The 144,179-nt window shown below is 43.7% G+C and overlaps 2 protein-coding genes across 8 annotated transcripts; one reads left to right on the top strand and one right to left on the bottom strand.

The window, feature by feature from the left end:
* The first annotated feature begins 32,570 nt into the window (after positions 1-32,570).
* Positions 32,571-84,199, top strand: atp6v0a1 (ATPase, H+ transporting, lysosomal V0 subunit a1). 7 transcript variants are annotated; one of them, XM_012971484.3, is made up of 22 exons: positions 32,571-32,677; positions 46,554-46,699; positions 48,154-48,232; positions 49,143-49,240; positions 51,807-51,935; positions 58,903-59,009; positions 59,632-59,758; positions 63,458-63,540; positions 64,277-64,370; positions 64,917-65,129; positions 65,269-65,419; positions 66,773-66,912; positions 67,612-67,766; positions 68,785-68,875; positions 69,891-70,009; positions 70,499-70,715; positions 71,280-71,387; positions 74,044-74,151; positions 76,311-76,328; positions 80,720-80,837; positions 81,902-82,073; positions 82,765-84,199. In XM_012971484.3, exons 2-22 carry the CDS (start codon positions 46,583-46,585, stop codon positions 82,856-82,858), a joined length of 2,538 nt encoding a protein of 845 aa, XP_012826938.1. In that variant the 5' UTR covers positions 32,571-32,677; positions 46,554-46,582; the 3' UTR covers positions 82,859-84,199.
* Positions 84,200-88,350: 4,151 nt separating this feature from the next.
* LOC101732252 (serine/threonine-protein kinase 17A) lies at positions 88,351-119,679 on the bottom strand. The gene is made up of 7 exons (XM_004918717.4): positions 118,824-119,679; positions 97,761-97,973; positions 92,170-92,314; positions 91,565-91,691; positions 91,216-91,264; positions 89,800-89,979; positions 88,351-88,874 (listed from the first exon to the last, which is right to left on the bottom strand). The coding sequence occupies exons 1-7, from the start codon at positions 118,910-118,912 to the stop codon at positions 88,616-88,618; spliced, it is 1,062 nt and encodes a 353-aa protein (XP_004918774.1). The 5' UTR covers positions 118,913-119,679; the 3' UTR covers positions 88,351-88,615.
* Between the last annotated feature and the right edge of the window lie 24,500 nt (positions 119,680-144,179).

The following is a 144,179-nucleotide window of genomic DNA, read 5'->3' as shown; positions in this document are numbered from 1 at the left end:
GAACCCACTATGTGGCAGGGGGTGGGCTTGGGGGGAAGATATCTGGAAACTGTGCCTCAGCAAGTGGAAAAGTGCTTGGAAGCATAGGCAGTCAGATGTTTCCCCTGTAGGAACACTCCCTGGGTTTGTCAGGGAATTCCATGCCGTTGGGGTTAGTCAGAGCTCTCTCCCCCCGTGTAAAGCAGTACAGGAACGTTAGGTTTCAGTGAGGGCCCGAGGATTCACTGGCGGCTGGAAAAAGGGCTGGGGAAAGTATGTGATGGTGATGAATTTTCTGTTGTTATTGGACGGGTGCCTCTTAGGGTCATGCAGACAAATAAGCTTTTGGATATCAGTTGGGGCTTCACAATGGGGCACCGTGAGTTAACGACTGTATATGGCCCATAACAATGGGGTACATGGGGTGTTTGCCACCCATGTTAAAAAAGAAGAAAAGGGTAAGTCACAGGGGGGTGCCATATATTAGGCCCAGTGAAGTGGATTTGGGTGCAAAACTGTTTGAGTATGCAATTCCGCAGCAAAATCTGCTCCGTGTGCCTACACCCGGGCCGACGCAATGGGCGGATTCTTGGCTTTCAGTTATCCACTGCCCGAGAATTAAGTCAGGACATCCCACGATAGGGACATTCCCTGCTGGAAGTATATTTTGGACACAATATGGGGGGGCCACTGGCACTGCAGAAAGACTGGGGCTTATTAGAGTTCAGCAACAGCAGGAAGGACACAGACTGGACTTTCCTGATAGCAAAAATGAATTATTATGGTCACAAATATAATAAGCCCTTTTTCCTTTCTTAATATTTTTTCCTCAAAAGAGCCCCCATGGGTGGCAGGGTGGCCCTGTACCCCCCAATCTGACCCTGGGGTTGTTATCACCCTGTTATCACCCTTATGACCAAGTACTGGACTGGAAGGGAGAGGGAGAATGTCAGACTTCCCCAGGTCGTATCCTTGGAAGCTTACATTTTGGAAACAAAAATCTGTGGGTTCTGGCCTTTGCCAGAGGTTGCCAGTGCGGGCCGCGGTAGCACCATGATAAACAATCCTCATAGTTGCCCAAACCTCTGTTCCCCTCTGGTTCTCTATTCCTTCTCTTCACAACTCGGTCTCAGTTATTCCCACTGTTCATTCTAACGTAGGTGCCACATTCCTACAGAGTGGAACCAAACAGATCCCCTGCTAGTGCGGCACAAACACTCACACAGCCGTGCCAAATACCCACACATACAGTGCCCCACGGAACTGACAACTGGCCACTCTCAATTCATTTCCTGGGCTGAGATTTGTTTTGAAAGGTGAATTGTAGGTTCTGTTGGATAATAGGTCAATATGGAGACTTTTATGAACAACCTTCCCCATAGGACTGGTTATTGGGCCCTAAAGTAACATCATTGGGCCCCTACGTTCACCCAATTTACGCAATTTATGCAAAAACAAAAAACTCCACTGACCCCCAATTAAAATCGCTAGCAAAGTTGCTAGAATTGCCGTTATAGAATTGGTGCGGAGAAACAGAGGCTTAAAAAAATAAGACAAGAATCGATAAACTCGAAAAATTCCAGTTTTTTGAGCCATAACTCAAATTTGATTTATTTTTAGGGCAAATAAAAATCAAACTGGAACGTTGCTAAATCTGCCCCTTACGTCAGCAGGGCTACGTACATATATGTGCCTAATCTACACGCCTGCCTACTTATCTCCGTTTGTTTGCCATGACCATTTCTCAAGTGGAAGAACTATACCTCTAGGAAATTCTTCCTTTAGTCTCAAAATTCCTTTGGGTGGAGGGGAATCTCCTCATTCCGCTGAGTCGGGTGAAGTCTTTCGGGTTATTAAAAGAACATATAGAACATAAAACTTTAATATTTACTTACATTAAACTCTCCCACATTTGGGCAGTCATTTCCGCCATGATTATTATTTTTTTTTTTACTTTTATCTAAACTTTCATCATTCTTGATGAGTTTCTTTCCATCTACATTGACTGTGGGCTCCATAACTGCTGAAAGATAATCCATAATTATTATTATTATTTATTTATAAAGTGCCAACATATCCCGCAGCGCTGTACAATAAGTGGGTTACATACATTGGACATACAGAGTAACATATAAAGCAATCAATAACCGATACAAGGGGTGAAGAGAGCCCTGCCCAAAAGAACTTACAATCTTCAATAATGGGAAAACTATGCCCTTAAGGACACAACTACTGTGGACCCCACTGCTACATTGACCTTTACTCAGAATCAAACCCATGTTATGAGTCTACAGATGGATGTTCAGGACCTACTGTATGGAATTCTAGGTTTAGATTGCCTTAGCTCACTTCTCTTACCTACCTTATCTGCTACCAGAATGGTTACGATGGAAAACCATCAAAAATTGGAGGGGTTTCTGAATCCATGTAGCAATGAGCAAATGTTGGATTATTTCCCTGTTGGGATAAGAAGACAGTGCCTTGGGTCTCTCCCTACTTGGTGCAAATGATCCAAATGTGTGAGTAATGATACCCCACAGCAAGTGGCCCTTCTTCCACTCCAACTCCATCCAATCCGGCACCCAGTGGTAGAATATGGGATTCAGGCAGCTCTAAAGTTTGTGGGTGATCTTGGTAACCCACAAATTGGTTTGGGATCATTTATTAATAGTAGAGATGTACCAAATCCAGGATTCAGTTCTGTATTTTTTCGGTATTTTTTGCCAGGGTTTGGATTCGGCAGAACCGAATTCATAAACGCGCACAGCGAAATTTAACCCTTCCATATCCTAGTTAGCATATGTAAGCTCTATGGGGCAGAGACCTCCATCCTCTTGTGTCTTTGACTCTTAACTTACTGCACTGTACAGCGCTGGGTACATAAGTAGCACTTTATAAATAAAGATATACATACATACATACATACACACATAGGATTCAGATTCGGTTTGGTATTCGGCCAAATCTCTTACCATGGATTTGGGGGTTCGGCCAAACCCAAAAAGCTTGGGGGTTCAGTGCATCCCTAATTAATAGTAACAAACTATAGTGTTAATAGCACTTTTGTTTTATTAGAGTGTATAATGGAGAGCTACCCACATTGACATTTGTGGGCCCCAATCTATAGGTAAAGCAATCCACAAAAAGTACACTGTAGGCCCATGCGTTACTTCCAACGCATTACTCCCAACGCATTACTCCCCATGTGTTACTGCCCATGCATTACTCCCAACGCATTACTCCCCATGTGTTACTGCCCATGCATTACTCCCAACGCATTACTCCCCATGTGTTACTGCCCATGCATTACTCCCAACGCATTACTCCCCATGTGTTACTGCCCATGCATTACTCCCAACGCATTACTCCCCATGTGTTACTGCCCATGCATTACTCCCTACACGTTACTCCCCATGCATTACTGCCCAATGGTGCAAATCTCCCCAGTGTTCAGTGCAGTGCCAATGCAGTTATTTCTATCTGGCAGTTAGCCCTCACACATGCCCTGTTTGCCAGTAACTGGGGGCCATTTCCACTCCAAGCTCCCCTCCTCCCAGGCTGGCAGTAAGAGCAGAATGAGGTGCCCCTAGGGTTCTGGCGCAGGTCACATTAGGTATCCCCTCCCCAGGCAGTATGAGAGATTTCCATTATGCCTGGAATGCTGGGAGGGAAAGAAATTCCTGACACCCCCCCCCCCCTCTGCCCAACACTCTGCAGGTACATTATTGTGAAGGTGCCAGTTATGTGAGTGGCATTGAGGGTGAAGCTGAGCCATCGGGCACATTCCGGGAATAGCTCTGCCTTGCACTCCTACATAGCGCTGCTAAAGTTCAGCACAGAGAACTTAGGGGGGGGGGGGTGTAGCAATTTGGGATATTATAAGGAGCAGTCGGAGATAGGAAAAGCATCTAGGGCTATTGGGGAGGGACAATTATACTGAGCGATATGAAATGTTAATGCTGCCAGAAGCTTTGCTATTTATTAGCCTGAACCTTAAGAGACTGGAATCTCTGATATCTTGTCTGCCCCCCCCCCCCTATTACGCACACAGGCCAACCATATTGAGGTTGTGAGGTGAGGTGTTAGTACTAAAGCCAAGGCTGGGGTGTACAGCCTGTTCAACTCTACTGGGCTAGCCTATTACTTTACCTTTACATAAACACTTGAGATACAAAGTATTCTTTCTAACCTTTACACAATTGTTTTCTATAATAATTATAATGTGTAAACATTGTACCATGGGGTGAGGGATATCTTTCTGTAGGTTTGTATGTTGTCCAATGTTGGCCACACACGGAAAGATCTGCTCATTTGTTCTACACCCAATATGGCTAAATAGTGGCAAACTTCATTGAATGATTGAATCTCCTGGGGCACTGGTCAGTTAGTTCAGCCAAATGCTGCATTTATATATGTGGCAACTGGTTATTACAATTCTATAGCCTGTCCCAACAATAACCGTTCAAATTAAAGAAGATATGGACTGGGCCATAGTTTTGGCCCCATATATAGTTACATGGTTAAGAGATCAGTGTAGCTTTGGATGTTATACTTGTCCAAGAAGCCTGCTGATTTGGGTCCTTCAGACCGATTCAGCAGCTTATCTGCCTGTTTAGGGACACACTCGACAGGCCAACCCAACCGATATCTGGTCGAAAATGGGCTAGATCTTGATTGGGCAGGTTTGATTTTCCCGTCTGATCAGGGGCCGAATGGGCTCATTGATGCAGTCCTTGGTCCAACGGGCCATATACCAGGCTCGGACTGGGCTGCTGGGCCCCCCGGGAAAAAACCCGGAGAGCCTCAACCTACCAGACCGGATCCCTGTCGCCGCTCTTCTGGCCGCCACTATCCCTCCCCTGATGCTTTGAAAGTAAGTTTCACTTATGCGTGCTATGGGGTGGACGTTGGGCGGGTGGTGGGGGCCCCTGCGGGCATTAGGGGGTGCAGCAGGGGCTCCTGTGGAGGGTTAGGAGGTGCAGAGGGGGCCCCTGTTGGGAGGTGTGGGACACGGCAGGGGCACTTTGGGGTGTGGTGGGCCCTGCACACCCCAGTCCAACCCTGCATATACCCGCCATTTATTTGATCATTTGGCCCTACAGCTAAATGATTGAATCAACCTGATATCACACACCTTAGGTGGGCATGTCGGCTCCTTTGCCAACCTCGTAATCTGTATGGCCACCTTAAGTCATTGATAGAATTGGCTATCACAGCATCACCCAACAGGGCATTCCCCAACCCCACTGCCCTCACCATGAAGAACCATTGTCACTGCTTCAAGTAAAAGTTCAGTTTCTCAAGTATAAAGGATGGCCTTTTGTTCTTTAATATTTTTTATGTGAAAAAAGATCCCCCAAAAAGAGGGTTTTAATCCCTCGAGTTAATGCCCTTTTTAGCAAGACTTTCTTTAGTTGCCACTGAGTGATGGCGCCTAGAGTTTCACTGCTTGTTGTCCACAAAAATACCCAAATCCTCTCAATTGAGGAGAACCCCTAGCACATTGTCATTTAGTGTGAAACTAGCATTATGTTATTTCTACCCAAATGCAGAAACTGCTGCCAGGATCTCCAATGTAGTCAAATCTCTTTGCAAAGTGGCGACATTGTACTTTCATTGCCCATCTCAGGGTCATTAATAAACAAAGTAATTAATAGAGGGATCTTGTGCCAAATGCATGTTTATACATTCAGTTATAGTAAATGCACATAACAGAGTGTTTTTAATTCATTGTTCTCTATTTTACCCCGCTGTGTAGAGTAGATAGCTCAGCCCAAACCCAATAGGAATTCTGCTTCCAGCATTATATCATTCATCTAACACAGGGCAAATCCCTGTGCAGTTTTGGCATGGTGATTATTATTATTATTATTACAGTGTAAGCCAGTGCTCCTAACGAGCAAGAAGATTAACTTCTGGGGTTAATGTCAATATGACCCTACATTTTTCTGAATCCCCAACTTGGACAACAATCAGAGGGCAGATTTATGAAATCACAGTTGGTTATTTTATATCTACATTTGAATTGAATTCAGGCCTGATGTTTGTACATCAGTGTTTTAGTCCCTCCTCCCCTGACAGGATTTCAAATGATGCAGAAAGAGAAGAAGGGTATGCTGTAATTGCAGGCAGCTGCAAAACAGTTCTTCTCTTTCTGCATCGCTTGAAATCCTGGCAGGGGAGGAGGGACTAAAACACTGAAGTTACACATTGTAACAACTTCTCCACAGCTTACAGGCAGCATGCTGGAACTACATAACCCACAATGCATTGCACTGGGATGTTCCTTTCCTTATTGACATCACGTGTGCAGCAGGGAATTGTGGGATTGGGAGGAGGCAGGCTGGGGGACAGGCGCTACTGTTACAGTTTATTTGAGTCACAAAGTAGTCAGCCAGATCAGCAGGGGAACAGGGGGCGGGGCTTAGGGAACAGGGGGCGGGGCTTAGGGAACTGTTCCAAACCAGATTATTACATTAAACATCATGCATATTTTTTAAATTGATGTATATTGCAAAGTTGTGTTTGGGTGTAGTTCCCCTTTAACAATGAATGCTGGAATAACTAGGGCAGGCTTTAGTTCCTGTTATTTTCTAGCTGCACTTTTGGCTCACCCATAATGAACAGAATAATGTTCTTCATTGTTTTTTTTATTCCCAATTTCCTTTACAGTAATGTAGTAACTGTTCTTTTGACGCTGGAAGAGGGGAGTGAGCTGCGCAGCTGTAGCAAATAAACCCCTGGTACATATTTAGGCAGGGGAATGGGAAACGGCACAGGGCGGGGAGCCTCATAAGCTGGACGCACTTCATACGATTCATTCAATTGCTGAACAAGTTCTGCGGTTGTTGTTGCTGTGTGTGTGTGAGTGAGGGACTCCCCTACAGCTTATTGGTTACATTGAAAACTGCCTACTGGCCTGACCTAAGATGGCCTCATTCGAACATACAGCTTTTCTAAATAATTCTGGTGGATGAAGGAATTTCGGTCACGTCTGCCCGGAAGGGTATGAAACGCGTAAGGCGGAACATGATGCTTTTTTTGAGTTTGGGATACTTGAGATACTACTATGGTGTGTAGCGATGGGCGAAATGTTTTGCCAGGCGTGGATCGCGGATGAAAAATTTGCCACGGAAAAATTCGCCGCACGACAAAAGAATAGTCACAGGCAACAAAAGAATAGTCACAGGCAACAAAAGAATAGCCGCAGGCGACAAAAGAATAGTCACAGGCAACAAAAGAATAGCCGCGGGCAACAAAACAATAGCCACGGGCGACAAAAGAATAACCACGGGCGACAAAAGAATAACCACGGGCGACAAAAGAATAGTCACAGGCAACAAAAGAATAGCCGCGGGCGACAAAAGAATAGTCACAGGCAACAAAAGAATAGCCGCGGGCGACAAAACAATAGCCGCGGGCGACAAAAGAATAACCACAGGTGACAAAAGAATAGTCACAGGCAACAAAAGAATAGTCACAGGCAACAAAAGAATAGTCACAGGCAACAAAAGAATAGCCGCAGGCGACAAAAGAATAGTCACAGGCAACAAAAGAATAGCCGCGGGCGACAAAACAATAGCCGCGGGCGACAAAAGAATAACCACAGGTGACAAAAGAATAGTCACGGGCGACAAAAGAATAGCCGGGGGCGACAATTTTTTTTGACGCGCATCATTTTCGCCGTTTCATGAATTTTTCGCCGTTTCACGAATCTTTTCATCCACTTCTGAAGGTGGCCACCTACGGGTGGGCGATATCGGGAGAATCCAGGGTAATTCGAATTATAGGGTGCATAGAGGCCATTAATAGCCAATCACAGCCCTTATTTGGCTCCTCCATGAACTTTTATGCTGCTTGTGTTGCTCCCCAAGTCTTTTTACATTTGACTGACGAGTAAGAAAGGTTGGGGGCCCTAGGCTTAGAGCAACAGGACCATCTCGGAGGGGAAGCCGTCCTACACGGGGTTAAATGGCTGGGAGCACATTCCCTGTTGGCTCCTAGCACAGGAACACCGGGTTTCCAATAACAACATAAGGAAAATGGAAAGGATGAAGTAATACGTGTTTACTCCTAGATTCCACCTTGTGAAGTGGAATCTCGGGGCTGACTTATGTTTGCAGTGCGGGGAGATAAGGGTGAGTTATGGGTTGGTAAGGAGATTCTTACTAATGATCCCCCTCATCCAAGTGCCAAAAAGAACTGCCTGTTGGAATGTGACTGCGAGAAGCATTTGGGCTTTACAAGAGCGGCAGTTGCTGAAGCTACAAAGAATAGACTTTAGGAAACACTCCAATAGCAAAACGCTCTGATTTTTTTTCTCCGGCTTTGGATTTTTTAGCACTAAAAAAAGAGACTTTTTTTAAAGGTTTAGGGGCAGAGTTATCATAATGTGAGCTTAGAACTTAATACAGGTATCGGACCCCTTATCCGGAAACCTGCTATCCAGAAAGCTGTCTCCCATAGACTCCATTTTAATCAAAGAATTCAGAATTTTAAAACTGATTTCCTTTTTCTATGTAGAAATAAAACAGTACCTGTACTTGATCCCAACTAAGATATAATTACCCCTTATTGGGGCAGAACAGCCCTATTGGGTTTATTTAATGGTTAAATGATTCCCTTTTCTCTGTAATAATAAAACAGTACCTGTACTTGATCCCAACTAAGATATAATTACCCCTTATTGGGGGCAGAACAGCCCTATTGGGTTTATTTAATGGTTAAATGATTCCCTTTTCTCTGTAATAATAAAACAGTACCTGTACTTGATCCCAACTAAGATATAATTACCCCTTATTGGGGGCAGAACAGCCCTATTGGGTTTATTTAATGGTTAAATGATTCCCTTTTCTCTGTAATAATAAAACAGTACCTGTACTTGATCCCAACTAAGATATAATTACCCCTTATTGGGGCAGAACAGCCCTATTGGGTTTATTTCATGGTTAAATGATTCCCTTTTCTCTGTAATAATAAAACAGTACCTGTACTTGATCCCAACTAAGATATAATTACCCCTTATTGGGGCAGAACAGCCCTATTGGGTTTATTTCATGGTTAAATGATTCCCTTTTCTCTGTAATAATAAAACAGTACCTGTACTTGATCCCAACTAAGATATAATTACCCCTTATTGGGGCAGAACAGCCCTATTGGGTTTATTTAATGGTTAAATGATTCCCTTTTCTCAGTAATAATAAAACAGTACCTGTACTTGATCCCAACTAAGATATAATTACCCCTTATTGGGGGCAGAACAGCCCTATTGGGTTTATTTAATGGTTAAATGATTCCCTTTTCTCTGTAATAATAAAACAGTACCTGTACTTGATCCCAACTAAGATATAATTACCCCTTATTGGGGCAGAACAGCCCTATTGGGTTTATTTAATGGTTAAATGATTCCCTTTTCTCAGTAATAATAAAACAGTACCTGTACTTGATCCCAACTAAGATATAATTACCCCTTATTGGGGCAGAACAGCCCTATTGGGTTTATTTAATGGTTAAATGATTCCCTTTTCTCTGTAATAATAAAACAGTACCTTGTAATTGATCCCAACTAAGATAGAAATAATCCTTAGTGGATGCAAAACAATCTTATTGGGTTTAATTAATGTTTTATTGATTATTTAGTAGACTTAAGGTGTGAAGATCCAAATTACGGAAAGACCCCTTATCCGGAATACCCTTGGTCCCGAGCATTCTGGATAATGGGTCCTATACCTGTACATTAAAATTCCACGTGTTCTATTGATTTCCATGGTATTTTTAAAAGCATGTTTATCAACGGGTGAATCTTAGAACTCCCTGGGGGTCATTTATCAACACTGGGCAAATTTGCCCTTGGGCAGTAACCAATGGCAACCAATGAACTTGTTGCATTCATTGATCTATATGCAGCTGGCTGAAAAAAGCCAACCACTGATTGGTTGCTATGGGTTGCTGCCCATGGGCAAATTTGCCCAGTGTTGATAAATGAGCCCCACTGTGTGATAAATGCGCTAATAAAAATCCCAGCTAAAAATATGAAATTGGCAATTCGCCAAGCCAATAGCAGATGTCCCTTCCCTGGAGGATCCTTCTTTTGCTTCGAAACTTTAGCGGTTTCATATTTTCCATGCTGGTTTTTTTGTGCAACAATTCAAAAAAGTAGAGGTTACGGCGCAAGAATTTGAAAAAGTCACAGTTTCGCGACTTTTTCCCGCACAGGCTTTTTCAGTTCAGACTTAAGTACATGTCAGACATTCGTGGGAAAGGAGTTTATGCCAATTTTTTAAAAGAAAAAAATGAGTTTTAGTAAAGGTGCCCCCCAAGTTTGAAACTTTACAAGGGTAGTGGGGGGGACAAGGTACGCAGGGGCGGCTCACATTCAGTGGGAAAACCCCATATAGAAAAATGAATTTATTGCCACAAAGTGGACCTGAATGCTCCCAGGTAAACACATTGGGCACAAAAGGCGTAAGGCTATTACTTATGAATATACATCAGTGATTGGGCAGGCCCAGTATGTGCCAAACGCTAAAAAGAACACACACACACACACAGGCCATTTAACCCCTTCTCTGCCAGCAGCTGTGGCTAAGACATGGAAATTCCATTCATAAAGGTACCAGGGGCAGCTCTTTGCCCCCCTTGGTAAATTGCCACCCGAGGGAAGCTCTTCACCATGTCTAGTGATGCATGGGTTGGCAAAAAGTCATTCCGCACCGAAACCCTAACGTGCCAACTCCCAACCCAACCCGGGAATCCCCTGTTGGACCTATAGGGCACCAGTGGGAATAAGCAAAGTGTTCTGGGACATTAAACATTAGGTGGGCCCTGCATTCCTACTACTACCCCCGGGTACCCACTGTCTGTCCCTGTGTATAGTGTGCATGGGGGGCCAATAATCTCACACTGTGACCCCTTGTGTAGGGGGCCCAGCCAAAATGGTCCCAATTGGGCCCCGCAGTTTATAGGACCGCCCCTGCCACAGGCTTCAGCTCTGAATGAAACAGTAAGTCTGTTGTTCTTGTCACAACCCTGATTCATATACATTTGTCATTTCTGCATCTTAGTAACCATGAAAGAAATAGCTTGGCATCAGCTGAGCTTCATGATTCACCATTTCCATTTCCCGTACATTGTTTCCTTAAGGCTCGGCCGTTCCTCTGATGGACGTGATTCCCCGCCGAGCTTAGAATAATACCCCTAACGCGTTTGCCTGCTGCCTTTCATCTCACAGCTCTGTAAATATCTGTAACTGTTTCATGCCCACACAGGGACTGCAGTCAGTGGCATAACTTGGTTGTGCTGGGCCCCCCTGCAAATAAATCATTTGAGGTAGCCCAGCACAAACAGTCCCTCCTCCCCCTTCAGGGCCCGCACTGCGCCAAACCTCCCAGCCCATGCCGTAGGGGCCAGGGATAGGGTTGGCACCTCTGCCGGCTTTCATATCCAGGCAGGGGGCGGGGGAGACGACACGGGGGGTGGGAAAGAGGCGGGCCGTGATGTTGCCGAGTGGGGAGAAAGCGGACTGTGATGTCATGGGGGTAGGGCTATGATGCGGTGATTGACGATTGTCCGATGCTTGCATCAATGTTACTGAGTCCTGGCAGGACTCAGTAACATTGGCGCAACCATTGGCCAATCGTTGACCGCATTCCGAAAACCGAGGTATCCGGGTCAAAACCGGACAGGTGGCAACCCTAGCCAGGGAGGCGGGACTACAATACAGCAGACCCTGCGGTCCAGACACCCCTGTCAAGGGGTCTGCTGTATAGGTATTTATGCCACTGCCCAGCCCCCCCCCCAGGGACGGGGGCGCACACACAGGGGGATGGCGAGGAACCTGGCAGCACTAAAGACAGGGGAGGGAGGTACATAGCTGTCAGCCCCCCTATTACTTCAGGAGTTACCCAATTTTTAAGGCTCTCCCCCGTTCTCCTGGCCCCCCAGCATAATTCTTCCAATTTTATCAAAGTCTCACAAATTTCACACACATGGGTAGAATTTTTTCGGCTTCAGTGGCGACTTTGCTCATGTGTGTGACATCACTTCCTGAAGCATCACTGACTTCACTTCCATGTATCGGGGGGATACTGTGGCGGTGCGCAGACACCGCTGTATTCCCAGCAGGGTGGCAGCTCTGGAGGTAGCCCACGGTGGGGGGGAAAAGGGCCCGGAACTAGGGGTGGGCAAAAGAAGAGGTATGTGCCTACGGGGAGGGGGCAATAGGCAAAATTTACTGGCAGGGCTGGAACCAGGAGTAGGAAGGAGAGGCCCTGCCAGTAGATTTTGCTGGGTTACAGCTGAGAATCCATTCCTGGTGATGCCGGGCCACAGCTTCCAGAATACTTTACAGCTTAAGGTCGGTGGAACATGGGGCGTACTGGGGCTGGCAGGGAAGCGCCCAATCTCATTTAGTTTAATGGAATCCTCCCGTCACTGGATTTTTGTCCAGAAAACAAAACACACATTGCAATTAAACTATGTGCGAGGCAGAACTGGCACAACCAGGCGCTCCTCCAGCCCGAAAATGCCATGGAGAACATACTGTGGGCCTCGTGTTGGACTGCGCTGGGTATTTGGGTGGAGAAACACAGTTGGGAAAGGTTTAATGGCTAATTCTAAGAAACTTTTCAATTGGTCTTCGTTTTTTCTTTTTTTTTTTTTATACTTTTCTAATTATTTGCCTTCTTCTTCTGCTCCTTTCCAACTTTCCACCCACTGATAAATACGTTTCTAAAAATCCAATAGGAATGAAGAGAAAGTGGGTGAATTTCTCTTTGGTCAAAACTCACATTTGGATAAATCTGCCCCTTGTAGGACCCTGAGCGTTTCATGGAGATACCAGAGGTGGTGGTAGCTCCAGGGTTACCCTGTAGGCAACAAAGCTCCTGAAATTACTTTTCCTTCCTCATCCATTAGAATTATTGCTTAAAGTTTGGGATTTAAGCAGCTGTTTGGTTTACCCTAGCAACCAGGCAGTGGTTAGAATGACCGACTGGATGATGAATAGGAAATGGTCTGAACAGAAGATAAGAAGAAGAATACAGAATGACAGTAGGATATCTAGGGTTGCCACTTGCCCAGTTTAGACCTGAACAGCCTGTTTTTTGGGAGGGCTGTTCGGGTCAAAACTCCCTACCCAATCGGCCAATCACAAGGTCATAACCCCACCCCTGACATATTTGATCACGCCCCTGATGTCATCCGTCCTGCTCCCAGAACGTCACTTCCCCGCCTTTGGCCGATCACCACGTCATCGACCATGCCCCAGACATCACCCACCCCGCTCCCATGATGGCATTGCCCGCCTTCCATCTGGGTTTTTTACACTCCAAAGGTGGCTACACCTCCAGGCGTATCTATAGAGGATCCAGACCCGGTCACCTATGATTTATGACTTAGATCCAAGAGGGGAAGGCATTCAGATGCGTTCAGTTAAGGCAGTGATCCCCAACCAGTGGCTCGGGGGCAACATGTTGCTCACCAACCCCTTGGATGTTGCTCCCAGGGGCCTCCAAGTAGGTGCCATTTTTTAATTTCTTGGTTGGGGGGCAAGTTTTGGCTGCATAAAACCCAGTGTAATTGCCAAACAGAACCTTCTGTAGGCTGCAAGTCCCCATATGGGCTACCAAATAGCCAATTATAGCTCTTATTTGCACCCCATGCTTGTGTTGCTCCCCAACACTGTTTCCATTTGAATGTGGCTCACAGGTATAAAAGTTTGGGGATCCCTGAGTTAAGGAACATCAGGAGGCGCAGATCTCATTGGAGCCCTGTCCTACTGCCGGCCCTCGGGTGCAAGTTCTAGGTTAGTGAGTAGTGATGAGCGAATCTGTTCTGTTTCGCTGAAAAATTCGCAAATCTTTCAAAAGATCCGTGAAACAGCAAAAAATTTATGAAATGGCGAAAAAATGTTGTGCGCCAAAAAAAATTGTCACCCGTGGCTATTATTTTGTCGCACGGCTATTGTTTCGTCGCCCGCGGCTATTATTTTGTTGCACGTCTATTGTTTCGTCGCCCGCGGCTATTATTTTGTTGCACGGCTATTGTTTCGTCGCCCACAGCTATTATTTTGTCGCACGGCTATTCTTTTGTCGCCCGCGGCTATTCATTTGTCGCCCGCGGCTATTGTTTCTTCACCCGCGGCTATTATTTTGTCGCGCGACTATTATTTTGTCGTACGGCTATTCTTTTGTCGTCCGTGGCTATTATTTTGTCGCACGGCTATTCTTTTGTCGTCCGCGGCTATTATTTCGTTGCGCGGCTATTCTTTTGATGCCCGCGACTATTCTTTTTTGACACCGGCGACAATTTTTTGACGTGCAGCAAATTTTTCCACTGTGAATTTTTTCATCCGTTTCGCAAAACAATCCGCCAATGGCGAAACGCGGAAATCCATGCCGCGAATCCATGCCTGCCGAAACATTTCGCCCATCACTATTAGTGAGCACTAAAAAGCACGTTCTTGCGTCTCTTAACCCTCCCCACTTAGTACTTGCACCCCTGGAAATAATTAATTACCCTTATAGAATAATCAGTATATCTTCTGCATTTGGTTTTTTGTTTCCTTAATAGGAATCGAAAATTGTCGCTGCAATAATTAGAAAGACTCATGATTTTCTCCCAAAACCCAGTGAAAACGTTTTGAGACAATAGAAAGACGTTCAAGGAAAGGGAAGGGACCTTTGCCATTGACTTCTGCATGAACTCGGCAAGTTTAATCGGGCAAATTGGCGAATTCGGATTTGTAGCTGTTTAAACACATAGGGGCACATTTACTTATCTACGAACGCTCCGAGCGTTTGTTCGGTCCAATCGTATGTTCCGTGACTTTTTCGTCGCTTGCGCAACTTTTTCGTATTTTTAGCGCGAAAAAATCTGATCGGTTTTGATAAATCTGCCCCATAGTAAAATTTCTCTGCGACTTTTTCTAAAAAAATGTCAAAATAAAAATCGACGGCTAGTAAATGAGCCCCATAGTGTATAAATGATATAAAAAAGATAGGAGTTTGTTAATTGTTGTACTTTATAGGTTTATGGGAAGTCTCTGGGGTTCACTTACTAACAATGAGCAAGCCTGCACCCATGCAGTTGACCAATGCTATTTGCTGATTGGTTGCTAGGTTACTGGAGCAAACTTGCCCGCTGATAGTAAATAAACCCAAGTGAGAAGCTCTGTGACCATATAAAGGAATAAAACCAGAGCCTAAATGCCTTTACACAACCCACGGAATCCATTGATTCTTTCTAATCATTGGCACAAAAGGGACTCATTCACAAGCAGGAAAAGTTTGTTACGGAAAAACCTTTTGTGTTTCATGTCTCTGCAACTGGTCATCATTTTTTTATTATTTATAGTTTTTATAGTATATATAGTTATAGTTATTTTACTTTTTGTTCTGCAACTCTGCAGTTTGGAGTTTTAGCAGGTATCGGGTTGCTGGGGTCCAAATTACCTTAGCAACCAGGGAGTAGTTTTAATGAGAGACTAAAATATAAATAGGATAGGGGCCTGAATAGAAAGATAAGTTATAAAAAGTAACAATAACAACAGAACTGGAGCCTCACAGAACAATAGTTTTTGGGTGCCGGGGTCAGTGACCCCCCATTTGAAAGCTGGAAAGAGTCAGAAGAGGAAGGCAAATAATTCAAAAACAATGAAACATAAATAAAGAAGACCAATTGCAAAATTGCTTGGAATTGCCCATTCTATAACATAATAAGAGTTAACTTAAAGGTGAACCTCCCCTTTTAAATACATGTGGAGTGAAATTAGCAATTGCCCAGAAGCAGCCCTGACTACTATGATTTAAAAATGTATATTATTAATAGTGATAATAATAATCAGCCAACAGGAGAGACACTACCAATTATATCTTAGTTGGGATCAAGTACAATACTGTTTTATTATTACAGAGAAAAGGGAATCATTTAACCATGAAATAAACCCAATAGGGCTGTTCTGCCCCAATAAGGGGTAATTATATCTTAGTTGGGATCAAGTACAGGTACTGTTTTATTATTACAGAGAAAAGGGAATCATTTAACCATGAAATAAACCCAATAGGGCTGTTCTGCCCCAATAAGGGGTAATTATATCTTAGTTGGGATCAAGTACAGGTACTGTTTTATTATTACAGAGAAAAGGGAATCATTTAACCATGAAATAAACCCAATAGGGCTGTTCTGCCCCCAATAAGGGGTAATTATATCTTAGTTGGGATCAAGTACAGGTACTGTTTTATTATTACAGAGAAAAGGGAATCATTTAACCATGAAATAAACCCAATAGGGCTGTTTTGCCCCCAATAAGGGGTAATTATATCTTAGTTGGGATCAAGTACAGGTACTGTTTTATTATTACAGAGAAAAGGGAATCATTTAACCATGAAATAAACCCAATAGGGCTGTTCTGCCCCAATAAGGGGTAATTATATCTTAGTTGGGATCAAGTACAGGTACTGTTTTATTATTACAGAGAAAAGGGAATCATTTAACCATTAATTAAACCCAACAGGATTGTTCTGCCCCCAATAAGGGGTAATTATATCTTAATTGGGATCAAGTACAGGTACTGTTTTATTATTACAGAGAAAAGGGAATCATTTAACCATGAAATAAACCCAATAGGGCTGTTCTGCCCCCAATAAGGGGTAATTATATCTTAGTTGGGATCAAGTACAGGTACTGTTTTATTATTACAGAGAAAAGGGAATCATTTAACCATGAAATAAACCCAATAGGGCTGTTCTGCCCCCAATAAGGGGTAATTATATCTTAGTTGGGATCAAGTACAGGTACTGTTTTATTATTACAGAGAAAAGGGAATCATTTAACCATGAAATAAACCCAATAGGGCTGTTCTGCCCCCAATAAGGGGTAATTATATCTTAGTTGGGATCAAGTACAGGTACTGTTTTATTATTACAGAGAAAAGGGAATCATTTAACCATGAAATAAACCCAATAGGGCTGTTCTGCCCCCAATAAGGGGTAATTATATCTTAGTTGGATATAATTATTGCGTACTTGTAATAATTAACAAACATATATGTTGCCATGCACAGTATGGGGTGTATGGGATTTAATGTGAATGTGGTGCATGACTATAAGTAGGGCGCACCATTAGGCAGCTAAGGGACCTTTTTGGGGAATAATAAAGAAAAAGAGAGAGCTCTGTATAAACACTCTGACAGTGTACATGGTAGAAAGGAAATGATCTTTCCAATGTTTAGAACAGACAAAATAGATGAGAAACGTGGAGGGAATTTAATATATAAACTGTTAAGGTTAGAGTCCGAATGGATATTTTCACTTCAGTTGTACCAAATGAGTGACTATAAATTTGAAAAAGTAATTTCTTACATTAGTTTGGAACTTAATATTCAGTATTGGAGAAGTATGAGAGGGAGTCTTTGAGGTATTTATGGGTAAATATGGAGAAACATGGCTATTTGTATTAATTTATCAGAATAGAAGCCTGTGTGCGCCCTGATCAGAGTTTTATTCCTTATATGTTTTATTGTCAGAGTGATATTCTGAGACAATTTGCAATTGGCCTTCATTTTCTATTTGTAGTGTTTTAGTTAATTCATTTGCAGTTCAGGAGCTCTTCAGTTTGGAGTTTCCGCAGCTATTTTGTTGCTAGGGTCCAAGCTACCTGGGCAACCAGGGAGTGGTTTGGATGAGAGACTGGTATATGAATAGGAGAGGGACTGAAAAGAAAAGAAAGTTACAAAAAGTAACAATAACAATAAAACTGTCATAGTAATAGCAATAGCTTTCTGGCTGCCAGGGTCAGTGACCCCCATTTGACATTTCCTTTCACTGTGAAAAATCAGTTTTTGGGTGGAGTTCCCCTTTAATTGCTCAGCCATTCCACTGTGGGAATACACCGCATTAGTCCTGTTGCCAAAATCCATAACAAGTTGGTAAAATGACCCTCAGTGAGTTGCAGAGGTTTCCTTAGCGGCTTGGGGGCCTATAGCCATTCCTTCATAGAGCTGCAGCACTTGGGGACATTATACAGGTATGGGATCCCTTATCCAGAACCCCATTAAGCAGAAAGCTTCGAATTATGGAAAGCCCGCCTCCCATAGACTCCATTTTAATCAAATAATTCAGAATTCTAAAACTGATTTCCTTTTCTCTGTAATAATAAAACAGTACCTGTACTTGATCCCAACTAAGATATAATTACCCCTTATTGGGGCAGAACAGCCCTATTGGGTTTATTTAATGGTTAAATGATTCCCTTTTCTCTGTAATAATAAAACAGTACCTGTACTTGATCCCAACTAAGATATAATTACCCCTTATTGGGGCAGAACAGCCCTATTGGGTTTATTTCATGGTTAAATGATTCCCTTTTCTCTGTAATAATAAAACAGTACCTGTACTTGATCCCAACTAAGATATAATTACCCCTTATTGGGGCAGAACAGCCCTATTGGGTTTATTTACTGGTTAAATGATTCCCTTTTCTCTGTAATAATAAAACAGTACCTGTACTTGATCCCAACTAAGATATAATTACCCCTTATTGGGGCAGAACAGCTCTATTGGGTTTATTTAATGGTTAAATGATTCCCTTTTCTCTGTAATAATAAAACAGTACCTGTACTTGATCCCAACTAAGATATAATTACCCCTTATTGGGGCAGAACAGCCCTATTGGGTTTATTTCATGGTTAAATGATTCCCTTTTCTCTGTAATAATAAAACAGTACCTGTACTTGATCCCAACTAAGATATAATTACCCCTTATTGGGGGCAGAACAGCCCTATTGGGTTTATTTCATGGTTAAATGATTCCCTTTTCTCTGTAATAATAAAACAGTACCTGTACTTGATCCCAACTAAGATATAATTACCCCTTATTGGGGGCAGAACAGCCCTATTGGGTTTATTTAATGGTTAAATGATTCCCTTTTCTCTGTAATAATAAAACAGTACCTGTACTTGATCCCAACTAAGATATAATTACCCCTTATTGGGGCAGAACAGCCCTATTGGGTTTATTTCATGGTTAAATGATTCCCTTTTCTCTGTAATAATAAAACAGTACCTGTACTTGATCCCAACTAAGATATAATTACCCCTTATTGGGGCAGAACAGCCCTATTGGGTTTATTTCATGGTTAAATGATTCCCTTTTCTCTGTAATAATAAAACAGTACCTGTACTTGATCCCAACTAAGATATAATTACCCCTTATTGGGGGCAGAACAGCCCTATTGGGTTTATTTCATGGTTAAATGATTCCCTTTTCTCTGTAATAATAAAACAGTACCTGTACTTGATCCAAACTAAGATATAATTACCCCTTATTGAATGCAAAACAATCCTATTGGGTTTAATTAATATTTTATTGATTTTTTAGCAGACTTAAGGCATGGAGATCCAAATTACAGAAAGACCCTTTATCCGGAATACCCTTGGTCCCGAGCATTCTGGATAACGGGTCCCATACCTGTACAGGGGGCAAGTATTCCCAAGCCTTTATCTGACCCCTGAACGTAGAACCCATAATCACTGTGTTATTTTTGCCAACCCTGTTTCCATTGTTTCCACCACCCTGTATAATGTATCATTTGCGCCTCCCTAGGGTAGCAAATAGTTAATACCGATCACGCAAATAATGCTTGTTTTTCTCTTTATAAACAATTAGCCCGCGTCCTTTGGGGCTGATTTACACCAATTATCCCATTGTGTTCATGTGAGAGGAACTGGAACCTGCAGAAAACAATGGCGCGAGCACAAGCTGTGACCTCGATCCCGATCCCAATCCTTCCATCCTGCAGAAACATTAATGACTTCCCCAACAGGCCCATTTCTTCTCTGTGTTTGTTATACAAACCCCCTGCCCACTAATAACATTCTGGTTATATTTAGTATTTGTATTATATTTTATTTTTCCAGTGATTTTGTTCAAACTCCAGTAGGGAAAGCGCCCTCTGTATATAATCTACATACTCCGACCCTCTATAAACTTTGCCCTGTAACTATATTTAGGGTAACCCTTACACCATTCCAGCGTGTTTTAATTCCCTTCTGGGCAAACACAGGACAGGGTGGATAAATTAAGCAATTTTGCAGCCGCCCCATGCTTTGGCTTCAAAGTCATAAAAGTTTCATCACTAACTACATCTGTACAGTGTTTGGGGAGGAATAGGAAGAGGCAAAACAGGCAGAGCAAAAGGGACATTCAGGAAAATGATGGCATTACAGAAAAAAAGAGAAACAAATATATATATATATATGGTGTCCCCTATTGTAAAATATAGGCAGGGTCGGACTGGGCCGCCAGGGACACCAGGAAAATACCCGGTGGGCCCCAGCGGCCCAGACCCGACCCTATTGCTGCTTCCTCTGGTCTCCGATGTCCTCCCCTGATGCATTTCACATACGCGTTCAGCGGAGGACGTCAGACAGGGGCTTCTGCAGGGGGGGTTTAGGGGTGTGTGTCGGGGGCTCCTGCGGGGGATGCGTCCGGAGGAGGCACCTTGGGGGGTGCGGGTGGCAGAGTCACCCTGAATATAGAGTCACCGAGGAGTTCCATGAACATATAAAAGCACAAACTCCGAGTTGACTTCTAATATCCTCGTAAGTTACAACAGGGGGTACTTTATTTATTATAATATACAAGTTTCAGTGAGTCATGTGACAGAAATGACATCACTAAGCTCCGATTATAACTGATGACATCACTAGGCACCGTTTATAAGGATATAATTTACAGTTTGGTACCATAGGGAAATGAGCAAACTGTATATGTGCAGAAGTCCCATATCTACCCACAGATTTTCAGAGGTGAAGGATCAAAGGGCAGAATACATGTAGTTAAAGATGGATCAGTACTCTCTATCGTGAAAAACGTGTGATTTATTCCTACTGTTTGAATGAACAGATTACAGGGATATTAGGGGTTTCTGGACTGTGTGGGGCTCTTCAACAAATGTTGGTTTGGATACCGGAGTTCCCCTTTAAGCTATGGTATGACAGCTGTGGTGAGGCTTGTTAAGTTGTTCCAATAATAAATTATCTCATGTGGATATTAAATGTAAATGTCCTCTCCAGGCTTTATTGAACATTATGGTGTATTTCCGGCCCTGGCTTTTATGGGCATATATAGATACCTGACTGAGACTGATAAGTAACATTCAATGCTTTTCTCATTGACATTACATGGTCCTTACTATTTTCATGATATCTGTATGATATAATGTTTAGTACACTACATGGACTTTGGACTAAATATAAAAAATCTTGCTAGTAAAAACCTAAAATCAGCAGAAACCTGGAGCAATGAACAATCTGAGCTACTAAACACTCAGGCAGAGGCAGTCAAATGGGTTCATCTCGGCAGACACTTACCTGGGAATGTCATACAGCCACCCTGGTGACTTTCAGAGCAGAATATCCATTTTTTTAACTGGAAATTCAGCTCTTTTGGGGTAGGAAAGTGGGGGGGACAAAGAGCACATTGGTGCATTGAAGTAATCCAATCCAATGTGATCTAATCATTGGGCCCTAGGGCAGAACAATCGTATAAATCCGATATTTCCCACCTCAATTATGGGATCTTTCAGTGTGTGGTCACCTTAACTGACCCTTCAATAGATTCCTGTGTGGAACCAATTTTTGAAACCCAAACCCAATCCAGAGCTGCGGCATGTAAACCCATGAACCGGACCCGCATCTCTATCAGCTTGGACCCACAAGCGACCTGACTCGACCTGCAACTGCCTTTTCCATAATCTGATCCGTGATCACCATTAAAAAGGAAGTGCTGTTGTTGCAGACCGGAAGTGACATCATGAGAAGTGGGTGGGGTTAAAAAAAAAGATTTTAAAAATGTTTAATGGAGTAAAATAGAGATAATATAATATAAAATAAGAATTATAGATATGTCCCGCAACCTTCAACCCGTAGACCTGCATCTATATCCCAACAACCTCTATCCCACCAATGTGATCTGATCATTGGGCCCTAGGGCAGAACAATCGGATAAATCCGATATCGCCCACCTTAAGATGGGAAAGATCCAACTATTTGGCGACCTCAGTAAATGATGGGATGTTTCAGTGTATGGCCACCTTAACTGACTCTTCCTTCAATAGATTCCTGCGTGGAACCAATTTTTGGAACCCGAACCCAATCCAGACCTGCGGCACGTAAACCCATGACCCGGACTCGCATTTTTACCAGCTTAGACCCACTAGCCGACCTGACTCGACCTGCAACTGCCTTTTCCATAAACTGATCCATGACCACCATTAAACAGGAAGTGCTGTTGTTGCGAACCGGAAGTGACATCATCATGAGAAGTGGACGGGGACTGGCCCATCAGGATACCAGGAAAACTCCAGGTGGGCCCAGGTGTCAGTGGGCCCTCCTGCTTCCAACTATTTGGCCAATTGCAGGATCATTCCCTATTTCTGTATGGGAAAAAGAGATGGAAGGAAGAAAAAGAGACTTGGATAATAAAGAGGTTGAGTGAGAAGAGGAGGATTAATAGTTTAGAAAGTGGGCCTATAGTCCAAGGTTTCCTGGTGGGCCCCTGGCATCTTCAGTCCGACACTGGGCGGGGTTAAAAAAAAAAGATTTTAAAAAATGTTTAATGGAATAAAATATAGATAATATAATATAAAATAAGAAATATAGATACCCGTAGACCCGCATCTATACCGCATTCAGAAATCCTACCCACAACTTGCGGGGTTCCTGCTTTTTTTGTGGGTAACTCTACCCTCTACCCTTTGAATGCTGATTGGGCCTGGGCTCTGTCACATGGGTAGAACTGTTAATAAAAAACTGACCTGGCATTAGAACATTGGGGGCAGCCGGTGGGTCTGTTTTTCAATACCGCTATCTGGCTGCATTAGAACAGCTCATTTGTATTTAATCACTGATACAGCGAGTCCGGAGAGACAATTAGCAGGTCAGACTGTGTACTGTGTAGAACATTCTTTTATAGAGATACGTGTGAACTATTAACATGAAATGTGACTAATGCAGTATGTAGAGAACCGCTGCCAAATGTTACACCACCTCTTGAAGGCTGAAGCCAATACGCTAAGATTGCTTTGCACAACACACATATTTATTTACAGTTACCTTTAACAAGATTTATATGACTATATTTGTCCTGTACGAGGCAGTATGTTATAAATATGTGCAATACTAAGGTTTTGAAATGGCAGGTAAGTGGCAAAACGTAATATATATGAGAAGTAGTATGTTTGTTACATTGAAGGGTAATGGTGGAAAAGTGTAATATAAGGGAAACAACACAAATGGTAAGAGAAGGGTTAATAATGGAATATAAAGGGAGGCACTGACCTCCCTGTCTAGTCACTGAGGGGTTCTGTGAACATATAAAGGCACAACGGGTGGGCGATATCGGGAGAATCCAGGCTCTGGGGCCAAACGATCGAATTATAACGACAGGTATAGGAAAAGTCGGTCCAGGGGTCGCATTAACAAACTGATGCGGTCCCCAATCCGGCTATATTTTGTAACCTGCCCTATCGAGATCTAGCCGATTTCAGGCCAGATATCGGTCGGGCAGGCCCGTCGGTAGTGCCCATACACGGGCCGATTAGCTGCCGAATCAGTCTAAGGGACCGATATCAGCAGCTACTATCGGCCCTTGTATGGGGGGCTTTACTATGCATCCAAACGGCTAAAAATCGAATCCGACAATTCGCCAGCTAAATTTGCCGAGATCATGTAGAAGTCAGTGGTAGATGTCCCTTCCCTTGAGGATTTTTCTTTTGCTTTGAAACTTTAGAGGTTTTGGATTTTTGACGCTGGATTTTTTGTGCGACAAATCAAAAAAGTTGCAGTTTTCATGCCACAAGTCGAAAAGTTCTGAATATTTGCGACTTTTCTGCAACTTTTCCCACGCTGACTTTTTCAGTTCAGACTTTTTAATATATGTAAGACATTCCTGGAAACGAGTTTATTCAAATTTTAAAATAAGAACAAATGAGAAATGTTAGAGTTTTAGTATCTCTTCCCCTATGTGTTTGTTAACAGGCTGATCACACATAGGAGGTGTAAGGAGTCAGCACATCCGATTATATATATATATATCATATATACAAGCGAGTGGAGAAAATGACCTGTCTGACCAGGGCCGGAACTAGGGGTAGGCAGAAGAGGCAGCTGCCTAGGGCGCAACGATTGGGGGGCGCCAGGAGCCTCTCCTGCCTACCCCTAGTGCTAATTTGTCATTGCCTCCGCCACTTTTCATTAGCGGCGGAGGCAATGACCGACTAACCGCCCCGCCCCCCTGCACCTCCTCCTGTGCATTGGCGCGCATGCGCCGTTCGGGGGGGGGGGGAGGTGGGTGGAGTTGGCCGACCGGGTTGCCTAGGGCGCCCGGTCGGCTTGGCCCGCCCCTGTGTCTGACATTGGCCTAAAGGTCCCCATACACGGGCCGATTGTAGCTGCCGATATCGGTCCCTTAGACAGATTCGGCAGCTTATCAGCCCGTGTAGGGGCAGAAACGAGGGCCAAACGATCGAATTAGCCTACACGCTCCCCGATATCGCCCACCCGTAGGTGGGGATATCGGGTGAAGATCCGCTCGCTTGGTGATCTCGCCAAGCGAGCGAATCTTAACGTGTATGGGCACCTTAAGTCTTACATTGATAGAAGGAATAATAAGAAAGGACAAATACGAGGCTCATTTTAAAGACATTATTGACAAACTGAACACAGACAGCCAACATAGCTCTCACAAAGGATCGCCTGTGCAAGATTACCTTCTAAGAAGATTTAAATAGCAAGCTGGCTGGGGTCAAGGCAGGAGATGCAATATGGTTAGATTTTGCTTTGGCTGTTGGTTTAAATAATAAATCATGTTTAATTTTATTATCCTTATTTAGGTAAAAATGTATCTAAAATTATGGTTGACACCAGATAAAACACACACATGTACACCTGTAATATGGGTCTAAAATCATATTTCTTGGTTTTTACACAGTCTTATAAAACTCTGAGCTATGCTGAGCCTTAATTACTTTATTCTTTGTACCGGGACCCCCTCAGATTGGTGACCGACCTGCAACCAAGTTCTGTTTACTTTCTATTGGATCAACTTTCTGGAGATGTAATACAGTACAGGTACTGTTTTATTATTACAGAGAAAAGGGAATCATTTAACCATTAAATAAACCCAATAGGGCTGTTCTGCCCCAATAAGGGGTAATTATATCTTAGTTGGGATCAAGTACAGGTACTGTTTTATTATTACAGAGAAAAGGGAATCATTTAACCATTAAATAAACCCAATAGGGCTGTTCTGCCCCAATAAGGGGTAATTATATCTTAGTTGGGATCAAGTACAGGTACTGTTTTATTATTACAGAGAAAAGGGAATCATTTAACCATTAAATAAACCCAATAGGGCTGTTCTGCCCCAATAAGGGGTAATTATATCTTAGTTGGGACCAAGTACAGGTACTGTTTTATTATTACAGAGAAAAGGGAATCATTTAACCATGAAATAAACCCAATAGGGCTGTTCTGCCCCAATAAGGGGTAATTATATCTTAGTTGGGATCAAGTACAGGTACTGTTTTATTATTACAGAGAAAAGGGAATCATTTAACCATTAAATAAACCCAATAGGGCTGTTCTGCCCCCAATAAGGGGTAATTATATCTTAGTTGGGATCAAGTACAGGTACTGTTTTATTATTACAGAGAAAAGGGAATCATTTAACCATGAAATAAACCCAATAGGGCTGTTCTGCCCCCAATAAGGGGTAATTATATCTTACTTGGGATCAAGTACAAGTACTTTTTAATAATCACAGCTAATAAATCTCCCCATGGGACATTAGCCTAACTACACACAGTAAAATAAGGGATAATTACATGGCTATTTGTTGATATAGTTTTTGTTACCACATGTTGTGCAATGGCATAGGAAACAATACAAAAATTTGTATTGATATTCTCTCTTTTTATTTATTATCAAATAAAATGTAAACACTAAGTGGGGGGCATTTACTAATGGTCAGTAGCTCGGGGGGAAGACACACTGAGCTACTAGTAGCAGCTACTTGTCACGGCTACTAAACCCCAGAAAATCCCCTGCCGTAGACAATACTGAGAATTACCTCTGCTAAACACACGTAGAGACAATTATCAGTAAATGATCAGCATTGTCTATTTCTGTAGCTGTGACAAGTTGCTGCTACTAGTAGCTCTGTATATCTTCACCCTAAAAAAAAAGGAGCAACTTTTCTGAGATTTATTATTTGACAAAACTGCCACAATTCTGAATCCAAAAATACCCCATGCACCTTGTCAAAATACATCTGGCCTCTAAGCAATAGTTGCTGATGAACAGCTCAGTTCAATATAAGGCTTAGAAATTCATTATGGTTGTTGCTCCTAATTAAGCAAGGTCCAGCTGAAATTCAAGTTCATGAGGAATGTTCTATGCCCGCTTTGGGAATAGCCTGGGGGGATGTTTATGTCAGTTGGAACTGAAATGCTGACAAAGACCTGGGAGAGCCAAGAACCTGCTACATAGACAATGATGTTCCAAGGGACACTCATGGTTCATTACAACAATATTACGTATGGGGAATGAACCTGACTCTAAATCTAGTGAACATTAAAGGTCCTTACAAATGTACAGGTTGTATTATTTCCTTTCAAGGTCAATATTAGATTTATAAGAGTATAACTGAGACACTTTCAATCGACAGAGACTTTTCGGGGCTGGTGCTAGAGCATGAAGCATTCTAGTACTGCTGCCGGTAAACCTGTTTGCTCATTCGGCCACTAAAACTCAAGTAGCTGGGATTTAGGTTTTGGATAATACCTCAGAACAGGCTTTTGGGAGCTAGCTCAAATGTTACTTGTATATGGCGACAGTCAGAAATATGAGAACATCTCAACTGAGACAGTATTTGCTGCCTATTGCAAGGTATGTTCCTCACCATGTTTAGAACCAGAACAAAGAGGTAGTGAGAGACATAAATCTTGACATGCAAGTTCTGTGGTTATTCTCCATGGAATCATTGGGAGATGAGCAAGATAAGGAGGGCATTGGGGGACAAGAGAGGTATTAGCAAGGATTTGCACAAAAAAAGGTTCTAAAGGATACAATGGGATTGGTAATATTTTTACTTGGATCAGTCTTACTTTTTCAGGGGGCCATATTCATTTAAAGAAACAACTGGGCAACCCAAAACTTGATTTAAAACCTGTTGGAGACCCATGGTTAAGAATAAGACTTAGTATGATTAATATGGACAGACAGTTGTTTAGCCATTTGGATAACGAACAAGATCATGTCACATAGGTGTATAGCACTATTTATAATATAATTAACTTAGTATAACTGGTATATAATGTGCCGCATATGGTTTATTTCCCAAAGGTTATCCTGCTTTTTCAGGTTTGATATGGACAATGGTCAATGAAAATTTTGGCAGAGCTTTAGGGGCTAAAGTCAAGTGTGGGAAGTCAGAGACCCTGCTCCTTGGAGAATGGAACCTAACACCATCCCCTTTTCCATTTAGTCTGGCATTATCAAAATCCACGGATGATAGGATGTCTTAAGTTCAATAAAAGGAGCCTCAGAGATCTAACCGTTGAAGGGAAAACACTGGTGCTATGAAATGAGATTATTCCTGTCCTGCAGTTTTGGCCCAGGCATGGCCACCTCTGGCTACAGTATGCCGAGCCATCACTAGATGGAGTCAAGCAGTCAGGTATGTACAAGGAGCCCCGCAAAGGTAGTAAATGTGAACCAGACATTGCCAGTCTGCCGAGGCGTTTCTTTGTTTGCAACTGCATTATCCCAACAATGACTCTGTTTGCAGATCCATGTCCAACTTCTTTCTTCTCCCACTTTGGCACACACTGGGGTGAGACAGCTCATACCTTTAGAACTGAAAGACCCCTTGGTTTAACCAGGATGTTACAAAGTTTGTGAGTGAACATCAACCAGAGGGAGTCAAGCCTGACTTATGAAAACCAAAGACAATCCACAAGTTGATCAGAGCCAAGGATTTGTTAGACTGTTTTCCAGACAGGCCCAGACTGGCAATCAGTGGATTCAGGCAAATGCCAGAGGGGCTGCTGTAAGGTGCCATAGGCAGTCACTAATTATTAGGCTGGTGGGGGGCTGTTTGGGCCTCTGGGTACTGGGAATGCCAGGGGGGCTGTAAGACGCCATAGACAGTCACTATTTATTGGGCTGGGGGGTTGTTTGGGCCTCTGTGTACTTGGAATGCCAGGGCCTATTTTGGATCCCATTCCAGACCTGATTCCAAGGCTCCTATCTGTCTTTGCAAACTCATTTTGGGAAAATATTTCTTCAAATAGACTGACAAACAAGCACAAGGACATATATGATACATATGGATGGCTATCCAAAATGGACGTCCCCTTAGATTAGAACCTTCATGCATGTCTATAACCTGTGCAGGTACCGAAACAGCTTTGAAGACTTTTTGGCATTGCCTACTACAACATTTGAGACAGCCTTGAGGAAGAAGAGGATTGAAACGCCCCCTCTTCCCACATCCTTCCCCCATCATGTGTTTGTTATAATATAAAGCTTGGGGCCAGAGAACTCCACTACCCTTACCCCACTCTCCATTCCCACATCCACTCCCCCTTCCCTCCATAGCATTATCATGTCTAGCAATGTATTTTGAAAAAGACTGCAGATTATTGTATTGTCTTGTGTTTAAATATTTTTCTTTCTCTGTTCTTCATTTGACTTACGACTTATTGGGGAGCCCTTTGTTGCAAAATTTACAAGGAGACAAGGAAGTGTTGGCACAAAGTTGAGTTATGTTAAGCTGTTTTATTTTGAGCACTAGACTTTCCTTGCATTAAACACCAATTACCTGCGTTTATATTAGTGATTATTTTGTACGTGGTGTAGTTTACACGGCAGACTTACATCCCATCTCAATGCAGTTGGTGTGAAAAGTGTCACTGCTCTGCAAATGAACTGGTCCTTGAATGCAGCTTAACTGGTCAGTTGAGGGTCAAGGAATAACCAGACTTTCATGCTGGATCCCCAGCCCCCTCCTCACCTCTGACTCCAATCTCCTAACAATCTGGTCAGATCACTCCAGATGTGGGTGTGTGTATGTGTGTATGTATGTATGTGTGTATGTATGTGTGTATGTATGTATGTATATATGACTGTGTCAGAGATAGTGTGTGTGTATAAACCTATAACCTGCTATAGGACACTAAAACTGACCATTGTTTTGCACCGCTGTATATTCAAAATAAAATGGCTATTGGAGGTTGTATGATTTCATTCAGGGCACTGATTTCCAGGTGGGTTTGTGCTATGCATAAGTACTAGGGGTGCAACAGCATTCTCCAGATGGGCACATTGGGGGGACCGCTGTGGTGGGGAGCTTGAGCCCCACCTGTCCTACAGTGTGTTTCCAAGTTTCTGGGAAAAAAAGAGGACCTGGAGCAAACGTGGGGCTCCAGTGCAAATTTAGCACGAGGACTGCTAAACCCTTTAGTTACCCCACAAGCAAGTTGAGCCTTTGTTGGGCCTGTGGTGCAGGTTTTGGGCTACTATATAGTTGCATCAGATTTTTTTAGGGGGTGGTTTACCTTTAGGTTAACTTTTAGTATGTTACATGCTAAGGCAAATTATAAGCAACTTTTTATTTGGCTTTCATTATAGTTTTTTTTATTGTTTGTAGCTTTCAAGTGTGGGTCACTGACCCCAACAGCCAGAAAACTATTGCTCGTTTTTATAACTTATTTTTCTATTCAGCCCCTCTCCTATTCATATCCCTGTCCCTCATTTAAACCACTCCCTGGTTGTTAAGGTAATTTGGACCCTAGCAACCAGATAGCTGATGAAACTCCAAACTGGAGAACAAAAACTGAATTAAAAAAAAAACTACAATAAAAAATGAATTGATTGAATTGCAAACTGTGTCAGAATATTACTCTCTACATCCTACTAAACATTGACTCAAAGGTAAACAACCCCCATAGCTTGCACTTGAGTTGGGTTCAATGTGAAGTCCCTGATTTGGGCCCAGCTCTGGAATTTAATGCAGATACTAGCCATTCTGACACCATTCTGAGCCCCCTTCCATACTAGCCATTCTGACACCATTCTGAGCCCCCTTCCATACTAGCCATTCTGACACCATTCTGAGCCCCCTTCCATACTAGCCATTCTGACACCATTCTGAGCCCCCTTCCATACTAGCCATTCTGACACCATTCTGAGCCCCCTTCCATACTAGCCATTCTGACACCATTCTGAGCCCCCTTCCATACTAGCCATTCTGACACCATTCTGAGCCCCCTTCCATACTAGCCATTCTGACACCATTCTGAGCCCCCTTCCATACTAGCCATTCTGACACCATTCTGAGCCCCCTTCCATACTAGCCATTCAGACACCATTCTGAGCCCCCTTCCATACTAGCCATTCTGACACCATTCTGAGCCCCCTTCCATACTAGCCATTCTGAGCCCCCCTTCCATACTAGCCATTCTGACACCATTCTGAGCCCCCTTCCATACTAGCCATTCTGACACCATTCTGAGCCCCCTTCCATACTAGCCATTCTGACACCATTCTGAGCCCCCTTCCATACTAGCCATCTCTGACACCATTCTGAGCCCCCTTCCATACTAGCCATTCAGACACCATTCTGAGCCCCCTTCCATACTAGCCATTCTGACACCATTCTGAGCCCCCTTCCATACTAGCCATTCTGCCTTCCATACTAGCCATTCTGACACCATTCTGAGCCCCCTTCCATACTAGCCATTCTGACACCATTCTGAGCCCCCTTCCATACTAGCCATTCTGACACCATTCTGAGCCCCCTTCCATACTAGCCATTCTGACACCATTCTGAGCCCCTTCCATACTAGCCATTCTGACACCATTCTGAGCCCCCTTCCATACTAGCCATTCTGACACCATTCTGAGCCCCCTTCCATACTAGCCATTCTGACACCATTCTGAGCCCCCTTCCATACTAGCCATTCTGACACCATTCTGAGCCCCCTTCCATACTAGCCATTCTGGACACCATTCTGAGCCCCCTTCCATACTAGCCATTCTGAGCCCCCCTTCCATACTAGCCATTCTGACACCATTCTGAGCCCCCTTCCATACTAGCCATTCTGACCCCGCCCTTTCCATACTAGCCATTCTGACACCCATTCTGAGCCCCCTTCCATACTAGCCATTCTGACACCATTCTGAGCCCCCTTCCATACTAGCCATTCTGACACCATTCTGAGCCCCCTTCCATACTAGCCATTCTGAACCATTCTGAGCCCCTTCTACTTGCCATTGAGCCCCTCCATAGCCATTCAGACACCATTCTGAGCCCCCTTCCATACTAGCCATTCTGACACCATTCTGAGCCCCCTTCCATACTAGCCATTCTGAGCCCCCTTCCATACTAGCCATTCTGACACCATTCTGAGCCCCTTCCATACTAGCCATTCTGACACCATTCTGAGCCCCCTTCCATACTAGCCATTCTGACCCCCCTTCCATACTAGCCATTCTGACACCATTCTGAGCCCCTTCCATACTAGCCATTCTGACACCATTCTGAGCCCCCTTCCATACTAGCCATTCTGACCCCCCTTCCATACTAGCCATTCTGACACCATTCTGAGCCCCCTTCCATACTAGCCATTCTGACACCATTCTGAGCCCCCTTCCATACTAGCCATTCTGACACCATTCTGAGCCCCCTTCCATACTAGCCATTCTGACACCATTCTGAGCCCCCTTCCATACTAGCCATTCTGACACCATTCTGAGCCCCTTCCATACTAGCCATTCTGACCCCCCTTCCATACTAGCCATTCTGACACCATTCTGAGCCCCCTTCCATACTAGCCATTCTGAGCCCCCTTCCATACTAGCCATTCTGACACCATTCTGAGCCCCCTTCCATACTAGCCATTCTGACCCCCCTTCCATACTAGCCATTCTGACACCATTCTGAGCCCCCTTCCATACTAGCCATTCTGACCCCCTTCCATACTAGCCATTCTGACACCATTCTGAGCCCCCTTCCATACTAGCCATTCTGAGCCCCCTTCCATACTAGCCATTCAGACACCATTCTGAGCCCCCTTCCATACTAGCCATTCAGACACCATTCTGAGCCCCCTTCCATACTAGCCATTCTGACACCATTCTGAGCCTCCCTCCTCCTCATCACCTTTCTGATGGCTAAAATCATGACTAAACATAATAATAATCGTCCACACGACTTAAATATGTTTATTTCTTATCCATGATTTCTTCATTAAAAAGCTGCTACTCGTTTATGTGGTAAAAACAACCAGACATCCTATTTAAACCCTACGCCCTGCGCATTTACACCATGAATCAAAGCAAGAAAATCCATCACGGGAATACACACTGTACAACGTGACCCTACACCCCCCCTCCCACCAGCTTAATGCGGCATTCCAAGCCCTACCCTCAGGGATAAACCTATCATGTGATTTGGGCGCCATTTTTAATGTGGGCACAGCGTAGAGAAAGGGCTAATCTGCGGTACAATGATTACGCCATGAACAAAGATGGCGGCGAGGCGGCAGCTGGGAATATGTCAGTGACGTCAGGGGGCGGCGTTCCAGGCTGAGGAGGTGGAAGGAGGCAGCTGATACTGTGAGAGGAGCGTCAAGGTAAGGCTTTGAATTATTGCCTACGAATTGATGATAATGTCTTATTTACGTTTAATATTGTATATTGAATATATACAATATTATATCTAGTCGACAAATGTCACATATTGTATGTTTAGTGGCATGTGGCTGCGGCAGTGTGTATACATTGTTCTGCCTGGGAGTCATCTGTCACTTTATATAATATGGCCGCTTTCATTGGTCTGAAATTACTGCTTTATATATGGCATAAATATAATTAGGATTATTACTGTAGGTGCTTTGTGATAGTAGAAACACCAGCCTATACTTATTATAGAGCCTTAATGTGGGATAGGCAGCATTTGTCATTTACTGTGTGAGGCAAATTATCAGCAGTCAGAGCCCTATATAGGGGCAGTAAAACAGGAGCATCATGGGATAGAGAGTCCCCCGGGCTACATGCAATTCCCATCGATTTCCCGGCACAGATTATCTTCCCTGGAAGAAATTCCATTAACCTCAAGCTATGCCGCTGCTTCTAGTACAGGTATAGGATCCGTTACCCAGAATGCTCGGGACCAAGGGTATTCCGGATAAGGGGTCTTTCCGTAATTTGGATCTCCATACCTTAAGTCTACTAAAAAAATCAATAAAACATTCATTAAACCCAATAGGATTGTTCTGCCCCCAGTAAGGGTTATTTATATCTTAGTTGGGATCAAGTACAGGTACTGTTTTATTATTACAGAGAAAAGGGAATCATTTAACCATTAAATAAACCCAATAGGGCTGTTCTGCCCCAATAAGGGGTAATTATATCTTAGTTGGGATCAAGTACAGGTACTGTTTTATTATTACAGAGAAAAGGGAATCATTTAACCATGAAATAACCCCAATAGGGCTGTTCTGCCCCCAATAAGGGGTAATTATATCTTAGTTGGGATCAAGTACAGGTACTGTTTTATTATTACAGAGAAAAGGGAATCATTTAACCATGAAATAAACCCAATAGGGTTGTTCTGCCCCAATAAGGGGTAATTATATCTTAGTTGGGATCAAGTACAGGTACTGTTTTATTATTACAGAGAAAAGGGAATAATTTAACCATGAAATAAACCCAATAGGGCTGTTCTGCCCCCAATAAGGGGTAATTATATCTTAGTTGGGATCAAGTACAGGTACTGTTTTATTATTACAGAGAAAAGGGAATCATTTAACCATGAAATAAACCCAATAGGGCGGTTCTGCCCCCAATAAGGGGTAATTATATCTTAGTTAGGATCAAGTACAGGTACTGTTTTATTATTACAGAGAAAAGGGAATCATTTAACCATGAAATAAACCCAATAGGGCTGTTCTGCCCCCAATAAGGGGTAATTATATCTTAGTTGGGATCAAGTACAGGTACTGTTTTATTATTACAGAGAAAAGGGAATCATTTAACCATGAAATAAACCCAATAGGGTTGTTCTGCCCCAATAAGGGGTAATTATATCTTAGTTGGGATCAAGTACAGGTACTGTTTTATTATTACAGAGAAAAGGGAATCATTTAACCATGAAATAAACCCAATAGGGCTGTTCTGCCCCCAATAAGGGGTAATTATATCTTAGTTGGGATCAAGTACAGGTACTGTTTTATTATTACAGAGAAAAGGGAATCATTTAACCATGAAATAAACCCAATAGGGCTGTTCTGCCCCCAATAAGGGGTAATTATATCTTAGTTGGGATCAAGTACAGGTACTGTTTTATTATTACAGAGAAAAGGGAATCATTTAACCATGAAATAAACCCAATAGGGTTGTTCTGCCCCCAATAAGGGGTAATTATATCTTAGTTGGGATCAAGTACAGGTACTGTTAATAAAACAGTACTTGGATAAATTATCCAAAGAAGGAAACTGTAGAAAATAAAAGTTGAATTTGGAGAGATTGTAAGAGTAAGAGTCATGGCCTTTCAGGGATTGGAGAGGTTTCCAAAGACTTCATGGTAGACGGTTGCTAGTTATGCAATAACACGATTTCCCTTTAGTGACGGGGAGTATAGAAATGTAACCTTTATTTCCCAATGTTGTAGCCTTGTTAGTTTTCTTGCAATATTTTCCCAATTTCCAGAATATAACATTTTGCTTTTGGTGAAATAAGGTCAAGATGAAAACGATCCGACACACCAGCTGATACAGTAGGCAGGGGCTTATGGCTCGCCATTTATAATTTATAGAGTTAATACAATAGCACAGTGTCTGGGTCACCGTAGCCCTTCAAATTAAGAAGCTGTGTGAGAAACATGGTTCAGACCTGGCAGAAAACCACAGAGTTTTTGCCACATAGAATCTCAGTAGATACTGGGATCTTGGTCAGGCTAATTTTTAGGTTATTTTCAGAGAGTGAGAGAAATTTTGCTGAGTAGTTATTACAGAATAAAAGGTTTATCATTACTTCCTTTTCATTCATTTCCTATGATTATTCAGTAAAATATATCAACATTTTTTAATATGTGCTTATCCTCCATAAACCTCTCCAGTAATAAAATGAAATAACGTCTATACATGCCAGATTTTTGCCCCTGGTGCTTCATTTTTCATTGCTGAATGCTTGATTATGTGGATATATATAAACATGGGGGCCCATTCATTAAACCACGATTTTTGGGAGTAACATCAGTAATTTGAAATGTTCGAAAATTCTTTTTTTGGTCATACGAAAAACAATTTTTTTGTGGTTAAAATCGCGATAGCAAAACATTCGGAGTATGTTCGAAAATGTCACGAAAATTCTTTTCTTGGTCGTATGAAAATATTGTGGTTGCGATCCGAAAGTCACAAAATGTTTGGATCCGAACTACCGTAAACGGTGCGAAAACATTTGTGGCTTTGAAACCTTCAGTGCATGATTTTAGAAGCCTCCCATAGGACTCAGTGGCACTCTGAGGATAGTCACGATACCAAAGCTTGAATGAATTCCGAGATGTTCATATTTGTTGTGAAAAATATGACTTTTTGGTGGAATTTTAATGAAAATATCGTGGACATAACGAAAAGTTCTATAAATTTGAAAAAATACGATTTTTTTTCTCAAAAAAAAAAAAAAAAAAATTATGGTTTCGAGAATGCACCCCATAGTCAATATGAAGTCCATATTCAGACCAATCTGTAATATTCGGTTGCTCAGTCAAGGAAACCTTTAACCTTGATAAATGTTTCTAAGTTGGACCAATATGGTTGATCTTTGAAATTTGATCATCAGAGGGTCGGTCCCCTATTTTGAGATTTTCAGCGCATATCAGGATACAAGTCAGGAGTCATGCCCATTTCCTAGCACTGGAGCACTGAAGCCCTAAAGGACTAATTACAACAAAAATTTTAATTTGAAATTTGACTTACCATTTATCCTTTTCACTTTAAGGTGCTGGCACGCAGGGTTTTTTCTTGGCCAGTGAATAAGTGCAAGCCAATGAACAGCCCCTATGCTCTGTGCTCCTCTGTGTCTGCACCCAGAGGCACGTCAGCCTGGGTGCAGACACACGGAGCGGAATTTGTAGTCGAAACACGTGAATATACATTTTCATGCTAAATTCCGCTCCACATTACTGCACCCCGGCTAACTCAGTGCCTCTGGGTTCAGACACAAAAGATCGTAGATGTGAATGAAGGGGCTGTTTCTTGGTCTGCACTTACATGCAGGCAAAGAAACAGCCCAGTGTGGTATTAGTCTAAAGCAGTGCTTTCCAACAAAAAGGATTTTTATGGCCCCGGTCTTCATAAAGGAGACCTGTCACCCAGACATAAAAAGCTGTATAATAAACGTTCTTTGCAAATTACACATGAGCCCAAACCTGTTATAGATGTATATAAAATCTGAGCTGTCAGTTATATTGCCTGCCCCACTTCTATGCCTCAGGCATAGAGGCAGGGCAGTCAGTTAATTTCACTTTCCAGGCTGCACTTCCTAGATGTCACTACACTCCGTACAGTCCTCCTCCCTGTCTATAATAGTGTAGCGTTTGGATGGCATTAGGTTCCCCAGTTTGGCACCAGTGCCCACAAAATGGCACCTGTCTACCTGTTCTGAAGGTAAATACCAAGACTGGAGAAAATGAGATATAAATATAAATATTTTATATAGTGTAAGTAAAGTTAATTTTGCTTTACCGACATGATAGGAAAGGATTTGGAATTATTTCTTAAGGTGACAGGACCCCTTTATAGCCTCCATAGACTTCATTGTACGACATAATCCTTTAGATTTAATTCGGCCCTCGAACATGCAGTATGATAAATAATCAGCCCTATTCATGTAATAAATTGTACAGCACTGGCCCAAAGGATACGTAATCCCTCTTAAGTTAATGGAACCACATGTGCTAGCATAGATCTTTATTTACTTATGACCAGGGGACCAGGAAATGTGCATTGATCAATCCCCCTCTCTGTTTTTGTAGCTAATTTGGCCAGATCAGTCGCACTTCCATTGTATTTATATATTCTATTTAGCCCCTCTTGTGTATTTCTGATAAATATGCCCCTTTGTGATTGGCCTAAGACCTAAAACCATTGTATTCTATAGAGCTTATCGCTTATGTGATGTGTGCTGTCCATTTCATCTTGAATTGCTTCACAGCAGTTATTTATATAACTTCTAAAGTAAACAATCAGGGTAACAGCACATTATATTTAAATGGATACAAAATGGATACCCTTTATTTTTTTATTTATTTTTTGTGTTTAGTTCTTTAAAATGTTTTATTTGAAGGCAGATCGAAGCCCTGGTTATCTTGCTTTGTTTGCTCTTCTTAGTTTAGCCATCTTTTATCTGGATATAAGCCGTCTGTTGTCTAAAGAAAGCTCTGCCCTTCCTGTTGTGTTCAGTGGCCTAACAACACTACAAGTTTTCTAATATCTGCTGTTGTGAAATTGTTATTTTGCCAACCAATATGTTGTTTAAATACATGTTTATTTCCTGGGTTATTTGCTAAATATAATGGATTCATGGAGCCCTGGAATGTATACTGTATAGCTGAAATGTACCGTTTATTGTCCATGGTCCATGTTAAAACATTATTGCAAAAAAGTAATGTGGACCTAACGCGTTTCGGAGCTTGTTGCCACTTCCTCAGAAGAGATCAAAACGAAATGATGGCAAGTCGATTGCGGGAAATGTAAAATAGGTACAATAGGCAACATTGTTGGGTCGTTTTTTTAGGCCATTTGGCTGATTTACTACCAGATATCGGTCAGACAGGCTCGTTGGTAGGCCACTTTTATTACACACATTTCTAATGGCATGGAATGAGGTAGGACTTGCTTGGAGCAGCTGTCGCTGAAACAATAATCCACACCCAGATAAGAGAATTGCATAATTGCATTGCGTTGCCTTGTCTTTGTCAAACATCACATCACATAGGAAAAATACTGACTTTCCTGTATTCATCTTTCTGATTTTGCTGGTAAAATACCAGCCAGGAGGCACCTTGTCCACTTTATTCCACCACGTAGTCCTCTTTTCAAAAAGAGAAAGTAGAACAGGATTTTCTGGTGCACCCTGTTGACTAAGCAAAAATCTCGAACTCTGTAGGAGAATTTAGAACTGCAATTGCCACGTTTTTCACACCATCTTGCTATTGATCAACTCCCATTGGCAGTGCCCTTACTGCCCCTTTAGGTTATTTTTTTTATTGGGAAAAAAGAATTTGTCTTGTTCCGTTGAGTCCTGTGTAAGGCTTCAAATTAGGGATGCACCGAAACCAGGATTCGGTTCAGGATTCTGCCATTTTTGGCTGGATTCGGATTTCGCAGAATCCATGCCTCTGACTAAACCAAAGTTGAAAATTTTCCCCAGATTTAACCCTTCCAAAACCTAATTAGGATTCGGTTCGGTATTCGGCCAAATCCTTTATGAAGGGTTCGGCCATATCCAAAAATGCGCATCCCTACTTCAAATACTAGAGATGTTCAAGTGTAACTCAAAAATGGTTAAAAATGTGAATATTCATTGGCAGCCTGTCCTTTTGCTACACACTATCAAGGGGAAGTTAATCCCATCGTTGTTTTTTATTTCACTAATTTTCAAGTGAAACTTAAACACATTATTGTTTTCCAAGAATGAGCGCCAGTGCTCCTAAAATGGCTGCTGGGGCGATTCCTGTTTGGGGAAAAATAAAGAAGGTTCGTGGAAACGAACATTCATTAAATGAGTTTTGGCTTCGAAAAATTCCTGAATTTCGAAACGTCAACTCAAAATTTTCATACAGATGATTAAAGCTTTATCGTGGCATTTAATAAACAAAGCAATGATTGAGTTTAATTCCAATTTATACCATATTGAGTTTATACAACTTTCAAGGCCAGAAAGAAACAAATTTTAGTAGATCAGCCCCGTAGTGTTGCTGGCATTGTGCCTTGTTGTGCAGCACCTAATATCCTAAATTTACTATAAAAATATTAAAATGAAAGCAAGAATTTCACATGGCATGTAACAGATCACTATTTAGTGTGGTGATCCCCAACCAGTAGCGAATCACAACCCTTATTTGGCCCTAAGTAGAAAAAAAAAATGTTGGGGATCCCTGTTTCCCATAAACAAAGTACATTATGTTTTTTTCACTTTGGGTACATTTTCAGCTGAACTAGAAGCTGACAGACCAGCCCCCTTAATTTCTAGCAGTTCTACTCATAGGCCAGCCATAGATTGAAGGCTTGTGGCTCACCACAGCAGCTATTTGCAAGAGGTGATAAAGCTAAAAGCTACACAACACAAAATAAAGAAGCTCTAATTCTAACCCCCATAAAACTGCAACCAAGATGCACAGCCGAGGGCCAGGGAGACCGATAGGCAGACTTTCTCGGTCATTTACTAGGGCTAGATGTTGGCAGCCATTAGTATGGGCAGCTGCATCATGATTTTTCCATGTATGTGTTTGTCTGCCATCAAATTGAAAGTCTATGGTAGATCTCCTATTTGTTTAGCCGGCTGCACTGGGCTTTTCCATTCATGTGTTTATCCCTGTCATCAACGTTTAGCATTCATCATATTCTCCAGGTCTGAATGCTGGAAGTACACAAATACAGTTACAGGTAAAATAAGCCACAATTACATTTCCGAGACTAAGGGGCCCATTCATGAAACCACGATTTTTATGTGGTTAAAATGACGATAGCAAAACATTCGGAGTATGTTTGAAAATGTAATGAAAATTATTTTTTTGGTCATACGAAAATATCGTGGTTGCATTCCGAAAGTCACTAAATTTTCGGATTCGAACGTACGTAAACGGCGCGAAAACCTTTCTGGCTTTGAAACCTTCAATGTGTGATATTGGAACCCTCCCATTGACTTGGTGGTACGCTACAGATCCAACCTGGCCAAAAGATAGCCACGATACCAAAGCTTGAATGAATTCCGAAATGGTCGTAGTCTTGGTGAAAAATACGGGTTTTTCGTGGAAGTTAACGAAAACCATGGAAAAGTCATGGAATTTTTATGAACTTATCATGGACATTACGAAAAGTTCTAGAAGTCAGAAAAAATACAAAATTTTCTAAAAAAAAATTGTGGTTTAATGAATGGGCCCCTAAGTCAGTGGCCCCTGTCGCTGAATTGCAGTAATAATCAGCAATATAATATTGTCCACTCTGACCTGTTCCAAAATGGTATCCTATTTTTTCATTCTGATTAAAGCGATCCATCGACGACCCGTCAGAAAAATCTCACGTTTGATACTAACTGGATTGCTAGTTTAGCGTTCCTTTAAAGGGAAAATAGATTCTCCTTTTTGATATGGGCTCGTTCAGTTGGGTTAATGTAGAAAATGTGCATAAACAGAATCTAATGTTTCAAAAATACATAAAACACTCCACAAACTAAAAGGAAACCATGTTATTCCAGTAAGTTATTTCCCAAGATCCCTTATGCTGACAATGTAATTCAACCCCTCCCTCCATTGTTTAGTGATGAATTCTGGGACTTGAAGTCCTTCTGCTTTGGTACACAGATTCTCTGGAGAGCAGAGGGACTCCAAGTCCCAGAATCCACAGCTTCACAGTGGAACAAGGTGAGAGAGGGAACTGTCAAGCACACAGGAAGACTAAAAGAGCTCATGTCAAAACAGGGGGTATATTTTCCCTTTAAATCTACAAGACAAGGGATTTTCTTTAAAATGACAACCTGGTTAAAGTTTGTTAATTGAGTCGTTGACTTAATGGAATTCAGTTTTGGTTGCACAGACCCAGCAATGTTCTGTTCTGTTAATATGAAATCCATGTGGAATTCTTGCTCTGCAGTCTGTTACCCACATTAGCTTACATTACCTGTACATAAATGCTAGCAGGCCATTCTGTTTAGTGCTGCTCGCTGTTTGCTCGGCTGGGAAACCTGCGCATATGGCTGACATTGGCGTTGATATGCAGGGGGCTCTTGGAATGCACAGAGGTGAGTGTTCATGTCCCATTCGGATGAATGACATGTCCCAAACAAGCACATCTTTATTGGAACAACCCACGATAGTTTCTGATGTGCGAAAATGTCACGAAAATTATTTTCTCGGTGGTACGAAAATATTGTGGCTGCGATCCGAAAGTCACAAAATTTTCGGATCCAAACGATTGTAAACAGCGCAAAACCTTTCTGGCTTTGAAACTTCAATGTATGATTTTGAAAGCCTTCCATAAGACTCAATGGCACTCTGCAGCTCCAACCTGGCCAAAAGATAGTCACGATACCGAAGCTTGAATGAATTCCGAAATGGTCGTAGTCATTGCGAAAAATAAAAAATTTTCGTGGAAGTTAACGAAAACCACGAAAAAGTCATGTAATTTTAACTATATTATCGTGGTCATTACGAAAAGTTCAATAAATTAGAAAAAATATTTGTGCTTTCATGAATGAGCTGCTTAACAAAAGTGCTGTGGGCAGAGGACCCTGATATTGCCCTAGGATACAGCTGGGCTCCAGTGGTTCTGTTATTGGGATGATTATTGATTTCTTTTCAAACGTATTGTCTTTCTAAGGAACTTTATGTAGCCTACAAATATACTGTCCTGTTTACTGGGTCTTTCCTGTCTGACGTCTCCATGTACTGATTGCAATACATTTAAAGCTCGCCCCTGGAGCTAAGCAGTCAGGACTCCCCCCAACCTTTTTTACCTGTGAGCTACACTCCAATGTAAAAAGAGTTGGAGAGCAACAAAACAAAAAAAAAAAGTTCCTAGGGTGCCAAATAAGGGCCATTATTGGTTATTTGGTAGTTCCTGTATGGACTGACAGCCTACATGGGGCTCTGTTTGGCAGTTCATCTGGTTTTTATGCAGCCAACCTTGCCCCCAAGTCAGGAATTGCAAAATAACTCCCTGGTTTGGGGGCACTGAGAGCAACATCCAAGGGGTTGGTGGGTAATATGTTGCCCCTGGGCCACTGGTTGGGGATCACTGATCTATAGCATGATGGCAATCAGCATCCACATACAAAACTTATCATATATTTCTTGTGGAGTCAACATAATAGTTTCACATGGCATGTAACAGATCATTATTTAGTGCGGTGATCCCCAACCAGTAGCCAATCACAACCCTTATTTGGCCCCCGAGTAGAAAAAAAAAATGTTGGGGATCCCTGGTTCCCATAAACAAAGTACATTATGTTCTTTTCACTTTGGGTACATTTTCAGCTGAACTAGAAGCTGACAGACCAGCCCCCTCCGTTAATAGCTGTTCTAGCTATAGGCCAGCCATAGATTGAAGGCTTGTGGCTCACCACAGCAGCTATTTGCAAGAGGTGATAAAGTTAAAAGCTACACAACACAAAATAAAGAAGCTCTAATTCTAATCCCCATAAAACTGCAACCAAGATGCACAGCCGAGGGCCAGGGAGAGCGATAGGTAGAATTTCTAGGTCATTTACAAGGGCTAGATGTTGGCGGCCATTAGTATGGGCAGCTGCATCTTGATTTTTCCATGTATGTGTTTGTCTGCCATCAAAATTAACGTCTATGTGCTTTCATAGGAGGGTAAAGGGCTAATTATGGAAAATCCCTGCTGTAGAAATTTGCTTGTGAAACTCTAGATTGGCACAAAATTTCAAACAAACATCCAGCAACACATGCTAGCCCACAGAATCTGTCAACTATATGAGGCCAGGAGGGAGTAAAGGTGGCCGTAATTGGGCCGATAAAAGCTGTTGGCGGCCTGAGTCAGTAGCTTATTGGGCGGTCAGATGGGCCTGTCCGACCGATATCTGGCCGAAAACCATCCAGATGTTGATCAGTCAGGTTTAAAATCCTGTTGGAGCACTTGGATGCATTGATGTGATCCTCATCCCATGGCCTTTATCCCAGCAATGCGATCCGATCATTCGACCCTAGGGCCGAATTGTTTCGTCACCTGTGATGGATCTCTGCTATAGTGGGCAACTAACCAAAATGCCTTTCCACCGGCAACAGTTGGAGCCTTCGGTGGAAAGGCCATCACTTCCGTATTCCGAAGTCACACAGTTTCCTCCTTTCGGAAAACCAAAGCAATACGAAGGGCATTCCACTGGCGACTCCTATTGTTGCTGGTGGAAAGGCATTTCGAATCGGTTAGTTGCCCGCAATAGCATAGATCTATAGCGGACAACTGAACCGCTCTGTGGGGCATCAGCCTTAGGGCAGAACGCATTTTACATACAACCCTGTTCTTGCTTTATAACCCCCTTACCCAGCCCCAGGTCTGACACTCGAGATGCTGTCTAAAGGTCCCCATACACGTTAAGATTCACTTGCTTGGCGAGATCCCCAAGCGAGCAGATCTTGACCGGATATCCCCACCTACGGGTGGACAATATCGGGGAGCATGTAGGCAAATTCGATCGATTGGCCCCAGGGCATTATGTTGGCGGCAATGGGACAGTCTGTTCGGGGACCGCATCAACAAGCCGATGCGGTCCCCGATCCCACTGAATTTTCTAACCTGGTCGATCGATATCTGGGCAATTTCAGGCCAGATATCGGTCAGGCAGGCCCCTCGTTTCTGCCCCTACACGGGCCGATAAGCTGCCGAATCTGTCCAAGGGACCCATATCGGCAGCTACAATCAGCCCATGTATGGGGACCTTAAGTCCATCCAGAAAGTGCTATTCGCAGATTACACTTTAAACTCCGTTGCTGAAATGTTCACCTACTAATTAGTAATTCTTTGTTCAATATGCCTGTGTAATAATTAGGCTGGAAATAAGCTCATTCCAAAGCTCTTCTGCTTCAGTAACAAAGACGACTCTATTTTTGGGTTTGTCAGCTGCTGATCATGGGACTTTCAGGGGGATCTAAAGGAGAAGTTTGGTTCTGTTAACTGACTTCTTTTGTGCCCGATTAATGCTTGCATTCTTTTAAATATGGGATTAACAGCAGCAAATGGGTACGGCTACAGCAATCACTCAATATGTACACTGCAGTTGCAGTTTTAGTCCTGTTTTATCCTAGGTACACAACGTGCAAAATTCAGCCGTAAAGCGCCTTGATGTTTACCCATGCAATGTTTTCTCCTGAATTCCAGATTAATCACAGGCACCAATATGAATACAAATTAGCCTCTCTATTGTTAAATTGCACACAATTGTTTGTTTGCCAGTTAAAATCTCAGAGCACTTTTTATTTAGTTCTCGTAAATTAAACATAATATAAATCGATGAACAAACATTCGCCACCATCTCACTGTGTCTTGTATATAACGAGGTCCTGGCTCATTTTCATAATCTATATTTATAGTATATAATGTTATATTTATAGTGTGTTACAAATGAGAGAGAAATAATATCTAAACCCGCTGTAATCATTGCACAGTTCAGAGTTAATATCCTAAAAAAGCCCACAGACTACTGCAGATGATTAACGTTGGAGTAGAAGGATAATCGTGGCAACTGGGAGCAGCCTCCCATTCATTCTGTGTGGCATTAGCCTTACGGCAAAATAGTGTCATGCTACGGAAATCCTTCTACCAAACCTGGGGCTCTACAGATAAACAGCCTCTGCCAACATCCTTCACAATCTAGCCAGGAGCAAGATATTTGCATTACAGGTATGGGATCCGTTATCCGGAAACCCGTTATCCAAAAAGTTCCGAATTACGTAAAGACCATCTCCCATAGACTCCATTATAAGCAAATAATTCTAATTTTTAAAAATGATTTCCTTTTTCTCTGTAATAATAAGATATAATTACCCCTTATTGGGGGCAGAACAGCCCTATTGGGTTTATTTCATGGTTAAATGATTCCCTTTTCTCAGTAATAATAAAACAGTACCTGTACTTGATCCCAACTAAGATATAATTACCCCTTATTGGGGCAGAACAGCCCTATTGGGTTTATTTCATGGTTAAATGATTCCCTTTTCTCTGTAATAATAAAACAGTACCTGTACTTGATCCCAACTAAGATATAATTACCCCTTATTGGGGCAGAACAGCCCTATTGGGTTAATTTAATGGTTAAATGATTCCCTTTTCTCTGTAATAATAAAACAGTACCTGTACTTGATCCCAACTAAGATATAATTACCCCTTATTGGGGGCAGAACAGTCCTATTGGGTTTATTTAATGGTTAAATGATTCCCTTTTCTCTGTAATAATAAAACAGTACCTGTACTTGATCCCAACTAAGATATAATTACCCCTTATTGGAGCAGAACAGTCCTATTGGGTTAATTTAATGGTTAAATGATTCCCTTTTCTCTGTAATAATAAAACAGTACCTGTACTTGATCCCAACTAAGATATAATTACCCCTTATTGGAGCAGAACAGCCCTATTGGGTTTATTTCATGGTTAAATGATTCCCTTTTCTCTGTAATAATAAAACAGTACCTGTACTTGATCCCAACTAAGATATAATTACCCCTTATTGGAGCAGAACAGTCCTATTGGGTTAATTTCATGGTTAAATGATTCCCTTTTCTCTGTAATAATAAAACAGTACCTGTACTTGATCCCAACTAAGATATAATTACCCCTTATTGGAGCAGAACAGTCCTATTGGGTTAATTTAATGGTTAAATGATTCCCTTTTCTCTGTAATAATAAAACAGTACCTGTACTTGATCCCAACTAAGATATAATTACCCCTTATTGGGGGCAGAACAGCCCTATTGGGTTTATTTAATGGTTAAATGATTCCCTTTTCTCTGTAATAATAAAACAGTACCTGTACTTGATCCCAACTAAGATATAATTACCCCTTATTGGGGCAGAACAGCCCTATTGGGTTTATTTAATGGTTAAATGATTCCCTTTTCTCTGTAATAATAAAACAGTACCTGTACTTGATCCCAACTAAGATATAATTACCCCTTATTGGGGGCAGAACAGCCCTATTGGGTTTATTCAATATTTAAATGATTTTTAGCAGACTTAAGTTATGGAGATCCAAATTACGGAAAGACCCCTTATCTGGAAAACCCCAGGTCCTGAGCATTCTGGATAACAGGTCCCATACCTGTACAGTGTTTGAATGGTACAAATAGTCAGGGAAGTCAGAGAAGGGAATAGGATGAGACAGGCACAAACTGCTTTCAGTTGTAATTACGTTTATTGGAAAGTTAGTTATTATCTCTCGTTATGTATAAACAGAATTGTATATTTTCAGAATGTGTAAATAGCTTTGTATTTCAGACCTGCAGGAATAACAGGTTTTCAGATGACCAATCCCACGCCTGTGCACGGTTGCTTATTCACAATATAACGTAGGAGATTCCAAGCCATTGTGTTAACTCTCCGCGCTGATGCATTTTCACATTGATATTATGTCTTTCACTGTTTTATTTTGTTTTGTTTGCGCCTACAGCTGGATATCCGATGTGGCTCCAACGTGTACAATATATTTAAACAAATACAAGTTCAGGACACCTACATTTTTCTCTAATTTTCTCTTTTCTATGTAACCCTTTATAGGTTCAAAAGTAGGAAGATATCCCGAAATCATGGGGGAACTTTTCAGAAGTGAGGAGATGACCTTGGCCCAGCTTTTCCTTCAGTCTGAGGCTGCATATTGCTGTGTTAGTGAACTGGGAGAGCTGGGAAAAGTCCAGTTTCGAGATGTAAGTTGACCAGAACAGATCTGCCTGTGTGTTAACCTCACTAATACTAATAATCTTTTTGCACACTAGGGATGCACCGAATCCCGGATTTGGGCCGAATCCAGACTTTTTTTGAAGGATTCGTATTCTGCCAAATCCACGATCGGGGTTCAGCAGAATCTGTCAGGGTGGATTCGGGGGTTCGGCCAAACCCAAAAAAGTGGGTTTGGTGCATCCCTAAAAAACACACTCGTAAGAATTCAGATATGACATCTTATATTACTTAGCTGCATAGTAGTTAAAGGGGAACTCCGGCTTCTGAACCAAAATCCGTTAAAGAGCCCCACACAGCACAAAAACCCCCTAATATCACTGTAATCTGTTCCTTCAAAAAATATGAATAAATACCATTTTTATATGCTGAAATCCAGCTGCAAAACTGTTCTTCTCTTTCTGCATCATTTGTAATCCTGGCAGGGGAGGAGGGACTAAAACACTGATGTTACACATTGTAACAACTTCCCCACAGCTTACAGACAGCATGCAGGAACTACATAACCCACAATGCATTGCACTGGGATGTTCCTTATTGCTATTATTTATCATGTGTGCAGCAGGGAATTGTGGGATTGGGAGGAGGCAGGCTGAGGGACAGGCGCTACTGTTACAGTTTATTTGAGTCTCAAAGTAGTCAGCCAGATCAGCAGGGGAACAGGGGGTGGGGCTTGGGGAACAGGGGGTGGGGCTTGGGGAACAGGGGGTGGGCTTAGGGAACAGGGGGCGGGGCTTAGGGAACTGTTCCAAACCAGATTATTACATTAAACATCATGAAAAGGCTGCATATTTTTGTATATTGCAAATTTGCTTGAAATGTTGTTTTGTTGAAGTTCCCCTTTAAGATTGAATAAGGCCATGTACAAGTCTTTTGCCCCTAACTTATTGCTGATTAAGAGTAACAGTATTAAAATGATCTTACTAAATTGTCTACAATTTGTTCAAGAAGGATAGAATTTTTTTTTGCTGGTTAATATTCCACTTCTGTAGTGTAAGAAATCCCATCTTAGTCAGCATATTTTACTGTATACTTTTATTAACTTGTTCACTCTCGCTGGTTTAGTAATATCCTTTATCTATTCAAATGTCAAGCCTACAGGTCAACCGTTGCCATGTTGACAATGTATTCTTCTCTCCTGATACTTTAATTAGAGCAATTATCACACCAGCAATACCTAAATACCCCTAAATCATACTTGATATGTCTCAAAACATAGAGGTGAATAGTTATAGTGACTCTGTTCTTCTAAGCAAATATTCTTAGGAACAGTATTGTAGTTTCTAAAATATCGGTACCGTTGCTTGTATTAATTGTGACTGCAGAAGTTTAATGTGGGCACAAAACTACTTCTCTATGATTGCATACTTGTTTCATGAGAAGCCTTAACGCATATTTGCTTATTTGTTTTCCCCATCTCCAGTTAAATCCAGATGTCAATGTGTTCCAGAGGAAATTTGTCAATGAAGTCCGAAGATGTGAAGAAATGGACCGTAAACTGCGTGTGTATTTCAGTTTTTACATGTTTTGTTCACAAGTTTATAAGCAAATTCATAAAGAGTCTTTTTATAACAGAGCAACTTCCCACCCATAATAAACTTCAGTTCCTTTTTACTGCTTGCACAGCAAGTTGAAGTTATATCACGTCCCCTCCCATTCACTACCAGCAGACAATCATCAGAACAATGGGAAGGTAGTAAAATAAAAGCTCCCATGCCCCACCTAGGGGTAGATATAGGAATAACACTCAGTAGTAAAAAACCAAGTCCAGCTCGGCCAAGTTGTGACTCCTCCATTTATATTGAGTGGGAGAAACAATAGCTTATCTGAAAGCAGTTCTAATGTGTAGCGCTGGCTCCTTCTGAAAGCTCAGACTCAGGCACACTTTACTGCTGCGCTGCAAGTTGGAGTGATATCCCCCCCCCTCACCCCCAGCAGCCGATCAGCAGAACAATGGGAAGGGAGCAAGATGGCAGCTCCCAGTAGGTATCAGAATAGCACTCAATAGTAAGAAATCCAAGTCCGGCTTGGGACTCCTCCAGTTACATGGGAGTAGGAGAAACAATAGGTTAGCTGAAAGCAGTTCTAATGTGTAGCGCTGGCTGAAAGCTCAGACTCAGGCACAAGGCACTGAGATGGCACCTACACACCAATATTACAGCTACAAATACTTTTGTTGGTTTAAGAATAAAATATTAAATGATAGAGGGAATTATTTGCAATGCACACAGTGTAATGTAGTAATAAAAATCACAACAAAACCCCTTTAGGGAGAACAAAGTGCCTTGGATCATTTCAAGAAATAGCTGAATTGTTGGTGCCTGATCAGCATATGCTGACTTTAAATGTAAATATTTCATGTTTTGACCTTAATGTCGTGAGCAAAAAAAACTAATGAATGAATCCTTACAGGGTTTGTGGAGAAGGAGGTCAAAAAAGCAAATATCTCAATCCTTGACACTGGGGAGAACCCAGAAGTCCCCTTCCCTAGGGACATGATTGACCTTGAGGTAAGTCTTGAAAGCTCTCGTCATCTCTGTCCCTTGTAAGGACTGCAGCTTCACGTTTAGCTAAGCTATTCTAGGAACAAAGTGAAAGATGTATAACTTTCCCAGAGGTGCGGAAAGAGGGATTACTAACCTTTTCTGCACCTTAAAGTGTGACATATTTACACTTTGCCAACACACAGCCTCAGGCTGCACTGCAACCCATTTGAAAAGCCTTTAACCTACAGTATAAATAAGGAAGGTTTTTGATTTAACTCGGCTTATCTACCTGAGCAACTAATAAGTAATGATATTACTTATTTGTACGTGTATGGGATCAGTTATCCGGAAACCTGTTATCCAGAAAGTTCAGAATTGCGTAAAGGCCATCTCCCATAGACTCCATTTTAAACAAATAATTCTGATTTTTAGAAATTATTTCCTTTTTCTCTGTAATAATAAAACAGTACCTGTACTTGATCCCAACTAAGATATAATTACCCCTTATTGGGGCAGAACAGCCCTATTGGGTTTATTTAATGGTTAAATGATTCCCTTTTCTCTGTAATAATAAAACAGTACCTGTACTTGATCCCAACTAAGATATAATTACCCCTTATTGGGGGCAGAACAGCCCTATTGGGTTTATTTCATGGTTAAATGATTCCCTTTTCTCTGTAATAATAAAACAGTACCTTTACTTGATCCCAACTAAGATATAATTACCCCTTATTGGGGCAGAACAGCCCTATTGGGTTTATTTCATGGTTAAATGATTCCCTTTTCTCTGTAATAATAAAACGGTACCTGTACTTGATCCCAACTAAGATATAATTACCCCTTATTGGGGCAGAACAGCCCTATTGGGTTTATTTAATGGTTAAATGATTCCCTTTTCTCTGTAATAATAAAACAGAACCTGTACTTGATCCCAACTAAGATATAATTACCCCTTATTGGGGGCAGAACAGCCCTATTGGGTTTATTTCATGGTTAAATGATTCCCTTTTCTCTGTAATAATAAAACAGAACCTGTACTTGATCCCAACTAAGATATAATTACCCCTTATTGGGGGCAGAACAGCCCTATTGGGTTTATTTAATGGTTAAATGATTCCCTTTTCTCTGTAATAATAAAACAGTACCTGTACTCGATCCCAACTAAGATATAATTAATCCTTATTGGGGGCAAAACAATCCTATTGGGTTTATTCAATATTTAAATGATTTTTAGCAGACATAAGTTATGGAAATCCAAATTACAGAAAGATCCCTTATCTGGAAAACCCCAGGTCCCAAACATTCTGGATAACAGATCCTATACCTGTACTATGAAGTGTATGAATTATAGGCAGCCCCACATAAGGCATGTTTTTTAAGTCTCTCTACTTTATTGAGGTTGAAAAACCTTACTTATATAAACAGTATGCTTTATCATTTGGTAGGTTTCGGGTAAAATAAGAGCAATTTCTTTTACCAGTGTTATTGATTTTACAGCCCACATCCTCTCTTGTACTTGACCCAAAAATTCAAAGGAGCAAAAAATGCAACATATTTACAGGTGTCTCTGTAAATTAGCTGCCTAATCTCAAAAGATCTTTGGGATACTAATGTCTTCCATACACCGAATACTTAGGGGCACATTTACTTACCCACGAACGGGTCGAAATGAGTCCGATTGCGTTTTTTTCGTAATGATCGGTATTTTGCGATTTTTTCGTATTTTTTGCGATTTTTTCGGCTTCTTTACGAATTTTTCGTTACCAATACGATTTTTGCGTAAAAACGCAAGTTTTTCGTAGCCATTACGAAAGTTGCGTAAAATCTGGTGATTTTTCGTAGCGTTAAAACTTGCGCAAAAAGTTGCGCTTTTTTCGTAGCGTTAAAACTTACGCGAAACTTTGCACCTTTTAAGTTTTAACGCTACGAAAAAGGTGCAACTTTTCGCATAAGTTTTAACGCTACGAAAAAAGCGCAACTTTTTACGCAACTTTCGTAATGGCTACGAAAAACACGCGTTTTTACGCAAAAATCGTATTGGTAACGAAAAATTCGTAAAGAAGCCGAAAAAATCGCAAAAAATAGCGTTGGTAGCCTAGGGAAACAATTGCCCACCTTTTTATCCTTGTCTTCTCTGCACTTCACAGAATTTCCCAGCAGAAGAGGGCTAGGACATAATTCAATATTATTCTATATTGGCTCTATGGTCCATCCTGCATTAGTTGAGCAGGCAGTTTTTTGTAGTCAACGGGGCCTTAAAAGCAAAGATAGAGAAAAAGTAGCTTCCATAGCACACTCTAAAATTGGCAGCATGTGTATATAGCACAAAGCATTGGGAGTATATGCTGTAATATATCTTTATTAGCAAATCAGCTTCCCAGTTGAACAAAATACTAATAAAGTCTAGCCCCGGATACTAAATGTGTTGTTAAGTGATACACAGGCAGATTTAATCTTCCAATTTGACTGCGTCAGCAGCTTATCTGCCTGTGTATCTGCCCACCAACAGTCCTGCCCATCTGATATCACACCAGAATGATTTCTGACTTCCTTCACAATGATTTTCATTTTCTTCATTTGTTCCAAACAGGCAAATTTTGAAAAGATTGAGATTGAACTGAAAGAAATAAACACAAACCAGGAGGCCTTGAAGAGGAACTTCCTCGAACTGACGGAGTTAAAATTCATTCTGCGCAAAACCCAGCAGTTTTTTGATGAGGTCAGCGTTTCCACACCTCCCAGTTAACCCCTGGCCTGGCGGGCTAACAGAATATAGGCCTGCCAGTGTCCCAAATGTCATTAAGTAAATGCCACATTTGTTGAAATAATCTGTATTGATGCTTCCCTAGTAAGTAACACAGGTCTGTATTTATATAGTCAACAATGTTAAGGCTATACCTTCTGATTGCATAAAAAGTATGCATTTGTCACTCAATTGCATTTTCTGCAGTTGATTGCTTTGGCTTGTTGCTGAATGTTGCCAAGTAAAGGCAATCAATTGCAGAATACAAAAGTGAGTATTCTTTCGCAGTTTCTTCCGGACAGTGATGATTCCTAAATCTGCCCCTTAGTGTCGTTCTTCGTTAGCTTTGTTCCCGTTTACAGTTTCCTTACTTTTTCTGCCTCTAGATTTAGGGATATTGACAACTACCTTTTATAAGGGACACAAAAAATGTGTGTACCTGCTCTGAAAGTCTATGAAACTTATATATTTCATATATTCCCTATATTAAAGGGGCAGTTCACCTTCATGTTAACTTTTATTATGTTATAGAATTCCAGTTTAAAGTTTTCAATTGGTCTTCATTTTTTCATAGTTCTTGAATTATTTGCCTTCCTCTTTGACTGCTGCTGTTTTATTGTCATTATTTCTTTTTAATACCTTTCTTTCTGATTAGACCCTCTTCTATTTATATTCCAGTCTCTCTTTAAAACCACTGCCTGGTTGCTAGGTTAAACTGGACCCAAACAACCAGGTAGCTGCTGAACAAAATACTAAATAATTCAACAACGGCAAATAATAAAATATGAAGACCAATTGCAAACAGTCTTAGAATAGCACTCTCTGCATCATGCTGAAAATTAATTTGAAGGTGAACAATCCCGTTAAAGGTGGTTGTTGGAATCCCAGTTTCCCATTTTATGTTTTCCCATATTTCATTGCTACCCTCTATGTTTACCAATGGTCTTGTCTGTTTTTATTTTATGTTCTTGGTCTGTTTTTTTCTCCCTGTTCTTTCATTAACATGTTTTTCTGTGCCAGTTTTTATCTCTTAGCTATTTACTCTTTCTCCCATAACCAAATCATTTCTCTGGAGGCAACCATTTTAAAGGGCCAGTAATAGCAGCTGATCTGTTATGTGTGTCAGTGTATAATAATAGCAGCTATACACTGAAGTTCTTCCTGCCATGTTTGGCCTGTAGCGTCTGTGCTTTGGCCTGCCAGGGCCCAACCAATGAGCATAGATGTGGTATAGGTACGTTTAAGCATTATTAGGTGCAGCACTCCGTAAGTGGTAAGGTAAGTGAAGAATGAACACATCTGTTCTCACTTTCCTCTCTGCTCTAAATGCAGACTATTTAGGTCAGTACATCTTTAGTGGTAAATGTATATGGTTTTGTGAAAAAAATAAAAATGCTGTGTATTTATTGCAGCAAGCAGGTCTCTTTCTGAATGGCGAGCGTACTAGTATTAAAGGGGCCAATCAGAAAAAGTTTCCTTGCTTGCAAAAAAAAAAGGGTTAATGGCATGCAGGTGGTGTTGGCTTCTCCCTTCAAAAGCCCTTCTCTCGCCCTCCCCTTCTATCCCACATTTGGTTTTTCAATGTTTTCACTTTTTCCTTTTGAAGGCTTGCTGAGCATTCCTGTTTGCTGTGCCAGGGGGCATCAACCATCTATTGCTAGAAATCATAAGATTCTGTCTAAATGGGTCAAATGATATGACATGTATAGGTTCTATTATTCATATTCCCCACTTACTCGCCATCAGAAAATGTCAAGTCAGATTTAATTTATTATTATTACTCATCTTCATATAAACATACACAGCAAGACCAAATTGCAGAATAGGATAGATAGATAGACAGGACAGTGTAGGGAAATGATATTTGGTGTATTTTGGACCCTTATGGATAATAGATCCCATATCTATGCCAAAAACCCATATATATATATATATATATATATATATATAATATATATATATATATATATATATAATATATATATATATATATATATATATATATGTGTGTGTAATAAACATTTAAAGAAGGCATATAGTGTAAATTAACCCCCCCCCCCCATATTGTAGGCAATCACGAATGATATATGGTGGCGGTTTCGCTCTGGGCTAAAATTATCATTATCTTTAAAAATGGCCCCTTGGAGCTCCCTATAGATCCTCTCAGGTCCCTGTCTGTGTTTTAAACGAGGGGTTGACGTGTCCCTGCCAGAAGCACAGTAGGAGGGGAGCAGCCAATCACAGTGCAATCACACAAGCTAGGACAGGATTCAGTTCCCTCTCAGGTCAGCCTAGCTGCTGATTGGTTCCTATCCAACAGTGCAGTGCGCTGAGTGCCACAGCCCCCCTGCACAGCCTGGGAAAGGAGGAAGCAGGAAGTGGAACAGATGGGCGGGGCTAGTCGGGTATTGGGTGTATTTCTCAATAAACTGAAATACTTGTTTTTAAAGCACAATCCTTCTATATGTAGAGGAGTATAATGCACTGCTACATTCTTGTTTTTTTGCACACTATGTCTCCTTTAAATGTTTTCTACTCAATACACTGCTTTATCTTTAAAATGAGGCAAAAAGGAAGGCTTTCTTACAAAAACAAGCTGATGTTTTTATTGTATTGTGTTTGTGAGGGTGCAGCCTCCTTTATTATGTACACCTTTATATAGCATCCCTAAACGATTGGCCTTTATAAAAAGAAGCCACTCTTTATAAGGGTAGTAGTATGCACCTATATACACCTCTGCTTTTTTCTTTTCATTCATAAAATACCTAGAACCCGATTGGATTATTTGACCTCTTTGCTCTACAATTCTGTTTTTTTATTATCAATTAAACACATACACGTTTTAGAAAGCTGAACCGCCCCCGTTTATCCTCCCACTCAAATCTCTCTTATTAATTATGGTTTTTTGTGACACCTTCTCTGCAATTAAGATCAGAACCTAGAATGAACCCGAATGATTAAACTATAACAGTCATTTGTCCCAACTTGATAAACAGAATTATCATCAATTTAGTGTGAAAAAACGACTCCACCTCTTCCTATCTAAGAGAATGTGTCGTAGGTCTCTGCCATGTTTCCTTTTATCCCCAATACACTCATCATGCCAATGAAAACAACTGCTTTGCTTTGTTTCCTTAGATGCCCTTTGCTTTGTTTCTTGCTGAGCTGAGCCCTTTGTCACTGTGTTGTCAGATATTTAATATTAAGGTTTCCAGAACACCCTACTGCCGTTGGCTTTATTTAGCGATCTAGCTCATACAGACCTGTTGCAGCCCTCCAGTTTGGAATTTTAGCAGCTTTATGGTTGCTAGGGTCCAGATGACCCTAGCAACCAGGCTGTGGTTTGATCGAGAAACTGAAAGATGAATAGGAGGAAGCCTGAACAGAAAGTTAAGTAATACAAAGTAACAATAACATTGAAATTGTAGCCTCACAGAGCAATAGATTTTGGCTGCCGCGGTCAGTTGACCCCCATTTGAAAGCTATAGTCAGAAAAGGAAAGCAAATAATTCAAAAAAGTAATAAAATGAAGACCAATTGAAAAGTTGCTAAGAACGGGCCATTCTGTAACATTCTAAAAGTTAACTTGATGAGATGAGCCACCCCTTTATGGAATGGCACCACTTGATAGTCAATTTCTTTACCACCGGCAACTTGGCATCAAGGATAATTGTGACTTATTTGCTGAGTCTAATGCAGTAATCAGCAGTAGCGCGGGGGGCTTGCTTTTATTCTTATGGGAAACCCTATGCCACATTCTTTCGTCCTTCAACAAAGTCATTTCATTTAAATAATGTCATGCCCGTGCTTAATGCTGCAAAAACTGACTACTGAGCCTTACACGGGTCATGTGACAGCTCCCACCTTAAAGGAACAGTTCATTAAAAAAGATACTGGATAAAATTGATAGACTGCACAAAATAGAAAAATGTTTCCAATATAGTGAGGCAAAAATGTCATCTATAAAGGCTGGAGTGGGCAGATGTCTAACATAATAGCCAGAACACTGCTTCCTCCTTTATAGGTCCCTAAGCTGTTAGCAGTCAGTAGCCAATCAGAGACTTGAGGGGGGTATAGGGGATATAACTGTCAGTTAGTTTGCTTTTGAATCTGACCTGCGTGCTCAGAAACTAACTGACAGTTATGTCCCATATGCCCCCCCCCCCTCAAGTCACTGATTGGCTACTGACTGCTAACAACTTAGGGAGCTCTAAAGCAGGAAGTAGTGTTCTGACTATTATGTTAGACATCTGCCCACTCCAGCCTTTATAGATTACATTTTTGCCCAACTATATTGAACATTTTGTATTTTGCACAGTCTATTTTACCCAGTTTCATTTTTACCTTGAACTGTTCAGGTACTCCAGTAACCACTGCCATCTCATTATCGTTAATACCTTTTTCAAAACATTCTGGATTCCTTAATTTTAATCCCAGTCTGCTTGTTTTTTTCTTTTTTCCAATCATGTTTCTGTCTCCTGTGAGGTTCCTCTCTTGACCTGTCTCTTCTCATCCTATTCCCTTGCTCATGGAAATCTCTTTTTTCAGCAGCTCTGATGTATAATGAGATTTGACTCTCGTGTATGTGTGTGTATATATATATATATATATATATATATATAATATATATATATATATATATATATATATATAGACCTGCGTCCAAGTCATTTTCATGGCGTTGTGTGTTTAAGCATCCATTTGGTGCAACTTTTCTTAAAAATGGATGTTTGCTTGGTCAAAGCAACTTTACTGTCAAATGGATCTGAGAGGTTGCAGCCTTGGAAGGTGCAGTCAGAATCCTTTGCTGTCTTGTCCTGTGCCCTTCTTCAGCCCAGCAGCTTGGTGTATAGAAAGTGCTTTCCCTGTGTATTGATGCAAGTGAATTAATTGAATGTTAATGAAATCCTGACACACAAGCTCATTTACCAACACTGGGCAAATTGGCACCTCGACTGTAACACATCGCAACCAATCAGCAATCAGCTTTGTTCAGCCAGCTGCTGGTAGCACAATGAAAGCTGGGATTTAATTTGTTGCCATGAATTACTGCCCAGGTTCAGATTTATCTAGAATTGGTAGGTGAGTCCAATGTTTTAGGAACTACAGGTATGGGACATGTTATCCAGAATGCTCAGGGCCTGGGGGTTTCCAGATAAAGGTTCTTTCTGTAATTTAGATCTCTATATCTTAAGTCTACTGAAATCATTTAAACAGTAAATAAACCCAATAGGATTGTCCTGCCCCCAATAAGGGGTAATTATATCTTAGTTGGGATCAAGTACAGGTACTGTTTTATTATTACAGAGAAAAGGGAATCATTTAACCATGAAATAAACCCAATAGGGCTGTTCTGCCCCCAATAAGGGGTAATTATATCTTAGTTGGGATCAAGTACAGGTACTGTTTTATTATTACAGAGAAAAGGGAATCATTTAACCATGAAATAAACCCAATAGGGCTGTTCTGCCCCCAATAAGGGGTAATTATATCTTAGTTGGGATCAAGTACAGGTACTGTTTTATTATTACAGAGAAAAGGGAATCATTTAACCATGAAATAAACCCAATAGGGCTGTTCTGCCCCAATAAGGGGTAATTATATCTTAGTTGGGATCAAGTACAGGTACTGTTTTATTATTACAGAGAAAAGGGAATCATTTAACCATGAAATAAACCCAATAGGGCTGTTCTGCCCCCAATAAGGAGTAATTATATCTTAGTTGGGATCAAGTACAGGTACTGTTTTATTATTACAGAGAAAAGGGAATTATTTAACCATTAAATAAACCCAATAGGGCTGTTCTGCCCCCAATAAGGGGTAATTATATCTTAGTTGGGATCAAGTACAGGTACTGTTTTATTATTACAGAGAAAAGGGAATCATTTAACCATGAAATAAACCCAATAGGACTGTTCTGCCCCCAATAAGGAGTAATTATATCTTAGTTGGGATCAAGTACAGGTACTGTTTTATTATTACAGAGAAAAGGGAATCATTTAAACATGAAATAAACCCAAAAGAGGGGTCAGTGGGAGATGCCCTTCCCGTAATTTGGAGCATTCAGGATAACGGATGCTATACCTGTACCAGCAATAATGGGAAAAATGTTCAGCATGCTATACATTGTCCTTCAATAATGGAAATGTACTAACTGGTCTACTTGTAAGTTATTTGTTTGGATTGCTAATTGAATCTTTGCAGCACACCGTACTCTCCCTGTACTTGCACTGTTTCACACGAACAAGTAAAATAAAAGGGGTTGGCCACTTTTGAGTTTTTAGTATGATGTAGAGAGTGATATTCTGACATAATTTGCAGTTGGTCTTCATTTTGTATTATTTTTAGTTTTTTTAATTATTTCACTTTTTGTTCAGCAGCTCCCCAGTTTCAGAATTTCAGCAGCTGTCTGGTTTCTAGGGTCCAAATTATCTTAGTAACCAGAGAGAGGTTTAAATGAGAGGCTGGTATATGAGTAGGAGAGGACCTGAATAGAAAGATAAGTAACAATAACAATAATATTGTAGCATCACAGAGCAATACCTGGTGGGGTCAGTGACCCCCATTTGAAAGCTGTAATGAGTAGGAAGAAGAAGGCAAGTAATTTAAAAAAAAAGACCAATTGAAAAGTTGCTTAGAATTGGCCATTGTATAACACACTAAAACTTTAAGGTGAACCTCCCCTTTAATAACCAGTGCAGTGGAACAGGCAAAGGCAGATTTATATAACAATACAAATGGATATGTAGGCTGCCGGCGTACCTCTTATGTACATTTTCACTATTCCCCCCCCCCCCCCGTGGCTGCTAGACTGTGGGCCCAATGTATAGACGGCTTGCTTTAATACACACACACTTATACCTGCTGATCCCTCGCCTGCCCCACGTGGCCCCTGCATGCCACAAACTGCCTTGATTAGTTATTAATTGGTTTGTGAATTCAGGCTCAATTGCATCATCATCAGCAGATGGCGGATCCGGATCTATTGGAAGAATCTTCTTCACTGCTGGAGCCAAGCGAGATGGGAAGAGGAGCGCCGTTACGACTTGGGTACGTCGAGCCAATTAACTATTAGAACTATCTCCTTATACAAAGCTGTTGGGCATTTCATTTATTTGTGTTGTAGTACAGGTATGGCACCCTTTATCCAGAATGCTCGGGGCCTGGGGTTTTTCCATAATTCGGATCTCCACACCTTAAGTCTACTGAAAAATCATTTAAACACTAATTAAACCCAATAGGATTGTTCTGCCCCCAATAAGGGGTAATTATATCTTAGTTGGGATCAAGTACAGGTACTGTTTTATTATTACAGAGAAAAGGGAATCATTTAACCATGAAATAAACCCAATAGGGCTGTTCTGCCCCCAATAAGGGGTAATTATATCTTAGTTGGGATCAAGTACAGGTACTGTTTTATTATTACAGAGAAAAGGGAATCATTTAACCATGAAATAAACCCAATAGGGCTGTTCTGCCCCAATAAGGGGTAATTATATCTTAGTTGGGATCAAGTACAGGTACTGTTTTATTATCGGAGGGAGGTTGCCTTCCTATAATTTGGAACTTTCATGATAAAGGGTTTTTTCCGGAATCACTTTTATGTAGCACACAGATTATCTAATATCCCACAAGGTTGGATTTTAATTGTTTTCAATTTTTTTTAACTTAGCTTTGTGGCTGGGGTGATTAATCGTGAGAGGATTCCAACCTTCGAGAGGATGCTGTGGCGTGTATGTCGTGGAAATGTCTTCTTGCGGCAGGCAGAGATTGAAAACCCATTAGAGGATCCGGTTACGGTAAAGTCCATTTTTTTTTTGTCTCCAGAATATCACCTAAATTGTAAACTAAAGGCTATTGGAATTATGTAATAAAAGGCTTTAAGTTTGCCCAGGAGCAGTAACACAGTAAGGTTATCCCTAGATATCAGATATTAATTCAATCATTTTATGCTTCTCCCAACAAACATTCGGATATCGGTTTTACGTTTAAACGCAACGCATCTAAAACCATACACGCTCTCCAATCTAAAACCATACACGCTCTCCAATCTAAAACCATACACGCTCTCCAATCTAAAACCATACACGCTCTCCAATCTAAAACCATACACGCTCTCCAATCTAAAACCATACACGCTCTCCAATCTAAAACCATACACGCTCTCCAATCTAAAACCATACACGCTCTCCAATCTAAAACCATACACGCTCTCCAATCTAAAACCATACACGCTCTCCAATCTAAAACCATACACGCTCTCCAATCTAAAACCATACACGCTCTCCAATCGAGCGGATCTTCTCCTGATATCCCCACCTATGGGTGGGCGATATTGGGCTAATTCAGTCGTTTGTCCCCAGGGCCAAACAATTGAATTAGAGCGATGTGTATACGCGTCCTCGGTTCGAGGACCGCATTGGCTCGTTGATGCAGTCCCCGAACCGAGGACGCCTATACCTGATCCGACTACATTTTTAAACCTGCCCGATCGAGATCTTTGTGATTTCAGGCCAGATGTTGGTCGGGCAGGCCTGTCGTTAGTGCCCATACACGGGCCGATTAGCTGCCGAATCAGTCTAAGGGACCCATATCAACAGCTAGAATCGGCCCATGTATGGCCACCTTAACATTCAGCCTTAAATTGTAGTATAAAGCCCTAAGAATAACCAATGGGAGGATGTTCTGAACATGAAATAGTTACAGGCACCAATCGTACGAAAGTGACTCCCAATTTAGGGCCCCCAAGGGTATCGATAGATACACAGATACATGCGCAGATTTTATCCTTATCTGATTGAAATTTTCGTGGCGATCATTTGAGGCAGGAAGTGGGTCTCAGTGTAATAAGAGACACACACATTAATATTAGTCTCTTTTAAAGGTGAGCTAAACCCAAAAAGAATGTTTTGAAAGAATTCTCTGTGTACTTATTCGAATGTACATATGCAAGATGGTGGATTTTACAGAACATTTCTTTCAGATATAAGACACTGGTATGTCTTTGGAAAGAGGTAAGGAAGGTATTGTCTTCAATTAAGGAAGAATGTACTGTGTATAGATACCCTTCTCCTTTGCCGTTCCCCATTGTGCAGCCACGGAAGTGCCTGTACAGAGAGATTAGTCCCCATTGATTACCAGACTGGCTTCCTTACACACATCACAATATCCATCTAACAAACACAGGAAATCTCCCTGCTATCTGTGCGTAGTTAGCCATTACAGAGGCCCCGTTCTTTCCTTTTCGTGTCCTACCCTGATCTCTCTTGCCCCAGTCTCACTGATATTTGCTTATACACCTCTGCCCCCTTTAGGGCTCTGGTACACGGGGAGATTAGTCGCCCGCGGCAAAACTCCCTGCTCGCGGGCGACTAATCTCCCCGAGTTGCCTTCCCCCTGCCATCCCACCGGCGAACATGTAAGTCGCCGGCGGGATGGCAGACGCGGTGGCGCGATTTCGCGCAAATCGCAGAAAAAGACTCGCGAGGCTTTTTTGGCGATTTCCCGAAATCGCCCCGCCGCGTCTGCCATCCCGCCGGCGACTTACATGTTCGCCGGTGGGATGGCAGGGGGAAGGCAACTCGGGGAGATTAGTCGCCCACGAGCAGGGAGTTTTGCCGCGGGCGACTAATCTCCCCGTGTACCAGAGCCCTTAGCTTTTATTTCTTACAGCTTTAAAGGGGAAATACACCTTTGCATAACTTATGTAACAAATAATTCTTTTGGTAGTTGCCTTACCATTCTTCTTAAATTTAAGTTCTAAAAACAAATGTTTCGTAAAATTGGGCAGGTGTCAATCAGGCAGGTTTGAGTTTTCCCATCGGATCGGGGACCTCCATACAGCCTTGTGTGCTATTACCCGTGCACTGTGGCCCCAGGAGCAGGGATATTAATACTCTCCCCCACTATGCAAGTTGCTCTTTTTAGGTAATTATTACCTGAAATGTGCCCTGGTTCACTTTCAGCCCCACACAACACAGAAACCCCTAATATCCCTATCCCTGTAATCTGTTCCTTCAAACAGTAGGAATAAATACCATTTTTATATGCTGAAATCCAGCTGCAAAACTGTTCTTCTCTTTCTGCATTTGAAATCCTGGCAGGGGAGGAGGGACTGAAACACTGATGTTACACATTGTAATAATAAGTTGGCCACTGCAGGATTTATCCATCCGTGTCATACGGGACCCATTTTAGCTAGAAAATAATGCAGATTTGTGTGCCCTTTCTGCTGTGTGATTCCCCCCCCCCCCCCCCAACAGTGCGTATAAAGAAATTTGCCTGAATAGGTCCAAACGTGGCAGAGAAAAACAAATACTCTGTGCATGAATCATTGTTATGAGGCTGCTTATCTACAGAGAACATTTTGCGGGCAGTGCCCCTGGCCAGTGTTTGATCAAAGCTATGCTGTAACTCAACCAAACAGCCTGTGCCGGAAGATAAGCATTTATTATGGCAGTCTCCCAAGGAACATTGCCTGACCTATGTATTAACCCCCCCATATTCACAGATTTGCAGCCTCTGCTGAGAACTTGCTGTAAGTCTAATCCACTGCTTCATATGGGGGGGTCATAGCTCTCAGGAGCTGCCCTGTAGGGGCACATTCTCGGATAATGCCCGGAGCATTTCGTTAAAACGAAGGGGCTTATTTATCAGTTTTTGCGTTTGTGATTCTCAATTGATTAAACTCACATATCGAATGCTCACTTATTTATCATATGGATGCACCAAATCCACTATTTTTGGATTCGGCCGAACCACGAATCCTTTGTAAGCGGTAAACCAAAACCGAATCGGAAGGAAGGGTTAAAAAGCACTGTGAAAAATTTTCAACTTTTGTGTTTATGTGACAAAAAGTCACATGATTTTACGGAGTCGGTTCGGCAAGGAGCGTGGATTCAGCTGAATTCGAATCCCGCTGAAAAAGGCAGAATCCTGGATTGGTGCATCCATAATTCTTTAATGTGGTAAAAAACAATTTCAATATTCAAATAAAACTCCAAATTGAAAATATGGCTTGGCTTTGCCTAGGACAACTCCAGGGTCGGACTGGGCCGCCGGGACACCGAGAAAATACCCCCAGTGGCCCAGACCTGATCCCAATTCCTGGAAGGAGGAGGCACCTTGGGGGGTGCGGGGCCCCTGGAGCAGCCCCGGTGGGCCCTGCACCCCCAATTCCGACCCTGGACAACTCCTATTGACTTTTATAGAAACTCGAAACTATTAACCTATAGAAGTTTCACATTCAATTTTTCTGTTTTTTTGCACTCGAACGGAGAAAACAAATCAGACTCAATATGACGGCAGTTGGACCAGTGTCTGGATCAGCTTCTACTAAGTTCATTGTCTTGATAAAAGCCACCCAGCCCTTTCTTGAAGGTGTCTAATGTATTTGCCAGTACAACCCTGTCTGGCAGAGAATTCCACTAATTAACAGTGTATTTGTCCTGTCATTACTTTACTCAATCCATTCACTCAAATATACTTGTGTCTTGCAGGGTGACAGTGTTCACAAGTCCGTTTTCATTATATTCTTCCAAGGAGACCAGCTCAAGAACAGGGTAAAGAAGATCTGCGAGGGGTAAGAAATGTTTTATTACAGCCCCATTTAGTACATACCTTTTCCTAACCCCTTTTCCCCTTTAGGCTGGCAAATATGTTTAACCCCCTCCCCTCATCATGTTCCAGTGTGAAGAGATGAATTCTGGGAAGGGGAAGTTCCCCTGTTTTTCCAAAGAGTCTGTGCACCACCCACTTAGGATTAGAATTTCCACTTTTTTTTAATTATTAATACCAGCCTTTAGGGTGGGGGGGAGCAGTGACATCACTTGTGGGTGGGGAAATGGGCAGTGGGGGATAATGGATGGAAGGGGCCTTCTAAATAAAAAGGGGCTGATCGGCCGCAGAAAGAGTCAGGGAAGGGAGGCATTATAGGTAGGGTTGCCACCCTTACAAATTTACCTATTTCCATTAAGTTTGTAATACCAGCACCAGAGCCCCATCCCAAGCTGGCGATTTGCCGGCCGGTTAAATGCCAGCGGGGGGCAACTCTACACCCACTATGCAGAGGGACTTCTAGTCCCAGAATCCATCACTTCTTACGTGGAACAAGATGATGGAGGTGTTGAAAGACTGCCAGCCTAAGGAGGATGGAAATAATCCCTGGTCTAATAACTTATTTTTTATATTAAACGGATAAGCCTAATGGCAAGTCTACAAATGCTCTTAGTTGCAGTGTTAGCACCTGTGGATTCACAGTTTAGTTCCTTTCATATACTTTCTCATTTGCTTGACTGTTGTTTAAATGAATGCAACAGGTTCCGTGCATCACTGTATCCCTGCCCAGAGACACCACAGGAGCGTAAGGAAATGGCAACTGGAGTTAACACAAGGATTGAGGATTTACAGATGGTAAGCCTTCCTTCTGAACTTCACCAGTTGGCTGCTATTAAAGGAGAACTAAAGCTTAACTAAGGAAATAGGCTGGAAATGTTGTTCATTATGTTTTGGGCTTCTGTACCGGCCCAAGCAAGGCAACCACGTCCCTTTAGTAATGAAAATCTATGCCTCCATAGGTGCCCCAGTAGCCCCCTTCTTTTTTTCTGCTGATTCCCAGCACATGCTCTGTGCTGCTTAGGGACTGACTCACAGCATACTGTATATAGAATATAAATCTAACCATATAAGGCTGATAAATAATTAATCCAGGTTCACATTATATAGCTGCTCTGAAACCAGTTCAATATGCATCAGAATGCAATAATCAGCCCTATAGCATCTGTTTATATGACAACTGTAAAGACCATAATCATTACTTCTATAAAGATACTAAAACATCAAGCTAGTGCAGTCAGTTTAGTATATAAAATGGCATTTCTAGCTATATTTATGGCTCATTTAACCTCAGCTGGGTAGCTGCAGAATTTTGTATATTCTTCTTCATGCTTTTCCCCATAGGTTCTCAATCAAACAGAAGATCATCGACAACGTGTCCTGCAGGCTGCTGCCAAGTCGCTGCGTGTGTGGTTTATTAAAGTGAGGAAGATGAAGGCAATCTACCATACCCTTAACCTCTGCAACATTGATGTGACCCAGAAGTGTCTTATTGCTGAAGTCTGGTGTCCTGTGGCAGATCTTGATTCCATTCAGTTTGCCCTTAGAAGGGGAACGGTGAGTAATGCATGTATAGTGCTAAACATTTCCTACTTTATTTCCTATCCTATTGTGTTAACCTTGCTTCCCATACACATGAATTTGTTCCACTGTTTGTATAGATTTGATCACTGATGTCGATTGATATCCCTTTCAGGAACATAGTGGCTCCACTGTCCCCTCCATCTTAAACAGGATGCAGACCAATCAGACCCCCCCAACGTACAATAAGACCAACAAATTCACATACGGCTTTCAGAACCTGGTTGACGCCTACGGCATTGGCAGCTATCGTGAAATAAACCCAGGTACATAACTGCCCCTTGGCATTTTAACTGGAAATATAGTATACCCAGAATTGTTTATGATCGAGGCCCTTGGTTGTAATTAGAAAATTTAAAGGGGCGGTTCACCTTGCCTACGTTAGCTTTTAGTGTGTTATAGAATGCCATATTCCTACAACTTTGGGTTTTCATTATGTGGGGGTGCATAGTGGCTCATTGGTAGCACTTGCTGCCTTGCAGCAACGAAAGTTTGATTCCATTCAGGCCACTATCTGCAAATATGATCTGCCTGTGCTTGCATGAGTTACCTCCAGGTACACTGGTTTTCTTTCCGCACTACAGAAAACATTCAGGGAGGTTAACTGACTCCTGATAAAATTGGCCCTAGTGTGTGTGAATGTGATAGAAACCTTAGATTGTAAGCTCCACTGGGGCAGGGACTGATGGGAATGTGATAGAAACCTTAGATTGTAAGCTCCACTGGGGCAGGGACTGATGGGAATGGGATAGAAACCTTAGATTGTAAGCTCCACTGGGGCAGGGACTGATGGGAATGGGATAGAAACCTTAGATTGTAAGCTCACTGGGGCAGGAACTGATGGGAATGTGATAGAAACCTTAGATTGTAAGCTCCACTGGGGCAGGGACTGATGGGAATGGGATAGGGACCTTAGATTGTAAGCTCCACTGGGGCAGGGACTGATGGGAATGGGATAGGGACCTTAGATTGTAAGCTCCACTGGGGCAGGGACTGATGGGAATGGGATAGGGACCTTAGATCGTAAGCTCCACTGGGGCAGGGACTGATGGGAATGGGATAGGGACCTTAGATTGTAAGCTCAACTGGGGCAGGGACTGATGGGAATGTGATAGGGGCCTTAGATTGTAAGCTCACTGGGGCAGGGACTGATGGGAATGTGATAGGGGCCTTAGATTGTAAGCTCACTGGGGCAGGGACTGATGGGAATGGGATAGGGACCTTAGATTGTAAGCTCACTGGGGCAGGGACTGATGGGAATGGGATAGGGACCTTAGATTGTAAGCTCAACTGGGGCAGGGACTGATGGGAATGTGATAGGGACCTTAGATTGTAAGCTCACTGGGGCAGGGACTGATGGGAATGTGATAGGGACCTTAGATTGTAAGCTCACTGGGGCAGGGACTGATGGGAATGGGATAGGGACCTTAGATTGTAAGCTCACTGGGGCAGGGGCTGATGGGAATGGGATAGGGACCTTAGATTGTAAGCTCCACTGGGGCAGGGACTGATGTGATTGAATTAGAATCTCTGTAAAGCTCTGAGGAAATGTCTGCTCTATATAAACACCAGGAAATAAATACATAAATGTGTAATGCTTTATCTTTCTGCCTTTGCAGCTCCATATACCATCATCACTTTCCCCTTTCTCTTCGCTGTGATGTTTGGTGACTTTGGACATGGAATTCTAATGACTCTATTTGCCGTTTGGATGGTTGTAAGAGAGAGCCGAATTCTATCCCAAAAGATCGACAACGAGGTATGCAGCTTTGTACATTATAAGGACACTAGCTTGTGTATTCTATTTCTTTTGCTAACAGAGAGATTAAAAATTCTATATGTTGAGCCTAATATGTCTATGTTATAATACTCCTAGGAGGTCATGTATTTACCATGTGTTTTAAAGGATAAGTAAACCTTTAAAACAAGTTGATGTAAAATTTGAGTGTGCTATTCTAAGCACTCTTGCAATTTGCATTCATTATTATTTTTTTTAATTCCAAGACAGTCCAACAGCGCCACCAGCTGGTCACTTTCTGAATATGAGGTTGAGGACGTTGTTGAGGTGGTTGTCGGGTGAAAGAGAGGGATTTACTGATGTTCTTCTGGTTGGGAAAGGCGTAAGAAAGGTTATCTGAGGTTTCTAATGTTTTTTTCTAACCAGTTGAACATCAGATCAGCCCTCTTTCTCCCTTAACAACGTCCTCGAATACGTCATGTTTGGAAAGTGACCAGCAGGTGGGGCTGTTGTAACAGTACTTTAACCCATAATAGCTTGGAATTAAAAAATTAAAAAAAAAAAAACAAAATCATGAATGTAAATTCCATAAGTATTAGAATAGCACTCTCATCAATTTTACATCAACTTATATTAATGGTTTACTTACTAAAGGCTTCTGGGAGGATTTGTTTCCAAGGCTATATGAATGTTTATCATTTCCACTCTTCCCATTCCCAGCTCTTCACCATGATGTTCAGTGGCCGATACATAATTCTTCTCATGGGCCTCTTTTCAATATACACCGGCCTCATCTACAATGACTGCTTCTCCAAAGCTCTCAATCTTTTCGGCTCATCGTGGAGCGTAAGGCCGATGTTCACAGACACTTGGTCGTGAGTATTGATCCATCTCTCTTATAGTTAAACGGCGAATCTCTCCTGTTTTTTCTAAAGGAGCAAACCTGGAATTTTGCCTTGGCTTTCTGTTCCAAGGCAAGCTTCTTGTTTATGCATATATTTTGGTGTCCTGCACCTTTAAGCATTGAAATGATTTGTTCACCTTTAAAATAACTTTTAGTATGATGTAGAGAGTGCTGGAGCAATTTGCAATTGGTCTTCATTTTTTTTAATTTTGCGGTTTTTGAATTCAGCAGCTCTCTGGTTGCTAGGGTCCTATTTAACCTAACAACCAGACAGTGGTTTGAAAGAGACACGGGAATATGAATAGAAGAGGGCATAAATAGTAAATTAGTAATATTACTATTAGTGATCTCTATTACTATTAGTCATTACTAGTAAATTAGTAATTACTATTAGTGATAGTAAATTAGTGAATAGTAAAATAGTAATTAAATAAGTAATAAAAAGTAACAATAAGATCGTAGCAGAGCAACAGTTTTTTGGCTGCCGGGGTCAGTGACCCCCATTTGAAAGCTGGAAAGATGAAGGCAAATAATTCCAAAACTATAAAAAACGTAGACCAATTGTGATCTTGTAATGACTGTAAATAAATATGCAATATCTAAAACCCCCTCAGTCTGGTTATGCTCTTGGAGGACTAGTGCTTATATGTTACTACTGGTTATAATGGCATATAGTAAAATGCACTTTTATACAGGATCACGGTTGGCACCTGTCCTCTTTTTCTGTTACTGAAACAACAGAATTGGAGACCTTTTGCTGTTTTTCTCATGCAACATAGATGCACCAAAGTAGTTTGATTTCTGACCTTGGTAGCAGCTGTTATTGGGCCATTAATTCAAACAACAATTCAGTTTACAGCGCCTTCCTTTACTACACCAGTGCTGTAGGTGGAATAGGGGGATGGGACAGGTACACCTATTGTTACCTATTGAGTTTTGAATATTTGTGCTTTTATGACTCACCTGATGTTATTGTTGTCCCTCTGCAGAGAAGATCTTCTTAAGCATACCTCTGTTCTGCAACTGAATCCAAATGTCACCGGAGTGTTCAATGGACCTTACCCCTTTGGTATCGATCCGGTAAGTGTAAATGGAGTTTAGAAATCCAGTTTGGCTGTGCTTGCATTTTATAAACTGTACATATGTGAATAGGGGATACTGGTAGTTTGCCAAAATAAAAACATCAAATCAAACTTCTATGTGTTAGAGTAAAATGTAAGGTTCCGTATGAGAAACACAAGAAACATAACCCACACACTCCAACCACTTGAACATATTGAAACTCATCTAAACAGTATTTTAATTTCAGAGACAAAGGGGTGGTTCACTCTAACCTTTAATATGTTATAGAATGTCCTATTTGTAGCGACTTTGCAATTGGTCTTCATCATTTATTTTTATATCATTTTCAACCTATTTGCTTCTACATCCTTCTGGCTTTCAAGAAACGATTGCTCTGTGAGGTTACTATTTTATTACAGTTACTTTGCATTACTTATCTTTCCTGGTTGCTAAGGTAAACAAGACCCCAGCAACCAAAAAGCTGCTGAAATTCCAAACTGGAGAGCTGCTGAATGTGAACATAAAACAAAATAACTAAAAAACCACAAATGATAGAATGAAACACCAGTTGGAAATGTCTACACCAAAAATCCCCAACCTGTTGTTACACGTGAGCCACAGGCAAATGTAAAAAGACTTGGGGAGCAACACAAGCACCATAAAAGTTCATGGGGGTGCCAAATAAGGGCTGTGATTGGCTATTAGGGGCCTCTATGCACCCTATCAGCTTACAGGGGCTTTATTTGGTAGGAAATCTTGTTTTTATTCAACCAAAACTTGCCCCCAAGTCAGGAATTCAAAAATAACTGCCGTGAGAGCAACATCCAAGGGGTTGGGGAGCAACATGTTGCCCCGGAGCCAATGGTGGGGGATCCCTGCTCCACACCATACTAAAAGTTAATTTATAGATAAACTACCCCTTGTTATGGGTGCGGGTGCTTTACGCAACTTGCAATCTAAATGGGAAAGGTAGAGAGACATGTGGTGAGGGTGTCCTGTGACTTCAGTTTTCCCCTCTGTTTCTGCATTACAGATTTGGAGCTTAGCAACCAACAAGCTAACGTTCTTGAATTCCTTTAAAATGAAAATGTCCGTGGTCCTTGGAATCATACATATGACTTTTGGAGTAGCTCTCAGCCTCCTCAATCACATGTAAGTATTAAAAGTCAATATGCAACACAGTGTTATACTAATTGAAAGAAACCGGGATCATAATGCATCACTGACCAGGTAAATTAATATTAGTAATGTGTGGCACTAACCATACTGAGCAAGGATACAACAATTACCCGACAAGGGTAATGAGGGATAATAATGTTACTAAGCATAATAATGATACAAGCACAGTTAGTAACGCTGAGCAATTCTGCCCCAGTGCTGTAACTGATAGCTATCAGGATTTCTGCTGCCCAATTTTTTGACTGATTTCTCTGATTTCTGCACTGGGGCACAATTGCTTAGTGTTAGCAAATTAGTCCCAATGGGAAGAGCAGGGGTAGTAAAGATATTGGAATGGGAGTCTAATTGAATAAAGCAGCGAGTAACATGCAAACATAAATGTAATTACACTGATAAACATACCATTCCGTATATGAGAGTACTGATTTTTGCTGAAATCATGTCTATGTTTTCCCATTACAGCTACTTCAAGAAGCCTCTGAACATCTACCTGGGTTTTATACCTGAGATGATATTTATGACCACTCTGTTTGGCTATCTGGTCATACTTATAATCTACAAGTGGTGTGCGTATGATGCTTCAACCTCCATGGTTGCTCCGAGTCTCCTTATTCACTTCATCAACATGTTCCTCTTCAGCTACCAAGACACTAGCCTCCCCATGCTCTACAAGGGCCAGGTAGGGGCAGCATCCACTGAAGCCTTGCTTGTCCTTTATATTTGGTTCTGTACCATTCATAGGTAGAGAATAATGAAGGTTTATGTTAGTTTAGCCTCCCTAAAACTTACCTGGCACATATAAGTATACTGTTCTAGGTTCTACCATGGAAAGGCATATTAGTGCCTGCCAAAATAGAACGGTCTCCCTCCTCCCTTGTTTACTTCTCAGGCTTTAATTTAAATTTGGCATTTTTAGATGGGTCATGTTTTATGAGACCATGAAATTCTGTAGGTATTTCTCAGAGTTCTTGGGAGATTACAGAGCACCTAGGCACTGTAGTTGGGGAAAATAAGGGAGGGTACATGGACTTTAAGCAGGAATTAGATGAATGTAAGTTTATATTGGGCTCTAGGGTCGAAAGACTGAGATGCTATTTTATTTAGGTCTTTGGGTTGCATTATGGTAAAGGAGGTTTATGTGGGGTTGTTGGATGTTTTTATAATAATTACCAAACAAGTGGTTTGAACTCCCCAAGTTCTAGTGCCAATTTGCCTAACATGTTATGTTTTATTTGCCCTACAGATGGGGTTGCAGTGCTTCCTGGTTGTATGTGCAATTATTTGTGTACCTTGGATGCTTGTGGTCAAACCCCTTATTTTACGCCGCCAATACCTGAGGAGAAAACATTTGGTGAGTAGCTGCACGGTTCTATCCCATGTGACGTATAAACACGAGCACAAATATGCAGCCCTATATTAAGAATTTCATTTATTCACAAATGCAAACCTGTTCTGCTTAGCAATAGTTACAGATTTTATTCCATAGTCTATTCTAGCCCCCAACTGTTGGCTGCATCAGTTATTTGCAGTTTAGACATACCTTCTTTCCTGCGCAAGCACCTATGGTGGCCCAGCCATACCAGAACATTAAGACTATAATCATTCTTGGCTGCTCTTGTGATTCACCTACTCTTGTCCCCTTCTTAAAGGTAGGATGGCCCATAGTTGCTATGTAAGGATCAGGGCAACAAATTATTAAATAAATGGCACAATATCTGACATTCTAGTGCACTTCCATGTTTCGCCTTCGTCAAATTGTCAGACTTGGACTTGGACTGCTATTGGACCACAGAATAGCGTGAGTTTGCACAAACTACCAGTGCCCTTATCATATTTTCTTTCCAAAAGTCCATTCTTGATTGCCCTGCTAATGTAGAGAACGGAAAAGGCACCATTTGTGAATGAATGAATTGTGCTGCTCTGCCCATTGATGGCAGCTTTATAGCTGAGGGGCTGCATTTGTGCAAGTATATATATATTATATGCATCATGTAACTCTCATTCATGTTTTGAATAAGGGTTAAAACAGCTTTAGTAGAAGAGAAGGTAGTATCTCTTTTATTGCTTTCCCTATAGAGACAAATGGGGTTATGTAATAAAAGGTGCAATGTTCACTAGAGATCTGATCACCTATAGAAACTGTTCAGCATTTGCTGGTCACCTGTTTACATCCAAATTCACTGGAAGCTTTTAAGCAACTTCCAGTCCCACACTGAATTGTCAGAATCCAAAAAAAAATAAAATGACATCTGCAACAAAAGGAGAGTCCGCGTCGTAGATTCTGCAGTTGTGGCAGCTGGGGGGTAAAGGAAGCAAATACAATTTAGAAGAAAGTTTTTTTAATTGTGTATAACCCGTTAACTAGACTGTTAGGCTGGTAGCCCATGGGGTGATTAGTCCTCCGCTGCTAAATCTCTGCTACCACGGGCGACAAATGAGGTAGCTGAGATTAATCATGGGCGACTAATCTCCCTTTGGGCTATTAGCCTAAAGGTGGCCATACACGTGGCGATCTAACGATGTTTCGTACGACCATCGGTCGAACGAAACATCGTAAGATCCGCCACACACCATTCAGGGCTGAATCGGCAGGTAAGGAGGTAGAAACAATAGGATTTCTACCTCCTTCTGCCGATTCAGATCTGAAGGGAGAATTTTGGTCAGGCGCCTTCTATGGCGCCCGATCAAAATTTTCCAACTGGTCCGATCGGTGAGTCGTCCGATATCAGCAGGTTCCTGCGATATCGGTCGACTCGCCGACATACCATACACGCACCGATTATCGCACGAAACGAGGTTTCGTACGATAATATCGGTGCGTGTATGGAAGGCTACAGCCACAGGGGGCTTATTCTCAGCCCACGGATAAACGCAGGCCGAGCAGTACAAGCAGCCATTGTCTGGGCCTGGGTGCTGGCACACTGAGCTGTTATTAGCTGTTAATTGAATACTCATGCATTTTGGCTGAAATCCGCTCCGTGTGCCTGACCCTAGGCTAAGGCATTGGCTTTGGGTGCAGTCACAGGAGAAGAATGAGCCCTGTGTGGTTGTAGCCTAATGCTTGAAGAAATTACTTATACTTGCATACAGTATATATATTTGTGGAAACTGCCATATTGCTTCCCTTGACTTGGTCATTCTCCATAGAGAAATATAGCAACATTATTGGTCATGGCTTAGGTTTTAGCTTGTGACAGAGCACTAAGCTCCCATCTATATTTGGTATTTAAAAAATAAATGTTTACCAGACAGAATAAGCAATAGAAATAGTATGAAGTGATTCAGTGTTATTTAGCCCTGTCTGCCAGTGTCCTGCATGGCATTGTGCCCATCCTGACAGCGGAGACTCAATAGTGTAGCAGTGCGGATCTGGGGAATCACTGCTGGCACATTAACCGGACATGCAGCTTTGGCCTGATATAAATATACAGGCTGCTTATAGGCAGAGAAATAACCTACAACCAGGAACTCATACAATGTAAGCTGTTTTAATCTCTTCAGGTTCCATGTAAATCAAATATATGTATTAATCATTGTCACTCCACATTCCAGCATGTTCTCCCCAATAGGGCGGGTGGGGGGTTGCCTCCTGCTTGCATTTTATAAGTTAATAAGGTTAACACCGCCATCTTCTTATGGGATAAGAGTATACAGCACCGACCTGTGTGACGTACGGGCAGCCACAGATTCTCTTATCGCTCAGGGGTAGGCGGTGTTAATGCTATTAAATTATAAATCAGGGTACCGCATAAAAATTGTGACTCTATATAAATATATATGGTTAAGGGAATGTGAAATGAATTTCCCATTGTGTCTTGATGGGATTTTTCATGGGCAGTGATGGGAGTTTTCAGTTGTAAACAGCTTGAGCCAATCACATTGTGCCTTATATCAGTAAGATCGATGGATAGTATTGCAGTTGTGTGATTAAGCATAGGTTGATTCTGATTGGCTGAGGGACCTAACCCTGATTTATAAACCCCCCTCCCCCCCACCCACTTACCCAGGGTACGCATAACTTCGGAGGCATTCGCGTCGGTAATGGACCCACCGAGGAAGATGCCGAAATCATTCAGCATGACCAGCTTTCCATGCACTCGGAAGAAGGAGAAGAGGTAATAATCATAATATATGTTATCCTGTGGCCCTTTACTGGCGGAGGTGCCTACATTCGATTGCTCTGCAAATCTGTAGGCCCCTCAGGCAGTTATAGGGTTAAATATGTTTTTTTAATCCCCTGGGATCCCAAAATTGCATCATGGCAACATTGCTTTAAAATGTCAGTCCCTTATAATATGCAGTTTGCTCCTCTGAGTTGTTACCTATGAGCAAAATCTCATCAACATTTTGGCAATGAAACATATATATATATATATATAGCGTAAAGGGGTGGTTCACCTTTAAATTAGCCTTTTTGATCCTGAGATCACTTGCAATTGGTCTTCCATTATTTAGCTTTTTTATTCTGGTTGCTAGGGTCAAGCTTACCCTAGCAACTAGGCAGCTCTTTGAATGAGAGAGTACAAGATGCATAGGAGAGGGCCTAACCTGAAAAACAATTATTGAAAAATAACAAGAGTAAAATGGTAGCTGCACAAAGCAATAGGGTTGTTTGGCTACTGGGGTCACCGACCCCCATTTTAAAGCTGGAGAAGAATAATTTAAAAATTCAACAACAGTTAACTTAAAGGTAAACTACCACTTTAATAAGAGAAGGTGTAAGCTTAAACTGGGACTAAATACTCTCTCCAACGTTCTGAATGTATTGATCTCTCCATTGAGCTGTTCTTATACAATATATTCCCCACAACTTCCCATCAACCCTCTGGCTTTGGCTGAACTACAACTCACATTGTGGCCGAGGCTCCAGGGTCCTGGTAGTTTAATAGCAGCACAAAGAGCTTTAGAAATTAATGAAATCCAATGATCACTCAACTCAAGGGCAATTTCTTTCAATATTATGATTCTTTCATTACTGTTATTCCAAGCGGGGGTATATATTATTAAAAACAAACTACAGGTATGGGACCCGATATCTGGAAACTTGTTATCCAGAAAGTTCTGAATTACAGAAGATTGTCTTCCATAGACTCCATTATAAGCAAATAATTCTAATTTTTAAAAAATGATTTCCTTTTTCTCTGTAATAATAAAACAGTACCTGTACTTGATCCCAACTAAGATATAATTACCCCTTATTGGGGGCAGAACAGCCCTATTGGGTTTATTTCATGGTTAAATGATTCCCTTTTCTCTGTAATAATAAAACAGTACCTGTACTTGATCCCAACTAAGATATAATTACCCCTTATTGGGGCAGAACAGCCCTATTGGGTTTATTTCATGGTTAAATGATTCCTTTTTCTCTGTAATAATAAAACAGTACCTGTACTTGATCCCAACTAAGATATAATTACCCCTTATTGGGGGCAGAACAGCCCTATTGGGTTTATTTAATGGTTAAATGATTCCCTTTTCTCTGTAATAATAAAACAGTACCTGTACTTGATCCCAACTAAGATATAATTACCCCTTATTGGGGCAGAACAGCCCTATTGGGTTTATTTCATGGTTAAATGATTCCTTTTTCTCTGTAATAATAAAACAGTACCTGTACTTGATCCCAACTAAGATATAATTACCCCTTATTGGGGGCAGAACAGCCCTATTGGGTTTATTTAATGGTTAAATGATTCCCTTTTCTCTGTAATAATAAAACAGTACCTGTACTTGATCCCAACTAAGATATAATTACCCCTTATTGGGGCAGAACAGCCCTATTGGGTTTATTTCATGGTTAAATGTTTCCCTTTTCTCTGTAATAATAAAACAGTACCTGTACTTGATCCCAACTAAGATATAATTACCCCTTATTGGGGCAGAACAGCCCTATTGGGTTTATTTAATGGTTAAATGATTCCCTTTTCTCTGTAATAATAAAACAGTACCTGTACCTGATCCCAACTAAGATATAATTACCCCTTATTGGGGCAGAACAGTCCTATTGGGTTTGTATAATGTTTGAATGATGTTTTTATGGAGATCCAAATTAAAGAAAGATCCCTTATCCAGAAAACCCCAAGTCCCGAGCATTCTGGATAACAGGTCCCATACCTGTATTAATTGTATGTTGGATTGTGGAATAGTTGCTGTAATGCCTTTTTAGGTGCTGGAGGAGGGACTGAACCTTTAAAGTGGATGTAAATATTGAATCATAGAATTGTTTTTGTGTGTTGCTAACTTTGCCTTTAACACAAATTTATGTTATTGCAAGCCTGCCATGGAAGAAGTGGTAAGACCCCCTAGTCATAGTGCATGCCAGCCATCATCAGTATACTGCCAGCCGTGGCTTAGCGCTCATATAATCACTTTATTTTGCCCATCACAGGCTGCCGCTTACTGTATTATTGTGCCGTTTGCTGGGAGACGGGCTACAGACGGGCACTCGAACACTTTTCTACGCTGCTCATAATTTGCTTTATTTGCAGGGACTCATTTAAAGGTGCAGTTTGTCCCCCACCCACATTACACTGTAAATGTCCCACCGATTCAGCCCCCTTGTATATATAATGGGGCTATGTCTAAGCACATAAAAAAAATAAATTCATGGGCAGATATGGGTCATTGTCACATTCTAATATCTTTCATTTTATGATATAAATACATAAATTAATTTATAAACATATATTATTATTATTAACATTTATGTATAAAGCGCCAACATACCCCGCAGCGCTGTACAATAAGTGGGTTCCATACATTGGACATACAGAGTAACATATAAAGCAATCAGTAACCAATACAAGAGGTGAAGAAGCTCTGCCCAAAAGAGCTTACAATCTACACACATATATTATATATATGTCTGTGTGTGTGTGTGTAGAACTGCACCTTTAAAGCAACAATGTTGTGCTATATAAATATACTTGTATACCTGGGTATACACATCTTGATGTGGTTATATTTACTGTGCTGTGTGTATGTAAGTATATGTTGTGTTTGTGTATTTTGGTGTGTTTGTGTATGTGTGTCTATTCTATATCCGGATAATGGCCGTTCCAGTGTAATTGTATCCTCCAGATGATGGAACATTGATATGGAAAGTGTCCAACGTGAATGACATGATCTGTTAGGGGTTGGGCCTACTCCCAAACTGATGCTGGACCACTAAACTACATAGGGAATAATGTACCCCCTGTTGTAAAATATAAGGATACTGCAAGTCATCAAGGAATTCTGTGACAGGCGATGTCCTGATATTTTACAATAGGGGTGCATTATTAATTATAATACACAAGTTTCAGTGAGTCATGTGACACAAATGGCATCACTAAGCACCGATTAGAACTGATGACATCACTAAGCACTTTTTATAAGGATGTAATTTACAGGGAATTCATGGCTCTTGTGTATTATAAGGCTGTACTGGGCAGGTAAAGAGCGAGTGAGGTTGGGCTGGGAGGGGGAAAGAGACTGCAGTGAGGTACGGAGGTATTAGAATCACAGGAGCTTGAAAGAACTAACCCTTTAGGTGTGGGGTAAAAAATGTGAGGCCTTTGGGTGCCGGGCAGATAGTATGTGGTTTCTATGGAAGTTATAAATAAAGTTATACATACATACATACATACATACATACATACATACATACAAACAAGGGCAAAAGTAGAGTGTATAGCCACCATCGGATTGGGGATATCATAGGCTTGTTGATGCAGTCCCTGAACTGACGGGGACTATAGCTGCCATTATTAAAAAGTCAAACCTGCCCGATCGAGATGTGGCCAATTACAGGCCTCGGTTGGTAGGGCAGATAAGCTGTTCATTTGATCCAAAGGATCAATATTGGCAGCTAGAATTGGCCCGTGTATGGGCACCTTTAGGCCTCCTGGTAAGGGACAGAAACTGAGACCTCTCGGCAAAGGGAAAAGAGAGACAGAGGGGAACTGGCAAATCCCTTAGAGTTCTGGGGCAGATGTATAAAAGCTCGGGCTGTTCTGGGCAGATGGAGAGGGCATTTACCTGCTGAGGCTTTCAGGGTAATTACGATGCACAGAACATCTGTAACTTTGTCCGTCCTGTTGGGTGGAGACCGGCGTTAGACAGACATAACCCTCCCTGTATTGTATAGTCAGCAACAGGACATCAGCCATAAAATAAAGCTGGTTTTATATCCCCTTTAAACGGCAAATAGAATAAATATGAATAACTGTATAACTGAGTGCTCTTCTGAGAACTTTTGCAGTTTACATACATTATTTTTAGGGGATTTTCCAATATTCTTTGTTTTAGACTCCTGCTAGTGTCCTTATATTTTCTACTCAGTCCCTTCACTATATGGGTGTGTGCCGGGAATGAATGCTGCTCTTTACTGTTATACAACTGTGAGACAAGCACCCCTGTTACTTACGCTTATTGGGTTCAGTGTTATTTTAATAAGCTCAAGATTTCGCTTTCTTTTTATGGATGAGCGCAATGATTAGGGATACACGGAGTCCAGGATTCGCCAAAGATTCAGCCTTTTTCAGCAGGATTCAGCCACATTTTCTGGAGTAATAGCTTGGCTGTAGCCACTGCAAAAGTATATAGGGGCATGGGGTATAGGGGATATAGGGTACTGGAACAGAGGGTATATTGGGTAAAAGTATATAGGGGCATGGGATATAGGGTAATGGAATAGAGGGTATATTGGGTAAAAGTATATAGGGGCATGGGATATAGGGTAATGGAATAGAGGGTATATTGGGTAAAAGTATATAGGGGCATGGGATATAGGGTAATGGAATAGAGGGTATATTGGGTAAAAGTATATAGGGGCATGGGATATAGGGTAATGGAATAGAGGGTATATTGGGTAAAAGTATATAGGGTAATGGAATAGAGGGTATATTGGGTAAAAGTATATAGGGGCATGGGATATAGGGGATATAGAGTAATGGAATAGAGGGTATATTGGGTAAAAGTATATAGGGGCATGGGATATAGGGTAATGGAATAGAGGGTATATTGGGTAAAAGTATATAGGGGCATGGGATATAGGGGATATAGAGTAATGGAATAGAGGGTATATTGGGTAAAAGTATATAGGGGCATGGGATATAGGGTAATGGAATAGAAGGGTATATAGGGGCATGGGATATAGGGTAATGGAATAGAGGGTATATTGGGTAAAAGTATATAGGGGCATGGGATATAGGGTAATGGAATAGAAGGGTATATAGGGGCATGGGATATAGGGTAATGGAATAGAAGGGTATATAGGGGCATGGGATATAGGGTAATGGAATAGAGGGTATATTGGGTAAAAGTATATAGGGGCATGGGATATAGGGTAATGGAATAGAAGGGTATATAGGGGCATGGGATATAGGGTAATGGAATAGAGGGTATATTGGGTAAAAGTATATAGGGACATGAGATATAGGGGATATAGGGTAATGGAATAGAAGGGTATATAAGGCCTTGGGATATAGGGTAATGGAATAGAGGGTATATTGGGTAAAAGTATATAGGGGCATGGGATATAGGGTAATGGAATAGAGGGTATATTGGGTAAAAGTATATAGGGGCATGAGATATAGGGGATATAGGGTAATGGAATAGAAGGGTATATAAGGCCTTGGGATATAGGGTAATGGAATAGAGGGTATATTGGGTAAAAGTATATAGGGGCATGGGATATAGGGTAATGGAATAGAAGGGTATATAGGGGCATGGGATATAGGGTAATGGAATAGAGGGTATATTGGGTAAAAGTATATAGGGGCATGGGATATAGGGTAATGGTATAGAGGGTATATTGGGTAAAAGTATATAGGGGCATGGGATATAAGGTAATGGAATAGAGGGTATATTGGGTAAAAGTATATAGGGGCATGGGATATAGGGTAATGGAATAGAGGGTATATTGGGTAAAAGTATATAGGGGCATGGGGTATAGGGTATATAGAGTAATGGAATAGAGGGTATATAGGGGCATGGGATATAGGGTAATGGAATAGAGGGTATATTGGGTAAAAGTATATAGGGGCATGGGATATAGGGTAATGGAATAGAGGGTATATTGGGTAAAAGTATATAGGGGCATGGGATATAGGGTATATAGAGTAATGGAATAGAGGGTATATAGGGGCATGGGATCTAGGGTAATGGAATAGAGGGTATATTGGGTAAAAGTATATAGGGGCATGGGATCTAGGGTATATAGGGTGGGCATGCAGCAGAGTATTCTGTGTTGCCCCCACCCTCCCCACCTTACTTTCTCCTTCAGTTGCCCTGTGGGTGCCAGGTTCCTACCCCTCCCAGCAGTGCGCCATGGGGTTCAAGCATTTGCTGCAGAAATGAATTATGGGATGGGAAGCTTTGCTGGCTCCCGGTCCCGGAGACAATCATTCAGTCAGCTGCTAACGTAATAACATAAGGGCCAGAATCCCCCCCCCCAATCTGCCTTTAGTGTTTAATGTCGCTGAGCAGAGAGCAATGCCCCCATGGTGCCCCCACACCTACCCCCAGGGCTGCCTCTGGTTCAGTCAGTAGGTTCCTGAGAACATCAAGGATTGGGAAGAACCTGCACTTCCCAAGTACCGACCTCCTCATCCCAGCTTATAGCCAAACGCTCATGGCCACTCCCATTGCGCCCACTCATACTCCCCCATAACCTTCTCATTCCTTCTGCTTCTCCTACAGTTTGACTTCGGCGACACGGTGGTCCATCAGGCCATTCACACCATCGAGTACTGCCTGGGCTGTATATCCAACACTGCGTCTTACCTCCGGCTCTGGGCCCTGAGTTTGGCGCATGCGCGTGAGTAAAACCGTCACTATTGTTTGTCTGCATAGCAACCACTGCTGGGAGCACAATAAGCACCAACATGCCTTTTATTTTTGTTGGAGACCCAAAAACTTGCCATGCAACTGCCAGGCAGGGCCCCCTCTCCGTGCACTGAAGGGGGGGCCCCCTCTCCGTGCACTGAAGGCGGGGCCCCCTCTCCGTGCACTGAAGGCGGGGCCCTCTCTCCGTGCACTAAAGGCGGGGCCCTCTCTCCGTGCACTAAAGGCGGGGCCCTCTCTCCGTGCACTAAAGGCGGGGCCCTCTCTCCGTGCACTAAAGGCGGGGCCCTCTCTCCGTGCACTAAAGGCGGGGCCCTCTCTCCGTGCACTAAAGGCGGGGCCCTCTCTCCGTGCGCTAAAGGCGCGGAACGGGGGGAACATTAACTTACAGTGTTTGGTTTTACTGTTCCTTTAAAAGGGTTGATCAGCTTTGAGTTATTCTGAGACAGTTTGCAAGTGGTCTTCATTTTTTATTTGCAGTTTTTTTTTAGTTATTTCACTTTCAGGAGCTTTCCAGTTTGGACTTTCAGCAGCTATTTGGTTGCTAGGATCCAAATGACCTTAGCAACCAGGGAGTAATTTGAATGAAGACTGATATATGAGTTGGAGAGGGGCTGAATAGAAAAAGAAGTCATCTAAAGTAACAATTAGGGGGCATTTACTAACCCACAAGTTATTTATTATGTGTTGTTTTCCTGTCGAGGTGATGTAACAAGTCTTTATTTATTTAGAGTTTATTTGTGGGTTAAAAAAACAATAAAATAAAACTGAAACTGTAGCGTCACAGAGCAATAGTTTTTGGCTGCAAAGAGTCAAGAAGAAGGCAAATAATTCAAAACCTATAGACAATAAATAATGAAGACCAATTGAAAAGTTGCTTAGAATTGGCCCTTCCTATAAACAGAGGGTGTGCGTACTGTTAAATAAAAAAAAAACCCCGTATGGGGTGTGACCCCCTATTATGAAATAGTCGGACTCCATACAGGAGATACGTATATATATATAGAGATGAGTAACGAGGCCTCTCTTGGTTTGTAGAACTGTCGGAGGTGCTATGGACCATGGTCATGCACGTGGGCCTCAGTATCCGCAGCCTGGGTGGGGGCATCGCCCTGGTCTTCGTGTTTTCTGCGTTTGCCACGCTGACCATCGCCATTCTACTGATCATGGAGGGGCTGTCGGCGTTTCTCCACGCACTCCGGTTGCACTGGTAAGCCCCGCCCTCTTTCCCTGGCCCCAGGGCCAAGCGTCTGTATTAGCCCCATATCCACCCACCTTAGGCGGCCATATTGGGAGAAGATCATTTTTGGCAGATCAGGTCAACATATCTCCTAATGGTTGGGAAAGACCAGCCAATAGGACTGTTCTGCCCCAATAAGGGGTAATTATATCTTAGTTGGGATCAAGTACAGGTACTGTTTTATTATTACAGAGAAAAGGGAATCATTTAACCATGAAATAAACCCAATAGGGCTGTTCTGCCCCCAATAAGGGGTAATTATATCTTAGTTGGGATCAAGTACAGGTACTGTTTTATTATTACAGAGAAAAGGGAATCATTTAACCATGAAATAAACCCAATAGGGCTGTTCTGCCCCAATAAGGGGTAATTATATCTTAGTTGGGATCAAGTACAGGTACTGTTTTATTATTACAGAGAAAAGGGAATCATTTAACCATTAAATAAACCCAATAGGGCTGTTCTGCCCCAATAAGGGGTAATTATATCTTAGTTGGGATCAAGTACAGGTACTGTTTTATTATTACAGAGAAAAGGGAATCATTTAACCATTAAATAAACCCAATAGGGCTGTTCTGCCCCAATAAGGGGTAATTATATCTTAGTTGGGATCAATATATATATAATTGATTGATATATACTGATAAACTCTCTTTTACAGGGTTGAATTTCAGAACAAGTTTTACATGGGGACGGGATTCAAATTCCTGCCGTTTTCATTTGAGAACATCCGGGAAGGGAAATTCGACGAGTGAAGATCCCCTTGTTGCCCCGGTGGATCCCCCGTGTGATCATGTTCTGCTGTGAAGTTCTTGTGGTCAGTGAAACCTCCCGGTGCGCCGCCCGTGCCCACATATTGCCCCCTCCTCTCGAGCCTCCCTTTGCCCCACTGCTACAATAGGAACATTGGGCCGGCAGCTTTCGGCCTTGTCCCAACTCCATCTGGGGTCTCGCCGGCGCCGCCACTTGGGCACCCGAGGGTCCCCACTCACTTGCCTTTACTTCCTGTTCTGTGCCCCCCCCCAGATTATTAAATGCAGTAGTGTGATGCCTTTTACCCATCCCTATGGGGGCAGGAAGGCGCCCATCTTGTCTATGTGTCTCCCCTAAATCCTTAGGGCAACTTATTGATATTTTATTTATAGCCCCCCCACCCATAAAGGAAATGATATGCTGTTATTAGGGGACTATTAGCCAAGTGAAGGTCCTTCCACCTAAAATTGTCCGCGCCGCTATGGCGTCTGTCCCTCAATGATGACATCAGCAGTTGGCACCCAGTAACCAGCTGCCGGGGCCCCAGAGTATCCTGGTCGTGCCCACAATCCAACATCAGAATGGACTGTACGGGGCAGTATTATTGTCCTAGGGCCGCACTGTGCTCTCATAAATGCTGTGTATGTGATACAGAAATTATAGCCTGACGCTTTTTCCAGCTTTAGTTGCCCTTTAAAGTACAGTATTGTTGGAACTAGTGGGGCCTTGTTGTGTAAGGGAATCCATTGTAGGGTTTTACCACAGCCAATCACTGTTTGCCATTGGCATTATGCTTCCCATAGGCCCAGCCCCTGACTACATAACATTATGTGGCTATAACTGTTACAGGCAGGTGTAATGAGGCATTTAGTTGTTGCTAAGGGTGTAACCTATGGCAACGGCTGCAGGAGTTTGGCCAATAGATGTGCAGTCTGTCGTATTACCCTCCATCCCAGCCGGGGCGAAACTACAGCTTTTAACCTCCCCCTCTCAGCTAAAGTGACAGGAGGATGCTGGGAATTGTAGTTTTATTGTAACATTAGTAAATAGGCTCCGCCTCTAGCGATTGGCTCGCTCCTGTCCGTATATAAACTGTAAATATATTTAATATAAAGGTCTGTTTTAAAGATTTCTGAGAACTGCTATAGTGGGGGGGGGGGGTATAGATTTTATGAGGCGCAGGGCGAGACCCCCAGGGCAAACGATGAAGGAAGGGCGGCGCCACTGGAACTGGGTCCCACCGTAGCGTTTGCGCCCGTCATGGCGTCCGTAACGTCGCATTCCTGTGATTCTGTGACATTTTCATTGTGCGAATAAACTGTGTAATTTATGACTCCCGGAAACGTGCGTTTTATTCCATAGGGATCCGGGGATTCACGCGGGAAACCAGTCGGAATCGCTTGCCAGGGAGGCACTCACTCTTCACTCAGGTTGCCCAGGAACAGAACCCATAGCAACCAATCAGCAGGTAGCATTTACCCACCTGTATTAAAGCAAACATCTTATTGGTTGCTATGGGGGTTAGAGTTTTGTTGACATCCTTAATTGTTTGACAGGAAAACATGGTTTTAGCTTTATATAGTGAATAAAGTGCCCCCTGTTGTAAAATATAAGGATATTATGTCACTTGGGAATCCTGTGACCACCTAAAGGAATGAAGCCAAAGGCCAAGTGCTGTTACAGGTCGTGGAACTCCAAGGGGACTTATAATATCCAGGGGGGACAGGGCTACCAGGAGAAAACACAGCGGGCCCCGCAGCCCAAGTACATGGGCAGGATGAGGGGTGAAGGAGTGGAACGGTGGGGGTTGGGATGCTCGGGGTGATAATCCGTGGTAAGTATATGCACTGGCGCTAGTAACCATGGGGAGCATTGCGGCGTGCTGGCGCTTAGATATATATATATATATATATATGGCAAACGTGAGTCCTCCCCGCCCTATTGGCCAACGGGCCGAGCAGATGGAGAACGTACATAGGAACACCGTTCTTATCCCCAACCTCTTACATATGAATGGGGGCAAATTATTGATGCCTCTCTCTGCCCGATAGCCACACGGCTCCACTTAGGGCTGGGTCAGGCCTGGTTGCTAAGGGACGGGGTAGGGTGGGAGTGGGTCGGAACTTATCATCCCTAATGCAGGTACCGCCAACAGTCAGTCAGTGCCAAAACTGGAACCAACTTCTTATTGATCCCATTGGCTTTTGGATGTGACTTCTTAAATTCAATTTCATTTTCTGTTCTGTGATCCAGCGCTGCCCTCTAGTGGCCACACCTATGCCTGCATGTACCTATCCCAGTGGCAATGCTCATAGGCCTCAAAGGCTCAGAATCTCCCACTTTGTTCAACCTGAGCGCAATGAATAGGGCCCCTGCGCAGTCCCATGACAATATAGAGCCACGGGGCAGCTGTCTTGGGGCAACCATTTTGGAAAAAGTGAGGGGGTGGTATTAGTAATACCAGCAGGTGTTTTACCAGCTGGGCCAGGTAGCAACCCTGATTTCTTTCCTTAGCAACCCCCCCCCCCCTCCTTATCATCTGTCTGTTCCCTCTATCACTGCCAGACAGGGGGTAATAACGGGGTGGGGCAGAGATAGACACCCTTGCCTTGGGTGCCAAAGCTCCCCGGCCCGACTTTACAGAATGTTCTTTGTTCTGAATCACATCAGGGAGGCGCCCAGATCTCTCTGTTTTCCCATTTAGCACCGGGGGTTTGATGCAATTGGCGCTTTGCCCTAAGGGCATGTACTAAACACACCTTATTACTCAATTTGTACCCCTTTGAGACTTTAGAAACCAACAGAATTTGCTCTTTTAGTGTAGGAAGGGGCTCTAGTACCACCCCCAGGTCTGATTACTAGAGGTAAGTGAGCATGGGGGGCACTGGCTCTGTAGTGAGCCCCCGAACTGCAACACAACCATTGTAATGCAGTTTATGAAGTTTTACTTCCCCTTTAAACATCTAAACAAAGCTCTTCTGAAGGGCTTTTTGGTAGGGCTGTCCGGGTCAAAACTGCCTGCCTGGTTTTCCCACAGATGTATGGGAGGAGCTTGGGGGGGGGGGGGGGGGGAAGGATCTATAGCAAATGGGAGGACAGAAATCATATTAGTTGCTCTTTGGGCACAAAAAAGTGGGAAACCCAACAGGACGGACTGGAGACCTGAGGGAGGTCACTGGCCAACTGGTTACGCACCAAGAGTGAGGGCTGCAGAGAGAAGTCCCCTAATTGGTCCTAATATACTGAGACCCCCACATACTGGGTCAGACTGGGGGTGTATGACAGAAAGTGACCAGCAGGTGGCGCTGATGTAACAGAATTCATTCAAATTAACAGCAAACATTCCCCTTAAGGGGGTTGTTCACCTTTGAGTTAACTTAGTAATATTCTGAGACAGTTTGCAGTTGGTCATCTTTTTTTTTCATTTGTGGCTTTTTAATTATTTAGCTTTATATTGAACAACTCTGAGTAGCTCTATAGTTGCTAGGGTTAAAATCACCCTAGCAACCAGGCAGTAGTTTAAATAGTGGAAAATGAATAGGAGAGGTCTGAATCGGAAGAGAAGTGACACAAAGTAACAATATAAGTTGGATTGAAGCCTCACAGAGCAATAGGTTTTGGCTGCCGGGGTCAGTGACCCCCCAATGAAAGCTGGAAAGAGAAAAGGAAGGCAGTTACATAAATTGCGTAACTTAAGTAATTTGCGTAACTTCCCCAACACAGTCAGTCCCCCTTACGGAAGAAGGTTTGACAGGCCCAGCACTACTGCCCCCTGATGGCAGCCCGGGGCGCATACACGGAACAGGAATTCCCAATAGACGTTCGGCCCCATGATTTACTCTCCGAGACAGTTCTGGGCTGGAGAGAAAGAACAACACTCCATATTTATATCCATTTTATTTACAAAATCGTATTCAGAAGGCTGCGACTGCGCAACATTCCGTTCCTATGGCAACAAACATCAATGTATTATTACACGTGCAAAATAACAGTAACTGGGTTTTGCCCCATTGGGGCTGCGGAACACTGACAGATAGGTAAGTTGGGGGCAAAACGCACATGTTGGAGACGGTATTGTAAGCAATAAGCTAAACCTGTTACCCAGAAGGCTTAGGACCTGGGGGTTTCTGGATAAGGGGTCTTTCTGTAATTTAGGGGTTGTTCACCTTTGAGTTAACTTTTAGTATGATGCAGAAAGTAATATTCTGAGACAATTTGCAATTGGTCTTTTTTATTATTATTTTACTTTTTGTTCCGCAGCTCCTCCAGTTTGGAGTTTCAGCCGTTATCTGGTTGCTAGGGTCCAATTTACCTTAGCAACCAGGGAGTGGTTTGTGAGAGTGACTAATATATGAATAGGGGAGGGGCTGAATAGAAAGAGAATAAAAAGTAACAATAACAATAAAACTGGAGCCTCACAGAGCAATAGGTTTTGGCTGCCGGGGTCAGTGACCCCCATTTGAAAGCTGCAGAGTCAGAAGAAGGCGGCAAACTATAAAAAATAAATAATGAAGACCAATTGAAAAGTTGCTGAGAATTGGCCAGTCTATAACATACTAAATGTTAAGTTGAAGGTGAACCTCCCCTTTAAAATGGAGAAGCTGAAGCAGCGGTGGGGGTCAACCCCCCTTTATACTATAAACCCCCATATTATTATTAAGAACGAACCCCTCGGATATGTACAAGTAACAACAAGTGCAATAATAATAATAATTACAATGATCCCTTATTACATTCAGTGCAGCCTGTATATCCCGCTATTACATACCTGTGTGGCTTTGGCGCTGTCCTTTGGCTTCAGCCGTGTAATTGGTCAGAAGCCGGAAGCAATGAGTGAAGCAGATATTTACCCCCCTGTATAATATCATATTATACAGTATTTTTTTTTTTCAATCCCATCATCATAATAGTTTTTACACTGCCAATATCATGAATGAGTGACTGGGGCCTGGGGTGCCCCCTGCTGGGGGGGCTGTAACACTGAGCAATAAAACTGCAGGGAAGCAGGTTAGATACCCCCCTCCCTGAGCAATGTAAAGCAATACTCCAGCAGAATCCTGCATTGTAATCTGTTTTTCCCATGGGGCTAGCCATATTCTTCATTTCCCAGGGTGCCACAGCCATGTGACCTGTGCTCTGATAAACTTCACTCACACTTTACTGCTGCGCTGCAAGTTGGAGTGATATCCCCCCCCTCCCCCCCAGCAGCCGATCAGCAGAACAATGGGAAGGGAGCAAGATAGCAGCTCCCAGTAGGTATCAGAATAGCACTCAATAGTAAGAAATCCAAGTCCGGCTTGGGACTCCTCCAGTTACATGGGAGTAGGAGAAACAATAGGTTAGCTGAAAGCAGTTCTAATGTGTAGCGCTGGCTGAAAGCTCAGACTCAGGCACAAGGCACTGAGATGGCGCCTACACACCAATATTACAGCTACAAATACATTTGTGGGTACAAGAATAAAAGGTTAAATGGCAGAGGGAATTATTTGCTGTGTAACAGTGTCATTTAGAGATAAAAAGTGCCCCATAAATATTATGACAGTGTCCCTTTAAAAATGGCCTATTATAAATCCCAGCCTGGGCCAGTCAGTCGGTCAGTAAGGCCCAATAATGGAGCCTGTAGGAAGTGCCCCAAGCTGGCAGTAGGGCTACAGTGCCCGGCAAGGCCAAACCCCTCCTGGTTCCTCATTAAGGCGGAGCCTCCCAGCAGGTCTATTTCCAGTGATGACTCTCCAGCCGAAGTACATGAAACTGACTTGTTAACAGACAACCTCCGACTGGATCTCCTGAAGTGCATTAAACTGAGTCCTCACGGTCTTGAGTTCACTCTCCAGGGAGTCCCGGCTCTCCAGCTGCCGGCAGGGGCAATGTACGGTGTAAGCAGCCAACAGAACGATTTCCTCCGTCACCTCCGCTTCCCTCTCTTCCTTCTCAACGGCCGTATCCTTCAATGGTTCCGACTCAGTAGCAGAATTGAGCCACGGGTGCTTCAGGCACTGATCCGCTCGGATTCTCTTCCTACGGAAACAAATAATCATTGATTAAGTCAAAATTCTGATTTGCCAACACATTTAGTACTACAGGTATCAGACCCCTTATCCAGAAAGTTCTGAATTACGGAAAGGCCATTCTCCTATAGACTCCATTTTAATCAAATAATTCACATTTTGAAAAATGGTTTCCCTTTTCTCTGTAATAATAAAACAGTACCTGTACTTGATCCCAACTAAGATATAATTACCCCTTATTGGGGGCAGAACAGCCCTATTGGGTTTATTTCATGGTTAAATGATTCCCTTTTCTCTGTAATAATAAAACAGTACCTGTACTTGATCCCAACTAAGATATAATTACCCCTTATTGGGGCAGAACAGCCCTATTGGGTTTATTTCATGGTTAAATGATTCCCTTTTCTCTGTAATAATAAAACAGTACCTGTACTTGATCCCAACTAAGATATAATTACCCCTTATTGGGGGCAGAACAGTCCTATTGGGTTTATTTCATGGTTAAATGATTCCCTTTTCTCTGTAATAATAAAACAGTACCTGTAGTTGATCCCAACTAAGATATAATTACCCCTTATTGGGGGCAGAACAGCCCTATTGGGTTTATTTAATGGTTAAATGATTCCCTTTTCTCTGTAATAATAAAACAGTACCTGTACTTGATCCCAACTAAGATATAATTACCCCTTATTGGGGCAGAACAGCCCTATTGGGTTTATTTAATGGTTAAATGATTCCCTTTTCTCTGTAATAATAAAACAGTACCTGTACTTGATCCCAACTAAGATATAATTACCCCTTATTGGGGCAGAACAGCCCTATTGGGTTTATTTCATGGTTAAATGATTCCCTTATGGAGAGATCCCCCAGTTCCGGAGCATTCTGGATAACGGGTCCGGTCCCCGTATAGTGTAGATGTTGCCAATAGGCTTTACCTTGGGTTCTTGACTAACAGAGACTTAATGAAGTCTATTGCCGGCTCGGAGATGCCCTGGAAGTCCTCCTGTGAGTACTGGATATTGACCTGGGAAATGTTGAGGAAAGTCTCCTGCTTGGTGTCTCCCAGGAAGGGGGACACCCCCGTTAACATGACGTAGGTCAGCACCCCGACACTCCTGGAAGTACAACATGGAGACGTCAGTTCCTTTCTGATCGTTTGCACGGAGGAGAGAAGGATTTACGCCATTGGCCAATACATCTATTAATGATCTAATAGCTTCTAGATCATGTGAACTGTACTTCTCAGCCCTGATCCCCAAACGTAAACACTTATTATTATTTCACTCTCCAGCAGGGCTGGGGGGGGGGGGAGGAGCATCCAGAAGGATGGCCTGGGACCCCGAAATGCCCCTGGCCTGCTACATGGACACTGCTGCTTGCTAGGCCAACACTGCTGCCTGCCCCACTGACACTGCTGCCTGCCCCACTGACACTGCTGCTTGCTAGGCCAACACTGCTGCCTGCCCCACTGACACTGCTGCTTGCTAGGCCAACACTGCTGCCTGCCCCACTGACACTGCTGCCTGCCCCACTGACACTGCTGCTTGGTAGGCCAACACTGCTGCCTGCCCCACTGACACTGCTGCTTGCTAGGCCAACACTGCTGCCTGCCCCACTGACACTGCTGCTTGCTAGGCCAACACTGCTGCCTGCCCCACCGGCACTGCTGCCTGCCCCACCGACACTGCTGCCTGCCCCACCGACACTGCTGCCTGCCCCACCGACACTGCTGCCTGCCCCACCGACACTGCTGCCTGCCCCACCGACACTGCTGCCTGCCCCACCGACACTGCTGCCTGCCCCACCGACACTGCTGCCTGCCCCACCGACACTGCTGCTTGCTAGGCCAACACTGCTGCCTGCCCCACTGACACTGCTGCCTGCCCCACTGACACTGCTGCTTGGTAGGCCAACACTGCTGCCTGCCCCACTGACACTGCTGCTTGCTAGGCCAACACTGCTGCCTGCCCCACCGGCACTGCTGCCTGCCCCACCGGCACTGCTGCCTGCCCCACCGGCACTGCTGCCTGCCCCACTGACACTGCTGCTTGGTAGGCCAACACTGCTGCCTGCCCCACTGACACTGCTGCTTGCTAGGCCAACACTGCTGCCTGCCCCACCGGCACTGCTGCCTGCCCCACCGGCACTGCTGCCTGCCCCACCGGCACTGCTGCCTGCCCCACCGGCACTGCTGCCTGCCCCACTACAATATCCTACAGATTTGCAGTCTCTTGGCTTTTATGAATTCTCAGCTTCTGTATATTTTTGTTGGCAGGACAGGCCATATATTTTCATTAATTTGGGTTAGTTCTTAAGAAAGCATGCATTTTAAAAACAAAACACAAACTTACCACATATCAGTTGCAGTGCTGATTGGCTCATAGCTCAGTACCTCAGGGGCTACAATAAATAAATAAAATACAGTTTAAAAGTCTCACTGAGACAGAACGGCCCTTAATAAAACACAATCTCTAAATGAATGTAAATATTAGTAGATCTTTGTATTGACCTATCAGGTGTGTGTAGGGATTTGCCCAGAGTGTTACACTACAACCCACAGAAAACATGGAGCAGCTCAAGTTGCAGCCGCCTAGAGAGGCCCCCTACTGGCCATTTACTTTATTGCCGGTGGGAAAGCATTATGGGGATTTTTGTTGCCCACGGTTGCCCAGATCTTGTTGGCCCTAGCCTTATACTTACCCACATACTCCGGCGTTCCCAGAATCTCTCTGATCTCCTTTATGGCGTCTACCTGTCTGGAAAGCCCGAAGTCTACGATACGAATATCCCCAAGGGGACTGCTACTCGTCAGCAGGATATTCTGTGGCTGGAAGAAATAGAACTTCATGTTAATATACGAGGAGCTGAACTCAGAATTTGAACAAGTAGGAGCCCGAGGCAATATTACTTGGCCAGACACCCCCTACTGGCAGAACTGCATAACTACAGAGAAAGCAGAGTGTAGGGGGCCCAGTAAGAACATAATTAATGAGAAATTTCAATATAACTTCACAGTGCACACAAACAAGCCAAGGCACACATACATGCTAGGCCCCATCAGCCAATGAATGGGCAGAGTTCTGCCTTTTACTCTCACACTACTTCCTGTTACAGTTAGAGCTGCATCACTTCCTGTCAGCTGATCTCTGAGGGAGCACACAGCCCAGCACAAAATGGCGGCTCTAGGGAAAGGATGTAAAAGGGCAATATTTACTGATATATATATTCCAGTTTGGGAAGGAACAAACATTATTTCGGGGATGTACTAGAGTCTTCTTCTTCAAGGAACAGCAAAACAGATATACCTTTAAGTCTAAATGAACAACGTTGCTTCTGTGTAGGTGCAACACCCCCTGCAAAATCTGGCTGATCAGTCGGACAACGTCCTTCTCGGTGAAAGCCTCGTCCTGGTCGGCCACACACTGCTCGAAGATTTCCCCGCCAGCCGCACTAGGAAGGCAAGATATACAGAATGTGTTATACAGGCTGACAGCAAATACAGTATGGGATCCGTTATCCGGAAACCAGTTATACAAAAAGCTGCGAATTAGGGTAAGGCCGTCTCCCATAGACTCCATTTTAATCAAATAATTCAAGTTTTTAAAATGGATTACCTGTACTTGATCCCAACTAAGATATAATTACCCCTTATTGGGGGCAGAACAGTCCTATTGGGTTTATTTAATGGTTAAATGATTCCCTTTTCTCTGTAATAATAAAACAGTACCTGTACTTGATCCCAACTAAGATATAATTACCCCTTATTGGGGGCAGAACAGCCCTATTGGGTTTATTTAATGGTTAAATGATTCCCTTTTCTCTGTAATAATAAAACAGTACCTGTACTTGATCCCAACTAAGATATAATTACCCCTTATTGGGGGCAGAACAGCCCTATTGGGTTTATTTAATGGTTAAATGATTCCCTTTTCTCTGTAATAATAAAACAATACCTGTACTTGATCCCAACTAAGATATAATTAGCCCTTATTGGGGCAGAACAGCCCTATTGGGTTTATTTCATGGTTAAATGATTCCCTTTTCTCTGTAATAATAAAACAATACCTGTACTTGATCCCAACTAAGATATAATTAGCCCTTATTGGGGCAGAACAGCCCTATTGGGTTTATTTCATGGTTAAATGATTCCCTTTTCTCTGTAATAATAAAACAGTACCTGTACTTGATCCCAACTAAGATATAATTACCCCTTATTGGGGCAGAACAGCCCTATTGGGTTTATTTAATGGTTAAATGATTCCCTTTTCTCTGTAATAATAAAACAGTACCTGTACTTGATCCCAACTAAGATATAATTACCCCTTATTGGGGGCAGAACAGCCCTATTGGGTTTATTTAATGGTTAAATGATTCCCTTTTCTCTGTAATAATAAAACAATACCTGTACTTGATCCCAACTAAGATATAATTAGCCCTTATTGGGGCAGAACAGCCCTATTGGGTTTATTTCATGGTTAAATGATTCCCTTTTCTCTGTAATAATAAAACAGTACCTGTACTTGATCCCAACTAAGATATAATTACCCCTTATTGGGGCAGAACAGCCCTATTGGGTTTATTTAATGGTTAAATGATTCCCTTTTCTCTGTAATAATAAAACAGTACCTGTACTTGATCCCAACTAAGATATAATTACCCCTTATTGGGGGCAGAACAGCCCTATTGGGTTTATTTAATGGTTAAATGATTCCCTTTTCTCTGTAATAATAAAACAGTACCTGTACTTGATCCCAACTAAGATATAATTACCCCTTATTGGGGCAGAACAGCCCTATTGGGTTTATTTCATGTTTACTTGATATTTTAGTAGATTTAAGGTATGGAGAGTCAAAGATCCCTTATCCAGAAGGCCCCAGGTCCAGAGCATTCTGGATAACAGGTCCCATACCCGTATTTAACACTCCCCTTTACATGCTGCTATGCTCGGGTCGGTCTTATAACCTGTGGGGCCCAATTGGGGCTATTTCGGCAGGGCCCCCTATACAAGGTGTTGCCGGCTGGCATAAGGTTCCAGGGTTGGGTGGGCCTACGTCTGGCCCTGGCAATGCCCAGCTGCCCTATGAAACACCATGCAATTATCAGGCAAATGATTTCCCACAATTCCCGCAGCAGCAGCTTCCTACGTTGGAATGGAAAGGATATGAATGGGCTGGAAACCCTGTGTGAGTGCAGTAATGGCCCCATAATCACTCAGGCAAAGTTACTGATTACCAGATTGCGGCCACAAAACCAGGCATCTCAAGCCTCAAACAAAGGCCTCCCCCCCCCCAGGGTGGGTTATGGGTAACAAACACACGGCTGCTTCAGCCCCCACGTGCTCGGTTACTGGGGCAAAGTGCTTATGTGTAACCCAATACCCCCGGGGGTATATACATTATCACTGCTGCCATAAGGGGCCAATAATAATAATAATAATAATAATAATATGGTGCTAGTGCTCTGCAGGCAAATCTGCTGTTATTTTGGGACGTAATCTGAACCAAGTAGAAAAATATCATTTTTGTGCCATATCGGATTCCTGCAGTTCTACCCAGCGCTGACATAGCAACGTAAAGCCTAAGCCCCACTGACAGGGAGATGATTAAACACATACAATTTCCTGCTGCCGCTCCCATCTGCCGGCTGAATATCCGCTCCAAACCAAATCATAAATAACCAAAACCTCTTTTTAGCTAAATCTCCGCTTTGTGCCACTGAACCCGGGGCAGCTGAGCGCCAACGTGCCCACATTTTGCCCCAGGAATCCCACCAGGCCCAGCGCCAACGTGCCCACATTCTGCCCCAGGAATCCCACCAGGCATAGCGCCGACGTGCCCACATTCTGCCCCGGGAATCCCACCAGGCCCAGCGCCGACGTGCCCACATTCTGCCCCAGGAATCCCACCAGGCCCAGCGCCGACGTGCCCACATTCTGCCCCGGGAATCCCACCAGGCCCAGCGCCGACGTGCCCACATTCTGCCCCGGGAATCCCACCAGGCCCAGCGCCGACGTGCCCACATTCTGCCCCGGGAATCCCACCAGGCATAGCGCCGACGTGCCCACATTCTGCCCTGGGAATCCCACCAGGCCCAGCGCCGACGTGCCCACATTCTGCCCCGGGAATCCCACCAGGCCCAGCGCCGACGTGCCCACATTCTGCCCCAGGAATCCCACCAGGCATAGCGCCGACGTGCCCACATTCTGCCCCGGGAATCCCACCAGGCATAGCGCCGACGTGCCCACATTCTGCCCCGGGAATCCCACCAGGCATAGCGCCGACGTGCCCACATTCTGCCCCGGGAATCCCACCAGGCCCAGCGCCGACGTGCCCACATTCTGCCCCGGGAATCCCACCAGGCCCAGCGCCGACGTGCCCACATTCTGCCCCGGGAATCCCACCAGGCCCAGCGCCGACGTGCCCACATTCTGCCCCGGGTATCCCACCAGGCCTAGCGCCGACGTGCCCACATTCTGCCCCGGGAATCCCACCAGGCCTAGCGCCGACGTGCCCACATTCTGCCCCGGGAATCCCACCAGGCCTAGCGCCGACGTGCCCACATTCCGCCCCGGGAATCCCACCAGGCCTAGCGCCGACGTGCCCACATTCCGACCCGGGAATCCCACCAGGCCTAGTGCCGACGTGCCCACATTCTGCCCCAGGAATCCCACCAGGCCTAGCGCCGACGTGCCCACATTCTGCCCCAGGAATCCCACCAGGCCTAGCGCCGACGTGCCCACATTCTGCCCCAGGAATCCCACCAGGCCAGCGCCGACGTGCCCACATTCTGCCCCAGGAATCCCACCAGGCCCAGCGCCGACGTGCCCACATTCTGCCCCAGGAATCCCACCAGGCCCAGCGCCGACGTGCCCACATTCTGCCCCAGGAATCCCACCAGGCCCAGCGCCGACGTGCCCACATTCTGCCCCAGGAATCCCACCAGGCCTAGCGCCGACGTGCCCACATTCTGCCCCAGGAATCCCACCAGGCCAGCGCCGACGTGCCCACATTCTGCCCAGGAATCCCACCAGGCCCAGCGCCGACGTGCCCACATTCTGCCCCAGGAATCCCACCAGGCCCAGCGCCGACGTGCCCACATTCTGCCCCAGGAATCCCACCAGGCCTAGCGCCGACGTGCCCACATTCTGCCCCAGGAATCCCACCAGGCCCAGCGCCGACGTGCCCACATTCTGCCCCAGGAATCCCACCAGGCCCAGCGCCGACGTGCCCACATTCTGCCCCAGGAATCCCACCAGGCCCAGCGCTGATATAACTGCTTATAGACAGGTCTGCGAGACATCTGCTGATATAAACGCTTATAGACAGGTCTGCGAGACATCCGCTGTAGAGTTCTCAGATCCCCTTATAAGGTGAAGTGAGCGCAGCCAGAAGCCCCATTCCCCGGCAGGCAAGTGAGTTGGGCAGGATGTGGCTACCTGAGTGCCGCGGTGACAAACAGCCTCGTTCTGCTTCTCGGAAAGAGACATTTAAATCTAGTTCTGTGGTGACAATTTCCAGGCAAATTATTGTGAAAACTGCTCAACGGGAAGTGTCATTCTGCATCTATGTAAATCCACTGTGGGACACTGGGGGTAGAAAGGGGCCACCATAGAGAGCTGGGGTAGAAAGGGGCCACCATAGAGAGCTGGGGTATGTAGAAATGGGGCACCATAGAGAGCTGGGGTATGTAGAAATGGGGCACCATAGAGAGCTGGGGTATGTAGAAATGGGGCACCATAGAGAGCTGGGGTATGTAGAAATGGGGCACCATAGAGAGCTGGGGTATGTAGAAATGGGGCACCATAGAGAGCTGGGGTAGAAAGGGGCCACCATAGAGAGCTGGGGTAGAAAGGGGCCACCATAGAGAGCTGGGGTAGAAAGGGGCCACCATAGAGAGCTGGGGTATGTAGAAATGGGGCACCATAGAGAGCTGGGGTATGTAGAAATGGGGCACCATAGAGAGCTGGGGTATGTAGAAATGGGGCACCATAGAGAGCTGGGGTATGTAGAAATGGGGCACCATAGAGAGCTGGGGTAGAAAGGGGCCACCATAGAGAGCTGGGGTAGAAAGGGGCCACCATAGAGAGCTGGGGTATGTAGGAATGGGGCACCATAGAGAGCTGGGGTATGTAGAAATGGGGCACCATAGAGAGCTGGGGTAGAAAGGGGCCACCATAGAGAGCTGGGGTATGTAGAAATGGGGCACCATAGAGAGCTGGGGTATGTAGAAATGGGGCACCATAGAGAGCTGGGGTAAGTAGAAATGGGGCACCATAGAGAGCTGGGGTAAGTAGAAATGGGGCACCATAGAGAGCTGGGGTAGAAATGGGGCACCATAGAGAGCTGGGGTAGAAATGGGGCCATAGAGAGCTGGGGTAGAAATGGGCACCATAGAGAGCTGGGTAAATGGGCCAAGGGGGTATGTAGAAATGGGGCACCATAGAGAGCTGGGGTAAGTAGAAATGGGGCACCATAGAGAGCTGGGGTAGAAATGGGGCACCATAGAGAGCTGGGGTATGTAGAAATGGGGCACCATAGAGAGCTGGGGTATGTAGAAATCAAAATGGATGTCATTGCTTCAGCTTATAAACTCGAGGGCAAGGGTAAGGGCAATTAACAGTAACCCATGGCACAGCCTGTCACTGACTGCCTTTAATTACATATGAGGGTAAGTGCCAATGCACCATGTCCTTGTGCTGTTCCTATAGGTGCAACCACTACTATATACATAGGGGTTGGAGATGGCTGGCTGTAGGCCACCTCTGGTACTTACTTACTAGCAGCGAGGTAGCCCTGCAGACCACCTTGACCCCTTGTACCCGCTGTGCCCAGTACCTTGCACCACCCTCCCTACCTGCCATATTGCTTACACGCAGTTGCACACTGTAGGAACTTACTATTCCATGACCAGGACGATCTCGCTGTTGGTCTCATACACCTCGTGTAGATCCACCACATACGGGGAGAGCCGGGCCATTTCAAGGATGGCGATTTCGTTGATGATGTCGCTGCGACAATCTTCGCCTTTTCTGCGCTTTCTCAGGAACTTGGCGGCGTACTCCTTCCCGCTGGAAAGCTCCACGCACTTCCTGACCACCGCAAACTTCCCCCTGAGGAACAAAATGAGTTACTATTCGGCCTTAAAGGGGAACTCCACCCAAACATAACTTTTCAAAAAGAAAACATAATTCCAAGCAACTTTGCAATATACATCAATTCAACAATATGCAGCCTTTTCATGATGTTTAATGTAATAATCTGGTTTGGAACAGTTCCCTAAGCCCCTCCCCCTGTTCCCTAAGCCCCGCCCCCTGTTCCCCTGCTGATCTGGCTGACTACTTTGTGACTCAAATAAACTAATAGTAAATGTGTTTTAGTCCCTTCTCCCAATCCCACAATTCCCTGCTGCACACGTGATGTCAATAAGGAAAGGAACATCCCAGTGCAGTGCATTGTGGGTTATGTAGTTCCTGCATGCTGTCTGTAAGCTGTGGAGAAGTTGTTACAATGTGTAACATCAGTGTTTTAGTCCCTCCTCCCCTGCCAGGATTACAAATGATGCAGAAAGAGAAGAACAGTTTTGCAGCTGGATTTCAGCATATAAAAATGGTATTTATTCCTACTGTTTGAAGGAACAGATTACAGGGATAGGGGTATTAGGGGGTTCTGGGCTGGGTGGGGCTCTTTAACACATTTTGGTTCAGAAGCTGGAAAGGGTAAATTAAAAATCATCAGCCCAGTGGGCCACTGGCCAAAGGCCAGGCTTCTCTATGCGTCCCTGCGCCCCACAGCCCCCCCACATACACAGGACTCCGTCTCTGACACTTTCTCTTCCCATTTCCCAGCAGACCATTCGGTGCCAGAAATCTGCAACAGGAAACGCTGGCAGAAAGGTTCCAGTTCCCACAGAGCCATCGACTTCAATGCATTTTGCACATTTTTCAGCAGTTTTGGGAGTTTTTCAGAGAAGCAAAACAGGAGGGATTCTGCTGCACCTCAGTCCCCACTCCCCAGCCCCTCTACTACCTTAAATATAGCAGCGCAGGGGGCGGGGCCAAGGTGGTGCAACTTGGTCGGGTCAGGGGAGGAGGGACTGGTCGCATGGGGCCAGGGGGGGGCAGGGCCAAGAAGGTGCAACACGGTCAGGCCAGGGGAGGAGGGGCTGGTTGCATGGGGCCAGGGGAGGAGGGACTGGTCGCATGGGGCCAGGGGAGGAGGGACTGGTCGCATGGGGCCAGGGCCAAGACGGTGCAACACGGTCGGGCCAGGGGAGGAGGGACTGGACGCATGGGGCCAGGGCCAAGACGGTGCAACACGGTCGGGCCAGGGGAGGAGGGACTGGACGCATGGGGCCAGGGGAGGAGGGACTGGTCACATTGGGCCAGGGGAGGAGGGACTGGTCACATTGGGCCAGGGGAGGAGGGACTGGTCAATTGGGCCAGGGGAGGAGGGACTGGTCTCATTGGGCCAGGGGAGGAGGGACTGGTCTCATTGGGCCAGGGGAGGAGGGACTGGTCTCATTGGGCCAGGGGAGGAGGGACTGGTCACATTGGGCCAGGGGGGGCAGGGCCAAGGTGGTGCAAAACGGCCGGGCCAGGGGAAGAGGGACTGGTCGCATGGGGCCAGGGGGGGCAGGGCCAAGACGGTGCGACACGGTCGGGCCAGGGGAGGAGGGACTGGTCGCATGGGGCCAGGGGGGGCAGGGCCAAGACGGTGCGACACGGTTCAGGCCAGGGGAGGAGGGACTAGTCGCATTGGGCCAGGGGGGCAGGGCCAAGACGGTGCGACACGGTTCAGGCCAGGGGAGGAGGGACTGGTCACATTGGGCCAGGGGGGGCAGGGCCAAGACGGTGCAACACAGTTGGGCCAGGGGAGGAGGGACTGGTCGCATTGGGCCAGGGGGGGCAGGGCCAAGACGGTGCAACACAGTTGGGCCAGGGGAGGAGGGACTGGTCGCATTGGGCCAGGGGGGCAGGGCCAAGACGGTGCGACACGGTCGGGCCAGGAGAGGAGGGACTGGTCACATTGGGCCAGGGGGGCAGGGCCAAGACGGTGCAACACAGTTGGGCCAGGGGAGGAGGGACTGGTCACATTGGGCCAGGGGGGCAGGGCCAAGACGGTGCAACACAGTTGGGCCAGGGGAGGAGGGACTGGTCGCATGGGGCCAGGGGGGCAGGGCCAAGACGGTGCGACACGGTCGGGCCAGGGGAGGAGGGACTGGTCACATTGGGCCAGGGGGGCAGGGCCAAGACGGTGCGACACGGTCGGGCCAGGGGAGGAGGGACTGGTCACATTGGGCCAGGGGGGCAGGGCCAAGACGGTGCGACACGGTCGGGCCAGGGGAGGAGGGACTGGTCACATTGGGCCAGGGGGGCAGGGCCAAGACGGTGCGACACGGTCGGGCCAGGGGAGGAGGGACTGGTCACATCAGACCCTCTCAAAACATTTTCCTGCAGGGGGGCCCGGCGCGACCAAGTTACACCGCTGCAACTCTGAATATATTTTGTGTATGAAAAACAAAAGTATCTGCCCTGTAGGCCCTGAGGAAATCTTATTCACCATTATGGGTTATGCAGGGATCTCCTAGGCGCCCTGTGAGACAAGTACAAGCGAATACCTACACACGTCGGGATGATCTATTTAACACAAACAGCTCTCTCTCACACAGAGAAACGTTTGCTTTTAATATTGAGGATGGATCGATTCCAAGAAGCTTTTTTCCTTGGCGTTCGCCGTTTATTTTTCTATGGTTTTCCATTTATAAATCCTTCCTGTTCTGCTTTTTTTTTTCCAGCCTGAAACTAAGAATGCCATCTGGTTGTCGGGGGTCAGTGACCCCACAAATCAAACACAGCTTGCCCAGCTTCCCGTTCAAGTAAACAGGAATACCGCTGGGGGCGTGCAGTGGCGTTTTGATTTGTATGTTATGGAACGGCCAATTCTGAGCAACTTTTCAATTGGTCTTCATTATTTATTTCTTATAGTTTCTGAATTATTTGCCTTCTTCTTCTGACTCTTTGCAGCTTTCAAATGGGGGTCACTGACCCCGGCAGCCAAACCCTATTGCTCGGTGAGGCTCCAGTTTTATTGTTATTGTTACTTTTTATAACTTTTTCTATTCAGTCCTTCTCCTATTCATTTATCAGTCTGGTTGCTAAGGTAAATGGATCCTAGCAACCTAATAGGCTGCTGAAACGCCAAGCTGGAGAGCGGACAAACAAATCTGAAATAATTAAACCACAAATGTAGTTCTCAGTGGGTCTCCGTTGATAATCAACTTGGTATTTTTGGATTCTTGCCGCCCAGTATCTGCTCAGTAAAAGGTTTTTCAGTGTTATTTTCCCTTTCGAGAGCCTAGAAGGTTATTTGATAGTGAAGCAAGTAAGGTCACAAGATATTAGTGAATGCAGACTGTTTGCCCCTAATGCTCTAGATAACGACTGCCTGAAATGTGCCCTCTATGTATTTACCCAAGGGAAGACTTTGCCCCAAATGGACTAAAACAGATTAGATATAATCCCTTAATCATTTCTTATAGTTTCTCTTTGGCATCAAAGCTCTGATTATACAACAATGAAATCTTTTGACCCTAAATGGAGATCGAGTCATTAATGACGTTTTATAAAAATATTTACTTAGTGGTTGGACTGGGAATGTATAAAGTGACGTATGGGCAGCAAAGTCGGTACCAAAATGGCCATCAGATGAGCTGAACGAAAGATGGACATTCACGGTGAAATTTGCTCGTTTTTCCCCCAAACTTGGGTGGGTGATATGGTGCCAATGTGATAGTTTGGCCCTAGGGCCAATTGGAAACAAGGGGATAGGAAACGTCGGTGCGAGGACCACATAGATGCCCATACACCTTACAGTGTGGGTGATATCAGGGGAATTTAGGCTAATTTGATTGTTCAGGGCTGATATTGGTCGGGCAGGCCCGTTGGTAGTGCCCATACACGGGCCGATTAGCTGCCGAATCTGTCTAAGGGACCCATATCGGCAGCTAGAATCGGCCCATGTATGGGGACCTTAAGCCGACGTAGCTCCCGATCCAACGAAAAATCAAGCCTGTCTGATCGACATCTGGACAATTTTTGGCCAGATATTGGTCAGAGAGGGCCGATACACAGGCAGATAAGTTGCCAAGTTGGGACCCGAATTGGCCCCTGTATGGTCACCTTTAGTACAGGCAAAACAGGCAGCTGTCTAGGGTGCAACTTGGGCAAAGAAAATGACTACACTTGCCTCCACTGCCACTGAAACGGCGAGCAGGGGGTTCAAGGTAGTAAGTAGAAGAGACCATGGCGGTAAGCGCAGGGGTGGGATGGTAGGAATGGTACTTACCTTGGTGCCAGTAGCTCTAGGCCCTGCTCTGCCCCCAGGTAGTGGGCCAACCGGAACTGAGCCAAGTATAGGAACACCACAGGGGTATTTAAACCTGCCCAACATATATCTACCCAAACTGGCCGTGCTGTTTTGCAGCATTGACCTTGTGGGCAGGCTGAACTATCCTACTGCATTTATCTATGGTAATTGGTCACAATGTATCCGGAATCTGAACAGTCTCGTGTATCCTCAATCGAAATTTGATTTATGCCACTATGGACCTTTGTCGGGGGTATTCTGGAAACCCTAGGGAATCTGTAGATGGAGAAACCAGAGACTAAATCTGCTGGGCCTGCACTGGGGGCAATTCTTGCTAAGGCAGAAGTTCAACATATGTGTCCAAAACAGAGTGCCTTCCCCATAATACTGGGGGCAATCAGGTTTAAAAAAATAACCAAATGGCCCTGGCATTTCAAGTACACTGAGGCCCAAAAGCCTATGTCTATGGCACATTTGCCGGAACCCATAGATTGCCAGTCCGGCCTGGGTGCAATGGATAACTAAGAAATGTTTTTGCGGTGGGACCCAGTCCCTTCCGGTATAAACATTTAGTTATGGCCTATGGGAGCTTAGTATGGCCGTAATTGTAACCTGACCAAGCAAGTGCCGACTATTGTAGCCACCAAAATCGGGCAAATGAACAATATTTTGCCTTGCTGGTACAGTAGCCTTTGGTTAGGCAACTACTTCGGTAACAGCTGCTGTGCCACTAACCAACCAAATTAGGCGTTCTCTGTAGATTATGCTAAGGACAAAGGGATAAACAAGATGGAATATATAGTCTGGGGTATTGGAGCCGGTCTGTCTCGCTGGCTTAGTGTCCCCTTTGTTACGGTGCCATTACTGTATGAAAATCCTATCATTGGGAACATGGTTTCCCCGATGCCAGAGCAACCGATGAACAGAAATATCTGCGTAGCAGCTGTGTTGTGTGTCTGCGCTGCACTCTATAAAGCACGAACCTTCGCGGCGACAGGATATCCTGTTATAAATATAGTGTGCGAACGTTTTAACCTCATACTCACGCGAACTGCTTGTCTACAAGACTCTTAGTACAGGTACGGGACCTCTTATCCAGAATGCTTTGGATCTCCATACCTTAAGTCTACCTTCATTTAACCATGAAATAAACCCAATAGGGCTGTTCTGCCCCCAATAAGGGGTAATTATATCTTAGTTGGGATCAAGTACAGGTACTGTTTTATTATTACAGAGAAAAGGGAATCATTTAACCATGAAATAAACCCAATAGGACTGTTCTGCCCCAATAAGGGGTAATTATATCTTAGTTGGGATCAAGTACAGGTACTGTTTTATTTATTACAGAGAAAAGGGAATCATTTAACCATTAAATAAACCCAATAGGGCTGTTCTGCCCCCAATAAGGGGTAATTATATCTAGTTGGGATCAAGTACAGGTACTGTTTTATTATTACAGAGAAAAGGGAATCATTTAACCATTAAATAAACCCAATAGGGCTGTTCTGCCCCAATAAGGGGTAATTATATCTTAGTTGGGATCAAGTACAGGTACTGTTTTATTATTACAGAGAAAAGGGAATCATTAACCATGAAATAAACCCAATAGGGCTGTTCTGCCCCAATAAGGGGTAATTATATCTTAGTTGGGATCAAGTACAGGTACTGTTTTATTATTACAGAGAAAAGGGAATCATTTAAACCATGAAATAAACCCAATAGGGCTGTTCTGCCCCAATAAGGGGTAATTATATCTTAGTTGGGATCAAGTACAGGTACTGTTTTATTATTACAGAGAAAAGGGAATCATTTAACCATTAAATAAACCCAATAGGGCTGTTCTGCCCCAATAAGGGGTAATTATATCTTAGTTGGGATCAAGTACAGGTACTGTTTTATTATTACAGAGAAAAGGGAATCATTTAACCATTAAATAAACCCAATAGGGCTGTTCTGCCCCCAATAAGGGGTAATTATATCTTAGTTGGGATCAAGTACAGGTACTGTTTTATTATTACAGAGAAAAGGGAATCATTTAACCATTAAATAAACCCAATAGGGCTGTTCTGCCCCAATAAGGGGTAATTATATCTTAGTTGGGATCAAGTACAGGTACTGTTTTATTATTACAGAGAAAAGGGAATCATTTAACCATTAAATAAACCCAATAGGGCTGTTCTGCCCCCAATAAGGGGTAATTATATCTTAGTTGGGATCAAGTACAGGTACTGTTTTATTATTACAGAGAAAAGGGAATCATTTAACCATGAAATAAACCCAATAGGGCTGTTCTGCCCCCAATAAGGGGTAATTATATCTTAGTTGGGATCAGCTGATTATAATGAAGTCTACAGGAGATGGCCTTCCTGTAATTTAGAGCTTTCTGGTTAACGGGTTCCTGCATAAAAGATCCCATACCCGTACTAGGGTATATGTCATGGCTAATCAGCAATAAAGAACATTACAGGGTATCCAGCCTTTTTCTTTCCCTTTACAGTAGGATTACCTGCCCTCAGACGGACTCTCCCCCTGGCAGGGATAACTGGAAGCAGATTAAGTTGCAGACCCCCTAACTCTCAGCTGCGGGAAGTTCTCCAGGGCCTGATAAGTTCTGCGTTATTCAATTAAACGGGTCTGAAGTTTATGGGCCTTTTTAGAATTTTCCCGGTCAGGGCTGTTTGAGAGCAATCGGACACTTGTAATTTAGAGAACTGAACGACTGTAAAGGTGCAAAAGAATTTTGCTTTCCAGCTGGGTAAACATCTCGTAAACTGTAAAGAAGGCCTCACTGCCAGAACTGGGGAAAATGTGCAAATGTCTTCCTATTGGACTTCACTATATTATATATATATATATAACATACACACTGATACGCTATGGTCAGTTTTATCAGGTGCTAAGCAGCCTAAAGGTTTAGAATCTCTATAACAGTAATGATTTAGGCATTCAGGGTTAAGCAGAGGGGGGGTCACCATCTTGGATTCTGTGTGTCAGTGGCACTGCACATGCTCAGTGTGCTCCGAGCAGCTGATAAGAAGCTAAGCTTGGGGGTAATTGCAAATCAAGTAGAAAATGAGGTCTATCTGTCATAGAAGCAGCTGATTAATTAATTCTGACATAATTGTGTTATCAGAATTTCAGCTCTTGAAGCGGCTTTTAACCACCCCTGGGTTGCTGCTGCCCGGGTCAAGTTTCTCAACTCACCTTATGGCAGACCCATATGTATTGAAATATACGGATTCAAAAGATCAGTTTTAGAATTAAAATCAATATTTTCCCAATACCGCTGCCATGCAGTAAATCACACACAGGGTTACAAACAAACAAGCCGGGTCCCTCCCCACAGAGCCCAGTCCCAACAGGGGGGCCACGTCCTGATAAGGGAACCCTCTCCTCTCCTGTTTGATGTGCAGCTGCGCTCTATATACAAATGCCTGTATTCCATGATAAGGCAGATAATATCCTGGGTCAAGAAGGGTTTAGCCCTCATATCTTCCATCTCTTTCATCCCACTGCCCTGATAATGGCCGTTCTGTCACCACTTCACTGCCTTCTTTTATTTTGGTGGGTTTTTTTTTTTAAAATGGGCCTCAAAAAGAGGCAGAATCAGTAAAATACACACGGGTATATATTTTTAATACCAGGGGCATAACAATAGATGGAGCAGACCACGACGGTCAGACACATGGAGCGGATTTAGGCAATGAAATGCACGACTATGTACCCGTGTCTACTCCAGGGCCAACGCTACGGCTCCAGGCGCAGACACAGAAGGCTACAAATATGAACCCCTCGGCCTGGGTTTGGCTTCAGCCTGAGATACAAACAAAATACATTTGTGTTTGACATCCTAGTGGATAAACACAAACTCTATGTGGGGACCAGTAAATTCTAAATATGTTTAATACCCATGTTACAATTAGGCATGTCATATATATAACATCACTAAACACTATTTATAGGGATATGCAGTAAGATAGCCTTTTGCCTTAGGTACCATACATTTTGGGGCAGTACATTGAGGGCATTTTGACAATTTAGACAACAAGAAATCCTCTTATATCCTATATATAAGGCATTAAGGGTGAAGATACACAGAGCTACTAGTAGCAGCTACAGGAATAGACAATGCTGATCATTTACTGATAATTGTCTCTATGTGTTTAGCAGGGGCAACTCTCAGTATTGTCTATGGCAGGGGATTTTCTGGCATTTAGCAGCTGTGAAAAAGTAGCTGCTACTAAGTAGCTCCGTGTGTCTTCACTCTAAGGGCTCTGGCACACGGGGAGATTAGTCGCCCGCGACAAATCTCCCTGCTTCGCGGGCGAATAATCTCCCTGAGTTGCCATCAGTTGCCATTCCACCGGCGACAATGTAAGTCGCCGGTGGGATAGCACACGCGGCGGCGCGATTTCGGCAAATCACCGAAAATGCCTCGCGAGGCAACTTCGGCACACTGACATTCTGTGCATTAAGCTACCAAGAAATGCCCTACCCTTTAAGCAAAACAGGGATTGCTTCTCTGGCCAGTCCTACACCCACTCACCCCCGGTCTGGCCTGTCCTACACCCACTCACCCCCGGTCTGGCCTGTCCTACACTCACTCACCCCCGGTCTGGCCTGTCCTACACTCACTCACCCCCGGTCTGGCCTGTCCTACACTCACTCACCCCCGGTCTGTCCTGTCCTACACTCACTCACCCCCGGTCTGTCCTGTCCTACACTCACTCACCCCCGGTCTGGCCAGTCCTACACCCACTCACCCCCGGTCTGGCCTGTCCTACACTCACTCACCCCCGGTCTGGCCTGTCCTACACTCACTCACCCCCGGTCTGGCCAGTCCTACACCCACTCACCCCCGGTCTGGCCAGTCCTACACCCACTCACCCCCGGTCTGGCCTGTCCTACACTCACTCACCCCCGGTCTGGCCTGTCCTACACTCACTCACCCCCGGTCTGGCCAGTCCTACACTCACTCACCCCCGGTCTGGCCAGTCCTACACCCACTCACCCCCGGTCTGGCCTGTCCTACACTCACTCACCCCCGGTCTGGCCTGTCCTACACTCACTCACCCCGGTCTGGCCTGTCCTACACCCACTCACCCCCGGTCTGGCCTGTCCTACACCCACTCACCCCCGGTCTGGCCTGTCCTACACTCATCACCCCCGGTCTGGCCTGTCCTACACTCACTCACCCCCGGTCTGGCCTGTCCTACACTCACTCACCCCCGGTCTGGCCTGTCCTACACTCACTCACCCCGTCTGGCCCCACTCACCACCCCGGTCTGGCCAGTCCTACACTCACTCACCCCCGGTCTGGCCTGTCCTACACTCACTCACCCCCGGTCTGGCCAGTCCTACACTCACTCACCCCCGGTCTGGCCTGTCCTACACTCACTCACCCCCGGTCTGGCCAGTCCTACACTCACTCACCCCCGGTCTGGCCAGTCCTACACTCACTCACCCCCGGTCTGGCCAGTCCTACACTCACCCCCGGTCTGGCCAGTCCTACACTCACCCCCGGTCTGGCCTGTCCTACACTCACTCACCCCCGGTCTGGCCAGTCCTACACTCACTCACCCCCAGTCTGGCCTGTCCTACACTCACTCACCCCCAGTCTGGCCTGTCCTACACTCACTCACCCCCAGTCTGGCCAGTCCTACACTTATTTAATTCATTATGAATTATACTGCTTCAATATCTTGACACATCTTGACAATTTACCAGTGAAATAAGGCATAATTGCCACCTATCAGGCCACCACAAGATGCCATCTATCATTTTGTGAAGCTAGTGGTTCTTAGACTTTCTTCACCAAGGTATCTGAATACATAACTGTCCTGCTTTGCCTCCATTGAAAATATATCAAAACAATAACAATACAGCGTGTTGGCTCTATATAGGAGGTGTCAGCAGCTGCAGTTATGGGAGCAAGGAGCTTAGAAGACCTGTAAGAGTCCCAAATGGCTCCCCAACACTTTCACATCTGAGTGGGGATCACGAGTAAAAAGAGTTGGGGATCCCCAGTTTAGGGTGTATGGGAAGAGCCTCACACCTAGTAGGACGTACAGCAAACTCCGCATTTACACATTCAGATACATAGAGAACAGATGCTGCGTATCCCTTAGCTGGGTCTCCATAATGTTTAGAGGTCCCTCTGACACACAGAATCCCCACAGCAAATGAAAAGCTGCATTTCTTTACACACGATCCCCAGAGAAAACCGAAAAATGTTAAACATGGAAACTGAGCCCTGGGGCCAAGAGGTTCTGTAAGAAGAATTGTACTGGGGTAACATTCTACATTTCCCCGGGGGGCAGAAGGGCAGATGCATTAGTAAAACTAAACGTTAGAAGTATTATACGGCCTGCAAATGGGCCACCGACTGCCCCGGGGCTTTGTTATCCTTCTGTCTGTGCGAATCATACTCGGCGCATCGGATATAACTATAAACTATGGGCCAATGAGGAGTCAGTCGGAGTAATGTAACGGCCAGTCGGGAGTAGCAGGTATTGGCACAAGGGGGACTTTTTTCGGATCCGGCCGACTCCAAACTGAAACCGAATTTCTTAAGGATTCGGTTCAGCCAAATCCCAATCCTGCAGAAAAAGGCCGAATCCCAAACCGAATCCTGGATTTGGTGCATCCCTATTAGCATTGCCAGTTTGCTGGGCTGGGGGGCCTGGCATTGGCACAACTACAATTGGGCAGGAGGTGCACCCCAATGTGCCTCTCCATGGGGCATGATGGGAATACCATAGAATAGTCTTCTGCCCTCCCCTTTAAACAAAACAGGGATTGTTTGTCCATATATTGCAACATATTCCAGCTGGGCAACTACGTCACACTCACCCCCAGTCTGGCCTACACTCACTCACTCCCAGTCTGGCCTACACTCACTCGCCCCCGGTCTGGCCTACACTCACTCGCCCCCGGTCTGGCCTACACTCACTCGCCCCCGGTCTGGCCTACACTCACTCGCCCCCGGTCTGGCCTACACTCACTCGCCCCCGGTCTGGCCTACACTCACTCGCCCCCGGTCTGGCCTACACTCACTCGCCCCCGGTCTGGCCTACACTCACTCGCCCCCGGTCTGGCCAGTCCTACACTCACTCACCCCCAGTCTGGCCAGTCCTACACTCACTCACCCCCGGTCTGGCCAGTCCTACACTCACTCACCCCCGTCTGGCCTGTCCTACACTCACTCACCCCCAGTCTGGCCTGTCCTACACTCACTCACCCCCGGTCTGGCCAGTCCTACACTCACTCACCCCCGGTCTGGCCTGTCCTACACTCACTCACCCCCGGTCTGGCCTGTCCTACACTCACTCACCCCCGGTCTGGCCTGTCCTACACTCACTCACCCCCGGTCTGGCCTGTCCTACACTCACTCACCCCCGGTCTGGCCAGTCCTACACTCACTCACCCCCGGTCTGGCCAGTCCTACACTCACTCACCCCCAGTCTGGCCAGTCCTACACTCACTCACCCCCAGTCTGGCCAGTCCTACACTCACTCACCCCCAGTCTGGCCAGTCCTACACTCACTCACCCCCAGTCTGGCCAGTCCTACACTCACTCACCCCCAGTCTTTCCAGTCCTACACTCACTCACCCCAGTCTGGCCAGTCCTACACTCACTCACCCCCAGTCTGGCCAGTCCTACACTCACTCACCCCCAGTCTGGCCAGTCCTACACTCACTCACCCCCAGTCTGGCCAGTCCTACACTCACTCACCCCCAGTCTGGCCAGTCCTACACTCACTCACCCCCGGTCTGGCCAGTCCTACACTCACTCACCCCCGGTCTGGCCAGTCCTACACTCACTCACCCCCGGTCTGGCCTGTCCTACACTCACTCACCCCCGGTCTGGCCTGTCCTACACTCACTCACCCCCGGTCTGGCCTGTCCTACACTCACTCACCCCCGGTCTGGCCTGTCCTACACTCACTCACCCCCGGTCTGGCCTGTCCTACACTCACTCACCCCCGGTCTGGCCAGTCCTACACTCACTCACCCCCGGTCTGGCCTGTCCTACACTCACTCACCCCCGGTCTGGCCTGTCCTACACTCACTCACCCCCGGTCTGGCCTGTCCTACACTCACTCACCCCCGGTCTGGCCAGTCCTACACTCACTCACTCACTCACCACTCACTATACCCACCAGGGCCCGTGGGGGTATAGTTAAGCCATTGGGTCCTAGGTTTGACTCAAGTTGGGAAGAAGGATGCCGCCACATAGATTAAACATCTTAAAGCAAAGGTTGGTCCGTGTGTATATGGAAAGCTGATGGGTGCCTTATAATTCCAGTTTAAGTAATAGTTTATTAATTGCATTGGCTGAAATACTTCCGTTCACAACAGAATGCTGTGGCGCATTGCCAAAATGTCTAACAGGAATTTTTTTTCCAACCTATATTAAGACGCGGCTTTCAATACAGGGGACTAAAACATCAGGAGAACACGGTTCAGCTTTGGATAATAAACAGGAAAGAGGGTCAAAGAGTCACGGCCTATGGAATTCCTCTCCCTCAGTTCACAGTACAATGTTACGCTATTTACATAGCTTTGCCCCACAACACAAACGCAAGGTTTTCACCCACAGTCGGGAATTATGAGAGTAGACGTGTAAATCACTACTTTATATCCCCGTGTCAACTATACACAGAGAATCCTCAGCACGGAAATAGCCTTAAACCCAAACTTGCTTCCCTTGTTAGATCCCATCACTTATTGCACTTATAATAATGCAAGAATAGCCCAAAACTGAACTTCCAGTATATGGATCTGAGCACCTAACCATGCAGGGATACCATGTTACTAGGGATGCACCGAACCCAGGATTCGGTTTGGTATGAGGCAAAGATTCAGCCTTTTTCGGCAGGATTTTGCCAAATACAAACTCCTAAATGAACCAAAATTGAATTATAATGCACCATAAAGAAAGAGGTGGAAAGCAATAGGGAACAGGAACAGTAAAACCGGCCATAGACACATTGATATTATAATATGAAAACGCTTTTCCTATGATATTTGGTGTGTGTAGGGCGGATCGACAAGACGACCGATATTATAAAAGCTTCAGATATCAGTCATCTCGCCAATTGGGTGAGACAAAAGATTTTGATTGGGCAACATCTGCGTTTAGGGCTGAATCGTCAGGTGGAGGTGGAATTTGTTTTATTTCTACCTCCATTTCTGACCATTCAGCCCTGAGCGTCAATGGAGGGAACCCTTCCATAGCCTGATTGGCTTATGCAATTAGGATTCGGATCTGTATTCGGCCGAATCCTGTATGAATGATTCAGGGTTTGGCCAAACCTGAAAAAAGTGGATTTATGTTACCATAACAGATGTAGTCTCCTATTGTGTGCTGTGCTTATAAATTACTGTGGAACCAGCAAAACAGGGACCTCTAAATGTGGGCATAAACGCTAAGATCCACTTGCTTGGCAAGGTCGCCAAGTGAGCGGATCTTCTCCCGATATCCCCAACATATCGGGCTAAATTGGTCATTTGGCCCTGGGGCCAAACAATCGAATTAGAACAATGGGTATAGGCGTCTGTCAGTTCGGGGACCGCATCAACGAGCCGATGCGGTCCCTGAGCTGACTAAAAATCAAACCTGCCCAATCGAGATCTGGGCAATTTCAGGCAGGCCCGTCGGTAGTGCCCATACATGGGCCGATTAGCTGCCGAATCTGTCTAAGGGACCCATATCGGCAGCTAGAATCGGCCCGTGTATGGGCACCTTTAGATTGTAAGTCACCTGCTGTATAATCTCTTAGGTTAATGCCACCGGCGGCTGATTCTGGGCCTGCGGAAAAACACAGGCCGAGAATTAACCCCCTAGGCTGTCATCAGCCTTTTTCTTTGCCTGAACCCAGAACCAATGAGTGACCCTGGGAGTAGGCACATGTGGTGGATTTCGGCGTGCAATAGTGCAATTATGCATATCCGCCCTGAAATCCTCCGCATGTGCCTGAACCCGGGCCGACGCAATGGTTCCGGACGCAGGCAAGGAAGGAGGCTCATACCAACGAAGATGTTGATTCTCAAAGACCTGTGCGGCATTGGCCTTAGGGTGCCCATACACGGGCCGATTCTAGCTGCCAATACCGGTCCCTTAGACAGATTCGGCAGCTTATCGGCCCGTGTATGGGCACTACCGACGGGCCCGTCCGACCGATATCTGGCCTGAAATCAGGCAGGTTAGAAAATCTAGTCGGATCGGGGACCACATCGGCTCGTTGATGCTGGACCGACTTTTCCTATACCCGCCGTTATAATTCAATCATTTGGCCCCAGGGCCAAACGATTGAATTACCCTGGATTCTCCCGATATCGGTCCCCCGTAGGTGTCGGATATCGGGAGAAGATCCGGATCTTATGGTGTATGGGGACCTTTAGCTCATCTTGTTGCAGAGCTTGGCTTTATCCCTATTGTTGATCCCCACGTCCGGCTTCAGTGGGTGACAGATGAGTTTGCCGACACTGGAAGCAGAGGGAACTCCCGGGATTAGACAAATTGCGTTTTCACACAAAGGCAGGTAAACAATTAGCGGCCAAGCTTGAATGTCTAGCTCTGGTGCGACTCCATAGGCTACCGGCCACCCGCTAGCTGATGATTTGGTGTGAATGACACATAATCTGCACAATTAACCCTTATCATCCACCCCTGTCCCAATGACTCACGAATGTAGGTGTTTTCTTTAGAATTTTAAAAACCTCAATATACACAATGTATTATATATAATGCTCAGCGAAGCAGATCTCCATGCAGGGTCACCTACGGCTGAATTTGCCTAGAAGGTAATTGATCAACTTTATAGAACACAGAACACTGAGAGAATGGAGATGTTGATAAACAGGGTCAAATGTCAGTGACGGCTCTGGAAACATTTCATTGAAAATTAGACATTGTATAATCTCTAAAAGTATCTTTTACATGTGTAGAAATTATTTTTATTTTTTTTAATGTCATTTACCCTTTTAGGAGATTATATATATATATATATATACACACATACAGCATGCATAATATGGATTCCTTGCAGTAGAGAGGCCTGCCAACTTCCCTGTACACACCTACATTATTCAGCCCAGAGCACCTTACTCATAAGCTTTATGCAGAAGAGGAGATATTTTGGGAGCTGTGAGTTCCCTGATTTCAAAACTGCGAGTTAATGGATGAAGTTTAAAAACCACAGCACCCAAACTGTCAGAAATTGCCCCGTGTGCTATTGCCCTAAAGGTGGCCGTGTCCGTACAGGCAGCAGAATGGCCCAGTGTTGAGATTACATGTAGACCTCTCGGTTGAGGATCTCCCATAGACTATTGGGTTTATTTCATGGTTAAATGATTCCCTTTTCTCTGTAATAATAAAACAGTACCTGTACTTGATCCCAACTAAGATATAATTACCCCTTATTGGGGCAGAACAGCCCTATTGGGTTTATTTACTGGTTAAATGATCCCTTTTCTCTGTAATAATAAAACAGTACCTGTACTTGATCCCAACTAAGATATAATTACCCCTTATTGGGGCAGAACAGCCCTATTGGGTTTATTTACTGGTTAAATGATCCCTTTTCTCTGTAATAATAAAACAGTACCTGTACTTGATCCCAACTAAGATATAAATACCCCTTATTGGGGCAGAACAGCCCTATTGGGTTTATTTCATGGTTAAATGATCCCTTTTCTCTGTAATAATAAAACAGTACCTGTACTTGATCCCAACTAAGATATAATTACCCCTTATTGGGGGCAGAACAGCCCTATTGGGTTTATTTAATGGTTAAATGATTCCCTTTTCTATGTAACCTGCAGAACCTGCTCTTGACCCAAACCTGTAATATGTTGCTACTGTAGGACCTGCACCAACCCATACCCTAGCCTTCCCCCTATATACTCTACTTGTGCAAACACTAATGGTACCAAGAGGGAAATCTTTGGGTCAGAGGAGGAGTGTACTTGCCCAGTTTGACCCACACCCAACCCATACCCTAGCCTTCCCCTCCATACTATACTGGTGCAAGCACCTATGGTTCCACAACAGGATATATTTGAGAGCAGAGGAGGAGTGTATTTGCCCAGTTTGACCCCAACCCAAATCTGCAACGGTCGCTCAAATTTCAACCCCAACTCATCCAACTAAAGGGTCCAGCGGGTTTTGAGTCAACTCGTTCATCACTAGATCACAGTTAACTTGCCATGGAAGGATACTTTATCTTCCAGCAACCCAAGTGACCCGTTTTCTCAGTCTAAACTGATCACTCAGTGAAACTGATCCCTGCATTGGCCATCGGCATAATCCCACCATCCAATACCCCGCTGACTGGCCTGTTGACTGGTCTTGTCCCCAAAATGACGTTCACCTGATGGGAATGCCCCAGCTTTCTATTCACTTAACATACAGTATTTGAGGGCATTGGCACACTAGGAAATTAGTTGTCCATGATTAAACCTCATCTTTCAAATCACTGCCTGGTTGCTAGGTTAAATTAAACCCTAGCAACCAGCTGCTTAAATTCCAAACTGGAACAAAAAGCGAAATAATTTAATTATTTAGTTTTTTTTTTTAATTAAGACCGGTTGCAGATAAGAATAGCATTCTCTATTATAAAGGTGAACAACCCCTATAAGGGGTAAAAGAGTGTAAGCTCTTTTGGGCAGGGCTCTCTTCACCTCCTGTATCGGTTATTGATTGCTTTATATGTTACTCCTTGTAGATTGTAAGCTCTTTTGGGCAGGGCTCTCTTCCCCTCCTGTATCGGTTACTGATTGCTTTATATGTTACTCCTTGTAGAGTGTAAGCTCTTTTGGGCAGGGCTCTCTTCCCCTCTTGTATCGGTTACTGATTGCTTTATATGTTACTCCTTGTAGAGTGTAAGCTCTTTTGGGCAGGGCTCCCTTCCCCTCCTGTGTCGGTTACTGATTGCTTTATATGTTACTCCTTGTAGAGTGTAAGCTCTTTTGGGCAGGGCTCTCTTCACCTCTTGTATCGGTTACTGATTGCTTTATATGTTACTCTGTATGTCCAATGTATAAAACCCACTTATTGTACAGCGCTGTGGGATATGTTGGCGCTTTATTAATAATAATAATAATAATAATAATGAAGAATACTGTGAAATGATTTTGGCAACCTATGCCAAGCTCTATATACACCTGTTTTTATCTAATTAAAAAAACTTAACTGGGATTCCAGCCACGTACAGTCACACCTGGGTGCAAGCCTGGGAAATAAAGATTCTCTATTATCATAACCCAGTTGGACAAAGGGTATAATCAAGGCAGAGAGCTAAAGCAAACAGGTTATAATGAGGGCTAATGATCTGTTGGGAAACGCACACACAGCAGGTATTTCAAACATCTCACAACAGCACTACATACGGCTCCCAGGGACGCTGTGTGGCCCCTTCACTGGGATATGATGGGTCAGACTGGGATTTGTGCCTGAATGCACAGGAATGTTAACCCTTTGGAACAATCGGCAAACACTTTTACTGCCTGGAGCTTCCAAAGCAGTTCCGTCCTTCCATGAAATGGCACCCCCCCCCCCCCCCCCCCATGCAGATATTTAGAACAGTCTGAATAAATTGCAAAAAGCAGCTCATTGGGGAAATAGTGAGATAAATCATTATGACTTAAGGTCCCCATACACGGGCAGATCCGCTCGCTTGGTGATGTCGCCAAGCGAGCGGATCTTCTCCCGATATCCCCACCTACGGGTGGGCGATATCGGGAGAATCCAGGATAATTCAATCGTTTGGCCCTGGGGCCATTATAATGACGGGTATAGGCAAAGTTGGTCAGGGAACCGCATCAACGAGCCAATGCTGTCCCCGATCCGACTAGATTTTCTAACCTGCCCGATTTCAGGCCAGATATCGGTCGGGCAGGCCCGTCGGTAGTGCCCATACACGGGCCGATTAGCTGCTGAATCTGTCTAAGGGACCCATATCGGCAGCCAGAATCGGCCCGTGTATGGCCACCTTTATGTATTTCTACAGAGCGAGACAATTTACCATTAGAATAACTGAGCGCAGTGCATTTTGCCAGGACAGAAGGAATTTTACCCCAGAATTTGACAGATCTATGGTAAAACCAAAATAATGTACATATTAGGTTTAAATATACAGTATATTAACAGAGATCAATGTCGAAGTACAGGTATATATATATTTATGTCATAATTAACTGGTGCAGGTCACACAGCAACTTTGGTTGTTGCTGCTTTTAGGGTGAAGACACACTGAGCTACTAGTAGCAGCTACTTTTTCAAGGCTTCTAAACTCCAGAAAATCCCCTGCCATAGACAATACTGAGAATTGCCCCTGCTAAACACATGTAGAGATAGTTATCAGTAAATGATCAGCATTTTTTTTTTTAGTAGCCACGACAAGTAGCTGCTACTAGTAGCTCCATGTGTCACCCCCTTAGGGTGAAGACACACGAAGTTGCTAGTAGCAGCTACTTGTCACGACTACAGAAACAGACAATGCTGATCATTTACTGATAACTGCCTCTACGTGTGTTTTAGCAGGGGCAATTCTCAGTATTGTCTATGGCAGGGGATTTTCTGGCCGTGACAAGTAGCTGCTACTAAGTAGCACCATGTGTGTAGTTCACCTTTGAATCAACTTTTATTATGATGTAGACATTGATATTCTAACTGGTCTTTATTTTTGATGGTTTCAGTTATGTAGGATTTTGTTCAGCAGCTCTCAAATTTGGTATTTTAGCAACTAACTAGTTGCTATGATGCAATTTATCCTAGCAACCAGGCAGTAGCTTGAACAAGAGTTGGGAATATGAATAGAAGAGGGCCTAAATAGAAAGATTAGGAATAAAAAGTAATAACAATAAAACTGGAGGCTCACAGAGCAATAGTTTTTGATGGCCGGGGTCAGTGACCCCCATTTGAAAGCTGCAAAGGGGCAGAAGAGGAAGGCAAATATAAAGTATAAAAAATAAATAACGATGGGAAAATCAAACCTGGCCAAATTTCGGGCAGATATCTATCGGAGAGGCAGAGGCAATTCTCAGTATTGTCTATGGCAGGGGATTTTCTGGCGTTTAGTAGCCGTGACAAGTAGCTGCTACTAAGTAGCTCCGTGTGCCTTCAACCTTAATCTAGCTCTTCTATCCATTATTTATAGCATTTAGGGTGAAGACACACGGAGCTACTAGTAGCAGCTATAGAAACAGACAATGCTGATCATTTACGGATAACTGTCTCTATGTGTGTTTAGCAGGGGCAATTCTCAGTATTGTCTATGGCAGGGGATATTCTGGGGTTTAGTAGTCGTGACAAGTAGCTGCTACTAAGTAGTTATGTGTGTCTTCACCCTTAATCTAGCTCTTCCATCCATTATTTATAGCATGTAATACCTGGTTGGCCACAGTTAGGGCTCTGGCACACGGGGAGATTAGTCGCCCACAACAAGGGGGATTTGTCGCGGGCAACTAGTCTCCCCGTGTGCCAGAGCCCTTAGGGCTGTGACACACACAAGGGGGGTGGTCGCTGCGTGACAAATCTTGTTGCGGGGGACTAATCGCCCTGAAATGCCATCCCATCAGGTAGAATGTAAATCACCGGTGGGATGACATACATGGCGCCGCGATTTGCCAAAGTTTCCTTTCAAGCCAACTTTGGCAAATCGCCCATCCCACCGGTGATTTACATTCTAGCCGCTGGGATGGCATTGCAGGGAGCCCGCAACAATGAAGATTAGCCGTGCGGAGACTAATCTCCCCATGTGTCCCTGCCCTATGGGTGAAGACACACAGAGCTACTAGTAGCAGCTACTTTTTGTGGCTACTAAAACAGACAATGCTGATCATTTACTGATAACTGTCTCTACGTGTGTTTAGCAGAGGCAACTCTCAGTATTGTCTATGGCAGGGGATTTTCTGAAATTTAGTAGCCGTGACAAGTAGCTGCTACTAAGTAGCTCCATGTGTCTTCACCCTTACTGTCCCTTGTGTTGCAGTTAGGGCTCTGGTACACGGGGAGATTAGTCGCCCGCAGCAAAACTCCCTGCTCGCGGGCGACTAATCTCCCCGAGTTGCCTTCCCCCTGCCATCCCACCAGCGAACATGTAAGTCGCCGGCGGGATGGCAGACGCGGCGGGGCGATTTCGGGAAAAAGCCTTGCGAGTCTTTTTCGGCGATTTGCGCGAAATCGCGCCGCTGCGTCTGCCATCCCGCCGGCGACTTACATGTTCGCTGGTGGGATGGCAGGGGGAAGGCAACTCGGGGAGATTAGTCGCCCGCGAGCAGGGAGTTTTACCGCGGGCGACTAATCTCCCCGTGTACCAGAGCCCTTAGAGTGAAGACACACGGAGCTACTTAGTAGCAGCTACTTGTCACGGCTACTAAAACAGACAATGCTGATCATTTACGGATAACTGTCTCTACGTGTGTTTAGCAGAGGCAATTCTCAGTATTGTCTATGGCAGGGGATTTTCTGGAGTTCAGTAGCTGCTACTAAGTAGCTCAGTGTGCCTTCACCCTAACTAAAGAGCAGTTTCAAGGTTACACTGTATGTAACACAAGAGTAAAAAAAAGCTGCCAAAGTAGCACCTTACCTGCCCAGCTCCTTGCCCACCAGTCTGTAGCTGCTGAGGAACGGCTCTTCCCTGAGGGGGGTGTGTGTGTGACTGAGCAGGCAGCTCATCCCTACAGATGTTTCAGTCGCACACAAATGCCAACAAACACGGGACTTTTTCTTTTTTGGGAAAAATATCGACTTTGCGAATAAACTGGAGGAAAATTATCATTCAGATTACAAAAAAAAAATACTAATGAATAAAATCTGTAAAATCTAACGATCGTCCGATGTGGAAAGTTATTACAGTCTGTAGGGAAACGTATGCGATTCTCCCAAAGGCTGGCTTTGCAAGGCACACATGTTGCAAGGCTGCAGTCGCATCACGTTCTGAAGCACCGAGTCGCCAGCAGCGCGACTAAAGGCTGAGTTGTCGCTACTTCCTTTCCCACAGCGAGTCTGTATATAGCGCTGTAGCCATGGGCGTCCGGGGTCGGGGGGTCGGGGGGAGTTTAGTCCGCCATGTACACAACAGGTAATGGGAATGAGCGATACCGCGCTGGGCAGATTAGCGCTGCGCCACTCAGGCTGCTCCTGCCGCTCCCGCACTCTCTCACTGGGAAACTAGCGCTTCCACCGACTCTCTCACTGTAAGGGAAGCGTGGGGGGCGGGGCTAAGCGGGCCAAGGGGCGGGGCTAAGCAGATATGGGGCGGGGCTGATAACAAGAAATAATGGCAATATCATGAGCCGGCTGATAGCGATCGTTGCCAGTCACAGGCGGATTGTAATAAGGGCTTGGGGTGGTACCCCCCGTGTGTGTGTGTCTTCCCCCGGCAACAAGCACGGACACATTTCTGTAAAGCGCTGCGGGAAGGGGACATGTGACTGAGGGTTTCCCACATCGTGTGTGTGTGTGTGTGTGAGAGCCTGTGTGTGTGTGTGTGTGTGTGTGTGTGTGAGAGCCTGTGTGTGTGTGTGTGAGAGCCTGTGTGTGTGTGTGTGTGTGTGTGTGTGTGAGAGCCTGTGTGTGTGTGTGTGTGTGTGTGAGAGCCTGTGTGTGTGTGTGTGTGTGTGTGTGTGTGAGAGCCTGTGTGTGTGTGTGTGTGTGTGTGAGAGAGCCTGTGTGTGTGTGTGTGTGTGTGTGTGTGTGTGAGAGCCTGTGTGTGTGTGTGTGAGAGCCTGTGTGTGTGTGTGTGTGTGTGTGTGTGTGAGAGCCTGTGTGTGTGTGTGTGTGTGAGAGCCTGTGTGTGTGTGTGTGTGTGTGTGTGAGAGCCTGTGTGTGTGTGTGTGTGTGTGTGTGAGAGAGCCTGTGTGTGTGTGTGTGTGTGTGTGTGTGTGTGTGTGTGTGAGAGCCTGTGTGTGTGTGTGTGTGTGTGTGAGAGAGAGAGACTGTGTGTGTGTGTGTGTGTGAGAGAGAGACCGCCTGTGTGTGAGAGAGAGACACAGAGAGACTGCCTGTGTGTGAGAGAGAGACACAGAGAGACTGCCTGTGTGTGAGAGAGAGACAGAGAGAGAGCCTGTGTGTGAGAGAGAGACTGCCTGTGAGTGCCAGTGTGCGAGACAGCCTGTATGTGTGCCCATGAGACAGCCTGTGTGTGCCAGTGTATGAGACAGCCTGTGAGTGTGTGTCTGTGAGACAGCCTGTGTGTGTCAGTGTATGAGACAGCCTGTGAGTGTGTGTCTGTGAGACAGCCTGTATGTGTGCCAGTGTATCTGGGAGACAGCCTGTGTGTGCCAGTGTATGAGACAGCCTGTGTGTGCCAGTGTGTGAGACAGCCTGTATGTGTGTCTGTGAGACAGCCTGTGTGTGCCAGTGTATGAGACAGCCTGTGTGTGTGCCAGTGTGTGAGACAGCCTGTATGTGTGCCAGTGTGTCTGTGAGACAGCCTGTGTGTGCCAGTGTATGAGACAGCCTGTATGTGTGCCAGTGTATGAGACAGCCTGTATGTGTGCCAGTGTATGAGACAGCCTGTATGTGTGCCAGTGTATGAGACAGCCTGTGTGTGACAGCCTGTATGTGTGCCCATGAGACAGCCTGTGAGTGTGTGTCTGTGAGACAGCCTGTGTGTGCCAGTGTGCCCATGAGACAGCTTGTGTGTGCCAGTGTGTCTGTGAGACAACCTGTGAGTGTGTGTCCGTGAGACAGCCTGTATGTGTGCCAGTGTGTCTGTGTGACAGCCTGTATGTGTGCCAGTGTATGAGACAGCCTGTGTGTGTGCCAGTGTGTCTGTGAGACAGCCTGTGTGTGTGCCAGTGTGTCTGTGAGACAGCCTGTATGTGTGCCAGTGTGACTGTGAGACAGCCTGTGTGTGTGCCAGTGTGTCTGTGAGACAGCCTGTATGTGTGCCAGTGTGACTGTGAGACAGCCTGTATGTGTGCCAGAGTGTCTGTAAGACAGCCTGTGTGTGTGCCGGTGTGTTTGTGAGACAGCCTGTGTGTGCCAGTGTGTTCGTGAGACAGCCTGTGTGTGTGCCAGTGTGTTTGTGAGACAGCCTGTGTGTGTGCCAGTGTGTTTGTGAGACAGCCTGTGTGTGTGCCAGTGTGTCTGTGAGACAGCCTGTATGTGTGCCAGTGTGACTGTGAGACAGCCTGTGTGTGTGCCGGTGTGTTTGTGAGACAGCCTGTGTGTGTGCCGGTGTGTTCGTGAGACAGCCTGTGTGTGTGTGCCAGTGTGACTGTGAGACAGCCTGTATGTGTGCCAGTGTGTTTGTGAGACAGCCTGTGTGTGTGCCGGTGTGTTCGTGAGACAGCCTGTGTGTGTGTGACTGTGAGACAGCCTGTATGTGTGCCAGTGTGTCTGTAAGACAGCCTGTGTGTGCCAGTGTGTTCGTGAGACAGCCTGTGTGTGTGCCAGTGTGTTTGTGAGACAGCCTGTGTGTGTGCCAGTGTGTTTGTGAGACAGCCTGTGTGTGTGCCGGTGTGTTCGTGAGACAGCCTGTGTGTGTGTGCCAGTGTGTACATAAGACAGCCTGTGTGTGTGCCAGTGTGTTCGTGAGACAGCCTGTGTGTGCCAGTGTGTTTGTGAGACAGCCTGTGTGTGCCAGTGTGTTCGTGAGACAGCCTGTGTGTGTGCCAGTGTGTTCGTGAGACAGCCTGTGTGTGTGCCAGTGTGTTCGTGAGACAGCCTGTGTGTGCCAGTGTGTTTGTGAGACAGCCTGTGTGTGCCAGTGTGTTCGTGAGACAGCCTGTGTGTGTGCCAGTGTGTTCGTGAGACAGCCTGTGTGTGTGCCAGTGTGTTCGTGAGACAGCCTGTGTGTGCCAGTGTGTTTGTGAGACAGCCTGTGTGTGCCAGTGTGTTCGTGAGACAGCCTGTGTGTGTGCCAGTGTGTTCGTGAGACAGCCTGTGTGTGTGCCAGTGTGTTCGTGAGACAGCCTGTGTGTGTGCCAGTGTGTTCGTGAGACAGCCTGTGTGTGTGCCAGCGTGTTTGTGAGACAGCCTGTGTGTGTGCCAGTGTGTACATGAGACAGCCTGTGTGTGTGCCAGTGTGTACATGAGACAGCCTGTGTGTGTGCCAGCGTGTTTGTGAGACAGCCTGTGTGTGTACCAGCGTGTTTGTGAGACAGCCTGTGTGTGTGCCAGTGTGTACATGAGACAGCCTGTGTGTGTGCCAGTGTGTACATGAGACAGCCTGTGTGTGTGCCAGTGTGTACATGAGACAGTCTGTGTGTGTGCCAGTGTGTACATGAGACAGCCTGTGTGTGTGCCAGTGTGTACATGAGACAGCCTGTGTGTGTGCCAGTGTGTACATGAGACAGCCTGTGTGTGTGCCAGTGTGTACATGAGACAGTCTGTGTGTGTGCCAGTGTGTACATGAGACAGTCTGTGTTTGTGCCAGTGTGTACATGAGACAGCCTGCAGTTTGTGTGTGTGAGAAATACAGCTTGTTCCTGGGTGACTGCTATTACCCTTTTATTTGCCATGAGGGGGCACATTATTTTTACATAATACCATTCATATTGATATAAATCACAGGAAATGTGTGGCTCTTGTGTAACACACAATGCTGCCCTCCACAAAACCTACATGGAACTTCCCAGGGCTAAGCTTTGTCTTTGTACTCCATTATCTGCCCCAAACAGCTACACTATATCAGGTACTTGCTCCTCCCTGTGAGACGGCTTAGATGATTGGCAGAATGCAAGCTTGTCTGATGAAAGGATTTCATTGGTTGGCTCAGAGGTATTTGTTGGCAGACCCCAGCAGCCAGGTGGCACAGGTGGTTGGGGGGGGCTTATTATATTGGTCCCTCCAGGGTAGGGCCTTGTTTACTAAATAGCGTGAATACTGATGGCGGCCCTGACATTTTTTTTATATTTTTATAGTCGGAGCCTGCAGCTTTAACCTTCCTGACGTGAGGGGATAAATAGCTGTTTGCATTGCTGGGTCCATCTGAGGTAAAAGAAAAAAAGTCAGGTGAATGGCAAAGAATGTAAAGAGTAAACCAACGCTGAATGGGGGGAGGAAAAAAAAGGTGCGGGGCCTGTGATGGGTCAGTGGGCTATCAGCGCTTCATCCCATTGGTTGTCAGGTCTATGGCAACAGCTGTGGACTTTTGACACTCACCTCTTAATTTCCCTTCCCCAGTGGGTTTATGTTTCACGCTCCCATCAGCCACCCCTGCACCTCGACATCTGTAGGCCCTGCCTTATATTGGAAGCCCCAGTATTGGGAAAACTGTAAGGTTGTGGAGAATTTTTGAAAAAAAAGTGGTAATTTGAACTTGAAGTGCCACAGAGGGAGCCTAGGTTCAATCCCGGCTAATGGTGGCATGGATCTATTCTCAATATAAAGGGGTTGTCCACCTTTTAGTATGATTTAGTGAGCAATATTTGGGTTGCTAGGGTCTAAGTTACCTTAGCAACCAGGGGGTGGTTTGGATGAGAGACTGGTATATGAATAGGAGAGGCCTGAATAGGAAAGAAAGTTATAAAAAGTAACAATAAACCTGGAGCCTCACAGAGAAATGGTTTTTTTGGCTGCCGGGGTCAGTGACCCCCATTTAAAAAATGCAAAGAGTTGGAATGAGGGAAAACATTTTAAAACAATAACAAATAAAAAATATAGACCAATTCAAAAGTTGCATTCTATAACATACTAAAAGTTAGCTTAAAGATGACCCACCCCCAGCCTTAGTGCATTAGCCCTATCAGAGGCTCCTGGGAGTTGTCATTCAACAACTCCTGCTTGTTTATGCTACACATCAATGAGTGCTGTCACTGTCATTTAGCCAATTCCTTCTTTCTTGCAGTTTGTTAAATAAAACTTTCCGCACATACCCTGGCCAACCCCCATCTCAATTGTTCTTTGGGAAGATGGCGTGATTGGCAGATTCCTTTTGCTTTTTCTTTCTGTATTAATACAAAAAATAACTGTACTTATAAGGAAGTCGTGTTGATAGACAAAAATCACAGTGAGTATCTTAATGGGGGTTTTTCCACCATTGAGTTAACTGTTAGTATGATGTAGAGAGGGATATTCTGACACAATTTGCAATTGGTCTTCATTTTTTATTGTTTGTCGTTTTTTATTTATTTCGCTTTTTGTTCCGCAGCTCTCCAGTTTGGCGTTTTAGCAGCTATCTGGTTGCTAGGGTCCAAATTACCTTAGTGACCAGGGAGCAGTTTGAATGAGAGGATGGTGAATGAATAGGAGAGGGACCTAAATAGAAGAACAAGTTATAAAAGTAAAACTGGAGCCTCACAGAGCAAAAGTTTCTGGCTGCCGGGGTCAGTGACCCCCATTTGAAAGCTGGTAGGCTGAATGAAAGGGGTAGTTGCAGACATTGGTATTCTAAGACTATTTGCAATTGGTCTTCGTTTTTTATGATTCTTCAGTTATTTAGAGTTTTAGAAAAAGGCAAATGTGAAAAAAAATATGAAGAAATAAATAATGAAGACCAATTGAAAAGTTGCTTAGAATAGACAGTTCTATAACCTCTTTATATAAACATTTAGGGGCTGATTTACTAATCCACAAATCCGAATGGGAAAAAATCGGATTGGAAACGAACATTTTGCGACTTTTTCGTATTTTTTGCGTTTTTTTCGTCACCTTCGTGACTTTTTCGTAGCCGTTACGACTTGCGCGAATTGTTGCGACTCTTTCGTAGCCATTATGGCTTTCGTGAATTGTCGCGACTTTTTCATAGCCATTATGGCTTTCGCGAATTGTCGCGACTTTTTCGTATTGAGCGCTCGAAAAATTTGTGACGGCGACGAAAAAGTCGCAAAATACCAATCATTACGAAAAAACCGCATTCGGACGCTTTTCGGATGTTCGTGGATTAGTAAATGTGCCCCTATGTATGTTATAGAATGTCCATTCTTAGCAACTTTGCAATTGGTCTTCATTATTTATTTTTTTATAGTTTTTTAATTATTTGCCCTTTTTTTCCTGACTCTTTCCAGCTTTAAAATGGGGGTCACTGACCCCGGCAGCTAAAACCGATTGCTCTGTGACGCTCCAATTTTATTGTTTTTGTTACTTTTTATTACTTATCTTTCCTATTTAGGACCTGCTTTATTCATACTCCCAACTCTTGTTGAAACCACTGCCTGGTTGCTAGGGTAAATTGCACCACAGCAACCAGATAGCTTCTAAAATCCTAAACTGGAGAGCTGCTGAACAAAACTCTAAATAACTGAAAAACCATTAAAAAAATGAAGACCAATTGCAAATTGTCTTAGAATACCAATGTCTGCAACATACTAAAAGTTAATTTAAAGGGGAACTACCCCTTTAAGAGGGGTTTGGTTATCTGATTGGACTGTCAAAATATCCAGTGACTTTTCATTGAGCCCAGTCAGTCCAATCATGTCTGGTATGCAAGTGACAAAAATAGTAATTTTGTTTGTGGATCTATAATTCCAGAAATTGGCGAGCTGCAACGCGTGCCGTGATTGATTTGACTGGCTGCGCTCGCTTGTTAGGCCGGGTATGCGACGGATCTCAAGTCATCCTGTTCATCTGAAATCTTTCGGTTGGAGGCTGGAGTCCTGCAGTAAATATATATACTTAGCGGCACAGTCATCTCTGAAAAATGGCATGGTGTTTCGGCGAGCTGCTCATTTATAACTATGTGTTGCCTGATGAGAGGTGACATTCTAGTAGCGGCGATGCTGTTATGTCACAGCCTATAAAACTCAAAAGTTAAAATATGACTAAACGCGTACCTCCCAGGCTCCCTTTCCAAGCCAACTGACCTGTGAAACAAGGTTTATTGGAGAGGCGCTTTAATACTAAACCAGTTTAATAAGGCCACCAGAGCATTCCCAGAAATCCCACAGTAGCAATTATTCAAGGGGTTGTTCACCTTTGAGTAAACCCAATAGGGCTGTTCTGCCCCCAATAAGGGGTAATTATATCTTAGTTGGGATCAAGTACAGGTACTGTTTTATTATTACAGAGAAAAGGGAATCATTTAACCATTAAATAAACCCAATAGGACTGTTCTGCCCCAATAAGGGGTAATTATATCTTAGTTGGGATCAAGTACAGGTACTGTTTTATTATTACAGAGAAAAGGGAATCATTTAACCATTAAATAAACCCAATAGGACTGTTCTGCCCCAATAAGGGGTAATTATATCTTAGTTGGGATCAAGTACAGGTACTGTTTTATTATTACAGAGAAAAGGGAATCATTTAACCATGAAATAAACCCAATAGGGCTGTTCTGCCCCAATAAGGGGTAATTATATCTTAGTTGGGATCAAGTACAGGTACTGTTTTATTATTACAGAGAAAAGGGAATCATTTAACCATTAAATAAACCCAATAGGACTGTTCTGCCCCAATAAGGGGTAATTATATCTTAGTTGGGATCAAGTACAGGTACTGTTTTATTATTACAGAGAAAAGGGAATCATTTAACCATGAAATAAACCCAATAGGTCTGTTCTGCCCCCAATAAGGGGTAATTATATCTTAGTTGGGATCAAGTACAGGTACTGTTTTATTATTACAGAGAAAAGGGAATCATTTAACCATGAAATAAACCCAATAGGGCTGTTCTGCCCCCAATAAGGGGTAATTATATCTTAGTTGGGATCAAGTACAGGTACTGTTTTATTATTACAGAGAAAAGGGAATCATTTAACCATTAAATAAACCCAATAGGACTGTTCTGCCCCAATAAGGGGTAATTATATCTTAGTTGGGATCAAGTACAGGTACTGTTTTATTATTACAGAGAAAAGGGAATCATTTAACCATTAAATAAACCCAATAGGACTGTTCTGCCCCCAATAAGGGGTAATTATATCTTAGTTGGGATCAAGTACAGGTACTGTTTTATTATTTACAGAGAAAAGGGAATCATTTAACCATTAAATAAACCCAATAGGGCTGTTCTGCCCCCAATAAGGGGTAATTATATCTTAGTTGGGATCAAGTACAGGTACTGTTTTATTATTACAGAGAAAAGGGAATCATTTAACCATTAAATAAACCCAATAGGACTGTTCTGCCCCCAATAAGGGGTAATTATATCTTAGTTGGGATCAAGTACAGGTACTGTTTTATTATTACAGAGAAAAGGGAATCATTTAACCATGAAATAAACCCAATAGGGCTGTTCTGCCCCCAATAAGGGGTAATTATATCTTAGTTGGGATCAAGTACAGGTACTGTTTTATTATTACAGAGAAAAGGGAATCATTTAACCATGAAATAAACCCAATAGGGCTGTTCTGCCCCCAATAAGGGGTAATTATATCTTAGTTGGGATCAAGTACAGGTACTGTTTTATTATTACAGAGAAAAGGGAATCATTTAACCATTAAATAAACCCAATAGGACTGTTCTGCCCCAATAAGGGGTAATTATATCTTAGTTGGGATCAAGTACAGGTACTGTTTTATTATTACAGAGAAAAGGGAATCATTTAACCATTAAATAAACCCAATAGGACTGTTCTGCCCCCAATAAGGGGTAATTATATCTTAGTTGGGATCAAGTACAGGTACTGTTTTATTATTACAGAGAAAAGGGAATCATTTAACCATTAAATAAACCCAATAGGGCTGTTCTGCCCCCAATAAGGGGTAATTATATCTTAGTTGGGATCAAGTACAGGTACTGTTTTATTATTACAGAGAAAAGGGAATCATTTAACCATGAAATAAACCCAATAGGGCTGTTCTGCCCCCAATAAGGGGTAATTATATCTTAGTTGGGATCAAGTAGAAAAACTTTTAAAATTACAGAGAAAAAGGAAATCATTTTTAAAAATTATAATTATTTGCTTATGGTAGATGGCCTTTATGTAATTTGGAACTTTCTGGATAATGGGTTTCCAAATAAGGGATTCCATACCTGTATGAAAAAGTAGCAATAATGGTTAAACTGTAGTTTCACAAAGCAATCGTTTTTTTTTTTTGGCTGCCGGGGTCAGTGACCCCCATTTGAAAGCCACAAAGAGTTAGAAGAAGGTAAATAATTCAAAAACTATAAATAAAAAAATAATGAAGACTAATTGAAAATTTGCCTAGAATTGGCCATTCTATAACGTACTAACAGTTAACTTAAAGGGGTAGTTCATTGTAAAAATGAAACTGGGTTAAATGTAATCTATAAAGGCTGGAGCTTAGTTAGTCAGTGACTTTAGGGGGAGCCACGTGGGACATAACTGTCAGTTCGTTTGTGAGCACTCAGGTCAGATTCAAATGCAAACTAACTGACAGTTATGTCCCACGTGGCTCCCCCTAAAGGCACAAAGACCTTCATCATCCCTGTGTTTGAGCAGCGTTCTCCAAATTGTCATGTGGATGTTTGATTAATCAGAGATAGGAGCAGCAGCCGCCAGTCATGGAACAGGACCTGAGTGTCAGCTGACATAGTTGCTTACCTGGCAGTAAATTCCAAAAGACATTTTTAAATGAAAATTATACCCCTGAAAAACACAGGTCTATAAAAATAAGCTGTTTCATATAAACATTAAGGCTTTTTATGAAAAAAAAAATTATTTTTTATATTTAATACCTTAGCTCCGGGTACATCTTGGCCCTAATTGCCCTGGCCTGGCCTGACCTTGGTCTCGGCTGTGCTTCCAGCTCCACTGCTTTGGATGAATATCAGGGGACTTCGGGGGACAATTCTATGCGTTTCAATGGAGCAGGTAAGTTAGATTTTGGGTGCAAGTGATGGGTCTGTTACTGTGGGGGATCGGGTAAAGGAGCTTAAAAGGGTTTGAGTTAACTTTTAGTATGATGTAGAGAGTAATATTCTGAGACAATCTGCAATTGGTCTTCATCTTTTGTTTACCGGTATATATAGGCATCCTAAGGCCAGGGGGTGGCCGTTAGGTGCCTATATAATAAATAAAGTATAATAAAAAAATATATAATAAATTAAGTTATATAATGTATAATATATATCTACAATAGATTAAGTTAAAAAAAAAAATTCCTAGCCTCTGCCTATTGGGACACCGGACCTAAATACAGCCCTATGTATGGCTATAGGGAATTGTACCAAGGGCATAGCATTACAAGGGAAGTTTATTCCTATACCGATCTGCCTGTATCGATCCTGTTACAGATATTTATTTCCTGGTACTTATAAATTACTGACACATTTACAGAGATTCTGCATCATTCACATCAGTAAGATATCCACTTAATATCAATCCATTACATTTAGATTGCTCTGTGAGGCTACAATTATATTATTATTGCTGTTTTTTATTCTTTATCTTTCTATTCAGTCCCTATCCTATTCATATTCCAGTACCTCTGCCTGGTTGCTAAGGTAAACAAGACCCTAGCAATTAAGTAGCTGAACAAAAAGCTAAAAGAAAATAAAAATCAGTTACAAATTGCCTCAGAATATCAATTTCTATGTCATACTAAAAGTTATAGGTGTACAACCCCTTTAAAAAGCATATTAATGAAATATGAACCTGATAGTAGAGTAGAAGTTTGACCTTGATGGACGTGTGTCTTTCCAACCCGTTACTATCTAACTAAATGATTGACAGGATAATCACGCCAGGGGCCCAGTAAGCCAGAGGGCAGTGACTATAATCCTTTTTCTTTCTCCTAGGCTCCTCCATAGAAATGGAGGAATAAAACAGTACCTGTGCTTGATCCCAACTAAGATATAATTACCCCTTATTGGGGGCAGAACAGCCCTATTGGGTTTATTTCATAGTTAAATGATTCCCTTTTCTCTTTAATAATAAAACAGTACCTGTACTTGATCCCAACTAAGATATAATTACCCCTTATTGGGGGCAGAACAGCCCTATTGGGTTTATTTCATGGTTAAATGATTCCCTTTTCTCTGTAATAATAAAACAGTACCTGTACTTGATCCCAACTAAGATATAATTACCCCTTATTGGGGCAGAACAGCCCTATTGGGTTTATTTCATGGCTAAATGATTCCCTTTTCTCTGTAATAATAAAACAGTACCTGTACTTGATCCCAACTAAGATATAATTACCCCTTATTGGGGGCAGAACAGCCCTATTGGGTTTATTTCATGGTTAAATGATTCCCTTTTCTCTGTAATAATAAAACAGTACCTGTACTTGATCCCAACTAAGATATAATTACCCCTTATTGGGGGCAGAACAGCCCTATTGGGTTTATTTCATGGTTAAATGATTCCCTTTTCTCTGTAATAATAAAACAGTACCTGTACTTGATCCCAACTAAGATATAATTACCCCTTATTGGGGGCAGAACAGCCCTATTGGGTTTATTTCATGGCTAAATGATTCCCTTTTCTCTGTAATAATAAAACAGTACCTGTACTTGATCCCAACTAAGATATAATTACCCCTTATTGGGGGCAGAACAGCCCTATTGGGTTTATTTAATGGTTAAATGATTCCCTTTTCTCTGTAATAATAAAACAGTACCTGTACTTGATCCCAACTAAGATATAATTAATATTTATTGGAAGCAAAACAATCCTGCTGTTATTTCATGTTTATATTATTTTTTAGTAAACCTAAAGCATTGAGATCTAAACTACAGAAAGATCCCTTATCCGGAAGACCCCAGGTCCCGAGTATTCTGGATAACAGATCCCACACCTGTATTTAAATAAAATGGAGTCTGTGGGAGATGGCCTTTCTGTAATTCGGAGCGATCTGAATAATGGGTTTCCAGATAACAGATCCCATTCCTGACATTAAAATCTTAAATCTTCCTTTGTGTAAATGTTTACACTCCCTGATTATTAACAAACCTTCATAATAGTCTGGTTTAGAGGCCAGAACTTAATATGAACTTGAGAGCCTGTTTGGCAGAGCCAAGTGTTGCACGAGGGGTGGCTCCCTGATTCTACTGTAATTCTCTAGGGGCTTTGTAGAATCATTTGGGATTTGGGTTCTTGTTCTCACTGGTGGTCTCCCACTGTAAACATATACCCCTAAGGGCATAGTTTAATGAACTACATCTAATCTTGGGGATTGAGTATAAAGATGTGACTTTTCCAGCCACCCATAGAGACATTTACATCATCTTTTATTCTCTATTATATAATAAAGCTGCTGTTTATTTTTTACCACCTATAGACAACCTCTGGAAGAATGCAATTGTTTTGAAAGACTTTTAGTATGCTGTAGAATTGCCAGTACTTACCAATTTTTCAATTGGTCTTCATTTTTTTATAGTTTTTGAACTGCACTGGTACAACTGGGGTGTTTGCTACAGAAACCCTACTATAGTTTATATAAATACCCCGCTGTGTAGCCCCGGGGGCAGCCGTTCCTGCACTGGTACAGCTGGGGTGTTTGCTACAGAAACCCTACTATAGTTTATATAAATACCCCGCTGTGTAGCCCCGGGGGCAGCCATTCCTGCACTGGTACAGCTGGGGTGTTTGCTACAGAAACCCTACTATAGTTTATATAAATACCCCGCTGTGTAGCCCCGGGGGCAGCCATTCCTGCACTGGTACAGCTGGGGTGTTTGCTACAGAAACCCTACTATAGTTTATATAAATACCCCACTGTGTAGCCCCGGGGGCAGCCATTCCTGCACTGGTACAGCTGGGGTGTTTGCTACAGAAACCCTACTATAGTTTATATAAATACCCCGCTGTGTAGCCCCGGGGGCAGCCATTCCTGCACTGGTACAGCTGGGGTGTTTGCTACAGAAACCCTACTATAGTTTATATAAATACCCCACTGTGTAGCCCCGGGGGCAGCCATTCCTGCACTGGTACAGCTGGGGTGTTTGCTACAGAAACCCTACTATAGTTTATATAAATACCCCGCTGTGTAGCCCCGGGGGCAGCCATTCCTGCACTGGTACAGCTGGGGTGTTTGCTACAGAAACCCTACTATAGTTTATATAAATACCCCACTGTGTAGCCCCGGGGGCAGCCATTCCTGCACTGGTACAGCTGGGGTGTTTGCTACAGAAACCCTACTATAGTTTATATAAATACCCCGCTGTGTAGCCCCGGGGGCAGCCGTTCCTGCACTGGTACAGCTGGGGTGTTTGCTACAGAAACCCTACTATAGTTTATATAAATACCCCACTGTGTAGCCCCGGGGGCAGCCATTCCTGCACTGGTACAGCTGGGGTGTTTGCTACAGAAACCCTACTATAGTTTATATAAATACCCCGCTGTGTAGCCCCGGGGGCAGCCATTCCTGCACTGGTACAGCTGGGGTGTTTGCTACAGAAACCCTACTATAGTTTATATAAATACCCCGCTGTGTAGCCCCGGGGGCAGCCATTCCTGCACTGGTACAGCTGGGGTGTTTGCTACAGAAACCCTACTATAGTTTATATAAATACCCCACTGTGTAGCCCCGGGGGCAGCTGTTCCTGCACCGGTACAGCTGGGGTGTTTGCTACAGAAACCCTACTATAGTTTATATAAATACCCCGCTGTGTAGCCCCGGGGGCAGCCGTTCCTGCACTGGTACAGCTGGGGTGTTTGCTACAGAAACCCTACTATAGTTTATATAAATACCCCGCTGTGTAGCCCCGGGGGCAGCCATTCCTGCACTGGTACAGCTGGGGTGTTTGCTACAGAAACCCTACTATAGTTTATATAAATACCCCGCTGTGTAGCCCCGGGGGCAGCCATTCCTGCACCGGTACAGCTGGGGTGTTTGCTACAGAAACCCTACTATAGTTTATATAAATACCCCACTGTGTAGCCCCGGGGGCAGCCGTTCCTGCACTGGTACAGCTGGGGTGTTTGCTACAGAAACCCTACTATAGTTTATATAAATACCCCACTGTGTAGCCCCGGGGGCAGCCATTCCTGCACTGGTACAGCTGGGGTGTTTGCTACAGAAACCCTACTATAGTTTATATAAATACCCCACTGTGTAGCCCCGGGGGCAGCCATTCCTGCACTGGTACAGCTGGGGTGTTTGCTACAGAAACCCTACTATAGTTTATATAAATACCCCGCTGTGTAGCCCCGGGGGCAGCCATTCAAGGGAAGAAAAGCCACAGGTTACATAGCAGATAACAGATAAGCTCTGTAGGATTCAAGAGGAATCTGTACAGCTTATTTGTTATCACTTATGTGACTTTAATTTTTTGCACAAGCATTCCAGAAGTTTAACTCCAGAAGTCCATCAAACTTGTTTTAACCTAAAAGTTAATGATATATTTCTTATACAATTATACAACATATATATAGCCAGGGACACACATAGACATGAGGAGACATTGAAATATATATATATACATGAGATGATGCATAAGACAGAGATCCGGTGTTTTTTTCCCACGTGCCTTCTTCTGCCCATCCTCTCATAGATACCTAAATACATTTCATATTCAGTCCCCCAAAAAGCACTGCAGGCTATTAACAGCAACAGCATCTGTAGCTCGAAAGAAAAATGAGAAGACAGAGCGCATAACTGCCAGTGAATCATCACAATAACTTGAGGTATGTGCGGAACAGGAATATCATACCAATATGATTGACTTCACAAGTGTATTATGCACAGACTCCTGACTCACATTCTGCCCATGTTTGGCCTCTGAGCTAATACTGGCGTAGGACACAAGGTACATTGGGGTTGCAGAAGTATTCCTACTTTAGGCTTTTAGAAACAGGGGTTTTTATTTAAACATAGCCTGGGTTAAAGGGGTGGTCATGGGTACTGAAATGAGATAAAAATGTAGATGGATGTAGCAAAATATGGACAACATTATGTTCATTTATTGGTGATGAAAGAATTAAAACTGAGGTAGGGGAGATTAATTAATTTGTCTTAAGGTGCCCATACACAGGCCAATTCTAGCTGCCGATATTGGTCCCTTAGACAGATACGGAGGCCTATCAGCCCGTGTATGGGCACTAACGTCGGGCCTGCCCGACCAACATCTGGCCTGAAATCAGCCAGGTCTTGATCTGGCAGGTTTTAAAAATTAAGGTGGCCATACACCCTAAGATCCACTCTCTTGGGGAGGTCGCCAAGCGAGCAGATCTTCTCCTGATACCGCATCAACGAGCCGGTGCGGTCCCCAATCTGACTAAATTTTTAAACCTGCCTGATCGATATCTGCCCGATTTCAGGCCAGATGTCGGTCGGGCAGGCCCGTCATTAGTGGCCATACACGGGCCGATAAGCTGCCGAGTCCATCTTAGGGGCCGATATCTTCAGCTACAATCGGCCCTTGTATGGCCACCTTTAGTCGGATCGGGGACCGCATCGGCTCGTTGATGCAGTCCCCGAAACCGACGGACGCCTATACCCGTCATTCTAATTCGATCGAATTAGCCCGATATCGCCCAAGCGAGCGGATCTTAGCGTGTATGGCCACCTTTAGAAAAAGTACAGCTGTGGGGCTGTTGTGTAATTGTTGGGGCTACTACAAATGACAAGCTAAAGGGATCAGGGCTAATTCATAGGGCTGAGGAAGGGGGGTAGTTTTGAGAGGCCGCCAATTGAGCGGATCTTCTCTCGATATCCCCACCTATGGGTGGGCGATATCAGGCTAATTCGGTCGTTTGGCCCTGGGGCCAAATTATCGAATTAGAACAACGGGTATAGACGTCCGCTGGTTTGGGGACCGCATCAACAAGCCGATGCGGTCCCCGATCTGATTAATTTCTAAACCTGCCCAATCGAGATCTAGCCGATTTCAGGCCGGATGTCAGTCGGGCAGGCCCGTCATTAGTGGCCCTACACAGGCTGATAAGCTGCCGAATTGGTAGAAGGGCCACCTTAACTGTAGGACTGGTAGTTAATTCACTGGTGCTTAGACTAGTTATTCTATAGGGGCTGGGGAAAACAGGTGACAGTGGGTTTAAATTCATGGATGTGATAGAAAGGGGGTGCTACAGTGGTTAATATAATCGGCTGAAAGGAGGGTCCAACTGGGTTTTTCCTAGGACCCACCATCAAACCTGACATTCAGGACTCTCTAACTATATAAATATACTGCAAGTTAGAAATGTCTGATAGGAAGTAATCTGTGCTGGGGCCTATTAGAGCCTGGGCCTACTGGTAGATGGTCTGGGAAACCAGTCAGACCCTGACTGAAGGGGAGAGGCAGTTGTGAGGGTTATTCAGAGAATTCATTTGCACATAATTGCAAATTAGTTGACAGAGCGAAGGCCATGCTCATTGGTTGTAAAATTCCTGATGGGTGAGGTGTCGTACGGCGGCCACTCACATATTCAGTTCAATTCCTGCCTGACTAATTATCATTTCATTTAGATTCATACTGCATGGCTACCTAGGGATAAGTGCAGCCTGAAGTGTTCATCTCAATGAGGAATGTGCATTCGATGACAGTTATTTATAAACACTGGGCAAATTTGTTCCCGGGCAGTAATGCATAGCAACCAGTCATGGCTGTGATAAGTTACTGCCCAGGTGCAAACTTGCCCAGTGTTCATAAATGAGCCCCGTGTGTGTCCACTTTACAGTATTGAGGCCACCACCCTAGGGTGCCACTAACTGCACCATAAGCGCAAAAACTGTAGAGGTGTTACTACAATAAGTTTTAAGAAAAGGGGTCCTTTTTGCGCAAATGCCTAAAAACTTTTCTGCTATTATTTTCATGGCTGATAAGAGAAACGATAGTACAAAAAAAGCCGAATACTGAACCGGATCCTGTATTCGGTGCACCCCTAATAACAGTGCAGTTCTAGTTAATCTAATGTAAAGAAACTGTCCCATTTGTATAAACCAAGAACCCTTAATGGCACTAATCAGTGGATTGGCAAATACATTTATTTATATTTACATTTATTTATATGGGGCATTGGCATCATGGAAAATTCCACTGCTGTCAGGGCAGGAATAAATCCCCACTCAATGAAAGCAATTGCTAAAAATGACTTTTCATTCATCGGCATGCCTTGTTCTCTAAAGCACAGGTTACCCAAACTGTGGGTTCTTCTACCGTTTTTTTGGGGGGGGGGCCTTAGGCATAGAGGCGGGGCAGACAATTACTTAAACTTTCCATTCAGCACTCACATTGTCCCTAACTTCTCACCATCTAATTGTGTAGCCAGTGCATGGGCATCAGGTCCCCCATTCTGGCACATACACAAGATTTCGGGGTGATACAAAGCTTGCCTTAATAACAGTGTCCACAAAATGGCAGCTGCCTGCTGGCTGTGATCGTATATTCCCAAGACTGAAGGAAACGAGATTTATATCATTTATATACTGTAGTATGTGAAGTTAATTTTGCTTAACAAACACAATAGAAAAGAAATTGGAATTATTTCTTAAGCTGGCCATACACGGGCAGATCCGCTCGCTTGGCGATGTTGCCAAGCGAGCGGATCTTCACCCGATATGCCCACCTACGGGGGGGGGCGATATCGGGGAGGCATGTAGGCGAATTCAATCGTTTGGCCCTGGGGCCAAACGATTGAATTCTGCATGCGGCAATGGGGCATTCGGTTCGGGGACCGCATCAACGAGCCGATGCAGTCCCCGATCCAACTGGATTTTCTAACCTGGCTGATCGATATCTGGCCAATTTCAGGCCAGATATCGGTCGGGCAGGCCCGTCGGTAGTGCCCCTACACGGGCCGATAAGCTGCCGAATCTGTCTAAGGGACCAATATCGGCAGATAGAATCGGCCCGTGTTAGTCACCGCACGACAAATCTCCCCGAAATGCCACCCCACCGGCTAGAATGTAAATGGCCAGTGGGATGGCATACGCTGCGCAGTGATTTGCCGAAATCGCCGAAGTTGCCTTGAGAGGAAACCTTGGCAATTTTGGCACCGCGTATGCCATCCCACCGGCGATTTACATTCTAGCGGGTGGGGTGGCATTTCGGGGAGATTTGTCGTGCGGTGACTAATGTCCCCGTCTGTCACAGCCCTTAGAGGCCAGTTTATCAACTTTCTCATTTTTGTGGTCTTAGTGGTTCTGAAAAACACAATTAAACTCACTTTTGCTAAAACCACAAATGTCAAGTCTTGAAAAAAAAGAGTAAACGAAAAAAAAATGTGGAAAAAACACAAAAAAACTCTAATCCGACAAAGCAAAAAAGATCTTCCAATTGGAAACAGGGCAGCTGCCCATTGACTTCTACATGAATTTGATGGTGTATTTTTTCTTTTGGGTCTCGTAAAGGTGTAGTGCCATTGTGAGCAGGTGGGGTTAGTATTTTACATTTTCATTTTATTTATTTTTGATTCAGCCCCTAAACTTGCCTTATGAGCACCCAATGCAACATCCCATGATAAAACCAAGGAAAGATGCCAGGAACAAACCTCAGGAATCCTCCAGTGCTTATTTATAAACGCTCTCGTGGCAGAGACAGCAAGCTCGCTAACCACATCTCTCATTCCTATTTTGTTCCTGCATTCCTTTTTTTTTTCCTACCCAGGCTGCATATTTTTCATAAAAAGATCATATAATTAGAATTACTTTTTTCAAGGTAGAGGAACAAGTTTGGGATATGGTTTTTATGTTTTAAATTTAAGAGGGAATTATCACAGGAGTTCTGGCCCAACACACACACACATATATATATACAGGGTCGGACTGGGGGTGCAGTGCCTACCAGAGTTACTGTCTCAGGGGCCCCTGCACCCCCAGTCCAACCCTGTATATATACTGTATATATATATATGTGTGTGTTGGTCCAGAACTCCTGTGATAATTATATATCCAGTACTGTTACAGTCCCTCTTAAATTTAAAACACAAAAACCCTACCAGGGTTTTTTTCCCGTTGCCCTGGCAGCCCAGTCCAACCCTGTATATATATATATATATATATATATATATACACACTAAGAAAAACGGTACCGCACTCACAGGACTTAAAAAGAACAAAATTTATTTTACTTACATAGTTTATCTAACGTTTCGGCTACCACTGCAGCCTTTCTCAAAGACACAAAACAAATGTGAAGGTGCACCTTATAAACACAATATGGCGGGAAATAGTGACGTCATACAGTGAAAAAACACCACTTGTCAACAATACAGTTCAACTTTAGATAAAATCAATATTAAAATAAAATCAATACACACACAAAGATAAGGGGAAAGTGCGCAAACAGAAAGATTAGGAAAGTAGTGGGAAAGATATAAACATACTCTGTGGCAGTGATCCGATGTCTGCGATAGCTCAACTACAACTCCCTGCATGTGGAGCTAGTACAGTCCATGACAGTAGTTAAAAGTAGCCGATTGTTCTCAGGGCAGCGTTACTGTCTAGATTCCAGAGGAAGGACTAAACCCCCTTAGTCTTGGAGCACCGTAAGGTAAATAAAAACGGCTAAAGACACAACACAACAACACACACACACATATATATATATACAGGGTCGGACTGGGGGTGCAGTGCCTACCAGAGTTACTGTCTCAGGGGCCCCTGCACCCCCAGTCCAACCCTGTATATATACTGTATATATATATATGTGTGTGTGTTGGTCCAGAACTCCTGTGATAATTATATATCCAGTACTGTTACAGTCCCTCTTAAATTTAAAACACAAAAACTCTACCAGGGTTTTTTTCCCGTTGCCCTGGCAGCCCAGTCCAACCCTGTATATATATATATATATATATATATATAGAAATCTAGTGATATTGGTGCACACCGGGAATCATTTAAAACATAACTTTTATTATAATAAATACATTACGCGACAGGCCAACGTTTCGGTCTGTATCTGAGACCTTTATCAAGACCATAGTCACCTTAAAACCAATTGAAATATAAATAGTAAAAACAAGTCTGTCTTGTTTTTACTTTTTACTATTTATATTTCAATTGGTTTTAAGGTGACTATGGTCTTGATAAAGGTCTCAGATACAGACCGAAACGTTGGCCTGTCGCGTAATGTATTTATTATAATAAAAGTTATGTTTTAAATGATTCCCGGTGTGCACCAATATCACTAGATTTCCATTTTTAATGGTAGCACCGGGTAGCACCCGGGTCTATGGACTACGCTTAGGAGTGCTGAATCTACGTATCGTATATATATATATACACACTTTTAGGACCAGTTATCCAGAATGCTCGGGACCAAGGGTATTCCGGATAAGGGGTCTTTCTGTAATTTGGATCTCCATACCTTAAGTCTACTAAAAAATCAATAAAACATTAATTAAACCCAATAGGATTGTTTTGCATCCAATAAGGGGTAATAATATCTTAGTTGGGATCAAGTACAGGTACTGTTTTATTATTACAGAGAAAAGGGAATCATTTAACCATGAAATAAACCCAATAGGGCTGTTCTGCCCCAATAAGGGGTAATTATATCTTAGTTGGGATCAAGTACAGGTACTGTTTTATTATTACAGAGAAAAGGGAATCATTTAACCATTAAATAAACCCAATAGGACTGTTCTGCCCCCAATAAGGGGTAATTATATCTTAGTTGGGATCAAGTACAGGTACTGTTTTATTATTACAGAGAAAAGGGAATCATTTAACCATTAAATAAACCCAATAGGACTGTTCTGCCCCCAATAAGGGGTAATTATATCTTAGTTGGGATCAAGTACAGGTACTGTTTTTTTACTACAGAGAAAAAGGAAATCAGTTTTAAAATTCTGTATTATTTGATTAAAATGGAGTCTATGGGAAACGGGCTTTTTTTAATTTGGAGCTTTCTGGATAATGGGTTGCCGCATAAGGGATCCGATACCTGTAGCTATAAAAAACGTAATATTTATATATTAAAAAAAACTTCTAGTCCTTCATTAGTAGCACAAGTGGGAACAAACAGGGTAAATTGTAATGCCTAGCAGCATCCTCAGAACCCAAGAAAGCCTTAGCAGAGACCGTTGAGGAGCCACAGGAGATAGTTACTGCCAGGAGTCAATGGGAGAATGTTTCTGTTTTGAAGATATAAAAGTAGTATTTGCGATTGCTTTTGCATTCCCTGTTCTGCTAGTTTTATCCACAAAGAGTCAACATTTTGTCATTTCAGTGCAGCAATGGCAAAACCATGTTGCCTAGCACTTCATGGCTGGCACAGAGATGGTTTACAGGCCAGTAAAGAAGGAGTTTATAGGTGCTACATGTTCTAATTTTGGGTTAAATTCTGCTGAACCTAAAACATTACTGACATTATTAAATTGCATTCTTCAAGAAAACCAAGTTTTATTGCTTTGTATTGTTTGCATTATATAAGCAGAGTTGGCACTTGGCTTGTATTATACAACAACCTCTCATCAGTGACTCAAGCTCATTTAGCCTCATTTGTTTTTAGCATTTCTGGAAAAATGTTCACATATTTTGTCTTGGATGGAATGTTTTGTTTTATTTTAGACTTATGCATTTTTGTTTTCCTTTCCAGAACCCTCTAAGAGGAAAAACATCCCAAATGAGTTTGCATTCTGAAGCCACATTTCCAGATTTGGTCAGGATCTTCCTCACAGGCCTCGTTTCATGAAACTGAAAAGTATACAGTCTCTGCCAAGGTACAGGCTGGTTCAAAACTTGTAGTTAAACATAAGAGTAAACAGAATATTGAAATGTCAGATGTGGATAAATAAGATAAATAGGATAAAAAGGTGGGAGTGGGTATGGGGGCCTACCTTACACCAAGCTGGGCCAAGTTATTGGGCACTAGATGTGGATAGACAGGATAACAAGGTGTGAGTGGGTATGGGGGCCTACTTTACACCAAGTTGGGCCAAGTTATTGCGCGCTAGATGTGGATAGACAGGATAACAAGGTGTGAGTGGGTATGGGGGCCTACTTTACACCAAGTTGGGCCAAGTTATTGGGCGCTAGATGTGGATAGACAGGATAACAAGGTGGGAGTGGGTATGGGGGCCTACCTTACACCAAGCTGGGCCAAGTTATTGGGCGCTAGATGTGGATAGACAGGATAACAAGGTGTGAGTGGGTATGGGGACCTACCTTACACCAAGCTGGGCCAAGTTATTGGGCACTAGATGTGGATAGACAGGATAACAAGGTGGGAGTGGGTATGGGGGCCTACCTTACACCAAGCTGGGCCAAGTTATTGGGCACTAGATGTGGATAGACAGGATAACAAGGTGGGAGTGGGTATGGGGGCCTACCTTACACCAAGCTGGGCCAAGTTATTGGGCACTAGATGTGGATAGACAGGATAAAAAGGTGTGAGTGGGTATGGGGACCTACCTTACACCAAGCTGGGCCAAGTTATTGGGCACTAGATGTGGATAGACAGGATAAAAAGGTGTGAGTGGGTATGGGGACCTACCTTACACCAAGCTGGGCCAAGTTATTGGGCACTAGATGTGGATAGACAGGATAACAAGGTGGGAGTGGGAATGGAGGCCTAACTTACACCAAGCTGGGCCAAGTTATTGGGCACTAGATGTGGATAGACAGGATAACAAGGTGTGAGTGGGTATGGGGGCCTGCCTTACACCAAGCTGGGCCAAGTTATTGGGCACTAGATGTGGATAGACAGGATAACAAGGTGTGAGTGGGTATGGGGACCTACCTTACACCAAGCTGGGCCAAGTTATTGGGCGCTAGATGTGGATAGACAGGATAACAAGGTGGAAGTGGGTATGGGGGCCTACCTTACACCAAGCTGGGCCAAGTTATTGCGCGCTAGATGTGGATAGACAGGATAAAAAGGTGGGAGTGGGTATGGGGGCCTACCTTACACCAAGCTGGGCCAAGTTATTGGGCACTAGATGTGGATAGACAGGATAACAAGGTGGGAGTGGGTATGGGGGCCTACCTTACACCAAGCTGGGCCAAGTTATTGGGCACTAGATGTGGATAGACAGGATAAAAAGGTGTGAGTGGGTATGGGGACCTACCTTACACCAAGCTGGGCCAAGTTATTGGGCACTAGATGTGGATAGACAGGATAAAAAGGTGTGAGTGGGTATGGGGACCTACCTTACACCAAGCTGGGCCAAGTTATTGGGCACTAGATGTGGATAGACAGGATAACAAGGTGGGAGTGGGAATGGAGGCCTAACTTACACCAAGCTGGGCCAAGTTATTGGGCACTAGATGTGGATAGACAGGATAACAAGGTGTGAGTGGGTATGGGGGCCTACCTTACACCAAGCTGGGCCAAGTTATTGGGCACTAGATGTGGATAGACAGGATAACAAGGTGGGAGTGGGAATGGAGGCCTAACTTACACCAAGCTGGGCCAAGTTATTGGGCCAAGTTATTAACAGCTTTAAACTAGTGGCAGACATTGTCCTGTCCAAAAACAAATTCCATGAGCAGGACTGCAATATTTTTCGATACTGGCTCTTTAAGGGGCAAGCCACACAGGACACGTGTGTCAGTAGCAGAGGTTATTCCATCTCTTTCTATTATGGTGTGTGTGTCTCCGTGTGTGTCCTACAATAAAGAAAAATCCCTTAGAATGCAGGAACCATGTTTTCTTATTATATTAGTGCAACCTCTGGAAGCTTTTATTTACTATTTAGCCTTCAGGGGGGGACTTTGTATAATTAGAAATGGATATAAAACCCAAAGGGCCAGCAAAGCAATCTGTCTATTTCCAGATGGAAACAACCAGGGTCCGGAGCGGCCCCTGACGGATTCCCAGGCATTTCCTGAACAGCATTTTTTACCCCCATCCATTGGAATCTTTCAGCCAGAAAATCTGTTGGGAAAGGCTGAGGGCAAAGGGCACAGTTCCGCCGGCCAATTCACAGGGAAATTATACAAAGGTTCGAGATAGGAGGAAAGAGACTACTTTTTAAAAATATTTGTTTTTCATCTAATATTAAGTGTTTTTGAGGGAGATGTCTGTATTTTGGCATTCTAGTCATGTGACTGTATGGCTGCTCTCTCCTCCTTCCCTGTCAGTAATATAAAGGCCTGGGATACAGGGAGACAAATAGCATTATTAGTCCTAGCAGATATATGGTTTATATGTATATAAATAGGTGGTCATTTTAAACACTGATTTCCCGAAAGAATATTGCTAAAGGGGTGGCTCACCTTCAGGTTAACTTTTAGTATATTATACAATGTCCTATTCCTAGTAACTTTTCAATTGGTCTTCATTTTTTATACTTTTTTAATTATTTGCCTGCTTCTTCTGACTCTTTCCAGGTTTCAAACTGTTGTTCTGTGAGGCTCCAGTTTTATTGTGACATGTTTTTTCATTACAGGTATGTGACCCGTTATCCAGAATGCTCAGGACCTGGGGTCTTTCCCTAATTCAGATCCCCTACCTTAAGTCTACTTAAAAAATCATTTAAAAAGTAATTAAATCTAATAGGATTGTTTTGGTTCCAATAAGGATTAATTATATCTTAGTTGGGATCAAGTACAGGTACTGTTTTATTATTACAGAGAAAAGGGAATCATTTAACCATGAAATAAACCCAATAGGGCTGTTCTGCCCCCAATAAGGGGTAATTATATCTTAGTTGGGATCAAGTACAGGTACTGTTTTATTATTACAGAGAAAAGGGAATCATTTAACCATGAAATAAACCCAATAGGGCTGTTCTGCCCCCAATAAGGGGTAATTATATCTTAGTTGGGATCAAGTACAGGTACTGTTTTATTATTACAGAGAAAAGGGAATCATTTAACCATGAAATAAACCCAATAGGGCTGTTCTGCCCCCAATAAGGGGTAATTATATCTTAGTTGGGATCAAGTACAGGTACTGTTTTATTATTACAGAGAAAAGGGAATCATTTAACCATTAAATAAACCCAATAGGGCTGTTCTGCCCCCAATAAGGGGTAATTATATCTTAGTTGGGATCAAGTACAGGTACTCTTTTATTATTACAGAGAAAAAGGAATCATTTAACCATTAAATAAACCCAATAGGGCTGTTCTGCCCCAATAAGGGGTAATTATATCTTAGTTGGGATCAAGTACAGGTACTGTTTTATTATTACAGAGAAAAAGGAAACCATTTTTAAAAATGTGAATTATTTCATTAAAATGGAGTCTATGGGAGATGGCCTTACCTGTACTTATCTTTCTATGTATGGCCTCCTCTATTGATATTCCAGTTTC

Source organism: Xenopus tropicalis, chromosome 10, assembly GCF_000004195.4.
Source record: "Xenopus tropicalis strain Nigerian chromosome 10, UCB_Xtro_10.0, whole genome shotgun sequence".
Taxonomy (NCBI): Eukaryota; Metazoa; Chordata; class Amphibia; order Anura; family Pipidae; genus Xenopus; species Xenopus tropicalis.
Note: the sequence above shows the minus strand (reverse complement) of the source record. Positions and strands in the feature narration are given on the sequence as shown.

Excerpts from the sequence above, each read along its gene's own strand:
- LOC101732252 (XM_004918717.4), bottom strand. The coding sequence starts at position 118,912 with ATGAGCTGCCTGCTCAGTCACACACACACCCCCCTCAGGGAAGAGCCG. Across the intron at positions 97,974-118,823 it reads GTGGGCAAGGAGCTGGGCAG|GGGGAAGTTTGCGGTGGTCA; the intron begins GTAAGGTGCTAC and ends TTTGTTCCTCAG. Across the intron at positions 88,875-89,799 it reads CTGTTAGTCAAGAACCCAAG|GAAGAGAATCCGAGCGGATC; the intron begins GTAAAGCCTATT and ends TTGTTTCCGTAG.
- atp6v0a1 (XM_031893930.1), top strand. The coding sequence starts at position 41,018 with ATGGCTGACATTGGCGTTGATATGCAGGGGGCTCTTGGAATGCACAGA. Across the intron at positions 65,130-65,268 it reads TTGCCCTTAGAAGGGGAACG|GAACATAGTGGCTCCACTGT; the intron begins GTGAGTAATGCA and ends TATCCCTTTCAG. Across the intron at positions 82,074-82,764 it reads CACGCACTCCGGTTGCACTG|GGTTGAATTTCAGAACAAGT; the intron begins GTAAGCCCCGCC and ends TCTCTTTTACAG.